This window comes from Diabrotica undecimpunctata, chromosome 5 (assembly GCF_040954645.1).
Source record: "Diabrotica undecimpunctata isolate CICGRU chromosome 5, icDiaUnde3, whole genome shotgun sequence".
Taxonomy (NCBI): domain Eukaryota; kingdom Metazoa; phylum Arthropoda; class Insecta; order Coleoptera; family Chrysomelidae; genus Diabrotica; species Diabrotica undecimpunctata.
This window is the reverse complement of record NC_092807.1, coordinates 26,909,416-27,053,594: the sequence shown is the minus strand read 5'-3', so window position 1 is coordinate 27,053,594 and position 144,179 is coordinate 26,909,416. Positions and strand designations below refer to the sequence as shown.

Below are 144,179 nucleotides of genomic sequence, written 5' to 3'. Positions count from 1 at the left end.
AAAATGGTACCAACCACCAAAAAAAAACAAAAAAAAAATAAATAAAACAAAAACTGCATGCAGGAGAGAGCTGGAGGCAGGCCGCACGACGCTCTTGAATGCAAGCACCAAAAAAATTAGATTAGCAAGTAAGGTAGATTAAGGACATGACTGGACGAATGACTGGGTATTAGACGACGGATGAAAGGATTCGATGCTTGCTCGCTCTCGACTGCACTTGGTGCAGAAAAGGGAAAGCAAGTATCGGCACACACAACCATCATTAGATCGCCGAACAATTGCTTTGACTGGTAGTGATAAAGCCAAATGGGCTAACCTACCACTTAAATGTAAATACACGGAAATCTCCCATTGCCTGACGGGGAATACCGCGAAATAGTCGAGACCTGGCTCCAAAGACCAGGGGGCGGAGGAAAGCCGGGGCTGGTTGTACCGCAGGAGGACAACCTACCTCGGTGGGTTTGGGAAGGTGTGTGTGGGAAGTAGGAATAAGTCTTTGTTTTATATAGATATATATTTTTATAGATATATTTATAAAATATATAAAAAAAAATATAATACAAAATTTGGAACACCCAGTATAAACATTGGCAATTTTTTTTATGCTTAAATAAAAATAGAGGTTAGTACACACTGAAAAAGAATTTTTGTTTTTTCAGCGTAAATATTCACCACAATATTAATTTTTGAAGTTGCATGTGTACGATGGAAAATTTTTCAAAAACTTTAAATATTTCAAAAACGGCTATTTTTTCGAGAATGGTATCCCAATAAAAAACGATCCAGAATTTTACGTAGATTCTAAAAAAAAATAACAAAAAGCACAGTTTCTATTTAAAATAAGAAACTTAATGGCGACTTCCGGTACAACCGGAAGTGCTAGAAGAATGCAAATATTTAAAAAATGAAGAATACTTCGCATAACCCATTATTCCAAGTTTGCAGAAACCCTAATGTCGTATTATCAAATTAAGAAAACCGTACATTTTTAATTTGAGAACCGCTGACTACCTGAGGTAAATCTGAACAGACACTTTTATTACTTATGCGCCAGGCTAAAACGATCCTACTATATTAATAAAAAAGGCAGTGTGTTTCTACACCTATTTCGATTAGAAAAAGGTGCCTTAATTTAATTAAAATACGGTCCTGTCAAGTTTTTTAACTAACTTATTTTCGTGACGAGCGTTCTTTAATCCGAGCCCGTCGTCAAGCCGTATGAAAAAAGTTTGGATTTTAATTTGAAACTAGCCCTCGGGGCCCAAATATCCCACGACCATTCACATTTCTCCCAGGAGAGACAAGAAGAGAACTTTTCACATATTGAGTGATAGCTGAAAACTTTGGAAATTCGTTTGTAGTCGCAGTTTTCTCTGGGTTTCACGGCACACCGCCCTAATTCACTGCCAAACAGAGTTGATTAGGTGTCTCCCTAAATTAATTGTTTGCTTTTAGTTCTATTGAAAAAGACTTCGAAACACGAAAGTAAAAAAGCTATCATGACAGTCGGCTAACGGAACGATAAAAGTGCCATGTGGTGAATTTTAACACACTAATCAGGTTGGATAAAAAACAAGATAGTATTAAGTACGATCCTATCATTCAAAATTTAGCTTTTTCAAATAAAATATTTCTTTGTTTAATTAACACAAATTAAATTATATATATATATATATATATATATATATATATATATATATATATATATATATAATATAACATAGTGGTGTTTTTTGTTACTATGTGCAAAAAAAGTTTTTTTTAAGGTTTGAAATGTATGGTAGCTTTGAACTTAACACGCAAAGGTATACCAAGGTTAATCGAAAAACCCAATGTAATTACATTTAAAAGGAGGTAATTCTTTGAATTGTCGGCAATAACTAAATTTTTGATTTTTAGAAAGTTTAAAAGTGAGGTTCTGTTTTAGCCAGAACGCAAGCGCTGACAAATTCAGTAGTTCTTATGAATCTTTATGTCGATAAGGTTCATTGGTAAAAAACGAATGAAATTAAATCCCAGTATAGGGAAATATTATTTTGATTTTCTTTATTTAATTATATTCTATTGTTCATGCATTATTATATCTTATTGAGATGTATCTAAGAAAAGCAAGGGAAAGTTATCTTTTTTAGTTAATGAAAATTAATTATAAAGGTAGGTTAGTTGTTAATGGATATATCAGTCAAGTTAGTTATCTGTGATGTTGTATTGTTCTTGGTATCTGATTTAAGTAAGAAGTGGTATATATCGCTTAGATTCTTAATGTCACTCTTAACATTAATGGAGAAATCGTTAAGAAAAATATAAGACATTTCGATGAACTCTCTTTTAGATTTATTGTTCTCGCGGTGGAGAATTGTAGTGTTCGTCCATGAGATGACCAGTGGAATGGACATGTTTGGCTAATGCACAACGGTCAGGGTGAAGTCGAGAATCACTTTTGTGTAGTGTAATACGTGATTTCAATAATTGAGATGTTTGACCGATGTAGGAATTGTTGCAATAGAGACATGGAATGTTGTAGACAATGTTACTAAGCCTATCTATGGGAGTCTTATCTTTTATCTTAGAATAAAGATTATTAGTTGATCTACAAGCCACATTAAGTTTAATGTTGTTATTATTATTACCAAAGCTATTTTCAACACTTTTCAGAATCCTTGTTAACGTTGGAGTGATATCTCTGAAATATGGTAATGAAAAATATTTGTTGATAGGAGTATCCGAGACTGGGTTCCCACTTAAGACATCAGGATCAGCATTGTTAGTCGCGAAGGAAGGTGAAATATCTTTGTTATGGATAGTATTGTTACACTTCTTGAAAATTAACTTTATTCAACACCAACAATATGACAATACCATATAACTAAGTGACAACTATATAATTATAATTTTTTGACGTTTCAAACTTCACTATCTTTTTCGTCAATGGACTTTTCCTATTTGGGATAAATCTTTCGTAACACTGCTTCCTCTTTTATAGTTATTCGCCTCGAATAACTGGACTATCGGGAATCGATTGAAGCCAACGAGGTGGATCAGTTCCATGGTATGGAGCTAGTCTCTCGATATGAACTACCTTGGGTTTACTTCTAGCTGAAAACTGGATGCGATAGATTAGATCATTTATTTTCTGCAGGACGGTGTACGGGCCTTCCCAGTTTCGTTGAAGTTTCGGACAAAGTCCTTTCTTACGTGTGGGATTGTATAACCATACTGGGTCACCTCTTGCGAAAGTTGTACCAGTAGCATGTATGTCAAGCCTGGCCTTGGCTTTATCACTTTGAAGCTTCAAACTTTTACGAGCAAATTCGTAGACTTTTTCTAATTTTTCTTTCAAATTTTCAATGTAGGTCGGGAATGAACGTTCTTCTTCGCAGGGGGGCAATCTTCCGAAAATAAGATCTTGAGGAAGCATCATTTCTCTTCCGGTGATCATCATTGATGGAGAATAACCAGTTGCTTCATGTTCGGAACTTCTATAGGCTAACAGGAATAGAGGAATTAAACTATCCCAATCTTTTTGATTATCAGAGACAAACATTGAAAGGTATTGACAAACAGTTCTATTATGTCTTTCGACCATTCCGTCTGATTGAGGATGGAGTGGCGTAGTGCGAGTTTTCTTAATACCCAAGATTTTCATTAATTCTTGCCATAATTCTGATTCAAAATTTCGTCCTTGATCAGAATGTAACTCTAAAGGAACTCCATGTCTTGATACGACGTGTGTTATAAATGCTTCTGCTACTGTAGTCGCTTCTTGATTAGGAAGGGGTACAATTTCAGGCCATTTTGAAAAATAATTCATTGCTACCATTAAGTACTTGTTCCCTCTCTCTGTCATCGGAAGTGGACCAAGAATATCCACTGCAAGTCGTTTAAAAGGCTCTCCGGAAAGATATTGTGCCATTTTACCACGACTTCTTGTTCTAGGACCTTTTTTACCATTACATACAAGAACTGTTTCCGGAAGATAACTTAAGGCAGATGCAGTTTTGTGAATTTATTTTAGATAAACAGAATGAAAATGTACACTTTTTAAAAAATATTTTATTTTCTGTATAATTTCTCTATAAAAACACAATCCATCAGTTGCAAGGTATTATTCTCGGAAAAATAAGCACCTCAGTGTTGCAGTGCGAACGCAGCATCTGCAAAAGTTAAATGTTTGGACTGGGATGTTAGGCGACCATATCGTCATTGTTCATTTTTTATCAATGGAAACCTAATCGGGCCCAAATATTTACAACTTTTACAGGATGAGATCATTCCAGCAGTTCGACGCCTCCCCGTTAATTTTCAGGTTTATTTCCAACAGTATGGGTGGTCGGTTCACAACTCTAGAGCAACTATTGACATCCTCAATCAAACGTTTCCTGATCGACTGATAAGTACACGTGATACAATTAAATGGCCCGCTAGATCCTGTGACTTAGCACCTCACGATTTCTTTTTTTGGGGTTTTCTCAAAGAAAACATTTAAAGGCATCAGTTTTGAAAGAGCCACAAACCTAGTCAAATTAAGGGCAAAAATACTATATTTCTCTACAAGCATTACACCAGCCCTACTCCAAAATATGAAGAGAAATCTGTATGACAGATTTGGTTACTGTTTTGCACAAGGAGGTGGAGTATTTGACCCCTTAATTCATTAATCTGCTTTCCTAATTTTTATTTTTTGTTAGGTACATTTTACGAAGTTTGTAGGTTCTTAATTAGGTAGTATCTTTTATGTTTAAGTTTGGAAGAATTTTATTGTTTTGTGTTATTTAAAAGTACAAACGATTTTTATTCTGATTTTTTTTCTTCTTTCTTGTCTTGTTGTTATAAGCTCTGTCCATAAAATTTGTACAATTTTCAGTGACAATAAAGCATATTACTTATTTACTTACTTATTTATTTGTATTGCTATTAAGGCTAAAAAATAACCAAATAATTAGTTTTAGAGCATTATAATAAATATACCCTAGAGATGGGATTGCAATAAATCTTAATTCCTATGGTCAACAAAACAATGTCGTTATCTGTATAAGCAAATCGAATAAAATGGTTTTCTCTGTCCCTTCTTTTTTAAAAAACATTAGATGGCGAATGAATGAAAGGAATAAAGCCAACGCAGATATCATCGCTTTACAGGAAATGAGATGGACTGGCTCAGGCATCCTGAAAAAAAATGCAATATCTACTACAGTGGACATCCTACCCGACACGAATTTGGTACCGGATTTATTTTAAGCAGCAAGGTGAAACATCGTGTAATTTATTTTAAAGCTATTGATCATAGGATATGTCGAATAAGACGTAAAGGGAAGTTCGCTAATATTAGCATTATTAGCATCCATGCTCCAACGGAAGAAAAAGAGGATGATGAAAAAGACATGTTCTCTGAGGCACTAGACCAAGAGTACGATGAGTTCCTAAAAAATGAAATCAAAGTAATAGCAGGAGATTTTAATGTCAAAGTTGGAAGAGAGAATCTATTTTCGCCCACCATCGGAAAAGAGAGTCTACACGTAGACTCTAATGATAACTGTCTCAGAATCATAAACTTTGCGATGTCTAAGAAATTGGTAATAGCTGGTACACGATTTCATCATCTTCTTCTTAGAGTGCCATATCCCTACGGAACGTCGGCGACTACCATGCTTATAATATTTTTATACTGATCTCGGTCTTGCGCTACGTGTAGTAATTGGTCCGCTGTCAAACCTGTCCACTGCCGCAATTATTTTTATTTTTCCCTCCGGAGATTCTTAGCACCCCTGTCCCATTAAAGGGACGCCGGAGACTCGGGGCCGTAGTATGATTTGTATTTGTCATGGAGCTTTTCTTGGGAGATTTAGTGCAGTAGTTTTCCATTGCTTTCTGCACCGCAGTATCACAGCCAGTTAAATCATTACGGAATTGCCGCCTGTGGGTGTCTGTCGTCAAACCTGCTAGATGTCGTTCTAACAGCCTTGATTCAGTAATGGCATCACTGCTGCCTAATGCCATGCCCTCAGTTATCCGCTGGTACTGATTTGGCTAAGCCTTATTCGTACCTGCCCTGCATATTTGCAGGAACATTCCCTATCAGCCATTGGGACGCGCCGTGCCGGGGTTGAGGACATCCCCCGCCCAGTCTGTCTTATGCAAAGTATTGAGAGGCTCCTACTCAATTCAAAGTCCCTCCTCTACGCAAGCTGAGACCGGCACGGAGCCGGTGATATTTCATCATAAAGATATACATAAGGGAACTTGGAAATCTATTGATAATGAAACGATTAACCAAGTAGATCATCGATGCAAGACACTGCTCTAACTTATTAGATGTTAGGTCTTTTAAAGGAGCAAACATAGATAGTGTCACCCATCACTATTTAGTTAAAGCACGATTTAAAAAGAGAATATCCAATTTAAAAAAGGATATTGGGAAAATGAGAGAAAAAATTGACATTAATAAACTATTATTGATCCCGACATTGTAAATGTTTACAGATAGCAAATAGAAGATCAAATAAGGACAAACTGCTACGCTTTTTTTTTCGCTAATTTTTGTATCATTAAAACAACCGACTTTAACATTATTTATATTTGTTGCCTCTATAAACACAAAAAAAGGACCAACATATTTTTCAGACTATTAACAATTTAATTTAATTTGTTATTCACATTGGGAACAGGGTGGGTAACTACTCCTCCTCTTTATTCATAATAAAAATCAGTCAAAAATGTGTTTGGTCACCAAAAAATAGCAATTATTAGTTTTATCAAACTACAATTAAAAATAAGACCACAACAAAGTACACCCCTCAAAATACCGGTACAAATTACAAGGATATGTTTGCTTTTGTTATATTTATCAAAAACAGGCACCTCTTTTCTTCGTAGAAAGTAATTCTTTACTACTCGAATGACGACACAAGAATTAATTATACTTCATTTAATTTAATTACCGTTGCACGTCATCCGCGTCATAGCCCGTGAGGTCACATGATACCAACACGAAATATTTAGGCGGTAGGTGTGTTCTTTTTTAGAATCACTTTGCCGAGTACACTGGCATTACAACCACTTCTTCTTCCTTTGCCCTATCCGTTTCGGACGTTGGCTATTAACAAGGCTATTTTGACTTTGTTTACGGCACCTCTGAACAGTTCGGTCGATGTTAGTCCGAACCATTGTCGCAGGTTATGCATCCATGAGTGTCGTCTTCTTCCCGGTCCCCTCCTACTGTCGATTCTTCCTTGGACTATTAACTGTAGCAGCCGGTACTTAGTATGCCTCATGACATGTCCGAAGTACTCAAGCTTCCGTTTCTTTACGGTGAAGATTATTTCTTTGCTTTTGCCTATTCTCTGCATTACTTCCACGTTAGTGATGTGGGCTGTCCTGGATATCCGAAGAATACGGCGATATATCTACAGCTCAAAGGATTCTAGTTTCTTCAGAGTGGCTTCCGTTGTGGTCCATGCCTCTGCTCCATAGAACAAGACCGGGAAGACATAACACTTGACCAGTCTTAATTTTAGTTCCATTGAGATTTTGCTTGTGAACCACTTTTTCATATTGTTAAACGCGTTTCGTGCTTTTTCAATTCGTGATCTTATTTCTGTTGACTGGTCCCATTTTGTGTTGACTGTGGTTCCAAGGTATGTGTATATCTCCATTTGTTCTAATTTTCGGTTGTTTAATGTCAATTGCATCGGAGGTTGTTGTGTTCTGCTGATGAGCATGTATTTAGTTTTGGTTGTATTGAGTTCTAAACCATATTTTTGACTTGCTGTGTGTATGCTTTGCATGAGTCTTTGAAGCTCGTTGCAGTCATTTGCGATAATAACTGTGTCGTCAGCATATCTACTATTATTGATTACCTCTCCGTTTACTTTGATACCCTCCGAAACTTCTCCCAGTGCTTCTCTGAAGATTTGGTCAGAGTATATATTGAACAGGAGCGCCGAGAGGACGCATCCCTGTCGTACACCCTTTTTAATATCTATCTTCCCACTGTGTAAGTTGCCCATCTTTATCTCAGCACTTTGGTTCCAATAGAGACTGGTTATTATGCGCAGATCCTTGCCATCAATATGCATCTTCCTGAGCATTTCCATGAGACTTCCTGAGTTTATCATGTTTGACCTTGTCAAACGCCTTGGAGAAGTCGATGAAGCACAAGTGGACGTCCTTGTACATGTCTCAGCATCTTTAAATTAAAACTTGCAGACTGAAGATCGCCTCTCTTGTGCCCAATGCGCTTCGGAATCCGAACTGTGACTCCGATATATTTGCTTCGCATTTGTTATATATTCTATTGTGTATGATTTTGGTGAAAACTTTGGTAATGTGATTTATCAAGCTTATTAAGCGGTGTTGATCACAGTGTTTTGCACTTGGTGTTTTAGGTATGGCTACAAAGGTCAATCGAAGCCATTCCTCCGGAATCTCGCCTTTGTCGTAAAAGGTACAGCCAGGTACATTACAGCTACTAGACATATTTTATTATATACGCGTAGAAATAATATTTAAAGATTTCTATTAATGTTAACTCAAAAAAATACAACATAATATGTTTTATTTAATTTGTATAAATGCCTTATAAAGCGTTTTTATGAAGAACATTTGTTCGGAACACACTGTAATTGTAATCGAACGAAGGTGATATTTTGGCATAAATTGGTAACACTTATTTGACAGTTGCAGTGTTGACTAATGTTAATAAGTAATGAAAAAAGTGTTGTTTTTGTTTAAGTATTCCATTTTACATCTTTATACGACGCATACAAGCGACTCAAATTGTTTTTAACAAGATTATATTTAACTCTTGTTTTGTTTCTATTTATTTACATTAAATATTAATTTTTTGTTGTGTAATCCACTTTTGCAATAATTATGTGACCTATTAGATTTAAAATGGACTCAGAATTTTTTTATACTTTGGCAACTATGTCAACTTTGATCTCTGTCAATGATAATGACGTGCAACGGTAAGTAAATTAGATGGACTGTATGTAATTTATCAAGCCAGGTCACATTAAGTCTGTTGAATTATCTAATAGTAATGAAATTTTGAACATCCTGTAAATATATATTTAATATTGAATCAATCATGAAATATAGTCCGTCAATGCCCAACTGTTTAAACTTAAGACTATAGTTTGTTATAATTTATAATTACAACTTAATTAGTTGATAATAAAAGACTTTTTAATTTAAAGTGAGAAAAACGAACTAAAAAGCTTTTTTACTAGTATACCAGTAAAAACATTAAAATTCCCTTGCGAAAATTGTCTAATCTATTTTCGTATTTTCATTACATTAAACTATGCTTTAGCAGGTAAAGTACAATGCATAATTTTACATTTAATTAGAATTCTTTCGTCCTTCGTTTGCTTTACTATTTTCCGACATCGAAAAGTGTTATGTCTTGGCCCTTTGTTTCACAAATACCTTGAGCATATCCAAATATTCCAAAAAGGTTCAATTAGTCACCATTTTCAACCAGAAAGCTTTTATTCTCTTTTTAAATTAAATTACCGAGACAAAAGTGTAAGTACAAGTTTATTAACTTCTCTTTTCGCCAAAGAAAATTTCGCTTTTAGCCCTCAAGCACTCCTTTATACTCTGAACAATTACGAAAGCGAAAAATTGTAAATCTTACCCAACTAATTGGAGCAATTAAGTCTAAATCTTCTGCTACTCGAATTTTATGAATTTCGCCTTTTGTGCACACCATTAAGGAACCAGAAAATGGATATAGGATAATCTGTTTACTTAAAATATATACCTCTTTTGCAACTAAAAGGTTAAGGTTTAGCAAATCGTTTTATTCCTTAAATATTAAGGGAATGATTCAAGATTTTTTTATAATGCTTATATTGCATCCCGTGTACTATCTGGTCTTTGTACCAATGTCTGTATAGCTATTAAGTTCAGGGCACCATAAAAATTATTGCCAAATAGCCCGTTAAACAAAAAAAATATATTAATCAACATTGATAACCATATTTACATACCGAAATTCTTGTTCTGGTACAAAAATTTACTAAAAACATACACATTCTTTGATCTGAGAGACCATTAATATAAAATCTCTATCTATCTAATTAGCCTTCTTCGGTCCATCTTTGGACATAGGCCTCCCCAATCGTTTTCCATTCTTCTCTGTCTGTCGCTATAGTCATCCACCTAGAGCCCACATGCTTCTTGTTATACCACATTCCTCTATATATAGCTTTCATAGATTTCGAAAAGGCTTTCGACAGTGTCGAACATTGGGCAGTGAAAAGTTCTTTGATTAACAGCAGAACTGACCACAGATATACGGAACTAATAGCCAATATATATAAGGAAGCCAAAACAACAATTAAAATATATGAAGGAACAAAATCAATACAAATAAATAGAAGCGTGAGACAGGGTGACACAATATCACCGAAACTTTTCAATCAGGTTCTGGAAGATATTTTTAAAAGATTAGAATGCGAAGAAAAAGGTATAAAAAATTTGTGGACAACGCTTGAACCATCTAAGGTACGCTGATGACATCGCATTGATAACCGACAAAAAAGAAGAATTATTTAAAATGATGAAAGAACTGGACGCAGAAGCTAGAAAGATAGGCCTTAATATGAATTACAGCAAGACCAAAATCATAAAAAATACAGATAAAGACATCACAATGAGGATCGGACAAGATGAAATAGAACAAGTTCAGAATTATATATATATATATATATATCTGGGTCAAACTATAAAACTTAACAAAGAAAACCAAACAGCAGAGATAAAAAGACGAGTTAGATTGGCATGGGTGATATTTGGCAAACTAAGCTACATTCTTAAAAACAAAAGATATCCACAGCATCTTAAGACCAAAGTATACAATCAGTGCGTACTCCCTGTTCTCACTTATGGTTCCCAAAGTGAACATTTACAAAAACCAACATGGACAAAATCATAAAAACCCAAAGAGGAAAGACAAATGTTGCACATAAGACTAATGGATAAAAAGAGAAACGAGTGGATAAGAGAGAAAACAAAAGTGAGGGATGTTAGACAACAAGTTACAAAATTGAAATGGAGATTTGCCGGATACAATATAAGACAAAAAGAAGACCGATAGAACAAAATTCTTATAAGTTGGAGACCGTGGGAATATAAACGAAGCAGAGGAAGGCCCCAAATGGGCAGATGCTGTGGATATCTTTTGTTTTTAAGAATGTAGCTTAGTTTGCCAAATGCCGTCCATGCCAATCTAACTCGTCTTTTTATCTCTGCTGTTTGGTTTTCTTTGTTAAGTTTTATAGTTTGACCCAGATATATATAATTCCGAACTTGTTCTATTTCATCTTGTCCGATCCTCATTGTGATGTCTTCATCTGTATTTGTTATGATTTTGGTCTTGCTGTAATTCATATTAAAGCCTATCTTTCCAGCTTCTGTGTCCAGTTCTTTCATCATTTCAAATAATTCTTCTTTTTTATCGGTTATCAATGCGATGTCATCAGCGTACCTTAGATGGTTCAAGCGTTGTCCACAAATTTTTATACCTTTTTCTTCCCATAAAAAATATTTAAAAATATCTTCCAGAGCCTGATTGAAAAGTTTCGGTGATATTGTGTCACCCTGTCTCACGCCTCTATTTATTTGTATTGATTTTGTTCCTTCATATACTTTAATTGTTGTTTTGGCTTCCTTATATATATTGGCTATTAGTTCCGTATATCCTGGGTCAGTTCTGCTGTTAATCAAAGAACTTTTCACTGCCCAATGTTCGACACTGTCGAAAGCCTTTTCGAAATCTATGAAAGCTATATATAGAGGATTGTGGTATTCATTTGCTCGTTCTATAAGTATTTTCATACTTAGTAAATGGTCACTTGTGCTGAATCCATTCTAAAACCAGCTTGTTCTTTCGACTGGTATCCGTCAAATTTTGTCGTCAATCTATTGGTTAAATTTTTTGTTGGGAGTTTATACATTACATTGAAGAGTATTATAGGATGGTAGTTTTTTATATCTGCTTCATCCCCTTTCTTGTGTAGGATAATGGTTACGGATTCCTTCCAGTTGTTTGGGATTCTTTTTTCTCATAATATCTTGTTAAAATGGGAATGTAGAGTATTAATTACCACTTTTCCACCATATTTCAGCATATCTGCAGTTATTCCATCTTTGCCAGGCAATTTTTTGTTTTTCATTGCTTTAAATCTCTAATATTTAAAAAATGACTTATTTGACAAACATGTTTGGATTAAGAGAACTTGAAATTTGGACTTGTCTTTTAGAACTTGGCTCTTTAGGTCTATTGTATATTACAATGGACATAAACTTATACATCTTTTATTTCTCAGGTAAGTAATGGTGGTTGCCTAGAGATTATGTTGCTTGATCTTCACGCATTTATTTGTTGAATATTTGGCATAAATTGACGAAGCCGATGCTTGAGTTTGGTCGAACACATCTGCTCATCAACACACAATCTAGCCATCTTTGGAATCGAATCGAAACGATTGTTTACCTTATCAGCCAATTTCCGGATGCGAAACAGTCGATCATAGCCTGCCTGACCTTTTCGAATGCGCTGCCTTTCATCTTAAAACAATATGTGTTTCTTTATTTCCATAAATTTTTTAGAGGCATTGTCTTCTGGATGGGAGCGAAAATTTTTGCTTCAGTAGCTCTCGAAATTAGGGTATCGATAAATCGACATGTACATCAACACTCCGATTAATTTACAAATCTCCTCACCACTCGTAGCGAATTTTGTATTAATGGTTTCTTGACGAGCTGCAGCGTTCATTTCATTGGCCTCCAAATCAATTACCTTGGTAAATTGTTCTGAATCTTTTTTGATATCCTGAATAGCCGAAATGCGAATAAAAATAGTACACTATTCCTAAAGTATAAATATATAATTATTACCTCTCCCAGTAAAACCACCAATAGAAGGCGCGATCAAAGGACTAGAATCTTCCATTATAGGTAATGGCGAATGGGGTCGTTTCGTTGGCTTAAAACTTGCAGCATGTGTGGCATCGGTGGCTGAAGTAAATGGGATTGCTTTCATAGATGTAGACGGACCAGCCTCCTCCTTTTTTAATGATTCGACACATTCGACAGCTTCGATTTGCACAGCCGTTGTCATTGTTGATGATGCAGCAGATGCTTCTATGTCACTGATATTTAACGACATGTTCACTTTTTGAAGAAAGTAGTCGCTTGTTTCACCTGCTACACTCTGTAATCATGTCATCTAGAGCGATCTCATCCGGCTCGTAATCTGGGTCGATGTCTGGATCATCACTGCTTTAATCACCTTCTGACGAATCAGTTTCAACAGAATCCATAAGTTCTTGGATTTCATCTCAGTCATAACCGACAAATTAAACTTTTTCTGTCTCCAGTTGTTATTGCCTGCCATTTCCAAAAGCAAAGTATACAAATAAGTAATGAAACGTTGGAAAACAATAGCGCAACAACACAACAAAGTGAGACGAAACTTCACGTAAACCGGCAAGGGGTCCCTCAGAAACTCTTTTTATTTTCGCTTCTAAAGCACACTTAGAATATTTGTTTTGTAATAACTCCAATATATAGTGAAACTTGAAGCTCTAAACCACTCATAAAAAAATGTTTTCACTAAATTCAGATTATTTTCAGTATCATAATTTTACTTCGAAAAAAAAATGGCAGAATGGCTCATTCTGTCTCCGGCTTCTGTACGCAATGTAGCTTTCCTTCAATAATTTTAAAGTGTTTGTTTGTCCTTTTGTAGTGTAGTGTGATGTACAATTTTATGTTTACGACATTTTGTTCTTGTCGGATAGGCCGCAATTGACGAAATGCCTCTGAAGATGATCTAGGGATCGAAAGTACTTGGGCAAGATTAAATTAAACTGTGCTCGGTATATGCCTTTTATTTGATCAAAGATTCATAACAGTTGGCGGCTATCTGACTTTTACCTGCGGCTTAAATCAATAATAAACGAAGAGGCCCTCAGGGACCTCTTACCAATTAAAGGGTTAAAAAATGATTTGAATCACTTACCCGCTTTAATTTACAATTATACGTTTTTTTTTTCTAATATTGGTAGTTTTTACACCAACGCCACACGTCCAAATAGAAGTGGAGTGTAAGTAGAACCTTAATCCAAATTTTCATACAATTCGGTGATGACACGGAATATTACAGAGTATCGCCGTATTTCACCTTCCTTTACTGGCCTAAGACCAAAATATAAGAGAATTTCAACAAGATTGATGCTTCTATTTTCCGGTGTTCTGTTATTTTATTTTTAAAGATTTAATTGTGGTTGAATTGACTTCTTCCGGTTGCAGTTTTATAATCCACTATTATCCTACAAACAAAGCATAAAACTGAAATGTTTTTAAAAGCTTTTTTAAAACTGATGTAGTAAATATTGATTTCCGAGTAGTTCGTCACGTGTTTATACGGTTGATATATAAATGGATGTTGTAAAATCTGTATGTATTAATCATAGAGTTTTTGATTCTAAAACATGGAGTGTAATTCTTCCAAAGCGTAATAAATTTGATATTAGAACAACAATAATGGTAGGTTATTCTAATTCAGGATATAGATTGTGGGATTGTAAAAATAATTACATCTATACTATAAATCCTAAATTTAGAAGAGTGATTTCATAGTTTAAACGCCGAATATCCTCAAATTTAAATGTACACAGCGGCCCTCGAAAACTACCCGTTTTCTCAATTGCAATTTGCGCTTTCTCATAAGAAATTACAGTATATAAAGGAGTATATTTATTTGTGCTTCTCTATAGAAGACTAGACTACGAGTTGTCGTACAGTGTAGCCAATTCTTGTAATCAGTAATTATGGTCATACAAAACCTGTATTCTTCCACGCAGCGATTATTACCGTCATAAAAATATTTTAAAAATATCATTTTTTCAGTGGTAGAAATTAAGCACAAAATTGTAATGAAATAAATTTTATTCAATATTTTAAAACATTTTTTTTTTAATCGTTTGGCAACTTTGGAATTAGCGAGGAAACTCCGATTTACAATTCCGACCCAGAGATAGCCGTAAAACAGGTTTTTATTATTTTATCATTGGCGTTTCTGAGGTACTGCATGTGTTACATTTTGTGAGTATATTTAATGTGATAAGTTTGTAAACTTATTGTTGTCAATACTGTTTTATCAATACTGTATTGTAGTATTGATAAAACGTGTTATTGATAAGAGTGTTATACTTTGTCGTTTTATAGTAAATTTTTAGTTATATTCTGTGATTATTTGGTTTGAGTTTTATTGGGGTTGTGGTTTATAGTGAATTTTTAGTTATATGTTATATGTTTTTAGTTAGCTCGGATTTATAGGCAATAAAAATTGAAGAAAAAGGCGCCTATATAGGCAAAGATTTTTATTAAAAAAGGCAGGAATATTAACATTTAGGCAAAATATAGCCAATAAAGGAATATAACTTATTATTTATTGTACAAAGTGAATTAACGTAATATTAACTTATGGCAGGTATATTTACACATCATAATCATAACATTAGTATAAATAAACTAGTAACTAAACAACTGTAAATTAATAATTAAACATTGTAACCACTTAAAATTTTATCGTTAATAGAAACAACTAAATGTTTTTCAATATTTTCGGTCTTAAAACTATGTCTTCGATTACTTAAAATTAATTAATTTGTACATTGAAAACGAACGTTCCACATCGACAGATGTAATTGGAGTATATTTCAGAGCGGATAATAAATCTGGCATAATTTGAAATTCCTCGGAAAATATCCCATTCAAAACTTTAGCAACATTAGATAAAAACGAAAAACCTTCATTCTTGTCGAAAACATATTTAATTTTTTTTTTAATTAATTGACCGTTACTTCCAGGTGCCGATTTAATTATCGTCTTTAAATTATCTATTAATTTTACTGACTCACATAAATTTATCTCTTGTTTTTCATAATAAGGTAATTGTGTTAACTATTAATTTATAATTGTCATTGATATAAGCGAGTTCTTGTTTTAATATTTATTTTTGCTTTTTGAATGGCTTCGGAAATATCATTATCAAATTCTGACATAACTAATTCTATTTCATTGCAGTGTTCAAAGTAAAAAAAAACTGCTTCGAGTCAGGTTCCCCACCTTGTAATTACTGGTTTAAGTGGCAAAGGGACACCGGGAAGTCTTTCTTTATATATTTGCACCCTCAACGGAGCCTTTACAAAAACTTTTTTCATAAAATTTATAAAATTATTTACCAACGGAAACAGATTTCTTATTTCTTCAGCAATTCTATTTACCCCGTGGGCTACACAAGTACAATGAATTAAATTAGGATAAAAAATCTTTAAATTAACAGCAGCTTTTAACATATATGCCGCAGCATCTGAAAGCATTAAAACTATTTTATTTACTGGTATAGCGTTGGGTAAAAAGAGGTTTGTTAAACTATCGTGTATAAATCGACTTATTGTTAAATTATTTGTTTTTTCCAATTCTTTAACGGCAACTAAATAAGGTTTTCTCGCAAAGTTTTCGTTCAAAATTCCAATCAATAAATTAGCTATATACCTGCCTCATACATCTGTCGTTTCATCCACGATAATGTACAAAAAATTGCCCTCTAACTCCCGCTTAATTTTTGAAATACATTCCACATAACATTTTTCCACAGTATGTTTTCTCAATGTACTCTCGTCCGCTAAGGATTTATTAAGATATTTTTCAAAAAAGCATTTAAAACTAGGGTTATTAACTTTATATAGAGGAATGTTAGATGCAATCATCATCTAACATAAATCAAATTTAAATGCGTCTTCCTCCTTTTTTTTGAACTGCTTAAACTATCCCGCAGAGATATTTGGGCTAACTTAGACTAATTTAATTTTTCCAAATTAGGTTTATGAAGTGGGGTTCCACAATGCTGGTCAATAAAGTACTTTTTTCTACTTGAAATCTGAGAATTAAAAAAAATAATTAGAATTCTAAAACCGCTTTAGAATTTAGTTATGTTGTGGGACGAGAAAAAATAAAACTTACCGATTTGCCGCATGGTTTACAAAATGCTCCATCTCCTTCTAGAGAAAGTTCCGAATAAGGTGCGATCCATAGCCTTAATTTAGATGTCATCTTTTCACACAAATGTCTAAAACGTTTTAAAACGTGTTCTTTGCTTTTCGGTATACGCAACAAAACTAAACTAGGATATAGCAATTTGTGACTAAACTCTGATACAGTAACCGACTGTACAACTGATAATAAACTAATAAAGCTTAGGGATTTCCAAATAGTTAACCCTCAAGTCTCGATCAGGTACATTTTCCTAGAAATCTGTTATATAAACAAACCATTGATATTTTATTATTGACCCAAAATTTTATTATAGAATGGTTTAGTAATAGAATAATATCATGGGTAGTACCATTAAATTTTAAAAAAAGCACAAATAGGCGGAATTTACGAAAAAAGGCAAAAAGTGCAAAAAACAATTATAATAGGCAAAAAAGGCATTTTGCCTATAATCCGAGCTTTAATAATAACACTGAATGCCTTTTTTGTATGATAAAACCATTATTTGACATTTTCGACTCTTGTAATATTTAGAATATGCACAACCAATCAAGAACTTTAAATTGAATTAACTTTGTTGGACGTAGTAACAGAAATCAGTTGACGTTATGGTATTTCATTGGCAACAAATCCCGCGCACTCCCATTCCAACTTGTGTTACACTATAAAAAATTTACACAAATATAAATAATTGTGAAATACAGTATCTACAAAAAATAGTTGATTCTAAAAAATGGAAATCTACAGACTTTCAAAAAATGTTCTACAATCCAATGAGTTAATTATTCGAGATGTGAGACTAGAAACTTTATAATAATGTCAAACCTGGTAAAGAACTTGTAAAACTATCTAGGATTCCTGTATGACATAAACAAATTTGAATTATATTTACTTAGATATATGATAGCAAACGAAGGACAGCTATTATATGACAACGCCGACAACGGACACGAATTGAGAATATGTACATAAATAATATACATAATATTAAATATGAAATTAAGAAGCCAAGCAGAGCAGAAGATACTCGAAAACATGGAATATACCACGGCAGTAACAGATTTTCCGATGAAATATAAGTCGAGATTCGATAATGATGGAAAGAATAGTATATTACTTTATGAGGCGGAGAAGCATGACTTTTCTTGACGCGCCCGATATTACGCGCCGAACGAAGTGAGGCGCGTAATAGAGGGCAAGTCAAGAAAAGTCGCTTCTTTGCCGAATAAAGTATACTATTTTTTCTTCAAACGTAGCAATTTTCAACCATAAATAGTACAATTCATACGCTATTTTTTATCGAAATTAACTGTGACAACTATCAAAGTCGTCTAGATGTTAGAAATTAAAATAATTAAGTCGTCGGTGGGATTTGCGTCTCCCTGGTTACAGTTGTTTGACAGTTGTTTGCAATTATTAAAGACAGCTTATTGTTGTTGCAACCGCAAGCGCAAATTTAGTGCGAAAATGGAAAACCTAAACGAAATAAGAAATAAGAACGATAATGCTCAAAAAATTTTAAACCCTCATGATTCGTAAACATCGGGAATGATTGCTGAAAGTTGTTCTCGACCATCAGTATCATCAACAATTACCAATGCTTATCAAGAGTCGGGAACATTTTTGCACGGTCTCAATTTTGAAAAATGTCTCATTAACTAATTGTACTTTTAATATTACTATAAATAAAAATGATGTTTAATTGTTGTTAATGACATTTGTATTGTTGCTTTGTGACATGTTTCATATTGTTGCCATGACAACATTTTTCCCTCCGCCGTAAAGAAATGGGAAAAAAACTGCTGCCGGCGGAGACATCAAACTTTGACAGGATCAAGTTAGATAAGTAATGTCATCATTATTTGACGTTTGAAGAAAAAAGATATGTATCATATCCTGGAGACACAAGTACCTCAGACAAATAAAAACATTGAGGAATATAATGTAAACCTTGTTTATACCAATGAGTCTTCTACTAATGTCGATGCGTCAATCAAAGAGGAATGGAGGGACACAACGATCAAGAATCCATGAGATGCCTCCATAAAAGGGCTAACTGGACTAAAAGCTCCAACCCAAAGAGGTCCTCGGTTTGTTCTTCTTCATGCTGGAAGGGAAACTGGTTTTGTGGCATGGATCGAATTAACTTTCTTGGCGAAGAAGGGAACCGCTGATTACCACGATGAAATGGACAGGGATCTATATTTACAATCGTTTGAGAAGACGTTAATTCCAAACTTGCTGAAAGACAAAGAAATCGTTGTCGTTTTGGATAACGCGTCATACCACTGTAGCAAATTTGATTTTCCCGAAAAAATTGTGGAACAAAAGGCAAATCAAGGATTGGCTAATCGAAAAAGACTTTTTGTTCGAGGAAGATTACCTAAAAAGTGAATTACTAGCTACTGCGGTCGCATTTAGAGACGAGTACGACAAGTACAAAATTGCGGAACATTCCACAAACAATTGCGGAAAAATATAGCGTTAAGATTTTGAGACTGCCGTCTTACTATTGCGAGCTGAATCCAATTGAGATGGTGTGGAGTCAAGTGAAGAGGTATGTGGCTTCAAACAACGTCCATTTTAAAGACAAAAAACGGTAGAACGGTTGATAAAAGAAGCCTACCAACGCGTATCTAAAGAGCAATGGCATAATTATGTGAACCATGTCAAGAAAATAGAAGAAAAAATTTTTCAATAAAATCCTTTATAAAAAGGTATATAAAAAACCCATTTGGGCTATGTTAAATTGACAAAACGTTTTCGGAATAAGTATTCCATCATCAGTGTCCTAAAAAGTATTTAACCACTTAATTAAGAAGAACATGAAATAATTTAAGTTTTGACTAAGGTTAATGTAAAATGTGGTTAATACTTACTAGTTAATACATGGATGTAGCCACTAAATATGGGGGTAAAAACCCTTTAAAAATTACTAAATGAAATTTAGTTTACATTATGTCTAATTTACAATTAAGATGGTAAAGTTACCGTTGGATTGGTAACATGGCGACATATGACTCTACATTAAGTTGCAAGTCCTGAGACGGTATGTCTACGAGGACTTTATTAAAGCAACTGATTGAAATGACAGTCTTGACAGGTTTTGACGGAAGTTGTGACAGAGCAGTCAGTGTAACTATATATGTCTATTTAAGACAGAAACCAACGTTGTTTAAAAATTGTGAAAGTTGAAATAAAAATAAAATTATAACAGTATCAACCATCAATGTTATTGTTTTAAATTATGTATGTGAGATGAAATTGTGGTGAGAAAATTATGTGATTAAAGTTAGGCAACCAACTATACAGTGTCAAGTGGTGTGATGAAAAGATTCTAATATAAGGCCCTTTATGTTTTAATAACATTTGGTACCTGGAAAATGGAAACTAGACACGGGTGGAAAGTTGGGTTCTTGAAAAAGTATAGGAATTAATATATTTAATATGTGAGAATGTTATTCAATGAATGAAATAAAACTATTGTAATATAAAGTTCATGTAAAAATTGACTTATAACTCAATTATATTAGGCCCTGTATGTCAAAAAACAACATTTGGTACCTGGTAAATGTAAAACTTCTTGAGTTGTAAGTTCATGAATATAAATATCTGATTGGGTGTTAACAAACTGAGTGATGTAGTTATATTTTGTTTGTTGACAAGTATATGAAATAGATAAAATTTGATGGTTGGAAGTGGTTTTGTAATATATTGATCGTAAAGTACTCAACTTATAACTTGAGAAAAGGCCCTATCTGTTATAAAGCAACACTAGGTACATAGGAAAATAAAAGATTAAGTTATAAGTTGGTAAGTTGAATGAACTATTGGTCTATATTGACTATAATAGTAAAATGAAATTGTTGTAGGTGGCTCTGTTAAATTTGAGTAAAGAGAATGAAAATCAAGGTGTTTTTGAGAAAATTGTGATAAACGGATAGACTACAGAAGGCTGAGGTCCCCAGAGAACCGAAGCCAAACCCTGAGGGAGTTGTGTAGAGAAGTAAAATAAGAATTTAATAATCTGGAAGGGGGGGGATGACGGATGATCTGATCTGAATTTTTATTTCAACTTTCACAATTTTTAAACAACGTTGGCTTCTGTCTTAAATAGACATATACAGTTACACTGACTGCTCTGTCACAACTTCCGTCATAATCTGTCAAGATTGTCATTTCAATCAGTTGCTTTAATAAAGTCCTCGTAGACATTCCGTCTCAGGACTTGCAACTTAATGTAGAGTCATATGTCGCCATGTTACCAATCCAACGGTAACTTTACCATCTTAATTTTAAACTAGACATAATGTAAACTAAATTTCATTTAGTAATTTTTAAAGGGTTTTTACCCCCATATTTAGTGGCTATTTCCATGTATTAACATGTAAGTATTAACCACATTTTACAGTAACCTTAGTCAAAACTTAAATTATTTCATGTTGTCAATTTAACATTGCCCAAATGGGTTTTTTTATATACCTTTTTATAAAGGATTTTATTGAAAAATTTTTTTAATATATGGTATACAGCCAACTACAGGAACTTAGTTTCCTTGTGGAGAAGAAAAAATGTTTGCGGTGGACATTTGCGCACCGCAAACGGTACGCAAATATTGAACCGGTGATAATTAATAGATGAGATAATTCAGAAGATGTGGACGATTTGGATGTATTGCGATTAGTATTAATTAACGAGAAATATCTCAGATTTAATGCTCATCTGTTTTTTTAGTATTCTACGTACAGTACTTTTCATTTATGATCTTGTGTATTTTATGTATATATTTTTATCGTGTCGTATATGTAGGGTAAACTACTTGCATTTTTTTTTTGTTTATATGTATAGAGTAAAGTCCCCTTATATCGGATACTCTTTTTTGAACCCTAATATTAGTTTTAATACGTCAATTAATGTATGAATATTTTAGAGCAAAACAAGTAATAGACTATAGAGAATCATTTATTCAACGAAAATAAATCATTTCTACGAATTAAAAAATAAAATTTAAATTTTTATAAAAAACGGTAAATTTAGACTGACAAAAAAATGTTCCTAATACCAAATATTAGGATAACGGGATAAAATTGGCCATCGAGGCAGAAATCACAAATATATGTGTCTTTTTTGTCTACATTGGTGCAGTCGGTGTGAGCCCACTTAAAACACTTTGAGCACTGAATCCATTGTTCGCCCGATGTATCTTCACAGAAGAGTCCAGTACAAAACATAAATTCTGCTTCCTCTTCCCCAATGTCACACTCCATGTCAGAATCATCATCTAAAATGAATTCTTCATCTTCTTCAGATGAACTAAAAGCTTCCTCTTTCTTAGCACTTATCTTTTTAACCTTGGTTGTCATTGTCATTATATATCAATAGATTTTCCTTATTTTTTATATGCTTTCTTAAAAGGCTCACATTTGTCTATTTTTAATTTCGGAATTCTCTTTGAAATACTTTTATTTCTCTTCTCATCTGACAAACTACTTTCTAAGGCATCTTTGTATGGTGTACCCGTAATCAAGGCAGCAGATCCTTTTCTGAACTTTCTTTCTTTAATACTAGACTTGTAAAATGAAGTGGTGGGTCTTCTTCTTCTCATGGCGCCGGCTTCTTTCGAAGGTTGGCGATCCAAATGGCAATTTTAGTTTTGGAAACTGCTGTGCGAAATATTTCTGCGGATGAGCGGTCGAACCATCTCCTCGGGTCTTTACCAAGTATTGCATTTTCCTCTCTTTGATTATTCTTAGTAATTCTTTATGTTTATACATGCGACGAAGTACCTCAACATTAATAATTCTTTGTACCCATGGAATTCTCAACATTCTGTCTGTATGTAACGAGTCCGTTACTTAAATAATCGTTTACCTTTTTTTGTGACTGGAATCTTTTAATTTAATTCTAAATTAAATTCATATTGAAATATTCTTAAACTAAATATTTAAATAACTCCCAGTAAATCTTATTTTCTAAGGTTGGCATTAAACTGCGCCCCCAGTGGCAAGATGCTGAAAGTACATTCATTCCACGAGATGTAGAACCTCAACGTGGTTACTTGTTAATTGGATGTGATCGAAAGAGGATCGATTCGATCAGAGTAGTGCGGCTGGGGAAGTGCCACTTTTTCCCGAATTTAGTTTAAGTTTATTTTTATTGTGAAGAGCTGTTTATTTTGGAGGAAATCATTTGAGTTATTTTGTTGTTTTGTACGTGGATATTTTCAGTTGGATCACCCTAGCCGGTAAGATAAATTTACAAATAAATTATAAGGAAAAATCCTTCATATCATCCGCCATTGTTAGTAAAATTCAGACCTATTTTAATTTCGTCTTTCATAGGTATTTCATATATTTTAGACATGTCATATTTCACCTTATTTCATTAAGGAAAATGTTTTATACCTAAATAAATTATAAGTATTAAATTCTATATCTATCTCAAATTTTTATTTTCTTTCAAGAGTTAAAGCAAACAATTATTTATTTCAATTTCATACCGTTAAAACCGGCTAATATTTCTTTTTTTTCCCTATTCTATAATATATAAAGATCATGTTTTCCGTTAAAATTATCTATTTAATATATCCCTACATTATAAAAACATTGTCACACCATTCAAAGGTCACTATTTACCGAAAACCATTAAGGTTTTTATTTCAATTTAAGGTCACTTGCTGACATTTTTTTTGTATCGCCTTTCAAGGTTGATAACCCTTGTGTTTTTCCTTACCTTTTGTATGTACAAAGAACATGAAGTAACAAAATTGTTCCTTTTAGCCTACTCCAAGAATCCAGTTACAAGTCAGGGGAAGAAATTTTTTTTTAGTTTTGGGGTTGTACTTAATAAGGATAAGGGGAAGAAGTTCCAAGTTAATTTATGGGAAATTTAAGAAGGATTTTAAGTGACTTATTTGTCCAAGAGTACCTGATACAGGGAATCCAGGTTTGGTGTACCTTTTACCACCTGAGTCTAGCTCTCCACCGGATCATCTTCGAGGGAAACCTACGGAAACCGGCAGGAAGAACTTACTTTTATTTTTGTTTATCATTCAATTACTTTAAATAACTTTTGCTATGTCCTCGTCAAGGTTTTAACTTTTGGTTCTACTTTTAATAAAAAAAAAACTATCCTTAATAATAAATATCTTCAATTTTTTTTAAAACATTAATCATTGTAACTTAATTTAATTATTTATTGTCTACCAAGGGATGAGGTTATAACTCTCCCTTGAATTTCTCTTTGTTAGGTTATCGTGTGCACACATATCTAAACTATTAGTGAGTAGGATATAATTATATTTATTATTTATACATTATTATTGGATCTAACTTTTGTCACAATTTGAAATTTTTAAGGGGTATATCAGGGGTAAATTGTTTTATAATTATATTCAGGGATTTTACTGTAAATATAGCTATAGTTAACTGTACATAAGAGGTGGTGGTTTAGTATATAAGCATTTAAAATAGTTTGTACCTAAGTTTGGTAATTATTAAAGGTGTGGTTAAAATTTAATATTTCAATTAGTACCTATCTTTCATATTTCAGCAATACAAGATATCTCGGAAGAAAACATTTAACTTCCTGGCGCCCAAGCATTCATTAGAGCAACTTTTATTTTTCATCTGTTTATTTCTTGGTGGTTTTCTTGTCATTAGTTCTTATATCTTACGGTCTCTGTAGGGCATGCAAATTGGCCGAATCCTTCTTTGAGTGTCAAGTGGTCATTCTCCTGCATAGTCGCTAGCCAACACTTAAGTCTGCTATATTTTAAAATTCATATTTACTCTATTTACTCTTTATTTATTTCTTTTACATAATTTATTTCTATCTAACCCCTTCCATCTTCCGTTATTCCACATATGAGTTCGTTGGTGTATCAAGGTACATTTTAGAGTTTACCCTTTTGCTACACTGGATAGAGTCACCCAGACTTCCTTAACATAATTTTTGTTACATTAACATATTTTTGTTACATGTATATATACATCTCAAAGGCATCTATTCTTTTTTCTATTTCAGAGTCCATTGTCCAACTTTCACAGCCATACAGTAAGACAGAAAAATCGTAACATCTGATCATTCGGATTCTAAGCCAAGTGGTGGGTAAAGGGGTAATATCTTGTGGCCGCACTGTTGAATCTCTCGTATTAGAAATGTTCTTACATGATAAATCTTCCACACATTTGGTCGCATCAATACTTCTTGGAATAGTTAAATCCTTCGGAGGAGTTACTTGGTTTTCTTGTTCAGCCTCTGGTAGATTTGAAACTGGAACTCGGTCAGCCTTCCGCTTGATGGTGAATAGCAAAGTCGTGTCCTCGAAAAATGTGTTTATTAAATGGGCGGATACCGCTCTTTCGAAAACCATTAATAGCGATTTCAGCTGTAGCACATTTTACATAAGCTCTTCCAAGCAATTCGCAAACTTGATAGCAGGTGACTACTCTTCGAGGGTTGTTCCTTAGCCAATTTTTAATTTCCTGCGAGTAGTAGGTTTTAAGAGGCCCCATGAAAGCAAGGTCCAGCGGCTGCATTTTGTGAGTAGAATGAGGCGGTAGACTAAGAATAACCACATGATTTTGGCACGCCAAATTTATCGAGTCAATGTTTCGCATGTGGGAGAAGTGACCATCCAATATTAATACAACTGGATCAGCTTCACTTGGTTTAACGTAGCTAATAAAATATTGTAACCAATTGGTGAAAATGTGACTCTGAATCCAGCCGCTTCAATTTCTTTGAAAAACACTGGTGGACGTCCCATATTGGTTTGAATAAGTTCTTCAGGCTACTTTATTTTAATTTTTACGTAGTCTTCCAACGTGCTCTTGGGTACTTTAAAAGTTTTTGAAGCTCGCAATTACCCCATTTCTTTGTTTTTAACTGCAGTAACAGCTGCATGCATGGATTTACTATCCCATTTCTTTCGTTTTTGTTTGGATTTCGTTGACATTTTATTTCTGAAATTAAAAAAAAAGCGTAAGAAATGAGATAAAATAAGCAGACTGCAAAAATTATAGCATAATTCTTTCTTTTTGTCAACAATAAAATGTAATTGTTAACACGACCTTAACTACATAGAAATGATAGTAGATATTCTATATAAAAACAATTAAGAAATATTTTGTCCTAATATCGGATATCTGATATTAAGACATATTATAGACTAACTTAAACTACATAGTCAAATTTAAAAACTTAATGTGTAAAAATTGCTTTTACGACTATCGCGTGTAAAAACTCGTAATGCAAAAATTCGGATAACTTACTCTAGTGCCCTCTATGTTTTACTAGAGGCATTAAAATATTATTTGGCGACCTGGGTTTAGCTCCATGCTAAACTGGATATAGGTTTCTTGTTAATCATATTACAGGTTTCTTTAAAACAGAACTATCGGATAATAGGCAACTATCCGATATTATGGCACTTTACTCTATAAGTATTTACGAGATATTAGATATTTTATGTATACAGGCATTGTTTATAGAATTAATTTGTTTTTTTTTTGTTTATTCTCTTATTTAACTCAGTTAAATTAATAAGTAAAGATTTTTGAAACAAATCGCGTACGGTCCTGATTTCTCAGTCTATCACCAAAGTACCACACACCTACCACACATCCTATGCGGTAACGACATTGACTTGGCAGCCATACAAGAGAACTATGCTAAGAACAAAGTTCAGCTTAATTTAAGAGGAAAGATACCTGGCTACAATTTACTGGGAGCTACTTAGTACGATAAGTACGAGCTACGATAAGTATTACCAGGTCGCAACCTATATTCGAAGCAATATAGAAAATTGGTTCCTGCTTGCTGTTTCCAATGAAAATAACGAACATAAAGTAGTCACCAAAATTGGAGAGATAACCGTAGTTAACATATATAAACCCCCAGCCACTACATGAAAAGCAGAAGGGATAGAGACTCTTCCACACCCTACTTATATACATAGGCAAGTTTAACAGCCACCACGAAATGTGAAAGTATACCACGAATGATGATAATGGGGAGGCACTGATCGAGCACTTTGGCATAAAAACACATATCCTATCTTTTGATGCCAAAGACAGAGGGAACATTTAAATGAGCTGCATGGAGAAAATGATATAACCCAGATTTATGCTTTGTCTTAAAAGATACCAATTATAGACCACTAATAACTGCCAGAAGTGTTCTTGCTCTTACACAACATCGATACAGTTAGATACCAAAAATGGATAGAGACTGAAGAAAACCTTGACTCCAAGAATTAAACCCTGCAGGTATGGCCCCTGTTGTGAAAATTTGGGGAGCTAACCAAGTGAAATCCAGAGAGAATAAAATATCTCCTAAAAAGTTTGCCTCACATATTGTATCTTTATCCAGAGCTACACAAAACCAAACACATACTACTAAGGCAAAAAGAGACTTGAGGACATTAAAACAAAATGGATCTATATTCAGCAAAAATTATTATTTGTAAAATCACTCATGCCCTAAAAGAAATCAATTTAGGTAAAGCACCTGGGTTTATTCAAATGATAAGCTAAAAAACTACCAACTCATAGCCCTACTCATCATAGTATATAAACTATTAGAAAAGCTTCTCTTCAACAGAAATAGTCACAGAATACTTGAAAATTTTTCCGCTGAACAAGCAGGCTTTCACCCTCTTCGAAACTGTACAGACCAAGTTTTGTTACTGACAACTTTTATGGAAGCTAGTTTTCAAAAAAAAACAAAAAAACAGCCGCAGCATTCATATATCTAAGAGCAGCACATAACACTGTTTGGAGACAGAGATTAATATATAAACTGGTCCGAATTATCCCCTGCAGACAGATAATCAACTTCATTGACGACATGCTGACAAAGGAATCTTGCAGGTAATAGTTATTCCAGTAAAAGTTATTGTAAACATTTATAAGCTTAAAAACGGCTATTTATTTATTATTAAATCGTTTGTGTACATTTATGTACACATAACAATAAATCGTCGGTATACTGCGAAAACCAGGTAAATGTCGGAATACCGAAATCGAGAAAAAACGTTTTTAAAGTTTAGTTTTATATTGTGAATTAAGCATTCAGCTTGTTTTTGATATTAGGTTTTCTAGTGAAAGATGCATATATGTGAAATGACATTCTATCTTTAGTTTGAAAAAGTTGAGACACCTATCTGAGTAATCCTAAATTTAAGTTGGAAATGCTATCACTTACCTGGTTTTACCTGTAAATCTAAATAAATCAATTACTCTTCAAATAACATATTCAACACAAATATAATAAACCAAGTATAATATTGTCCAGTTTTGTGATCGAGATATGAGGCTTTTACTAGGTAATAGCAATGTTTTAAGGTATTAGTCGATATTTATGACATTTAACTGGTTTTCCCTGAAAATTTTATTAACAGCTGTGTGTAGTTATAGTTATTGTTTATATGAATGACAGGCAGTTTTATAGAAAAAATCAAATTTATTTTGAATATAATAATAACAATATTATTATTATGAGGCTTCCTCGTCCGATTCGTCACTGAAAGCAGGCTCTGGCAAGATGTCTGTTACATCATTTTCCATTTTCAAATTACGATACCACCCGTGATATTCCTCCGGTATCACTCCCTTATCACATAGCTGTACCAAATCTCTCTTTTTTGCTATGCTAATTGGCAAATGTGCATCATAAAGTCGCTTAAGTTCTTCAAGATTGCTTGAATTAGTTGATAACTTGGCGTGCTTTTTTCTTGTTGACTGTCGTGCAGTATCAGTAAGGAAATAATTGAAGCTTGTTGACATGTCATAATTAAAATAGATTCTGTTTGTCTCTCCTTTCACGAATCTCATTCTTTTTATCTTCAACCACATTATTTTTTCGCCGTTTTGGTCTTTTGTCCGGTTTTTAATTAAAGTGAGTGACAAATTTTTTAAATCATAAAAGTCGTAGTATTTAAATTCTTTACATTTGTATGGTTCTATACATACTTTTTTATCATCAACCTTAATATTTTTATTTCCTCTTGCATTTTGAAAAACAGACAAGTAATCTGGCATCCCATAGATAGATCTGTGTTTATTAGCGGTTTCGTTACTACTCTGCATAGAGTCAACTTCCGTATAGGAATGTCCAGACTCTAAAAATTTGTGTTCAATAATATTTAAACGGATTCTGTCCTCTGCAGGTATCAGAAAATAAACTTATTTCACTTACATATTCTGGAACACATTTTGATAAGTAGTGGAGTATAATGCTTTCTATTTCAGAACTTCCTTGTCTACCGTTAATTTCTGACCAGTCAAAACAGTAAGCTGCATTTGGTAATGCGGCTTCATATACACACAAATTGTAGACACATAATTTTCGAGAATAATATAGTTTCCAGTCAATCCACTTGGAATCTGTAGTACGGCCTGTAGATTGAAAGTAACTGAAACAAAATCCCGTTGTTCATTAGATATTTTCTTATCATTTTGTTTTTTAAGATTACATACTTCTTTTCTTTTCTGATGTTCTCTGTAACTGTCTTCTAAATCCGATTTGTCAGTTGGATTAGCCCTATCATATTTATTACAAACTAAACATTGATCTTTTTTAGCAACAAAAAATCTTAAATTACAGTCGTTAGAAAATATTCTTCGATATGTAATTTTGCTAACACCTTCCAGTTTCTTCTGCTCATAGTCATTTATAAAAAGTTGGTACATTTTTCTTATACTTAAATTTTTGTCCAAATATCTACACTTTGAACTTTGGCGAATATAATGTGGGCCCATGGTTGGAAAAGACTCAATATGAGCCTTCACGATTTTTTGGGTTTTACTGCTTGTTTTATTTGGCGGTGTATGCTTGCCTCTTTTATCCGTATCTGCATAACAGCCTAGAATATCAGTTTTTCTTACAACATCTTGTATTAACGACGCTGATATACAAAGTGTCTTACAAAGAAATTTCTCACATACCTGTATGTCTTGACCATTCAAAGAAAAGTAACACTTTTTGGAAAATGCACGTGGTTTTTTAAACTTCAACGAACTGCAACGACTCTCTTTGGTGGCTCCGTTTTAATACGTGCAATAAGAAAATGTTTCTGGCCTATATATTCTAACTTTCAATAATCACGACATAGTCTTTGTCTGTAATCTTCGCTGAAATAACTGGCACATTTGTAAAAGCACTCTGAACAATTAACTGGTTTTGGCATTGCTGGTCTATGGTCTTTTTTTTTTATCTTATAAGGCAAACCCTCAGCACGCCTCCTTTTTGCAACATTTATTACCCAATCTTTGGGGTTAGATTGTCCCCAACGTTTTAGTGGACGTACGTCTTTCCATACTTTGTCAAAAAGTAGATTTAATATCCAACTAGCTATTTCAGTTGACACTAAATTGTTCGTGGGTGCACCTATTTCAGTATCTTTTTTCTCATCATTTAGGCTATCAAAGTGTGTAAATCATACAGACTTCCTAGAGAGCGTGATCTCTCTTCACTTGGCTGATATGTGGGGTCTACATCTGAAAAGTCACTATCAAAAATGGATTCCATCATTGAGACTATATTGTTCTCAGAATCATCAAGAATTGAACTGCTGTCTTCAGTTATTCTATCTGTGTATGTGTTATAAAGATCATTTATGGGTTTAGCTTAGTAACCATTTCTAAATTTTAACTCAATCCGTTTTCAGGTAAAATGAAGTAAGTGTACTTAAAGGTTTTCACTAGTCGATATGAAAGAGAAATTTTAATAAATCATACACGTAAAATGTATTAAAGACACTTATCACTAGACTTCGGCAAATATGCATATTGCATATTTTGCATATTGTGCATATTTTATGCAAATATTTCATATTTTGGCATATTTGTATAAAAGTTTGCATAAAGTGCATAAAAGTTCATTTTTATACTGTATTTGAAAATTTTTAAAAATACCAATTTATTTCAATTCTTGTATAAAATTTTGTAGTCATTTTAATCAAGAAATGATCTAAGTACGTAATCTCTACAGGTACAAAACATTTACAATTTCAAAGAAGATCAATTTAAGTAGCCCTCAACATTCTTAGAAAGTCTCGGTCACTGAGGCATTCAGTTATTGGATAATCGCTAAGGGTTCGCTCATTTGCATTTTATGATCTAATCCCCAAATCTATCTACAATTTATTGTATCTTAACAGCAGGTAAACGGCTAATAGTTTTGTTCCTAATTTAAGGATTTTCCAAAATCTCCCAGTTTATTGAATTAGGTACCTAAACAGTTCTAATTTGATGCTCAGATTTGTAAATCATTTTTGTTTTGATATTCAAAGCGTAAACACTCGTTGTGCGTAACAAAAAGGAAGATTGTGATTTTATAATGCCTAAAACAACCAGTGCTTCAACTTGGATTAAACCTTATAAAGAGCTGTCTATGGATATGGGAAAAATCTACTGTTCAGTCTGTGGAAAAATTGTAAGTATCTAATATTTTCTATTAAATATCTAATATTTCATACATACAGGGTGTTTCCAAATGACACTTACAACGTTTGACTGTAGATACTTCTCGAAAAATTGAACAAAACGATATAGTTAATGAAGGGTCAAACTTATTTACTTTTCGAGATACAGGGTGTTAAAATTAAAAAAAATTAAATTCTTTTAGTTAATAACAACAATAACTTTAAAACCAATAAACGTATTTACTTGAAATTTAGTACTCGTAGGTTGTTTTTAAATGAAAAATAGCTTCCTTTAGTGAGAAAAAATTGTCCATGGTACAATACAATGGTGTGTATTTAGAAACATTTTTCACCTTTACTTTTTTTTATGAAGTCAGCTATTCTAAAACACAATTATTTTTATTGTAATTGAATTAACAAAAAAAAAACTTTTGTTGAATTTTAAAATAAGTTATATGATATACTAATGGTTAGTAACAAAAACTAATTTGTGGATTAATACTGCATTTAAAACACTTAGCGAGTGTCATTTTTTCCAAACCAGTTATTTGATTAACCAAAAACACCTTGTATATTTTTATATTTTAAAGGTTGGGTTAAAATAAAGGTTTTTATTTTTATTTATAGATAGCATGTGAGAAGAAATTTCAGATAGACCAACATGTGAGAACTGCTTCACACATTGCAAAAAAAGGAAAAATAGGAGGAAAACATCAAACTTCAATGGCTAAATGTTTCCAATCTACTTCAAAAAAATTAGATGAGCAAGAAACTTTTAATGAAGACTTGTGTCGCGCATTAGTGTCTGCAAACATACCGTTTTCAAAATTAGCAAATGTAAATTTTAGTTCGTTTCTAAAAAAATATTGCAAACTTAATGTTCCAAGTGATCGGTCTCTAAGAAGAAATAATGTGAACGGGCTATACTCGTCGGTGTTAATTAATATTAAGGAAGAAATTGCAGATAATTATTTTTACATATCTGTAGACGAAACCACTGATTCCTCAGGAAAGTATATTGCTCATTTATTGATTGGTGTTCTTAAAGAAGATACCTTACCAAAATCTCTTTTATTTAATGCCAGCAACTTGAGAAAACAAATGCTTTAACAATTTCGCGTTTTATACAAGAAACATTAGCAACTTTTTTTCTTCCGACAACTATTCCTTCTAATAAATTACTGCTTATTTTATCGGATGCTGCTCCTTATATGGTGAAAGCAGGACAAAATTTAAAAATATTTTTCCCAGATTTAATACATGTTACTTGTGTAGCGCATGGATTAAACAGAGTTGCAGAGGAAATACGAAAAAAGTTTCCTCTTGTAAATACCATGATATCCAGTGTCAAAAAAGTATTTCTTAAATCTCCTATAAGAATTCAACTTTATATATAAAGAAATGCTACCTAACATTCCTCTTCCACCACAACCTATTTTAACGCGATGGGGAACATGGTTAGAAGCAGCTAATTTTTATGCAGATCATTTTGTTAAAATAAAGAACATAATTGATACGTTAACAGATGAAAGTTCCCAATCTCTTTTGGATTCTAAACAAACTTTTCAGAGTAACTTGCTTCAACAAGAACTTTCATTTATAAAATCAAATTTTAGTTTTGTTCAAAAAACAATTACTCAGTTAGAATCACCAAAACTGTCATTGTTCGAAAGTACAGTATTAATAAAAGAATTTGCGTCATGTTGTCGGAACGTTAGAGGTAATATTGGAAATGATATTTTAAAAAAATTTGAAGCTACTATGGAAAAAAATAAAGGTTACCATATTCTTTCTGAAGTAGTCAGTGTTCTAGCTGGAAATATTTCGGAAACAATTAATTTAGAACCAAATGTTTTGGTTAGTTTGAAAAATGCTCCCGTTACATCAGTTGATGTTGAACGAAGTTTTTCCATATATAAATATATGTACTCAGACAGAAGCCACAAGTTTTTGTTAGAAAATTTTGAACACCACTTGGTCATTTATTGTTACCATAATTCTAAATAAGTTTATTTATACTTAAAAATGATGTAGTTACTTAAAATAAATGTAAATCTTAATGAATAGTAGGAAATATTTAGTTATGTACACTTTTTTTTTAAATAAAATTGTTACTATTTTACGATTTTTTTATTTATTTGTATGCATATTTTGTAAAATATTTGCATATTTTCGGGTAAACACGTGCATATTTATGCGCATATTTTCTACATTTTTATTTGCATATTTGCCGAAGTCTACTTATCACCTTTTTACTGAATATGGTTTGCAGTAGTAGACATATATTGTTGTCCGGCATAATAATATATGTGGGCTTACTTTGTTTTACATGCAACAGAACTTTAATTTTATGGAAGTAAGTAGCGATATATTGTTTTATTTGAAAATGAAAAGTTGATTAGTTGTAACTTATTTGTTTATTACACAAATTATCTGCTGAATGGTAAGTCGTATCATTTATTGGGTTTTACCTGTATGTAGAGCGGAAAAAGCTGAGAATTTTGGTATACTTAACTCAATATTTTAAAATTTGTCATTTACCTGGTTTTCGCAGTATACCGACGAAATAGTAAATAATAAATAATAAAAAACACATAGTAATAAATAATAAAAAAGTTATTAACAGTTAAACACAGCGATTTTGTTGTTCATTTTGCAGTAACTTTTTTGTTTGTTAACCGATTTTAATTTAGCATATCTTATTTTGTGACCTTTTTTTTCCAAAAAAGTTTTCTGTTTACGTCAAATCTCTAAATGAAGAAGTTTTTAAGATATGATTAAAATAATGAATTGACGTTTTGATTGTTTATTTAAGAATGGTTTCACTAAAAAATTGATAAATCTATAAATGATAGCCTTTTTGTAAAATCTCATACTACACATTTCAATTGTTCAACCCGTCTATATAGTTGTGTCGAGTAAAATCTAACTTAATTTACCTACTTATCGATAAAATTAAAAAGGATAGGAAAAAAGTATGACATCACAACATTAACGGATTAATAGAATGGAGACACATGGTCTACAATTATACATAATACATATACAACACACAATACACAAACACATAATCCAAGTAATACACAAATACACAAAATAATCAGAATTTAATATCATCCTGAGGGTGAAAATTCCACCCTTAAAATTTCAACGAAATGCATGGCTATTTGCCTATAAGATCGAGGTCAAAGTAAGTCAACCGTCAACCATCAATCATTATAATAACACACCGTCATTGAACACACCCTAATACAACTTCATTACAATCAATTGCGGCTTAATCCATATAAACATAATATTTAACTGCCAATAGCATATTGCAATTTCACAGAGTCCGATTTAAATTTCTGCAGTTGGTTAAATAATGTGTCAACATGTGGCATTATTTTGTAAAATAAATCCAACCAGTAGGTACTAAAATGTAGGATCATTAAATCATTTGACGAGATCGGCCGCGTGAACTGTAGCTTCCGTGTAATATATTTTAACATTTCCGGACTCAATATTTTTAAAACATTTCAAAATGCTATCTCGATTTTCAAATTCTGTTTGTATCGCACTGGACTGAAACAAAACATTGCAATTGTTTTTCAATTCGTTAGTTTATCACTTGTTTGACAAATGTATTATATTTTACAGTTTAGTTTATTAATAAATATAATTAACAACAGAGTGGTGGCTGTCTTTTAATATTCAGGATTCAGGCAATGCATATGTAACAATATCTACATAAAAAAAGAAGAGAAGAAGACCAATTTTGGATCGATTCCTGTTTTACATTTCTGGAGTTAGTTTCAGAGTCGATTTCAGAGTTGATAAATCATTAGTTTTCCGTTTTTGTTTATACGGTATTGTACTTTTATTTATTGTCTTTACCACCGTCACAGAATAATAAACAATCAGAATGCCCACTCTGCTTGAAAAAATAAGTACGCGCACCTCGTTCGAGCAGACGGAATCAGCCATGTTTTAAAAGGAATCAGTGCTGTTCAGTGACATTTTATCTGGTGTGCATAGAAAAATTACGGTTTAATTTATTTACGGCAACTATAGACATAATATGTATTATTTTATTCGTACTTTTAGTTGAAGAATAGATTAAATTATGTCAAATGTACTAAATTATTAATTTTTAAAAATAGAAATTACATTTCTGTCGTAGCTTGTCACAAATTTCTCAATTCGAGTCTATGTTTCCGTTTAAAATATGGCCATCGCGTGCTGACAAACTTCAAAGGCGGCATCTGAGAGTGGGCATTCTGATTGTTATTTATTCTGTGCCACCGTTATGTTGCATTGCCGCGAGATTTATTTCTATTTCTCTAACTGTTTTTCCGAAATGACGTAAATTTGAAGTATTTTTACTAATACATTGTATCTTCTTGGTTCTATTTAATTGACTGAAATACTCTTATATTTCAATTAAAATTAGAAGTCTCTGTGGTAATAAGATCCATTCGCTTAGCTTAGGCATATTTTGACAGATTCATAGTCGGAAACCTACAACACAAAAATTCCTACCTCTCAGTATTAATAGCTCAAATATACTTACTATTGCAGACTTCTTCCATTGAAAAATTTATTCTAAATAGTGGAACGGTATACTAAACCCATAAAATTTTCCCTGTATATTTAACGGCGGGCGAACTTTCGACACCAAATTGTCTTTGTACCTGGGGTAATCGAAGGGTCAAATTTTATTATAGGAAATTTCGACACCGCGGCGTAAAGCAGGTAGGTAGGTAATTAGCGGCGATGGACATTTGCACCCAAGCAGGACAAGCGGGGTTTCCCAATATTTATTGTCACGGCGGGGGGCGTGGCACTTGTGTACTTGTGACTAAATTATTTCAGTTGTAATTTATCTCTTGTTTGACGTTGACTTGTGCACGTATACGGATATTTAAAAAATGAGTTTGATAAAAAGTTCCCGTGGTCGAGATTTATTAGTGGTGGAGCATCATTCGTTCTCGAAACAGAAAGTGTTAAAAAGCGTCGAGATATTTTGGCGCAAAAAAGCTTGAAGTAAAGATGGTAACCAATGCATGTAAAAGAAAAGCCCAAGAGGACATATCGGAAAAGCCTGCCAAAATTACAAGAACTGCTGTTGCTGAGTGTGATGCCAATTTGCTGACGGTTCCTGACATAGCTAGCATAAGAAAGAACATTTACAACTGTCGTCGTAAACTGTTACCAGGTCCGTTACCAAGAAGCATATCAGAAGTCCATAACGCGGTTAGTAATTATTCTCCTAAAACCTGTCGCAATGAAAGTTTTTTGTTTTTAAATCATCCTGAATTAAATGTAATTGTATTTTCATGCGAGACAAATATTCGTTTGTTGTGTAAATTAAAAACTTTGTATATGGATGGTACATTTTCATACAGTACCAAATATTTTCTACAATTATTTACTATACATGGCTTGGAAAATTACATTTTCGATAGCGCTCTATTTCCACCACACATATGGTCTAATCAGAATCCGTCTATTGCGAGGACCACAAATGCCTGTGAATCCTTTCATTCGAGATTTAATTCTTCTTTTTATTCAACACATCCTTCTATTTTTATTTTTATTGAAAAGTTAAAAGAATTTCAAGTAGACACTTATGTCAAAATAAATAGTTTACATATACCAGCAAAAATCAAAGATACTACTGTTAAGGCTAAATTGGCATTTTTGGAGAAAATGATGGATAAACTACGATCCCAACAAATACGTAGGTTAGATTTTATAAAAGCTGTATTTTATCATTCCTATAATAGCAAATAAATCATTGTATACAAGTATATTAACGGTAAAATGTACAAAAATTAGGTACTAGTTGTATTATATTTAGATATTATTATAGTTATAAAGAAATAAAATGCACATTACTTTTATTAAAATAAATAAATTAATTAATTATGGTATTTTATTTATGTCGCAGCTATATTTATTTGGTGTCGAATATACCTGTAAGACAAAAACGGGAATTGGGGCTGGTGTCGAAAATTGCCATTAAATTATAGTCGCTACCTACCTGCTTAGTGTCGAAATTTCCTACGCCCATATTTAAAATATAATATTTGAGTTGTTACAATTTAACATATTTCATATTGTAATACATATTTGTATTATTCGCGTTGTATATTTTAGTTAATATAGTTTTATTGTTCTATTATTTTTGTTTAATTCTTTGTTAGTTCTATTTCGTTAATTAGTTAGTTCTATTTTGAATTCTATTATTATGGATAATCAAAGTTTTCCACTTGTTCCATCAGCTAATGCGTTGGTAAGTTTTTCTTAAATAAATATGATAAATGTTTTTTAAAAGGTAATATTTTTAGATGAGTAAGGATGCTGTTGCTGTTAAGTTGCAAGGTAATACAACTGTACAAAGGTTTATTCAAAATACCTACCATTTTTTTTAAATATTGGCGGAATGAAACCCTGTTAAGGTAAGTTGATCATTAAAATATATTTATCGAATTATGTAAATGTTACAAATGTTCTTAATAACAAAAACATTTTAGTTAACATCCAGTTCAGTTTGACATAGCGTCAAAAATCAAAATTTATATATATATATATATATATATATATATATATATATATATATATATATATATATATATATATATATATATATATATATATATATGAAACGTGTACTCTTGTAAATTTTTAATCCAAGCTTTCGGACATTGGTTATGTCCTTCATCAGGGAGAAACTTAATGAGGTTGTATCATTAATGATGTTATATAATGTTGATAAAATTTATCACAGTCTGTCATCTTTGTTCAATATAAAACTTATTTCTATATTTAAAATTAATGTGAATGTAAAGTAATTTGTTAATTTTTATTTATTAATATTATTGTATAAAAAAAAAGTCATAATTTGACTTTTTAATAAATTTATAATAAACAAAACTGATTGAAATTTGATGATTTTATAATAGTGAAATATGTAGTTCCATATGCCCTGTGGTATTTAACACGAAAAACAATACATTCATATCATAACATAAAACGACTGACCTTTGCTGATGATTATGCACTGTCTTCACCCATAACACGTTTTCTTACTTGCTGGTGTTTCGATCAAAGGAAAACTCGTCCACGTCCCCCAAAAATGTCTCTGCTCCTCTGCTAAATTTTCTTCTCCTTTCCTTTTACTGCTTCGTACCGTACTCGTTCCGGCTTTCTCCTGATACAATCTTTCAATTTTTTTAATCACTTAACACAATTCTGGATACTTTAGAGTCAAGAATTTATATCATCTCTCGACTTGGACTATTACTCGTTCCACGATTTTTTTGATGATGCTTGTAACTTTTCAAACACAAACCGGCATTTTCCTTTTTTAGTACACTGCACTCAAAACTGGACTTCTCCTTTCGATCGAACAAAACACACTGCCTCACTCTCCTCATTCATTCTCTGACTTCCAAATCGTTCCTCCCACAATTAATTTTCCATCCAATCAAAACCCACTTTCAATCATATCGCATTATTTACCCAAACTACCTCTCTCCTTAATCTAAACAAATTTTCAAATTTACGTATCTTTTTGTCTGTATGGAGTTCCAAGAAAGAAATAAAATTCCGTATCCTTATTCTACTTTCTACAACTAATCACGTTCTTATCTATGTTTGAGAATCTTAATACAAAGGTAGATTTTAACTATCTACTATGTACCGTATGGGCTAATGAGTTCCCTACCCGCATATCTCAAAACTTAATAGTCTCTCCTTTGTTTAATTAAAACATATTGTCCGTGGTTTTAATAAACAGTTCGACTAACACTTTCTTAAACCATCATCCCTAATCGTCTCTAATTGTTTGCTTGAAATACATTGTTCATGGGACTAGTAAACAATTCTGCGAAACACTCTCTTAAAACTAGCTATAATTATTTTTACAAAATTTGTCATACACAGGGCGTTAAAAATTTATATGCTCGTGGTTGAGAAACATGAAATTTTTTATTTTAATTTAAATTTTAAATAGAAATATAGTTTTTTATTTCTCATGTCAAATAGGAATATATAAATAAATATAAGGTTAACTTTGATCAAATAAAAGGCATATACAGTAAAACCTCCGTTAACCGAAATATTTGGGGGGGAGGCCGTTTCGGATAACAAGAATTTCGGTTAAAAATAAAATTGTTTTTTATACACTCATGGACAAAAATATCGAATATTTTGGAATTTTCCAATTTTTTTTTGTGGTCACTAGTATTATTTCAAAATAATTTTAGATTACTGATAATACTCATATAGTAAGCTGATGTACTCAACTGGTTTAAAATATTTTAATGTTTATTTTGACGTTTATTCAGTGGTTAGTGTCATTCGTACATTTTATCATAAACATCCTTCTTCACGTAAAGGAAAAATCATACTAATTCGGTTATTTTTAGTTTAATTTATTAAGTTTAATAAATATTGTTTTGATTAAACTAAGTTTAAACTAAGTTTAAAACAAGTATCCCACCAATTCGTCACTGCGATTAAGTCCACGTAGCACGTATTGTAATTTTGTACGAGGAAGGATATGCACGACGTCTCAGCAGAACTGAATCTATAGTTTCAAGAACTCTAAAAAGGTACCGCGAAACAGGATATTTTGTACGAAGGCCTGGTCAAGGACGCCCAAGGTGCACAACCGCAATTGATGACCGTTTTCTGGTTCTTAATTCTACACGAAATCGTTCATGCACATCGATGCACCTCAGAAATTAGCTATTAAATGTTGGACATGGAAGTTAATGTGAGTTCACAAACAGTTAGACGAAGATCAAAAGAAGCAAACTTAAAGCCCAGACGATCCGCAAAAGTTCCACGTCTTCTCCAAAATTATAAAGCTCGTCGTTTGGAATTTGCAAGAACACATATTTAGTGGGATATCGACAACTGGAAAAACGTTCTTTTCACTGATGAGATTAGAATCCTATTATGGAAGCCAGCTGGTCAAAACTACGTCTACAGAAGAGTTGGAGAACGATTCTCCAGCTGCAGTCTCGCCCAGACCGTTAGTTTTGGAGTTGATGGCATAATTCTTTGGGAAGGTATCAGTTGGGAGGTACGTACCGCACTTGTGAAAGTGATTGGACAGATGACTGGTGATTCTTACGTTTAAAACATCCTGCAAGATCATGTTTTGTCATATGTTGGTTAGATGGGATATGAAAAATTCACGTTAATGCACGATACTGCTCGACCACATGCCGCTACCATAGTGAGTAATTATCTTGATGAGGTCCAAATTCGAAAATTGGATTGGCCACCGTCTAGCCCGGATTTAAATCCAATAGAGCACATGTGGGATCATCTAAAACGCAGCATGCAACAAAGAAATCCCGTTCAAAATACAATATACAACCGATAGAGCAATTTCGGCTTGCTGCATAGGATGAATGGAATGCAATTTCCCAAGGATGTGTCCAAAATTTACTTGCAAGCATGCTGACAAAGATGCAAGCAGTAATAAGAACTAGAGGGGGAATACTCGTTACTGATTATGCACTTCTTTCAGTTTAAACCAGTTATTAAAGCAATTTAAATTATCATTTAAGTTTAGAGTAAAATAACCTTATTTACTTACCTAATATTAAACATTTATTTTTTTCACAATTTTCTCCGCACAAAAACTTAAAATTGTTCATTAAACATTGTTAAAGTAAACTCTATTGTACAATAAACGACTTGCTTGACCAGAATTTATTTTGAAAAAATAAAAATTTGAAAATTCCAAAATATTCGATATTTTTGTCCATGAGTCTAGTATTTCTTGGTCAAAGTATTGGTATTAAAAATACTTTGAGATGATTTTGTAATGTTTTCTAATAAGTAAATACAGAATAAAGTAATAAAATTAAGGAAAATGAACAAGTTTAACATGCTTTTTTAAAGAAATCATTTTTTGTTTTGCGTTTTTGTTTGACAACGATGTTTTGCAGCTATATCTCTTCATCGTTCATTTGCAGAACGTCACGAGTTTGCCTCATTCGATTGTGCGACGAAACGTAAAGCAATCTGAAAAGTACAAAACTTTATGCAAAGACGACAAAAATTAAGAACCTAGTCGTGTCCCTAACTAATTAGGCCTACTGTATAAAGTTCTTACCTCTACGGCATTGAAAATCATTGAAGGCAGCGCGAGTCGGCAGTCTCGTGCTGCCTGTTGTCTGTTGGGTCGTCATGTTCGTCGTCTGATACGCTTAGGTTGTCTGAATGAAGAACTATATCAATGATGTCCTGGTCGATGAATTCACTTTCTGAGTTATCGGCTGCTAATCACTCACGTTTCTCTTCTTGGTTAATTACTTCACATTCTGGCAAAAAATTTTATTAAAGTTTTAATTTTTTTTGTCGTTTCTTTACCATTTTCTTCTTCAGGATCGTCAATCAAAATTCCATCAAAAAGGTTGTTCCAGCATTTGAAGATTTGATCTTGGCCGACGACTCAGCGCACCAATAAACAACATGTTTCATTGTTAAAGATTGAGAATCAACACTTTTGGATTCATTTGTCTTCTGTAATAACAGATGTCTTAAGAATGTTCCTCTATAATATCTGTTGAATGTCTTTATTACTCCCTGGTCTAACGGCTGAATTAAGCTCGTGACATTCGTTGGCAAAAATCTGACCATTTTGTAGATTTTGAGGGTGAGTTGGCGCATTGTCAATAAGCAACAATTATATTTATAAAATATATTTTTTAAAAAAGTTGAGATAATTTAGTTTATATCGTTGATATCCGCCAAATGTAGGCAACCAACTTTTGGTAGCATTTAGCTTGAGTTTCTTGAGAATATTTTCAATAAACGTTTAATATTTTCCAGTTAATTTATTATTTTTTTAAAAGTGATAATAATGATGCTGAATAAGCAATATTTCAAATGATATAAACGTACTCAATATTGTGTTGTATAATCCACATATTAAAGTACGTTAGATAAAAAGGGTAAAATCAAATCCGTTTCTGATAGGAATAATAGAATGGTTTGTTTTTTAACCAGGAGGAGTAATTCAAATTTACCGCGCCGTTATGCTTGTTTGTAATTGGTCCAACTGCAGGCAAGTTTGCTCCACTAAATTATGACATTTTGACACTAATGACATTTATGAAATTTTAAAAATTCAAAATTTATATCAACGATTTTTTGTATTTTCTGCGTTATTCCTTTAATTTTTAGATATTTTGTTTGCATTTATATAAAAAAACAGTTCTTTTCCTAACTATTTAGTGGCGTATTAGTGTTATGAAGATAACAATTAGGATTCAATGCCAAGTACTAGTGATAATTATCCTTCTCCATCTAAAAAACGCCGAGTAGATTTGGGTCATTTATCATCAAATGAAAAACATGTACAAACAAATAAAAATTGATATAGGTGTTGATAGATGTTGCGAATTCAACTATTTACAGAACAATTAAGGAATATAAGCAGACCGGAACAGTAAGATGTCATAAAAATATTGGCGGTCGACCTTCTATCCTTGCAACATACGATGAAAGAGTTAAAACAAAAAATATATATTGAAAGTGAATTGGAAAAAATTATTATTCAAACATAAACAAACAAAGTTAGGTTAGAATCGACGTGTGAAGTTGTCCGATACTGATTACTGGATTACCGTAAGGCCTAGATAATCAACCAAAAAAGAAGATGTTTTTGGAGACTTTTCTAGTAACTTTCTTGGGTGTGAATATGTCTTTTTAGTTTACTCCTATACTCCTCCTGGTTAAAAAACAAACCATAGTATAAGTTTGCAGAAAAAGTTCGATGAAATACGCTATGAGCACGTGTGCTTGGTTGTATAGTAATTTCCAGCCACTTATAGTCTGCCAAAAAGTAACTAACGTCGCAAAAATAATTAATAAATTCACTAGACAGTTCGGACTGGGATTAGCTAACCGTCTATAGCAACAGAAATAAACTTTAAAAAAATTTAAAAATAAGAAATGAGATTAGTCTAAAAATCAGTTGGTGTTATGATGATAGCTGTATAAGCAGTAAGTCAGAAGGCCAGTATTTTTTGTAGCTAATGCGAATGGAGAATATGTGATGTCACATTGTCACAAACAATAATGTTTTGACGTTTATCATCTGTGCCGAGAAAAACTTTAAACCTATGTTTTTCTTAAAACTAAAAAAGTGAACCTAAAATTATGACGTGAATAATGTTCAATAGTTTTGATTGAATCTGTATTTTTATAAAGTGTATAGTTATAGAAATAATATGAAACGTTAATCTAATTCTAAAAATAAATTGTTTACTATATTGAAAACCCTTTGTCAGCTTATCATAAAAAATGACCACTCCTGAACAAGAAAATGCTATTATGAACTTCAATCCGTCAGAGGTTCAGAATGTACAATCGCCTTTTGATATTTGTAAGTAAACATTAATTCAGTTTTGCAGATAACTAAAAATTTATTGTCCCACAGATCATATTTACACTATACTATCAGTAGAAATTTGCTTTATAGTTTAAAAAAATGCAACAGTAGTTTTAAATGGAGACTCAAAATATTTCTGTTGTTTTAGCTCAAACTCATAGTGTTAATACAACACCTTCAGTAAGAGATGTGATTCTTTCTGAAGACTTGTTAGCTGGACAGAGGTTAAATGGCAGAATGTCCAATGTTAGAAGATTTTTTTGTTTGTTTGTTACCTTTGATTTTCTGTTTACCTCCCTTATGTGGATAATTTGTGTCATGGTAAGTACTGATAGCTACTTTTGTGTTTTATATATACCAACATTTTGTGCATATTTGGAAGCCAGTTTTATATATTATATAGTCATAGTCAATAGTATATAGCCTTAGTCAATAAACAAGGATACTATTTTTAATGGCATTGATGATTATACTTCTATAATATAACAACTATAATTCTGTTCTCTAACAGCATTGTACCTTCACCCTATATATTTTTAAATCTCTTCTCTCTAAATTTTGATTATTAATTTTTATTTTGTATAAAAAAAGTGTTTTGTGCCTTTTTTTTCTATAAAAATAAAAACTTCTTCCATGTGTGCATCTACGGAGAAATATCTATAAAGACATACTTGTATACTATCAAATGTATTGTTAATATGGCTATAGATGAACATCATTGAAATGTGAAAAGTATAAAAGAATGAAGGGATGTTAATGAACATGGAGTTTCTGGTAAGAGTAGATTTATCTATCCAATCATTCAAAAACATCCATCTTGTGATACAGGCCTCCAGCTCTTTTCTCCAGTATTTCCTATCTTGGAATATTTGCATCCATCTGGGTCCATTTTGTTGTTTTATTTACCTAAGTAGTGGTTTTCCTCTCTGTTATTTCCATAGTATTTAATGTATAATAATTTTGTTCCATCTATAATCTTTCTTTTTAAGATGATGACTATATCCAACAGAAATATTTCTAATTTCATCAATCAGGCAATTAGCCTGGCAATTTAACCATATGAAATCACTATCATTCAAATTTAATTTTTATATAATTTAAATATTTATAACAATATTTTTGCTTTATGTTATCAACCATTCAAGTAATCAATCAATAGATATAGTTGTAAACATTTATATGATAGCATAAAAAATGAAAGCAAATACTCAAGTCATAATACATATGCATCATTTAATTGGAATAATAAATGTATGAACTAGACAATTCACTTAAATCTTACAAAATTCTTCATTGAAAATTTTTAGATTTAAAAATACAGGTGTTGTCTATATGAATTTATAGTGCTTATTATAGCTAAGGACAAAAAAATATTTTCTTTACAGCATTAACTTTTTGTGCGGCATTTTTTCAGACTTCTGATCTCTCATTCTTCTTAGAGGCCACCCTCTAAGAGACTTAACAGTTTGACACTCTGTTCACCCTGCAGCAATCAATCTCTGAGTGAGTCTTGTTTTCATTTTCATCCCAAACCGTGAGTAAATTACACCAAATTGAAGGCCAAGTGTTACTCTTAAGTTACACTGTTCAAATTGTGTGGAGATCATATAGCAGGGTACTCAAAAGTTTCTAAGAAAATTGAGTACACCGTAAATAAAAAAAAAATTAATATATTTATTTATTTTCAATGGGCTGCTGTCCAATAAGATTAACAATGTTTACAATGTATACAATAAAATAAAAAAATATAAGTATAAATATCACAATAATAAAAGTATAAATATCACAAACTTAATCACGTAATTTAGTTTTACACATCAAAATGATGATTACCTATTCCACAGCCACTCAAATAAACACATGCCGGAGACCAGAAATGAAATCAGCCTTTGGTGCAAAAAAATCTAGATCTGAGTAAATATTTATCCATCTTAGTGCTCGAGATAAAAAATTATTATATGCGTAGTTGGTTCTGTGAAGAAGAACATAAAAAGTTTGGTTTAATCATGTTCTACAGAGAGGTACATGCAGACCAACCTGCTCAAGTAACTGAGGACACAAAACTGTAGAATTAATTATGCCATAAAGCATCTTTGCATCTTTAGTTAATTGTCAGTCATACAATAAGAGAATACCAAGTTGGGTTTCAATTTGATTATAATTTACTTGATTTAATTCAAAAGGTATACCCTGTTTATATGCTACATATTTCAAGAACTTGTGTTGAACCGTCTCAATTTTTGATGTGTAAATATTATAAGATGGGGATCATACACAAGAACAATACTCTAGATGGGGTCTGAATATAAAGAACAATATAGTAATTTAATTGCTTCAATATTCTGAAAGTCTCTAGTGAATCTTTTTATAAAGCCAAGCATTTGTAAAGACTTGAAAATTATTGATATATAATGCGATTCAAATAAAAGTTTATAGTCTAAATTAATTCCCAGATCTCGAATTTCGGTAACCCAGTCAACAAGAATATTCTGTATATTATAATTATATTCCATTGGGTCTCTCGATCGTCCAAAAGAAACAGCATGACACTAGGATGCGTTCAGGGCCATCGTATTCAACACACACCATTCACTCAACTGATCCAGATCGTGTTGAAGATTAACACATTCTTCTGTATTATTGATAATTGTGTAGAACTTTAGATCGTCTGCAAAAAGAAGAGGTGAACTGTGCTGGAAGCAGTAGTGTATATCATTGATGAATATGTTAAATAACAGGGTTCCCAAATGAGAACCCTGGGATACTCCTGAATGAACCTTAATCTCGCTGGAAACAAAATCCCTGATACGCACCATCTGAACTTGGTCAATCAAGTATGTTCTCAGCCATATAAGAAGTGGTCCATCAACACCCATTTTTGTAACTATTAAAATGCTATGGTTGACCCAATCAAAGGCCTTGGAGAAGTCAGTGTATAGTACATTATGTACCCTACAGCTCCTCTCCATGGCCTTCCTCAGGAAGGCCATGGAGAGGAGCTGTAGGGAATCGAAATTATTGGTCTACTAGCTGTTTTTCAAGTGAAGCTTTAAGATAATCACATGCAAAACATTCAAATATCTTTGGTATTACACTAATTATACTAATGGGCCTGTAATTATTCACCAATGAATTATTTCCCGCTTTAAAAATAGGTGTTAAAAAACTATTTTTCCAGCATTCTGGAAATTTACCCTTATTTAAGGATAGGTTAAAAATGTGAAAAAGAGGTCTGGATAATATAAAACAACAATTCTTAAGAAAGCTGAGAGACAATCCATCTGGACCAGGACCCTTATTCACTTTCAGTTCTGATAATTTTAAATAAATATCAGATAGAGTTATGTTGAAACCAGTCAAGTTAGTAAGACCAAGTGAAGGTGAATCACTGAGTATGTCATATATTTGAGTGGAATAGACTAGAAAAATATTCTGCAAAAAGATTTACAATATCTGGTCCGTGACTGGATTTAACACCACCATAACTCAACACAGTGGGCAAGGAAAGCTTTCCCCTCTGTGAATTCACAAACAACCAAAATCCCTTCAAATTATTTCCTACTGATAATTCTCTTAAATAAATATGATTTCTGTAGCCTCCAGCTTTTAACAATTTACAGTTGGTCCTCAGCTGAGAAAAAGTGCGATAATCCAGAAGTGATTTAGATAAAAGATATTTTTTGTGAGCTTTCTTTTTCTCAACTATCAGGTCCTTCAACTTTGAAGAGAACCAAGAAGGGAATCTACGTTTTGAATACCTTTTTAGGGGGATAAATAATTCTATAACTAAGTAAACTCTATTATAAAAAATATTTACAATTTGATTCAGTGGTTTCCTAAAAATAAAGTGTGATTAAAAATCAGTTATTTTCACATAGTCAGCCGACTTAAAGTCCCTATAGAAACCATCACTAACCAAACCACTATTATTGGGGCACCTTTTGGTCATCTTTATCCCAAATTCCAGGGGTGGGTGATGCATACCCTCCCTCAAAAGAGCTTCATCTGCCCTGGACACAGTTACATCAGCATCATCAACCAGCACCAAATCGAGAATATTACCAGTGGAATTCACATTAGTTTTGTACTGAAATAAATTGTGGTGTGCACAAATACCAGACACAACCTGCAGGGCTTTAACTTCAGATGCTGTGACAGCTGGTAGAGAAAATGTTGTAGAACACATGTCATTTGAAAACCATTTAGAGTTTGGTAAATTGAAGTCAGCAGCGAGATAATAGTGTGCAGATGGATAAACTTCAGCTATTTGTTCTCTACTTTTGGTTCAAGACGTAGTTTTCAGGCTTTAAATTTTCTTCTGCAGCCTTTAGTCAGGCCTTCTGAATATTGCTCCACTTTTCATTGACATCTTCTGATGTTAAGATTTCTTCTCCTACTTCTGTTATAATAGATTTGAGTTGACTTGTTGGATCACTTTTTGATGTATTTCTCTTTTTCTTAATTTTGTATAATCAAATGTTGGCATAATTCTTGTTCAGTTGCACTTAAATCCTGGGTCGACAACTCAACAAGAAAGGGATTGCGTATCCATTCAGATTCAGAATAATTTATATGTGAAGTACTCTGAAGTACATGTGCAGAGGTTGAGAACCGCTGCCATAGATCAAATAAACTTTTGACAAAGAACAGATGCCAACCTATGGTGTAAGATAGAAGAAAAAGCAATAATAATAGTTTAATAACATTTCTCAACATTGTTTGATGAAACTAATATGTATGCTATATTTTGTTTGTATTCTTGCTACCGCGTTTTTGTATATTTATTTATATATTTATTTTGTTTTAGTTAAACGGGGAATACATCATCAAAGCCTTAACTGAACAAGTGATACATTATAATATACACACATCTTTATTTGATATTGTACTAGTAGCTTTTTGCAGATTTTGTGTACTATTAATATTTTATGCTATGTTATACAAAAGTCATTGGATTGTGATCTCAGTAAGTAACATTTGTACCAATATAGTTGGTTATTATATAATTTTATATTTTAGTTATCAACAGCTGGAACGTGTGGGTTCCTCATTGCAAAAGTGCTATACTTTGATGTAAGTATTTTTAAGAATATACCTAGATATTCATTACATATTGCCTCTAAAGTTCATTGCACGGCATCAATGACATTTCTACACCGTCACTATATCGTCCCTACCATTTCCAACTATCGAAAGGGAAAAATCAGGTTTTTCAGATTCCATATCTTGTCCTTGCATTAGGCCGGCCACAGACGTATATGCATACATGCATGAACAGGCCTGTACATGTATGTACTTCTGTGGTGGAAAAAACCACAAGCATAAGCTCTTTCATGCTGCCTGTTGCCTGATGAAATACAATCATTCAGCCAGCATGGATGACACGCATGCATGATACTTGAGCGTGTGTGGTGAGTGCCTTTCATAGGCGTCAGTCCAGTCATTCTGGAATCATACCAATGAAAGGTGTTGTTTTTATTGTTTATTTAACTAGTTGAACTGTTGAAAAATATGGCAACTGTAGAGCGGAAAAGGCTAGAACAGACTGTGCTTTTTGAGTTTATTGACATTTATAAAAATAGTCCGTGTTTGTGGAAAGTAAAGTGTCCTGAATACCACAAAAGAGACCTGAAAAATGCAGCTTACCTACAGTTAGTGAATAAGTTGTCAGGGATCGAACCTGGTATAAAGAGGGAATCGGTATTGAGAAAGATCAACATTTTGCGCTTCAATATCAGAAGAGAGAAGAAAAAAGTCGAAGCTTCAAGAAAATCTAGCGCCTCAACCGATGATTTGTACACACCCAGCCTTTGGTACTACGACCTTTTTGATTTTTTGGGGGCCAAGGACACTCCATAATCTTTTAATAATAAGAAAAAGCATTCCTGAATTAATTTTAAAATATTTAATAGTAGCTTTTCATGAATAGTTGCAGTTCATTTTTCCGGCAATCTCACATTACCTTTCCAATTCCCTTGATGGTTGTTCGGAATCATCATATGGGAGGTATGCTGATCCGAGAACTATCTACTTCATACCTCCTCCCTCTATGATCTTTATCTTTACTGTCGGTAAGTCCGTGGAACAGAGATAACAACTTTAGAAAGTATTCTGTCTTGATTTTTGCTTCTTTAGACGGGTCCTGATAGTTTTTTTATCAACCTTTTTCTCGGGAACGCGGGTGAGGACCATGGGGCGATTGGGCATATTATTTGGATCAACTACAGTTCACCCACAGGGTCCCTTCGCTAAACGATGTTTTATGAAACTGCAGATTCGATAGGAGCCTCATCAAGTGCTTGTTCCAGTTTGTTAATGATCAAATCTGCTTGAGCCTGAACTAGTTGAATATCAGGATGGTGTCTGTGTGAAACCATTCTGAATACTTTTGTCATGGTGCTTTATGACTTAGTCTGCTCGTTAGAGCCCTTTGGTTTCTTAGCAACTCTGTTACGAGGGGGTGATGCTATTCTCCGGAAATCTCTTTTTAACCTCGGGTGTTGCTGATTTGGTTTCCTTGGGATTTGCTGTGGTTTATGTCTTAGCAGCCATTTTTACCCTTTTCCTTATCTTTCTTTGTTGAGGTCTACTGAGGCGTTATTTGAGACTTACTTATTTATTTTTTCAATTCAAAAATCCGAAATTATACTTCACAATTTCAAATTTTCAAATTGTATAAAATACTTCTTTGGTGTACGTGCTAAAAAGCAATTCTATCGTACTAACGAGATCAAGTCTTTAAATTTTTTATGGACAAGTATACCTACACCTGCTCGTGCTCATTCTTCTTTCTTCACTCCACATGCTAGAAAATATTGCTTATAGTCTCTTTGGCCGTTACCTTTCTTCTTGGATTGCACAAATATCTATGTTTTTATTTATCAGTTATTTTATTATCTCTTGGTCTTTGTTGTTGAAAGAAGTTCCTTCTCGTTTTCCTTTTCTTTGCGTGGTTCGTCATCTTAGCTTCCGTCTGGTTCCGAGGCTTTATATCGGTTCTTTGAGCCTAGTTTTCTTTTACAATGGGTAGGATGCTAACCTAGCCCATTAATCCTCCTCTTTTATCCGCGCTTGGGACTGGCTATGGGCATGAACGCGGCTTCTGAGCCACTCAATCCACTCAGTCCTCGCACTCATAACCCACAGGTAGAGTTAGGTAGTAATCGTGCAGAATTTATTTGATCTAACAGTACTTGAAGTCGATATAGACCTAATATTAAATTCTAACATAATCTGCGGAAGAATTGCTCTGAAGTTAAAAAGGTACTGTTATGTAGTAGGCATCTAAGAGTAGCTCAAATGAATACGGGAACCCCAGTCGAAGCATAAGAAGTATTTTCTGTGCTAAATAGGTGGTTCGTGAAAGGGCAGCTGACTGCAAAAATTTAGGATGGAAAGACAGAGACAAACAGTGATTGGAGAGTGACTTAGGCGTATCGCAACGGTTGGATAATTAAGAAGTAGAGATATGCTAATTATCTAACTTGCTAGCAGGTTTAAAAGGAACAGTGTAATAAATGTACACTGCCGCACCGTTTAACGAGGCTGTTAAAATAAATTAGAATTATTCAATGCAACTGTTAAAAAAATAAATAAGACTAGAATAAATACGATGAAAATAAAAAGAAGAATTAATAAATTGTAAAAATGCCATAATAGTATATAAGGTTAGCTTCCAATAAAGGAAGAAGAAGTATATAAGGTTAGCTTCCCTGACTTTTTGGAGAACGCAAACGCAGTTAAACTTCAGTTTTGACAAAAGTGACTTAAAAAGTGATTGTCAGTGACGATTTATTATAAGCGGTAATTTATTTTCTGTATAAGTTGAGAAAGTTAAAAAAGTTTTGTGTTTTGAAGACTTTTACTGGAAGCAGTTTCAGGGAAAACCAATATTACTACACCTGTGTTTGGCGTCTGGCTCGACGATCGGGTATGTTGTTAGAACTGAAAATTAATTTGAAAGATTGACAAAGTGATTGAGCAGATTAAGATGTGGATGAATAAAAAGAAGTCGGATCTGGATCCGTAAAACCAGGGACAATATTGTTAGTAGGGCAACGAGAAAATTAGAAAGAGTGCACGATATCTTGGCCTAAACCTACAGTGGAACCTTAGGATAGCTGTTTATGTTGAGCACAGCCATCCCAATGCATGTTGTTAATGAATGTTGTCAATGAATGTTCTCAATGAATGTCGAATCTAGAACAAGTGCGAGAAGACTGCTAAGTATACTTGGTATTGCACTCCATATTCTTGTATGGAATGAATGGAGGTTTTTAAGATCCTAAATTATGCTTTCAAAATAAAGAAGTCCACAGGACTTGGTTGTATTGATTCTCCACGGATAGAACGATTGGAATTCAAAGAGAGAATATAAAAGAGTTGAAATATTATAAATAGCAGTAAACCTCAAAAATGTACAAGTTTTAACGTATGAATGAGTTGTTTCGTATTCTGGTATTTTACTAAGTATTTTGAAATAATACTAAACGTATTAGAAATTAACAAACTACGTTTTTGAAATCACAAATCTAGCGACTATTGATCAGTTGAGTACTCTTCACTTACGGCATTTGGATTATTGTTTAGCTGGCATCCTACTTCATTTTTTATTCCCGATATTTCATTTTGCGCTCTAGTCACGAGGAATATTCGAGATACAGCGTAAATTTTCATCATGTGATAGGAAAGGGAAAAATAGGAAATGCAATGATGCATTTTTACTTATTTGCAGTAAAAACGCTATATTTAAAACATTTATTTTATTTGTTTAGGTGTAAAAATGTATCAATCAATGAATAGTAATAAAAGCACAGTAAATATTTCATATTGTTTTTTCAGTGGCCTCATTCTTCCCAGCCAGTTTTTGAAGTACTTTTAGTCTTAACGTCATTTATTCTTGCATGGGGTGAAGTATGGTTCCTTGATTTTCGAGTAATCCCACAAGAAAATTTTGCTAGTAGGTTTATTGTAGGTAAGTCAAGTTTAATTAATAACAAAACTGAAACCATAAACATTTATTTTTAACAACATATAAAAGTATCAAAATATATACACTTCTCCAAGAAATTAACGCACCACTTCAATAAATCAATTTTATTTGTAAACAGGCAAAGAATAAAAAATAAAACTTCACCAGATTTATTCTACATTTTATTAGTAATTATAACAATTTGTCTAATCATCAGAAACTGTTGAAGTACAGGAGAAAAAAAAATAAAACGGAAAATTCTAAAAAAATAATGATGAGAAAAGTAAACTAAAATATGAAAAAAGTCTTAATAACGAGTGTTTCCACCTCTACTACGTATAACAGCCTCACATCGTTGACCCATACTTAAAATTAATTGCCGTATTTCATTTTGGTCTAGTTCTCTCCAAATCTGGATCAGCCTCTCTCCCACTTCCTGTAAGCTGTTTGGTTGGATCGGTGTCGCTCTTAATCGTCTACCAAGGATATTCCAGAGATTTTCAATCGGATTTAAATCCGGACTATGTGCTGGTCATTCCATAGTGTTAATTTCTAGCTCTTCTAGATAATTTCTGACGATCTGTGCAGCGTGAGGTCTGGCATTATCTTGCATTAGTAAGAAATTTTCACCGATATAAGGAGCGAATGGTACTACATGTTGCTCCAGGATCTCCAATATGTACCTTTCAGCTGTAACAGTTCCATTTTGTATGACCACTACAGACTGTTTCAAGTTAAGAATTCACAACTGAACAGATAGGCCAGTGCATTTCTTACGGGCGTATGTTGCCAATAGTTCACGGGACTATGCAGGGCCGGCCGAAATAACCCATTCTTTATTTATATTCAAATTTTTATTTATATTTTCCAATGTTAATCAAATTTATTTTAAAAAGATAGGTACGTATCTATTTAATAAGCTTAACGACTACAATTACTTATAAATATGGTTACATTTTCAGGGAAGTGATTTTAAAGATTATTAGAAAAATGTCTTTATTAGTGGTTAAAATATTAGGTTTTACGCAATTGGTTAATTATTATGGCACAGGTAATTCTGACAGCTTAGGTGTCAACTCTCAAAATTATTTATAAAATATTACTTTCACAATAGTTAATAAATAGAAAGCAATAATAATTAAGATATTGTGCTTAAACTTCCATTATCGGGCAAGCCGGGCTAACAGGCCCTAACAGTAAACAATATTGATTACTTTATAATTGACTATTAATAGTTTTCTAATTCTCTTTATGTACTTAGTCATTCCAAACAATAGTGTCATTTGGAAAGCACATTTGGAAAGCAGACAGATTTATGAGTTATAGATAAATGAGCGGTATGTTTTTCAAAATAGTGTAATTAGGTGAAGTGGAGATTATATGTTTGTCTGTATACATAAGCCCAAACTGCCCGATTACGTTTTTAAATTCTTCTGCCCGGACAAGGGTTAAGGCATAACCATCGCGCACTCAAATCTCAAGTGTAAAAAATTATATTGTTAAAATGGATCCAGTTTTGCCGTTTAAAAGTGGTCAAATTTTACATCTGAGTGCTAAAAAAGTGATCTTAAACGTAGTGAGATACCACATTAATTTGCTTCGAGATGAAAGTCAACGTATTGTATTCGACAAAGTATCCGCGATGACAGGAGTGTCAGTTCGTACGATTCAAAAAATCGTACAGGAAGACAAAGAAGGTGAGCTTTCTGAGGTAAAAACAAACAGAAAAAGAACCCGTTGCCGAAACAACTCCAGAGACTATACTTACGATGAAGGTGTTCGTATCGGCGTTCGTCGAACAGTGCATAGTTTTTTTTTTGAAAACATTCCTCCTACTTTGAATCGTCTTCTGCCAAAAGTGAACCAAGACGAAAACTTGCCAAATTTTACCCGCAGTACAATGTACAGGTTGTTAAAAGACATGAACTTTGTTTATGCAAAACGTGATAAAAGTGCCGTGCTAATAGAACGTCCTGATATAATTGCATGGAGGCATGGATATTTAAGGGCCATTAAACAATATCGGGCTGAGGGCTATGACATTGTGTATTTGGATGAGTCATGGGTCAATGTGGGGCACTCGGTTTCCAGAGAATGGAAAGACAAAACCGTCACCTCGGCAAGAGATGCGTTCATAAAAGGGCTAAGTACTGGACTAAAGCATCCCACTCAGCGTGGACCACGTTTCATCCTTGTCCATGCCGGAAGTGAAAATGGTTTTGTAAACGGTGCTGAAATGTTTTTCCTTGCAAAAAAAAACAGCGCTGATTATCACGACGAAATGGACGGTCCGTGTTTTGAGAACTGGTTTGAAAACAAACTGTTGCCCAACTTAGTTCGAAAAACGGTTATTGTTATGGACAATGCTCCATATCATAGTGTAAAAACCGAGTTGTTGCCTAACCAATCGTGGAATAAGAATAACATTATGGACTGGTTAAGACAAAAAGACATATTTTTTGAAGAAAATTATCTGAAGTGCGAGCTTTTGGAGGTAGTCGCGCAATTTAAACAAAATTTTGATAATTACAAAATTGAAGAACTTTGTAAACAACAAAATAATGTCAAAGTGCTTCGTTTGCCTCCATACCATTGCGAATTAAATCCAATTGAAATGGTATGGAGCCAAGTAAAAAGGCATGTGGCCGTAAATAACAGCACCTTCAAAGCGAAGGATATGGAGGACCTCATAAAAAAAGCGTTTTCAAATGTTACGTCTGATAACTGGAAAAACTATATTCAACATGTAATGACTCTGGAGAAAAAATTTTGGGAAGTGGACGGTCTAATGGAAGACGTAACTCCCATAGTTATAGATTTATATGATAGTAGTGACAATTCCGATTTGGATATGGACGAAGAATGTACATAGTTTTTGATAATTGTAATATTGTAAATATATAAATGTCAAACTAAAAAACCAAATAATTTGTTACATTTCTATGGTTCTGTTGTATTTTTTTTAAAATATACAGAAGTTTTTATTGTTTTTTTATGTTTTTTACTGACACTAATAATATCTACCACAATACTCACTCAATTTGTTCATTAAACAATTAAGAATATTTTTAAGAGTCTGATGATGACCTAAGCCGAAATTTAATAAATAACTGTTGTGAGAAAAAGACATGTCTTTAATTTTTATTTTTCAAAAAAACAAAAAAAATTTAAAGTTACCTAAGTGAAAAAACGTCTAATGTGCAATATAACATGCAGTTCGGCCCTGCTTTTTCGCTGCAACTCCACTACTCTCGCCTATCTCAGTCTATCGGTAGTTCTGGCATCACCGCTTCCCATAAGGCTCCTTTATGAATTCTTAACTTGACACAGACAGTAGGTCCGTACGTGCGGTCAAAGAAATACCACCCCACACCATAATGGATCCTCCACCAAAAAATGTGGTGTGTGAGAAGTTACACTGAGCATATCGTTCGTTGGGTCGTCGCAACACACGAACACGTCTGACGTTATTGTACAAACAAAATCGGGATTCATCAGTAAATAGCACTCGTTCCCAGTCAGTCACAATATTGCTCCACCAATCAAATGCGTATTATATGCCGAAGTTCTAATAATGTACTGTGATGGTAAATCCAACCCTCCAACTCAATTACTAGTAAAATTCTGCAGTTAGCCTTAAATGATCTGCAAAACAAAGTTGCTTCTCTAGGACACTCTAAATACAACATTATTAAATTTAGCAGAAAAATTAATTTTTTTAACCCTGAAATCACCGTGAACAACTTTAAATTACCGGTTGCTGATAACCAAAAAATTATTGCTGATATTTGATTCAAAATTAATCTGGAAACTAAAGGAGTATGCCTAAAAAAATGTTAAATATAATTAAAATACTCACATTTATCGTTGTGACGATAAAGAGACGATAAAGAAACTATGTTACTGAAAGTTTACGGATCACTAAATCGTTCCAAGCTCGATTATGGATGTTTCATATACCTAAATGTCTGCAACTAAATCAACCCAACATTCACTAAATACAGTACACTATACGGCTAGGAATTTGAGCATTCTGTCCTAGTAGAGCAGAAAGTATTTACTATAAAGCTAATGAACCTCGCCTATGGCTTAGACGCGAATACGCTCTTCTCCCCTATACTGCTGCAATTTCTTCCAATCCCCTCAACCTACTTTCATTACATTATCACAGCAACTCCACAACAACGCTTCATGTAACGTAATTATACATCATGTTCCTAGTCTTCTACAGCCGTTATTAGAAGATTTAAAGTTGTCTGAAACCAGAACTCTACCACTCTTTAATGATCCCTATTGGACCAACATACTCCCACATCATGATAATTCCCTCATCAAATTTAATAAGGAAGATATCGGTGTTATACATTAAGAATTCTCTTTCTAGAGCTGATACAAAAATGTTCTGTAACCACTGTACAACAGCATATCGAACTCTAAAAATTCGTCCTTGTTGTAGTATTGTCGCTGGCCTGAACCCTCGGGAATGAGGGAAGGACTATCCATAACTGGATTGGACCGGAGCAGGTAGGGGTCACGGTCCGTGAACATATAGGTCGTATATGTCCAAAAGCTAGATGGAAATACCTTTTTAAAATAAATGCAATAAAATTATTAACTAATACTAAGAATCTACAAGAAATGTGTTAATTAGTCATAGAACTAATAATCTGCAAGAGAAATGATTAGTTACTGCACCTAAGACTAATTACGCAAAATAAGTAAAAATAAAAAAAAGGAAAGTCCCTGAAATTTAAAAAAAAAAGAAATTTAAAAAGAAAAGTGAAGTCGATTTCTCTAAAAATATGATAGATGTGGTTGTCGTGGGGACTTCAGGAATAAACAACAATCACATGATGCAAAATATCGACACAAAGTTATTAATATTTGGAAATTTTCGGCTATCGAAAATTTCCTAAGTCAATGAGACCTATGAAAAATGTAAAAAAATATTCTGAAGTTATTTTATACCTAAAAATATTTCAAAGTCCCTAAAGAAATAAACTATTCGAAAAATTGTTCTAAGTCCGCTTGGGAACTTAGACACCTCGAAAGAAATAATTTGTCAAAATTCTCTGTCGCTGGAAAGAGAATATTATAAAATCTTATAAAAATTCCTCTAAGTTCTGTTCAGGAACTTAGAGAACCTGAAAGAGAAATAAAAATAGAAATAATTTAACAAAATTATTCTAAGTTAAAATTCCTAGAAAAATACCAAATAAATAAATATGAAAATTTAAATCCATTTATGAACTTGCGGAATCTGAAAAAGAAAATAAAGTAGAAATAATTTACGAAATTATTTACGAAAAAGTTAAAATTCCCTAAAAATATCAAATAAATAAAATATGTCCGTTTATGGACTCAGAAAAATCCTGAAAGAAATAACAAAACTAATTCAAATTATTCTAAGTTAAAAAGATGAATTAAATCGGAAATAAATATTTTACCTAGAAAAATAGAAATAAAATACGAAATTGTACTAAGTTAAAAATCCAAATTAAATCGAAATAAAATATTTCACGAAAAATATTGTAAGTCGAAAATGCCTTAAATAAATACAATTAAATATAAATTATTTCAAGTCCAGCTAGAGAACTTAGGAAAATCCTGCAATAAAAAGGACAGCGGTTAGGTAATAAAGTAAAAGTCGAGTTTCTGGGAACTAAATCAACCAGAAGGTCCGTAATGCCAAGAAGGCTGGTTCTGCGAATCCCTGTCCAGACCAGAACGAATTTTTGGCCGTTATGCACCTATATTTGGCGCTCTGCTATTGGAGCCTGCACAACAACCAATACTCAATTTCGGGCAATACCATTGGCTGCAATTATGGTTGCAATTTGGCCAATCGTAAAGCCGGAATTGAGCTATTGGCGACAGTATTCACACTGGTGAACTACTAGCTATCTCTCGTGCTTTTAAATATGCTCAACAATATCCGAAGACACACATAGCTTCACTATCCTCTATACACTCTAATAATACTATATCCACCAACCATCCTCTCGTCCAAGATATTCATGACATATACCAGCATCTTATACCACAAAATACAAGTCAGTCTTATATGGGTGAATATAAGTATATACACTATTATTAATACACAAATCTGCAACGATCTAAAAGCTAAACTAAAGAAGCCTAATTTATCCACCTGGCAAATTCACTGGAATAAAGTTAGTTCAGCGCTACATGAAATTAAACCCTCAGTGAATATATTTACCTGTCCTAGTCCATTTTCTGAAAAATATGGTAATCATACGAGCATTACGTATACGACATACCCGTCTAACACGTGGCTATCTGATGGCATCATCTGCACAACCAAAATGTCAGCAGTGCAGTACGACTCTGTGAATCAGACATAATACTTATCGAATGTCCTTTTTATGTCAACATACGACAACAGCTTCGTATTATTCCGATTTTCAAAGAGGTCCTAACAGCACAGGCGAAATCAATTATTACCATGTAAACTGTAGCGAGCCTATAGCTAGCAGAGACTGGATATTGAATGGTGCATACATATGAAATTCAATTAAATTTTTGTAGAACGAGTTTGAATGCTGTTGAAACTTAGGACAAGATGTGATCAAGATCACCCAGTTTACCACTCGTTCTAATGACCATAGATGTCACGTGCACGTTCATCATCATATAACGGGGGTCCTACGGCGATTGCCGCTTCTCGCATTTCAGCCTCCATCTTTTCCTATCTCTCCAATCTCCCTCTTCTAAGCCTCTAGATTGCATTGTTTTTGTAATTTCTCTTCTCCAGGAATTTGGTGGTCTTCCCCTTTTCCTTCTTTCTGGCGGAACATACATTAAGGCTTTCTTTGGCCACCGCTCCTCCTCCATTCTCATCACATGACCATACCATTATAATTGCCTTCCTTGTATTCTATCTGAAAGAGTATCTCTAATTCCTGTACGGTTTCGTATTTCCTCATTCCTGATTCTTTCCATTCTCGATACTCGACATGACCTCCTAAGATAATCCATTTCCACAACGTCTACTTTATCTCGTTCATTCTTTGTCATCGTCCAACATTCGGCACCATATGTGGTAATTGGTTCTACAATTGCTCTGTATACGCGAAGTTTGGTATGCATCTTTATTTTATTAGACCACAGTAATGAATTCAGTATTCGGATGCATTTTTTCCCTTGGGTTATTCGGTTTTGTACATCTATCTTAACTCTGTCATCTGCTGATATGATGCTTCCTAGATATTTATACTGGTTGCAGCCTTTTATGACTGCGTTTTCAAGCCTCAGATCTGTGGTATTTCCTCCAATTTTTAAATATTCTGTTTTGCTTATGTTTACAGTAAGCCCCCATTTGGCATATTCCTCAAATAATTTTCGATTCATATAATTTATATCTTCCTCATCGGTTGCAACCACCACCTGATCATCTGCAAACAACAATGTATACAGAGTTTCTTGTCCCACTTCGATGCCCATAAATCTACATTTATTTCTCCAATTCCTCAATGCTTCTTGGACGTATATTTTAAAGAGTGTCGGTGACAAACAGCATCCTTGCTTTAGGCCTTTAGTGACTTTAAATTCATTTGAATTTTTACACAACTAACTGCATTTTCGTACAATTTATATATCGCTCGGATATACGTCGAATCCAATCCGGACCTTTCGAGGACCTCAAACATTTTCTTTAACGGGACACTATCATATGCTTTCTCAATGTCTATAAATACCAAATGGGTCTCTCTACTTCTTTCGACACGCTTTTCAATTATTTGTCGTAGGATAAATATATTATCAAGGCAGGATCTCTCGGTACGAAAGCCGCTTTGTTCTTCAATATCTTGTATCTGTCTTTCAACCCTCTTCTTTAATATTCTGCCGTACAACCGGCCCACAGAGCTCGTCACACTAATACCTCTATAATTGGAACAGTCTCTTTTATTCCCTCTCTTATATATGGAGCTTATATAAGATTTATTCCAATCTTTAGGAATTTCCTGGTCTCCACACATACATTTATTGAAAAGGTCTACTATTAATTTTAAAAGTGCAGTCGGCCCATATTTAACCAGCTCTATGGGAATGTCTCCAGGCCCTGCGGCTTTTCCGTTTTTAACCTCTTTTAAGGTTTCCGTCAATTCAGATAATGTTATTATAGGGATTTCCTGTCTTTCGTCTCTGTTGTCCATTAATTCCCCTATCTTTTCCCATCTGTACTCTACTCTATCCTCTTTCAGCAGTTTCGTATAATATTCTTCCCATTCATTTAACTTTATGAGAGAAATGTTGTCTTCATTTTTCCTAAACTGCTTTAATGTTTTCCAAGCTTGTGCCACTTTTGTTCCACCCATAAATCTGTCCAGTTTATCACACTTAGCCTCCCAGTTTATCTTTTTCGCCTTATCCACGTCATTTTTAACTTCTCTATTCCATTTAGCGTATATTTCTCTGTCTTGAGGATCTTTGGATTGAAGCCATATGTGATATGCTTGTTTTTTCTTGAGAACTTTCTCTTCTAGTTCCGTTGACAACCATTCAGGTTTTCCTTTTTTCCGATTTTCAACTTTTCCCAGTGCTTCATTTGCCGCTTCATGAATATATTTTTTAATTACCTCATACAGACTTTCAGGGTCTAAGTCCTAAAATAAAAAAATCAGGAAAATTAGTTTTGAGAAATAAATATACGAGCAAAATCAATAGTATTTAATAATAATCTTACTAGACTAATTATTATTTTAAATCAATTTGAAAACAAAATTAATGTATAAAAGCGATAGCGAACTATTATACCAAGGACACGCAATTTGATTAAAATTTATCTAATATTACAATGTTCAGGTCCACTTCCACGATGTTTTTAAAAACACGATTATAATAATTTCTGTGGGTTTAAAAATAACCAAAGTATTTTTTAAATGATAAAATATTTACAAATGGATGTCATCAACTTTACTATTTCTGCTGCTGGCACCATTGTCTTCGCTGGTATCTTAATATGTCACATGCTTTGTTCTGAATATCAACTATATTCCCGCCATCAGTTGCTGTTTTTTAGTCCACTGCTGAACATAGGCCTCGCGGAAATAATTCCATTGCTTCCTGTCTTCCTGCACCTGGGCCAAAGAAGGTGTAGCCTTACTAATACACCAAAGGCACCAATATCACATCAGAGTGTCAATACATATCAGATAGAATAGTAACAGCAAAGATAAGAATGGAGAAGGAAGACTTGAACATCATCAGAGTATACGGCCCAGAAAATAACAAGCTTCAAATGACAAGGGAAGAGTTTTACGACCAATTACAACAAGTAGTAGTAGTAGTAGAAGTCAGAGGAAAGATGATAATATTGGGGGATTTTAACGCTCGAATAGGCAATCAAGTAATACCCGGAATTAAGCAAAAACATAACGAGTATGTCAAAAACGAAAATGGAGAGCTGATGATAAACTTCTGCACGAATCAAAGTCGAAGGACTAAATACGGAATCCACGAAATACTTATACAGGAAAAGAATATCAAAGAAGATCGCTGGGAATGAAATATTAGAAAAGATAACATCGAAGAAAGCTGGAAAAAACTCAAAAATAACATAATTAACGCAGCAACAGAATCACTTGGAGAGAGGAAAGTAACGAACACTAACATATCAAAAAAGAAAACACCATGGTTTAAAGAGGAAGTGAAGACAAAATGTGAAGAGAAGAAGAAAGCCTTTTTACAATACAGAACACAACAAATACAGCAGGCATACAACCACTGATTCTCTTCTTCTTCTTCGTCTAGCCATTCACGTCCACATCTAAACATAAGCCTCTTCAAGTCTTCCTTTCCATTGTTTTTTATTGTACGCTACTTGTAGCCAATTTTTCCCGGCAGTCCTTTTCAGATCATCTGTCCATCTCATAGAAGGTCTGCCTCTGGGTCTTTTGTGTTGGTATGGTCTCCAGGTTAAAATTGATCTGTGCCATTTGTTTAGATCGCTCCTAGCTACATGTCCAGCGTATTACCATTTCAACTTTAATGATTTTTGCACCACATCGGTGACTTTGGTTTTCTGTCTTATCCATGTGTTTGTTTTCTTGTCCTTAAGTGATATACCTAGCATTGCTCTTTTCATCGCGTGTTGAGTGACTCTAAGTATATTCATATTCTTTTTTGTGATTGTCCATGTTTGTGCCGCATAAGTTAATATCGGAATAATGCATGCATCAAAAACATTAGATCTAAGATGTAATTGAATTTGTTGATTTCTGAGTATATAGTTCAGTTTACCGAATGCTGCCCAAGCTAACTTTCTTCTTCTTTTTATTTCTTCAGTTTGAATTTCCCTATTTAGTATTATTTTTTGTCCTAAGTATATATATTCTTCAACTTTTTCTATAACTTTATCGTTTATTATTGTCACGGTGTCTTCGGACTGCATGACTTTTGTTTTGTTTAAATTCATTTTCAGTCCTATTTTAGAAGATTCGGTGTGTAGTTCTAAAAGCATAGTTTGCATTTCTTGTAGGTCAGTAGCTATCAGGATTATGTCATCTGCAAATCGTAGATTACTAAGGTAGCGGCCATTGATGTTTATTCCCTTATATTTCCAATTTAGGTTTTTAAAAACGTCCTCCAAAACTAAGGTGAACAGTTTGGGTGATAAAGTATCTCCCTGTTTGACTCCCCTGTTTAATGGTACAGGGTTCGTGTGTTCATTTTCATTTATGTAGTATGTAGCTGTAGCTTGGTTCATAGTTTCTTTTATTAAGTTAATATATCTGCTGTCTATTCTACAATTTTGCATTGCGTTTATTACGGCCGTGTGTTCTATGGTATCGAAAGCTTTTTCGTAGTCTACAAATGCTAGGAAAACTGGAAACTTGTATTCGTTACATTTTTCTATTAATATTTTTGTGGTTAACAGGTGATCGGAAGTTGAATAGCCTTTTCTAAAACCTGCCTGTTCATATGGTTGGTATTCGTCTAATTTCCTTGTTAGTCGAGTAGTTATGACTTTGGTGAGTATTTTAAACAGGTGTGACAGTAGGCTGATGGGTCTGTAGTTTTCCAATTTTCGACTATCACCTTTCTTGTGTAATAAGATTACTTTAGAGTTGTTCCAGCTCTTAGGGACTTTGCCCTGATGTAAACAACTGTCCACAAGCTTAGTTACAATTGCAATTAGTTCCTTACCTTCTTCTAATATCATATCTGTGGTAATACTATCTTCTCCTGCAGCTTTATTTCTCTTCATGTTTTCCAATGCTGTAGTTACCTCTAAAATTGTTACTTTTGGCATTATTTCTGATCCAACATTTTTTATTAATTTCCGTGCTGGTCTCATCTCATCATCTTGTTGATGTGTTCTGTAAAGTTCTGTGTAAAATTCTTCTATTCGTGTCAGTATGTTTTCTCTAGTTGTGATTTCATTTTCGTCTTTTCCCATTAATGATATCTTCTGACGTCGTCCTAGTGTCGGTCTGAGGCATTTCATACTCTTATTTTTTTCAATAGTTGTTGTTATTAATTTTTCGTTTTCTTTTCTTTTTTTGTTGTCTGATTCCTTTTCTAATCTGCCTATTAAGTTCTCTATATTCGTCGGATCCCCTTTTGTTGGATTTATTTAAGATCTTCCTTCTTTTTATTTCAGTTGTTTATGTTTTTTCAGTTGCAGAAGACTTTTATTCACTGTTTCGGTAATAAGGTTATTCAAATCATCAATATCATTGTAGTTTATCTGCTGCATGCTAACTTGATTTAATGCATGCGCTCTATTTTTTAAAATTCACTATTTTTGATTTCTTCAGATGTCCATTTGTATCTTTTTTCATGTATTCTTTTTCTTTCTAGTTTTTTGTTAATTATTAGTTTTGTTCTTATTAGTCTATGATCGCTTCCTAGGTCAAACTGATTTAATACTGATACGTCTTCTACTAGGTTTCTATTCTTCGTTAAGATATAATATATTTCATTCTTTGTCTTTTTATCTTTGTCTTTTTGTTTAAACAACCACTGATTATGGATCAAATAATAAAAAAGTAAGCTTACTGGAGGCACATCGAAAAACAGACAGAGTCATGTCCATATAAAAAAAAAGAAAAAAAAGAAGAGCTTCCTGTCTTGAGTACTATACCCTTATCAATATATAAATGTCACGGGGAAACACTTTCAGAACTATATTCTCTTTTCCTACATACCAATCTTATCCTATAAACTTAGTGTATGTTTTACGTTTTTTTTTAATGTTAACATTTTTTTCGTTTACATTTGCAATTATATGGTGGGAAAATGACGTCTAAATGAAAGCTTATCAACTCAAACCCTGTGAACCTACTGCTATATTTGAATATGTATAGTGTCCCAGGCATGTTTGCATATCTGGGATCTGTCGAAGTCTCTATTTTTTTTATGTATGATTCATGCTTGTTTATTCTGACACTTAGTTGTCTTGAAGTTTGTCTTACGTAAAAATTGTTTCATCACAAGGTGTTTTATATAGTCAAGATTATATAAGCCGAATGATAACAAATAGAATAGTAAAGACGGCAAGAGATCGGTAGGAAAACCACGAAAACGATAGAACGACAACTTAGTGGAGGCACATTGAAAAACAGAGTCATGTCTACATAAAAAGAAGTAGAAGAAGAAGACAAATTGTTTTATAGACGCAGGTCTTTGACCTCTCCTGTGTGTTGTTTGGTTTGGTTTTGGGCAGAATAGATCTCAGTGTATTGGTTGTTTTGGATGTTGTTGTGACAATGGGAGAGAATCTCTGCGAAAAAAGATTCGAAAAATAAGATTTGGTTGGAAAAAAAACCAAAATTAAGACGCATCTTAATGAAAAGACATTATATATGCAAGTTAAGACTAGATTATTTATTAGAACTGAACAATTTCGTAGGGAAAATCGAACTATTTTTTTCACAGATGAGACCTATTTTCATTCAGATTGCATAAGGGTGTGAAAGCAGTTGTAGCGGTCTGAAGAACATAGTTTTCAAAGGACAAAGATTATTTATTGTTGCTGCTGGTAATGAGAATGGAGTCGTTTAGGATTGTTATTTGAGATGGAAATCCCAATCTAAACCCGGTGATTATCACTGATGAACTTCGAAAATTACCAGAAGTGGCTTATGGATAAACTTCTAACTACTTATAAAAAAGCAGATATGCAACTATAGCTTGTGGAAAGAAATACAGCATACAATGATGAAATGCTTCGTCCAGAATTATACGAGTTAATTAAAGTACATAAGCCTTGATTTGCTGAGATTGCTATAAATGACATTTTAGCTCTGATAATTTTGTCTTTTATTTCTATAAATCCTTAAAAATCAGTTTACTTTTTAAATATGTAACTGCATAAGTGACCAACATTCTAACTTCTGCACGATTCTCCATCTTTCGTTATATTATAATGACGTCATAAGTACATAAGCCTCGATTTGCTGAGATTGCTAAAAATGACATTTTAGCTCTGATAATTTTGTCTTTTATTTCTATAAATCCTTAAAAATCAGTTTACTTTTTAAATATGTAACTGCATAAGTGACCAACATTCTAACTTCTGCACGATTCTCCATCTTTCGTTATATTATAATGACGTCATAAGTACATAAGCCTCGATTTGCTAAGATTGCTATAAATGACATTTTAGCTCTGATAATTTTGTCTTTTATTTCTATAAATCCTTAAAAATCAGTTTACTTTTCAAATATGTAACTGCATAAGTGGCCAACATTCCAACTTCTGCACGGTTCTCCATCTTTCGTTATATTATAATGACGTCATACGATGCATTTGGCAATTTGTAACGATGATATTTTGCCTACCATAGGGTAAGATATTGGGGAATAGAAACTATGGGGGTGGAGATTGGGGCAACTACAAAAATATGAAACAAACGGTCGTGAATCTCTTGGGACAAAATAAAAAGAAACAGGAAACACCTCTAGTAATTTATAAAGAGCGCCACTTCAAGGTGCCTAATTATAACTATTACAACAACTAGTTGTAACTTTAGATATAATTATTAAACATAAAAAACATATCTTTTCCAAATGGAAACTCAAAAAAAGGGTTAGTTAAAAAAAGAATAAACAAAATGTTAAGAAACAAAATGTAACATTTATTTTTGTGTCACCACAAACAGTTACAAAATAGACAGTGAAAAAATAATACAACAATAGTCGCAAAATACAAAAATACAAAAAAGACTTACATGTTTCATCTGTTTACAAATTCCAGGAGTTGGAGATACTATTATAAACTTATAAAATTTACCGCACAGAGATTAACCTTTTTTTTTTAATAAAACAAACTAAAATCAAAAATAATAAAACGAGCGGCCGTGAGTTAACATTAAATAAAAAAAAACTGAACAAATAAATTGACAGTTAAAGTCAAACCCTAAAATTTTACAATTTATTAATTATTACAAATCTTTTTTGGTATGAAAGCAAATTCTTATTATTAAAAAAATGTCTGTCTTTACTTTAAAATTTGAAACTTACGTGGATTTCACAAAAATTACACTTGCGCTGTAAACTGGACTTCTTAAAAACTCAACAATGGCAAGGAATCTCTGACACACGAACAAAAAGAAAAATGGGTCACTGGAACACAAACCTTGGAAACTAAACTGGACTTGGCTTCTTAAAAACAGAAAAAGGTACAACTGGATACAATGGCAACATTTCAAAACTCACTTAAGACTGTAACTGAACCATTAAACTGCTACTATATTTTACGTATTTTTCATAAAAAAAGACGAACACCGAGGAACATTTCAAATTTGACGTAAAATTTTTACATAACGCTGAAGACCACCGCTCTTTACCACGGCTCCAACGAAAGTGACGAAATTATCTTAAAAAAATGATCGCATAAGTTGGAATAAACAAAACACTTTGGGTTTAAGACACATAAACAAGACACAACGGAAATTAAGACGTAAATTCTTAATTTGAAAACGCAATATCGGGCGGTTTGAACAAAGAAATATCGAAGAAATTTGCGTCTGTGACATAAACAAACAATAAAATGATTTATTATCGATGGCGGCGACCTAAAAAGAACGAAAGATTATTTGGGTTTTAAATTGAAGGATACGAACTAAGAAACATTAAAAAAATTCTTCGTTATTATAATGCATATATAAGGGGATTTCAATTAACACATATACGAGGGGATTCCAATAAATTTCAAATGCTACAAATTTCGAATCAATTTTCTCCATTATGCCTAACTTATAGCGTCAGAATATAATTTTTAATCAAGAAAATAAAATTCTCATTTTGAGTTCGACTACATTTTCTAAAAACTGCTATTATTGCAGTTTAGTATTTTCTAAGATAAAAATGTCCTGTTCCTTTTAAATTTGATTTATACATTAAAACATAGAACTATTTTTGATTATCAATTTCAATTTTGAAACAGTTCATGTAAATCATTATACTAAGAAAATTCAGTCCGACCCTGACCACCTGTTACGCAGACATTTGTCCTTCCCGAGGCTGTGTTATAAAAATCGGATTAGTTTTGGTGACACATTCAAATATTTATTTTTTAGGTGGATATTAGGTAAATGATTCACTCTTTTACTATTTATAAATACATCAATAACAATTTAGAACTTCTTCAGAAGTTTTAAAAAATATTGTACTTTTCATTCATAAGTGATTGTTGTATCTTAAACGTTTTTAAAAACAAATACTTTTAGGCCTACGTTGTTAGCGTACATTGGTAATAATCCAATTTTTTTTTTATTTACATAAAGTATCTCGACAACTATGGTCATTGGTACAGGAATAATAATATTAAATATGTAATAAATAAAGAAAACAATAATTATATCAATTTAACTAATGTTAATTAGGTTAAATCTTCTGGTAGAGTTAAGCGGTTTTTGGAAACTGTATAGTTTTCGGAAAACAAATAATAATTTATTTAATTTTCCCTAATGTTCATTATTATTATAAATCTCTCTCTCTCTCTCTCTCTCTCTCTCTCTCTCTCTCTATATATATATATATATATATATATATATATATATATATATATATATATATATATATATATATACATATATATATATATATATATATATATATATATATATATATATATATATAATATATAAAAATATATTATAAATCTTTTTTCCTTGAGAGTAGGTTTCAAGTCCAGTGCTTTATACGGGTTGGTGAATTGTTTGTAGTCGGTGAGGATGTGTTCTACAGTCAGGTAAACATTGCAATGGTGGTAAGTTGGACGAGTTCCAGAGACATAAGAAACCATGGGTAAATTTGGCGTGGTTGATTCGGAGTCTTCTAATAATCGATGCTTCTCTTCTAGTTAGGAAGTTCAGAGAGAGATGGCCAATGAACGGTTGGATTTCATGAAGAGTCGTTTTGCTTTTTTGCCAAGTATCCTCGACTGACTTTTTGAAAACGAGTTTGAGATCATTGGCTAGTTGAATTGGGGTGACTCCAGTAGATAGCTTATTTGGCAAAATGATCTACTGTTTCATTACCAGTCATTCCAGTATGAGAAGGCAGCCATACGAAAGAAACTGTTACATCGTGAGCAGAGAGATTTTGGTATATGTCATGAATGTTTTGAACTAATGGGTGGTTAGTGAAAATTGTATTGACTGAATGGATAGATGAAAGGGAATCTGAACATATTGGTAGCGACTCAGGATTTGTTGAAGGAGGTTTAAATGCATTTGTTTCTAAAAAGACTGGAGATTACCATGAGGAAATGGATGCAGCTCATTATGAAAAATGGGTTTCAGATATTCTGTTAAAAATCGAACCAGGATCTGTTATTGTTATGGATAACGCTCTACATCACTGCCGGCGTGTAGAACAGTTATCAACCACTAAATGGAATAAAGCCGAGATTGCGAATTTTCTTACTAAAAACATATTAAATTCGATAAACCAACTTTGAAAATCGAGTTACTAAACTTAGCACGGTATCATAAATATAAATATATTAAATATGTAGTAGATAAAATGACGCGAGAACGGGGCATAATTATATTGTACCTAGTTCGATTGCCGCCATACCATTGTGAGTTAAACCCGATAGAACGTATATGAGTTCAAATAATCATGAAATATCAAGAAATAATGTTACTTTCAAATTCAATTATGTAAAAAATCTGCTTAATAGTGCCTTCAGCAATGTGATCTTACATTCGTGGATAAAAAGAAAGAAGAGCAGAATATGTGGAACCTTGATAAAGTGATTTAAATTACCATGGAACCAGTAGTTGTGGATCTAGGCGAAGATACTACTGATGAATCTAAAGATGACATAGATGGCTCAGATTAGATTATGTATAATGTTAGTTTTTATTTGAACATATTTTTTATATTTTATGGAAATAAATATTCAGTTCAGGTGACCCATTTATTACTAGTACTGTTTCGTACCAAGAATTACTTAAGTATCAGTTTTTCCTGTGCTAAAAGTTACTAGACGACTCTTTTTCTAATCCCATGTCATTAAATCCCATTTGACAATAGGAATTAAATTTAATCCTTGAATCAGTCATAAGTTTATAAATTTAAACGAATTAAGGGTTTTTCTTAAAATATGTATTTAACAGGTACTAGTTTTCTTCATCTAAGGCATCTATAAACTAAGAAAATAATTTTTATGACAATCAATTCGTTCTAAAATCCTGATTATTATTTTAATAAAAACCGCACGCCTTTGACTCGTCGATTTCCTTTGCCGTCAAACCCGCAAAGGTCTATATTGAAAATACAAGTCACTTTCTACAATTTGGGTACTGTGCTATACATCCAGCTGGTTGACTGCGTGCACAAAAATTTTTAATGTGTGTAATATGAAGTCTCTTAATGTGCTCTCTTTTAAATATTTTTTAAACCCAAGTTTTTTTAACTTTTGAAAAAATTTTGTATTTTTTTACCAGTGGGATCCCCTTATAGTAGTGGTACTTTTTAAATTTTTGACCATATCCCTGAGGATGGCATTGTAAGTCGAAAGCCCTCAGCTAGGAATTAAATATTTTACACACTTCTAAAATACTTTTTCATTCATTCAAATTATTTGGTGTTTACATGAACATAGTGCACAAAGTATTCGTGTACAATAAAAACTTACTTTTTTACCTTTTTGCATAAATAACTAGCTTTAATAAGTACTGTAATTTCGAGTGACTTTGGCCCACCAGGGTGACTTTGGCTCATTTTGGGAGAAAGATATTTCAGTAACTAGGGCGTTTGTACAATATATTATCAAGTAAATTTCATTATACCGCACCATCAGTACCATATGAACTGTAGGAAAATTTTAATAAATTAAGGTAATACTTGTTATATTAAGAAAAAAAAAACGAATTTCTAAAATGTAGCCATTTCACAAAAACACAAATTGGTCAACCTATGGCATTAACATTAATGGCAACAAGTTAAACCATCTCAGATTCGCTGACGATATAGTGATTATAGCGAGCACATTCGAGGAACTGCAAATTATGATGGGGGAACTAGCAGCCAACTCCCAATACGTCGGCCTAAAAATGAATATGAAAAAAAAACAAAAATAATGACAAACACAGATGACCCCAGACGTATAACTATAAATGGCAGTGAGATAGAACAAATCCAGGAATATATCTACCTAGGCCAAATCCTGAGACTTGACAAAGAGAATCAAAATGCGGAAATTACTAGAAGAGTAAGACTAGCATGGGCAGGATTTGGAAAACTTAGTTGGATACTTAAGAACCGCAAAATACCCCAATACTTGAGGAGCAAAGTGTTCAACTAATCCATCCTTCCTATCATGACATATGGATGTCAAACTTGGACCCTAACCAAGGCAAACATGAATAAACTAGCCACAACAGAAAGAACAATGGAAAGAGCAATGTTAGGTTAGGGCATTAGGACTGTCATATAAAAAGAGGAACGACTGGGTAAGATCAAGACCAAAACAAAAGTCGAGGACATAGCAACAAAAATTGCCAAACTTAAATGGAGCTTTGCGGGCCACACTGTTAGACAAAAAGACCAACGTTTGAATACTACAATACAACATTGGAGACCTTACGAAAGTAAACAACCAAGAGGAAGACCACAGATGAGATGGGTTGATGACATTACAAAAATAGCCGGAACAAATTGGAAATATGTTGCTCAGGATAGAGACCGATGGAAGGAGTTTTTGAGAGGCCTATGTCCAAACATCGACAACAGAGGGCTAAGAAGAAGAAGAAGAAGCCATTTCACATAAGATTTTTTGACCCGGAAAAATTGGTTGGCAACCAATAATACTTCCAAGAGTAAGATTAATTACATAGTTGCGTATTGAAAATCTGCGAATTTTTAACCGCCGTGCAGCATTATTTCAGTCTAAACATAGACACTAAGAAAGTCGGGTATTATTTGCAAGGTGTTACAGAATTTAACGGTTTTCGGATGCCTTTGGCCCAGTTTGTTGATTGCCGGATTTTGGTCCTTTGTTGGTTCTATATTAAATTAAGGTAAGTAAATGCTGATTTTAAATTTGAATTTAGCCTTGTAACAGCAGGGTTTATTAACTTTATAGCACTAACGACATAGGTTACCGATCTTTTTTCTCTTTTAGATGCCCACCAATTACAAACGTGTTGGTAGTAGAAATTATGGAAATTACACGGCAGACACAGCTCTAGAAGCTATCAGAAATGGAGTTCTCTCTCAGAGAAAAGCTGCAATAGAATTTGTAGTGCAAGTAAGTACTTTAAAAAATAAATTAAAAAATAGGCATACAAAACAATATGGTGTGGTCAGGCAATTTTTACGAAAGCTGAAGAGGACGCCTCCACGTCTCATATTTGTAGCTTATCTTTATACGGATTTCCAATGGATCGGACAGATTTACAAAGTTTAGTGAAAAATTATTTACATCTTGATGGTCAAATTACTAGGCAATTTAAAAATAACTTTCCAGAAAAAGACTGGTTAAATGCTTTCCTTAAACGAAATCCGTTTTGGATCATTTCATCAAACGATCAAGAGCAGAAATCAGCGAAACCACTATAAGTGACTACTTTAACAAATTGCAGAATGAACTCGTCGAGGTCCCAGCTAACAACATTTTGAACTACGATGAAACAAATAAGTGAGGACCCCGGCAAAAAGAAAATTTTAACAAAACGTCGGACTAAATATCCTGAAAGAATGATGAATTTTAGTAAATCGGCAACATCAATAATGTTTTGTGGAAATGCGGCTGGAGAAATGCTACCATACGTCGTATATAAATCCAATAAGCTGTGGTCGACTTGGGTAGAAAATGGTCGAAATGGGGTACGGTACAACAGATCGAAAATCGGATGGTTCGACACAGTTTCTTTCGAAGACTGGTTCAACTCTCTTTTATTGTCAACATTGAAACACATTCCTGGCATTAAAGTGTTATTTGGTGACAATTTATCGTCCCATTTGTGAAGCAGAAAACATTATATTCGTGTGTCTTCCTCCCAATTCTACGCACCTAAAACAGCCATTACATGTCGCTTACTTTCGACCGATGAAAATAACTTGGCGAAATATTTTGGTAGAATAAAAAACACTAACACCAACTTAATCCCTAAAGGCACCTTTCCCATCCTTTTGAAAAAACTGGTTGAAATAATTAATGTAAACGAAAAAAATTTGGAAAGTGGCTTTAGAAAATGTGGCATTTTTCTCCTAAACGCAGAGGAAGTACTAACCAGAATTCCAAACTATAAAACTGATGCTGCGCAAGTGCCTTTGAGAGTAAGTGATGCTGTTTTAAATTTTCTTGCAGAAACAAGAGGATTACAGTTCACAGCTGATGGAGTTGTTAAAAGAAAAATAGAAATTGCAGCAGGAAAAAGTATCTGTGCTGAAGATGTTAAAAGCCAACAAGATGCTGCAGTTGCAAAAAAGCGGCTAAGAAGCCAGTAATGGCACTACAAGAAAATCAAAAACGAAAACTGGAATGGCAGCAAAACGTAACATTGGAAGGAAAACTGAACAGGCGAGCAATCAAGCCATTAATCAGATTTGCGAAACAGAGAAAGAAAATTTACAAAATGAGGTCCCCGGAGACGTTAATAACGAAGTTGTACTTGGCAGTAGCCTAGATCAAGAAATCTCTGAACAAGCAACCATTGCTGCAGGTGGCTGTAGTGAATTGCCTAAACATAAGATGGTAAAAAAACAAAACGTTTCAATAAAATACAAGATGTTGGAAACACTGCAGATACTACGTCTAATTCTGCATTTAATGAGAACTATGAATAATGCAGATCTACAAGAGTTTTCCATTCGAGTTGGCGACTTCATAATTGTATCCGACTACTTGGACAGCTTTCCAGGAAAATTCGAAGGATTTGTAAGAGGTACTATTAGCTGTTACGGTTTGGTGCAAGTAAATGTAACGGTTGAAAGAAGTTTATGGCAATGGCCCGAAGTCGCCGTAAGAAGATCCTACCACTTGTGTAATATTGATTTCACAGAGCCATTGGAACTTGGAGATAACCGATATTTCTTTCCAGATTAAAAAAAAAAAGCTTGTAGATCGTTTTATTGTTTATTTTTTTGTTAAGAAATTATGTTTTGTGTGAACTTAGGGCCCTATGTAGAGTTTCATGTTAGTTTTGGTTTTTTTCTTGTTTGAAATTTAAATAAATATTTTTTATACCTAACAAAATATTTGTTTCTGATTCATCTTGTTGGGTGACTTTAGCCCAAACAACAATAATCACAGAAAATAAATGTTAAATGTAGCTTGAGACAGTCACCCGACACTAGCAAGTAAGCGCTTCTTTGTGTTTTAGTGTAATTTTTGTAAAAAAGTAGTCAAAAACTCAAATATAAATAAATAAAGAAACATACTTTTATATATTCGGAATACTGAAATCTACATTTAAACTTCGAAAGTTACCCGAAATTACTGTACATTAATATTTTATTATTTAGAATATTTGCGAGAAGCCTTCGGCCCTCATATCGTAAATAATTTGCAGTTAATTACAAAAATTCAAATTTTTTCTTGTTGTTTGTTTAGCAGTATATATTATAATAATATTTATGTATACGCTTTTTAGCTGACACGCTTGTTATTGTACTACATGTAAACATTTATAGACGTGTAATTTAATCTATTTTTTCACTTTAAATTGCAGTGTTAAATAAAACGTGTATTATGGATTAAATTTTTTAACATTCAACAATTTTTATGTTAATTTAGTGGTCATACTTAGCGCTATTAATGATATCTCAAACATGCTTAATATGAAATAACGTGTGGTAAGTGATATTTTTTTTATTTTTGAACGATTTTTGTTAATACTGTCCGTCTGTTATGATTATTTTTACTAAAATCTATGCGATTTCGAGAACTTCTCGATGTTTGAAAAATGTTCCAAAGTTTTTTTTAACTCGGAATTCCATCAACACACATCGATTTTATTGATTTTTTTTATTTATTTATTTAATGTCGTTCGAACCACTGAGGTTCTAGACTACAGCAATGGAAAATACATATTAGAACAAAGAAAGGTTATAATATTAGTTACATACTAACATAAAAGAAGATTATTATTAGAAGATTAGATTTAGATTAGATTAGAAGATTATTAAGAAGAAGAGATAATCCCACAAAACATTATGCATGAAGATGACATTGAAACGGTTGGAAAGTTTACATACCTGGGAGTAGAAATATATGCCGATGGAGCAGAGGATGGAGAAATACGAAAAAGGATAACGCAGGCAAACAAAGCTTATTTTGCCCTCTCCCATATATTTCGGTCTAAAAGTGTCCACCTAAATACAAAGATGAGAATCTATAAACTTTAATTCGGCCAATAGCATGTTATGGCAGCGAAGCATGGGTCCTGAAAGAAACATCCAAAAACAAACTCGACACATTCGAAAGAAAAGTACTGAGGAGAATACTAGGACCTGTGAGGGAAAACGGAATCTTCAGAATTCGATATAACAACGAGCTCTATCAACTGTATAAGGAAACACCCCTGTCAGACTTCATTAGAATACAAAGATTGCAATGGGCCGGACATGTGATACGAATGGGAGAGGATAGGCTACCAAAACGAGCACTGAACGCCAGAATGCAGGGAAAGAGACCAGTTGGAAAGCCAAGAAAGCGCTGGGAAGACACAGTAAGCAGCGACGCACAAGCACTTTTAGGAGTCCGTGTATGGAGAAGAGCAGCCACAGACAGACAAGGGTGGAGGCAAAAAATAAAGGAGGCCAAGGCTCATTTTGGGCTGTAGTGCCGTAGAAGAAGAATAAAAGAAGATTGATATAGTATGTAATTTGTGATACAAACTAGATTTTAATTTGAATATCTTTTATGCCTATAACAGTTAACAACTTTATAATGTTGTTTAGATGATTGTCTCGTAAGAAACTTGCCTATGTCGCTGGGAAGGTTGAGTTTACTTCTCGTTTGCTGGAAAATTTGACATTCAGTTAAAACATGTTTTACTGTACTGTTGGTTTGACACTTGGTAATATGGGGGTTGTCTCTTGTGATTCGGTAAATATATGTCGGGTGTGACCAAGTCGGAGTCGTTTTTTCCTAGGTAACAAAAAGGCTTGTTTTTGTAAAGCATTATCTTTGATTTAGTTTTTGTGGAACACTGCTACCATTTGTTTTGCCACGTACAACTAACTATGTTTTTTAAGCACAATTTAAGATCACTTGGCACTATTTTATTTACTTGAACTTGACCATCACTTGTCGCTGCTTCGTGAGCTAGACGGTCCACAACCTCGTTACCGTGTACTCCAATATGAGATGTAACCCAGATTAACACCACGTGTTTGTTTTCCTTTGTAGCATTTTGTAGTTCTTTGTAAATGTCTTTATGAATAGGGTTGCTGGAGTATATGTTTTGGATGTGACAAAGGGCATTCATTGAGTCAGGTATGATTGTGTAATTTCTCCGGTCCGTTTTGTTAATGAATTTTAGAGCTTCAAGGATTGCGTATAGTTCTGCATTGGAGATAATACAGTTATACTTCATTGTAGCGTTGATTTGTGAATGGGTGTTTTTCTTCTGTGTTGGATGCAACTTAAATTTAGCATTATGAGTATTAGAGAAAATAGCTGCCCCCACTCCGTCCGTTGTTTTTGATGCAACTATGTAGATCTGTCGGTAGTCGCTAAATCTATCCATAATATCTTTGAAGTGGTTTATTAATATGACTGGTGGGATTCATGTTTATTAAATTTTGTTAGATCAGTGATCACTGGTGGTTTATTTACAGTCGTTGGAGGAGGAGGGGTTTTCGGAAGGGTGGTATATTGTCGGGAATATTATGCTATATTTATGAAGTAAGCGGTTAATTCGTTCATAAAAAGGCGGATTGCATTGAGAGTGAGATAAGAAGTAGTGACTGAAACGATTGTTACGAATGTTATGATAGACTAGATTATTTGGAGAGGATAGAACTTTACAAGCAAACAACAAACTTAAAATATCTCTTCTAAATTCTAAAGGGGTTTGCCCTGACTCACTTCATATACTTAGTATGGGGCTTGTTCGAAAGGCATCCAAAGCGACTCGCAGTCCCGTAATTTGAATTACATATATTTCTTTAAGAACAGATTTCTTGGCTGAGTTATATACCACTGAGCCGTAGTCAATTTTTGATCGAATTAAAGATGAAAAGATTCGTAGAAGAGTTGCCGTATCACTGTCCCAGGTGATGGTCGACAGTGTCTTCAAAATATTAATGCTTTGCTGGCAATTACCTTTTAGATTTTTAGTGTGACTTTTCTGAACCAATGTTTTGTCCAAATGTAAGACTGAGGAATTTTCTTTCTTTTACAAAGATCAGATTCTTGCCACTCAATGTTAAAATTGGATTATCTTAGTGGTTTTTTCGTTAGAGAAGCTGTGTCCTGTTTTGTCAGACCATTTCTGGAGATTACTTAATGCGCAGATCGTCTGCGTACAGTCTTCCTTTAAATGTTTGTTGACATTGTTCCAAAATATCGTTAATTGCAACAAAAAATAAAGTTACACTTAACACCGATCCTTGGGGGACTCCGTTTTCCTGGATTCGAGTTGACGATAGTGTTCCATTTGCTCGTACCTTAAATGTTCTGAGTTGAAGAAAATTTTGAATAAATTTTAGGCATTGTCTATTAATACTCCAAGATTAAAGCTTTTTTATTATACCATATCTCCATATGTAATCGTAGGATTTTGTTTTATCGCAGAAAATAGCTAGACAGTGTTGTTTGTTAATGTGTGCCTCGTGAACTTCGGATTCAATATCAACTAGGTTATCCGTCGTTAATCTATTGTGACGAAAGCCGTTTTGCTCCATGTAAGGCGACGGTTTATAATCCTTTCGAATAGCTTACAGGTTGACGAGGTTAGGGATATATGTCTATGGGACTGGGGATGTGTTTTCGGTTTTTGAAGTTTAGGGATTGGAATAATATCAAAAAATAATTCAAAACATTAAGGAGGTATGTTCTAGCGTTTGTACTTAGTTTTTGGAGAAAAGTTATTGGTATATCATCTGGACCCGGAGAAGAGGTTTTTATGCCAAACAATGCATCGTCCAGTTCTTCTAGTGAAATTGGAGAGTTCATGTAGTCATCCGTGTTCTCTGTGATCATTATCTCCTTCTTTTCATTTCTAAATTTAAATTGAAGAAAATTTGGACAGTAGTTGTTAGTACTGGAATTTTGTTCGTAAAGGTCTGCAAAAATTTCTGTGATTTCTTTTGTTGGGGTAATTAATTGATCAGTATGTTTTAAGAAACGAATTTGGGCGTTTTGCTGTTTTCCAAATAGTTGACCAATTTTTCCCCATAATGCAGACAGGGAAGTAGAGTTGTTGATAAATGCCACGAAAGATTTCCAGTTTTAGAATGAAAAAGACAGTCAAGATTTGATTTCACGTACAAAGCGTCTATGTATCTGTTTATACGTATTTCGCCTTAATAAGGCTCATCAGAACAGTTATTCATAGCCGTTCTTAACGTGAAAAATAATCTTCTCTGTCTTATTAGGAAGCAACAATAAAATGGCTTCGTTATGGACGCAATAGCGACATCTGATAATAAATCCGTAAAATAGTTTCGAAACACAATTCAGATTTCTGCCTTAATCTGAGCCTTCTAAAAATTGCAAGGCAAAGCAGACGTTGATAAAGATGTTAATAGAGACATGGGGAATCTAAAATTTGCATTCCCCGACATATCTCCTCAACTAAGCAGAAATCATTAGCGAATTATTTTCTTGTACTCATACAGAGTAGATCCGAATAAAATGAAAAAGACAGTCAAGATTTGATTTCACGTACAAAGCGTCTATGTATCTGTTTATACGTATTTCGCCTTAATAAGGCTCATCAGAACAGTTATTCATAGGCGTTCTCAACGTGAAAAACAAATCTTTCCTGTCTTTAAGAAGCAATACTAAAATGGCTTCGAAACGGACGCAATAGCGACATCTGATAATAAATCCGTAAAATAGTTTCTAAACACAATTCAGATTTCTGCCTTAATCTGAGCCTTAAAAATTGCAAGGCAAAGCAGACGTTAATTAAGGCAAAATACGTATAAACAGATACATAGACGCTTTGTACGTGAAATCAAAACTTGACTGTCTTTTTCATTTTATTCGGATCTACTCTGTATGAGTACAAGAAACCAATTCGCTAATGATTTCTGCTTAGTTGAGGAGACATGTCGTGGAATGCAAATTTTAGATTCCCCATGTCTCTATTAACATCTTTATCAACGTCTGCTTTGCCTTGCAATTTTTAGAAGGCTCAGATTAAGGCAGAAATCTGAATTGTGTTTCGAAACTATTTTACGGATTTATTATCAGATGTCGCTATTGCGTCCGTTTCGAAGCCATTTTAGTGTTGCTTCTTAAAGACAGGAAAGATTTATTTTTCATGTTGAGAACGCCTATGAATAACTGTTCTGATGAGCCTTATTAAGGCGAAATACGTATAAACAGATACATAGACGCTTTGTACGTGAAATCAAATCTTGACTGTCTTTTTCATTTTATTCGGATCTACTCTGTATGAGTACAAGAAACCAATCCGCTAATGATTTCTGCTTAGTTGAGGAGACATGTCGTGGAATGCAAATTTTAGATTCCCCATGTCTCTATTAACATCTTTATCAATGTCTACTTTGCCTTGCAATTTTTAGAAGGCTCAGATTAAGGCATAAATCTGAATTGTGTTTCGAAACTATTTTACGGATTTATTTCCAGTGTTGTTTTTCGGTTTGCTTAATTTTATATCGAGATTCAGCTGTTAGCTTTTTATATTCTATTTGATTTTGTGTAACAGGACATCGTCTGAAGTTGTTAAGAGCTCGTTTGTACTTTTTAATGGATTCGTCACATTTGTTATTCCACCATGGTACTGGTGTGTGAATTTTTAGAGTTTTGCTTTTTCCAACTGCTTTGTGCCCTGCTTCTAATAGTACCTCAGAGAATTGTAGATAAGTTGAAGGTATATCTCAGGAATTCAAGATGTTTATTTTGTTACTGTCAAGTACTTGTTCTAGCACTTTTTCTTTTAATTATCGTATCTCCATATTTGGATCTCCAGTAAGGGCTATGACTATGGGATGTGTTAAAGTAGTTCCTCAATTACGGCAGTTGAAAAATTTTCACGCGGTGGCATATAAATGTTGCATATTGAGATTTTTATGTCACTATTAATTGTGATTGCAGCAGCTTCTAAAGATGTATTTAAAGGTATTAGTTCTGCTTCCTACATTTGGTTGATATAGATTGCTACTCCACCCCTTGCTTTATCTCTATTGGTCCTGTTTTTATAAAAGCAGGCAAATTTATAAAGGCAAATAACTGATGGCGTTTGTTTATTGAAATTATTACGTTATTAAGGAGTGCCTTAACAAGCAAAATCTACCTTATGCCGAAGTGTGTTTTACCTTGGGGATGGAGTCCATCCCAACTTGGAGGTTGGAACCTTTATATTAAAAATAACCTCAAGAATATATAGAAAAATATATTTAACAAAAAATTTCTATAGTGTTTTTTGAACTTTTCTTTTTTGAGTCTGGATCCGACTATAATTTTTGACCTGACCCTGACCCATAAAGTCACTGAGGGTGCATTGTGATGGACAAAGTCTGCAGATTGTCAGGTGTTCCACATTCTGTATTTCCCCACATTCACAGAGTGCGTAGATATGTGTCTTTATACCGCGTTTAATTAGGTTTTGTTTTACAGTGAGATTATGCCTCTGTGCCAATTTTGATAGCAATTTATAAATATACAGGGAAACTATTAGCAAAAAACGAAAAACAAAAATTAACTTTAACACCCTGTATCTTTTTTCTCAGCAACATTTTATTAAGGCATATTTGGCCCAATAGCCATATTTTGGTCCAAATAACCTGTCCTTAGTCTATGTCCCAATAGTTATGACTCACCCTGTATAATAATTAAATTTGCAATCAAATGATATTTATTTATATTTTATTATTAATTTAATATTTGGTATGAATTTGACAGGTCTGTCAGAAGTAAACATCATATGTTTTGTTAATACGTTAGAAGGTGGCGTTAGAAGCAAACTTCTATTAAATTCAAATAGTTTATTGAAGTATAAATAAATAAATTATAACATTTTTTTATTTAAATTTAAAAAATACCGAAAACAAAATATGAAGTGTCATGCTAGTCTACTGTACCGCCTACTTTATCATCCTTTTTTTACAAATGTTTTAAAATATTCTTTACCAATTTTGCTCATAATTATTCATTTCTTGCAGCTGGAGAGACTGAAAGAACGCCCCTTATTAGAAGTTACGTCCAAGGTCTTCCATCGATGTATACTGAAAGTATAGGAAATTTTTATTCTCCACAGGCTACGCCTGAAGGATCGTTGAATCGATTCCAACAATGTGATACTTTGAATGTTTTTGCTCCAGTAAAATTCTCAAGCGCCGAGGTACGTACTATTTCAAACTACATTTTCTTAAATAATTATTTATTAATAAGAAATACGCCACAGCTAGATACATAGCAAAGAAATCAACGGAAGATAAGAAATACAAGAATCGTTTTGAATTTATTGCCATTAAAAAACTTGCCATGAGTTTTCCAGATTATTTGTTGGAAACAAAAATTGAGAAATTGTTGGAGGAATCAGTTTGTTGTATGTATCAGGCGATATTTTAATAAAGAGTATACCCGGTTCTGTGCGGCTCGTCTCAAGTTTAAGTTCTGCTTATTGGGTGCATGCGCTGTCACTTGTCTCTCTCATATCTTACGTGGCTTGACTCTTAGTCATCTGCCATGCCAGATGCCAGATGCCATACCATCTAGAGCTCTTCTCAGCAGTCTGTCATCACCCATTCACACTACATGACCAGCCCATCCAAGGCGCTTGATTATAGCAAATTCTGAGATAGGTGGTTCTTTAAAAAGTTAGTAAAGTTCACAATTATATCTAAATCTCTATCTATATAAGGATTTTTACAGTTGTCGCCGCCTTACTTCTTTCAGCCAACGTCTCCAGTCCTTTCGGTTCTGCCAATCTCCATCTCTAAGGTCTCGTCTTTCCATGGCCTCGTCCACTTCATCCCTCCAGGATCTTCGGGGTCTACCTCTCTATCCGAAATCTTTGCATCCACCTTGTATGATCTGTTCTTCTCACATGTCCATACCAAATTAAACGTTTTTCTTCGATGTAGCTATGTCTTCTACTGCCATTCTTCGTTTTATCTCCTCATTTCCGATGCGATCCATTTTTGTCACTCTGCAGCTTCTTCTCATATACTCCATTTCAGTTGCTGTGATTTTGGACCTGTTTCGTTTATTTATTACCCGATTCTCTGCTCCGTAGGTCATTATACTCCGTACCAAGGTGTTATAAATTCTCTTCTTTGTATTTCCGGTAATCTGTCTATCCCACAGGACCCCGTTCATTTGTTTAATACATGTTCTTGTCTGTGCTAATCTGCTGGTTATCTCTTGCTCGGTGGTTCCATTTTTTGAGAGTATGAATCCTAAATATTTGAATTTGTCAGTGCCGTTAATTTCCCTATTATCGTCCATTTCCAAGTTTCTCACTGGTTGTTGCTCTGTTGTTAAATATTCGGTCTTTTCTAGATTTATTTCCAGTCCATTTTTTGTGTATTCCTTTTCTAATTTTCGGAGCATATAGCACAGATCTTCTTCATCTTGAGCCGGTACCATTTGGTCATCTGCAAAGCTTAATGTGTACAAGAAGTTGTCCCGGATTGGTATTCCCATCCCTTCACATTCCATTTTCCATGGTTCTAATATTTGTTCGAGGAATATCTTGAACAGTGTCGGAGATGTAGAGCATTCCTGCAATAAGCCTTTTGTGGTCTTAAATTCGTTGGAGTATTTATTGCCGGTTATAACTCTTACCTTGTTGTTGTAAAGGTTTTTTACGGTTTCTATTAACCTCTGAGTTATTCCGATTTCCTTCATCGTGTTCCATAGTTGTTTTTTGGGGACCGTGTCATATGCCCTTTTTTAAATCTATGAATGCCATGTGTACTGGTCTATTTTTTGCCATTTTTTTTTTTCAATTAATTATTGAAGTGTATATATGTGGTCTATGTAAGATCTTCCTGCCGTGAACCCCGCCTGATCTCCGATTTTATTTGAGATAGATTTTTCCAGTTTTTCTTTTAGTATTTTTCCATATAACCTGCCCATACATGCTATTACTTTGATGCCTCTGTAGTTCCCGCATTTCTTCTTATCTCCCTTTTTATGTATCGAGATTATATATTCTTCTGGTATTTCGTTCAGGTTTATAGCGTTACTGAACATTTCGTGTATAATTTTGTGTAGTTTGTCCGTTCCGTACTTAATTAGTTCATTAACGATTCCATCTCCATATACCATTTTCGTTGATGAGTAGCTTCATATCTTATTAACCCTTTCGATACTGTTGTAAAAGTACGATTTTCATTTGCAGCTTTGATGAGCGAGCGCCATACTATTGGGCAAATGAATCTCCATCGTTCAGGTTCTGTCACCGTACATTTTTAAGTATTTACATCGTTGAGCTATAATCGTAATAGTACGTTCTACATTGTCCATCTTGCTTACTAGTACCGTTCATGTACGTTACGATCCACAAATACACCATACTGATGCCGTACATACACGGCAGCACATCACCCACCCTAGCGCCGTACTTTCTGAGTACCGTTTTTTTGAAGTTTTACGAAAAAAAAAATTCCACTACTTCGATAAAACGAATATAAACAAACTGCCGACAAACGAAAAACGATTCAACCATTTCAATATAAAGAATGTAAACTACTGAGTGACCGTCTCGATCGCGAAGTGCACAATTTTCCCGGCGCCGTATATGACAACGCGCAACCGATACTTGGCCCGTAGCGAAAAGGTTAATAGTTTTCCACGTTTACTAAAGTCTAGGGACTGGTCGGTCCATTGAACCTGGAGAAGAGGAAAATACTCAGGCGGTTCATCCTGCACTGTTCCAAGGAAGCTTTTCCTGGATTTAGTCGCTTTCGTGGTGTTCGAGCTTTGTATAGAGTATGCCGCTCGTCCGCGATCTGTTCAATTTTCTCTATGTGCAACGCCTCTGCGTGGTGAGGATTCTGCAAAACCAGCTGATTTATATAGATTTGAGAGTTACTATCCTGCATGTCTCATTTAGCGCAGTATCAACTTGTTTGGTGTGGGTAGATCTACCCCAAACGGGTCACGCATATTCAGCAGTTGAAAAACACAGTGCCTGTGCCGTTGTTCTTAAAACACCAGGAATGCACCCTATTTACTTCCCGTTAGCTTTCTGAGTATGAGGTTCCTAGTTGTTACTTTCCCTCTCGTTTTTATGCAATGTTGTCTGTAGGTGAGGGACCGGTCCAGAGTTACTCCAAGATATATAGGTTGGTTTGTGTGTTTTAATGTATTACCATTCCACGCAATTTCGAGTTTTCGCTTGGCTTTCTTTGCGCGTAGGTGGAAAGCGCAGACTTGGGTTTTAGAGGGATTTGGTTTCAGGGAATTCTGCAGATGGTACGCTGTCATTGTTTTTAAGGCAGTTTCGAATTTCTCCTCCACTTCTTCAAAACCATTATTTCCTTGAGCACATATTGCAATACCGTCAGCATAGAGGAAGTGCTTGGTTTCGGTCGGCGTAGGTTGGTCGTTTGTGTATATATTGAAGAACATTGGTGCTAAAACACTTCCCTGTGGGAGGCCGTTTTTTTAACTCTCCTTACTTTACCCTCCAGCATAACAAAAAAACGTCTGTTTTGCAGTAAGGAATATACGACCTTACACAGATGGTGGTCATTGAAAGTGTCGTATAATTAGCGGAGCAATGTTTTGTGCCTTACTGTGTCATAGGCTGCTGTCAAATCTACGAAAGCAGCACCCGTTATAAGTTTTTCTTCAAAGCCCTCTTCAATGTGTTCTGTTAGTGCGAGGACTTGACCGGTGCAAGATTTGCCGGGCATGAATCCTCCTTGTTGTGGGAGGAGGTGCTTGTCGACATTTTTTTCTATTCTGGCGAGTATGAGTCTCTCGTATAGTTTGAAAAAGTGACACAACAGCGAAATAGGTCTGTATCTACTGGGATTTTCTGGGTCCTTTTCTGGTTTTAACAAGACTATTACTTTAGATTTCCTCCATGATTTTGGAATTTCGCAGGCTTTGGAGTACATGTTATAAAGTTGCAAGATCCAGTTTTTTGCTCCTTGGCCTAGATGCTTTATTTGTTCACTGCATATATCATCTACACCTGCAGCTTTCCTGTTTTTTAACCTGTTCATACCGTCGTGGAGTTATTTTAGTGTAAAAGGAGTTCCTAGGCGGTTTGTCTCCGAATCCAATCTTCTTTTAGTATTTGGGTCCTTATATCGGTTCGTAGTTCTTCCATTCATAAGGAGTTGAGCAGCGACTTGGTTTGCTGTAACCTTGCAAAGTGGTTTCTGTTCTTTTGGATCACCGCTAAGTTTTTTTACAAGGTTCCATGCTATTTTGCTACTATGTGTCATGTCCATGACTGACCACTGAACCGATAGACGGTACCACTGGAATCAGACCAAGGTTTTCATTGAACTCACTTATATTGAATCTCATATTAGACGAGATTGTAAGACAAGTAAAAACAAAAAAAGGATACCAAATCTTAGTAAATTTGCTGTTATAACCGTGCATTTTGTTCTTTTCTGGCGGTTATATTGAATTGGTGCAGCATGCGTTGTAAATCATCTTCACTTTGAGGGAGTACTATTGCGTCGTTTGCATAGCAGATTATTTTAAGTTATTTTTCTCCCATTTGGTATCCTTTTTTAGTTCTTGTTCTCCAAGTAAGTGCTTGTGCAATTTCGTTACGCCACCAAGGAACTGACTGCCGTTTACTCGCTTTTGTTTTTCCCACTGCGATTGTTGCTGCAGAAATAATTCAAGATTTTGGTTTGCGCTATTGGTTAAATTAAAGTTATTTGTTCTTCTATGAGTGTTCGATATGAATCCCAGGAGATAATAAAGGATCTAACGAAGGATTGCATAAAGGGAGATCTATAGCAGAAAATGTACCATTGTATAAATTGAACCTAGTAGATTTGCCAGTGTTTAGTATAACTAAATTACTGTGTTCATATAGTAGATTATTGTTTAGGCTATGCTGTTAGTTTTACAAATAAATTTCTATAAATATACTTAGAGCTTGTAATATTGACAAAAATCACTCACTCCTGTGTCCTTTGCATCTCTAAAACCAAGCAGTCCACGTTTATCTACTTTGACAAGATATTGAGTCTTTGATAAGATTCTATTGTTTAATATCAAATCAAATAATACTGTGCCAAAAGCACTTAGTAATATACATTATAACAAAGAAACTTTGTTTATACCACCGGTATCTGTTATTAATATTCACATCCGTATCTTGGACGTCTATACTCTAAGTTTCCGTATAATTCCATCTTAAACGGCATTTATATTCGGTGTAGTATTAAAATCAGTAAAATTAGCATATTTCTGATACGACAGGCCATTATAATTGTAAAACATGTAACATTTATTTATAACTTAGGGCCCTGTACACATCAAGACAGTTGATAAAAAGTTTTCAAAGTTAACTATGAGTGATTTGATAATTTATGCGGTAGGTATGTTGAACGATGTAGTACTAAAATGAATGTGTTAATAGTGTAAGTTTTTTGCTTCGGATTCTCAATGTTTTTGCGGTTTTCTTCATTCAAAGCCTGTTCTGAGATCTAACGTATCTACAACGGCCAATGATATTTTGTTAGCTTTAAATGTTAGCTTTAAATGATTTAAATTTTTTAAATAATTTAAATGATGAAACTTAATAATTACAAATCATCCGCAAGAGTTCCCACAAAACGTCATATTTCAGCAAGCCGGAGCTACGCTCCACTATGCCACCAGGGTGCGAAATTATCTAGATAATGTTTTTCCGACAAGGTGGATTGCCCTAAACGGGGACATATAGAGTGGCCACCAAGATCTCCTGACTTAACTCCATTAGATTTTTTTCTATGGGGTTACTTAAAATTCAAAGTGTATCAGACACAACCAGATACAATTGACCAACTACGCCAAAGAATTATCTCCTAATGCCATACTATTGATCAAAGGATGGTGCAAAAGTTAGAGAAGAAACAAGAAATAGATTGTATTACTGCCAAGAAGTAAATGGGAAACATTTTGAACACCTTTTATATTAAAATTAGTTTTAGCTTTTAATTACTCTGCAATTTGTTTATTCAGTATTAATTGTCACTTGCGGTTCGTGTATGTATTTTGAATCATAATATTCTTTCTCGCATAATTTAAATTCTGTAATTTTTCGAACCAACGTATTATACATTTTTGAAATAAGTATTACAAAGCTTTTAAATGAGGTTTCACATGGTGTACTTTCCCATTCAAAAAAGTCAAAGCTATGGCTATCACCTGAAGAGGTATCGCCTAAAGTTCGGAACATTGACGCTGTAATATTTTGCTTACGTTCTAAAAATAAATAAGTTAATAGGGGGGTAACACTCATTCTAGCGTATGATTTATATATATATATATATATATATATATATATATATATATATATATAGAAAAGAAATTTAATCTTTACAGATAAGTTAAATAGTAAACTCTTAAATATTGGGGATATCTGCAAGAAAGTAGATCTGCTTTCTTGCAGATTTCCCCAATATTTAAGAGTTTTATATATATTAGAAGTGATTATTTCGACCAAAAAATAATTTTTAAATACGTTCGAATTATCGGGTAAAGTGGTCTGTAATGAAAATCTTTTTTTTCTGAGATACTCAATATTTCGCCATTTATTTAATAGCTTCCTAAGGAAATTAAATTTAAATTAAGTTTAAATTGTTTTAGTTTACTCCTGAGGAAGCTATTAAATAAATGGCGAAATATTGAGTATCTCAGAAAAAAGAAAGATTTTCATTACAGACCACTCTACCCGATAATTCGAACGTATTTATATAATATATATATATATATATATATATATATATATATATATATATATATACAAATATATATATATATATATATATATATATATATATATACAAATATATATATACAATCACGTGGAGTTCGTTATCATATAATATTTATGGAGTGATGCCAGTTTGGACTGGTACAATGTCTGTGTATGATTGTATGTATGTATATATTATGAGTGTGTGGACTATGATCATATTTTTGTAATAATATAATTCAAACATATGCAAACTCGTAAATACCTTATCTAAAATATAAAAGTAAATGTACCGTTTTACTATTTGGTAGTTTTCGTTAGACTAATTAAGTAGTACATAATTTTATTGAGTTTTAATTTAACAACCAAGAAAAGATGGCGACTCCTAATAAATATAATAAATTTTATCATTACAGTATATATTACAAAGTGTATCTGACAACTACATTTTTCTTTTTTTAATTATTTTTTAGGTAGAAAGCTATAGGACAAAGGCAGACAAAACGTTTAAAGATGCTTGGCAGTTATTCAAAAACAGTAACTGGACCTCCAAATATAAAAAAGATGATGACCTAGTTTATACCACTGTGGATAATAACAAAAAGACAATATTTAGATTAGAAGTAAGAAATATTTATTTTTTTATTATTTGTATATTTATGAGTCAAGTTGTTCGTAAGTTGGTGTGAACACACGTTGTTTTGTTCACTGGTGTAAAACAATTTTTGTAAGGAAATAGACAACGGATTTTGATAAAATTTTCACAAAGTGTGCAATAATTTACAACCTGCAATTGTAAGTTATCTTTTTACTTATTTAATTAATGTAAAAAAGGAGATTTGCAAAATTATTATTAAAATATTCTACGCAAGATATACAGTAAACATATTGAATATAACAAAAACTTGTATAATTACGCTTTCATTTTGTATAATCACTGTTTATTTACTATAAAAAATAGACAAATTAGCAGACACTAGTACACTCAAATACTCTGCGAAGTTGACGGCATGTGCAGAATATCTGGGAACGTAGAAAAAAAGAAAGAAAAAAATAGAAAAGAGGGCAGCCAAAAAAAAGATGAAGAAAAGTTAGAGATTTGAGAGAGGAAAATCCTGAGGAAAAGTTTTTGGTGAGATAAAGGAAGCTAATATGGAATGGCGCAGAAGAACAAGCCAGAAGCTAATGGAGATCTATAAGAGATCTAAAATAACGCAGAAAATCAGAGCACAGATAGTTAAATGGTTGGGACATGTTTTACGAATGCCAAAAGAAAGAAACGTCCTAAGAGTCTACAAGCAGGAGAACAAGAGAAAAAAGAAGAGGGAGACCACAATGGAAATGGTTTGAGGCCGTTCGGACTCACATAGAAAAAATGGGAAGAAGAGACTGGAAAGTGCAAGTGAAGGACCGTAAAAAGTGGAGAAAACCAGTCGAAGCCAACGGCACTGTAATGTATATATATATATATATATATATATATATATATATATATATATATATATATATATACCTAGAACTAAGTATAAAAGTGCGATGAATTCGCTCTTTTTTTTAATTTTAAAAGCTTCATTAAGTTTAATCAGTTACCTGCATGTATAAAGAAATGTACTATTCTCAATAATTTTAAAACGTTGCACAAACGTCAAACGCCTTATATCAAAAAGTTATAGTGTCCTTTTATCAATATTGTATGTATATTAGGTTTCGTATTTAAATAAAGATCTATCTATCTATTTCAGTTTATTATTGAAGCTCAAAGACCAGACACCGCTTCTAAATCAAAGTCATATCATTTAAATCGCAGTGATTGAAACAAAGACTAACGCAGCACCAAAGTGATTGCAAAACAGAGAAAAATGCTTGTGGAGTAGCACACCAATCCAACACAACAAGCCACGCATTTAATTTATCAGATATCAAGATCTTGGATGTAGATAACAACTAAAAAAAAAGATTAATTTCTCGAAATGTACCACATCAACAAAAACAAGAAGACATAATTGCAATATGTACAAGCTACCAAAGAGTGTAATACGTAAAAAAGTTCAGTACAACAAAAGCCACATCAAAATTGAGAAATATATTAGCCCTAACTATGATATTTTACATATTAACCGTTTTTGTTACCAGATTAACAGCTAATTTAATATGTAGTTTGAAGTATTTAGGGGAAAGTGTAAGAACAAGGTCTGGGAAGAAGAAAATGCTGGTGGTTGAAGAGTGTAAGAAACTAAACAAGCATGGACACCTAGTCATTATTAAGAACCGCTTAAGATAGAGAGCAATTTGCTGTAATTATTGCCAACCTTCAGTAATGGAGAAGATACCTTAAGAAGAAGAAAGGGGAATAAATATTCAATGTGCACAAAACCTACGAAATTCTGGGGACGCCAAAATATATTCTTTATTAATGTAATAAGTATCTGTAGAAGCTCTGATTTTTAACAGTTTCCGTTTATATTTTAGGCCGAAATGGACGTATCGTCACGTTACCTGCTTGATGAACTTTTTTACAGGATTCACGAAGCGCCAAAATGGAACATGGCAATTCAAGATTCCTACAAAGTGCAATCGTTAGACGAATACACCGATATAACGTATACTATTTCGAAAGAATCTCTCAATGGTCTAGTTTCCAGTAGAGATTTTGTAAATTTGCGCCATTGGAGTAAAGTTGACAATGCGTATGTTCTGTGTTTCATTAAAACAGAACATCCTTCCATTCCGCTTAACAAAAAAATGATTAGGTAAGTCAAATCTTTCTATACCTATTTCAAATCATGAATGTGTTGCTTGTGTGAGTCCATTTCAAAAGGTAAAAGAAATAATAAATTAGACTTACTCACAATCAATTTAATTTAACTATCCAGACGACCGGTTTCGCTTTATACAATATGCAAGTCATCTTCAGGTCTCGATACAAAGTTAAATAAATGCTGAAATAATAAACCCATATTAGGGTGTTGTCTAATAAAGATAAAAAACATAGGTAGGTGATATAAATTATATAAATTACAGTAATTATGCCAATATTACATGTCTGTGGTTTTTCAAATTGAATAAAATGTTTAAGCAGACAAGGTAATACCCACAAATTGGTAAAATAGTGTATTAAACTGTAATAAATGAACAAATAAATAAAACATTACTTACATGCCGGTACTCTATTAATTGATGGTTGAAAGAACATGGTTCACACTATCCTGTATTGTTGATTGGAGAACTTAAGTCTGCTATTGTAATTGTTTGACAGTAAACGGGGAAGTTCTTGAGGAGACAGATTTTATCCAATGAAGTAGAGATAGGTGTAATGTGATTGTTTGTGTGATGAAAGTAATGTTCTATACCATTGAGTTATTTAAGTTATTTATATTTATTCTATTGATGGCCATGTACTTAGTTTTTGTTTCGTTTATTTTAAGCCCTCTCTTTTGTGCTTCAGGATCAATTTCCTCGAACGTTTCCATTAGTCGTGTCCTACGACAAATATGCCGTAATTTGTACTGTTTGGGTTTTTATATGGCCAGTAAATTGGTTTTTCTGATGACTGCTTTTTAAGAACTAGGTTGAACAGCATGGTTGAAAGTGCGTCTCCCTGCCTCACCCCCATGTTCATGTCAAACAATGGTGACAGCTCTCCATCTACTCTAACTGCGGCTTTTGAACCCTGCAACGTCATTTTTATGAGGCTGGTATATTTTTTTGGTATACCTATAGTAAATTCATTTAACAGAAAAGTAGCGGTCAACAAATGCATGCACATAACACGCGAAACCCTATGTTTATATAATTGTACAGGGTTGTATTAAGATTCTAGCAGCCTATACCATCTGAATTTGAAATGAATTAATTTATAATTTTTAGGATTACTGTTAAAATAATAGTAATCAATGATTAATCTTTCAAAGAAGTATTTCTTCTTCTTCAAGTGCCGTCTCCATCAATGGAGGTTAGCGGTTATGGTGGCGAACGTTTGTCTATCTTCAGCTGTTCTTAAGAGTTCCTCAAATCCAAGTCCTGTCCAGTTTCTGATATTACGTAACCAGGACAATTTTTTTCTTCCAATTCCTCGCTTTCCTTCTATTTTGCCTTTTATTATCAACTGAGGGATGTAGTATTTCTCGTTGCGCAACAAATGCCCTAAATAACTGGTTTTTCTTCTTTTGACTGTTCTCAATAGTTCTTTTTCTAAATTGAGTCTCGCTAGTACTTCTTCATTTGTTTTTCGTGCTGTCCAAGGAATTTTTACGAAGAATTTTATAAGAAGTATACTTAAATAATATTTTTGTAAACTGTCATTCACACATCATTAGTTAATTGTGGTATTAATCAAAAGGCAAAAAATAGAAAGTTGTTTTTATACATTTTACGCTTTAAATCCAATATTTGGAAATAAGTAATAATATTATCATTAATGATATAAAAAGAGACCTCTTCTTGTGTAAAAGTTCGGGAAAATACTTATACATAATTATAGGGTAGATAGACTTACCTATACATTTAACATTAATAAATAAAATTTATTAAGTCGACGTTTCGATATCGATTTAACATTTATTTGTGTCAGCAGAAACGAATGTATATTTAGAAGAATTGTGACATCACTATTTTTGACTTGACGGTTATGTCGAAGATGGTTCGAGATATCAAAATGCCGCTTTCAGATTTTGATTCAGGAGACAAAACTATATATGAATCCATCGATAGATCGTCCCCAAAGTATTGCATAGGCGACAACGCACAAACGAACATACTTTGCGGATGTAAAACGAAAGTTTTTCTTTGAAAATGATGAAAAAAACTTTTTACTATTACATATAAGTAATATCGAATTACGAAAAATAAGTACTGGAAAAGTAGATAGGTACAATGAGTAAAATGGGTTACAGTTTTTCATTTTTAAAATATTCCATTTTGTTTATGTAATTTCGAATTATTTCGTATCTTTTATTTATCATTGCTACTCATTTTCACATCAAAAGCTAGATCCACCTTCAACCGGATGGGGACCTTCTTCAAGAGCCACAACCTCTCTCTTGGTATAAAAGTAAGAATGTTGCGATGCTACCTACGTCTTCTTTGTTCTTTTTATGGTGTTGAATCGTGGACCTTGAACGAAGATATGTGCAGAAAATTGGAAGCATTTGAGATGTGGCTAGATCGGAGAATACTTAAAATCCCGTGGACTGACCGAGTCACCAATGAGGAGGTCCTCAGAAGAATGAAGAAGAACCGAGAGGTACTGACCTACATCAAATCTCGAAAGTTACAGTACTTTGGACACATTATGCGAAATAAATCCACATCCGGACTGTATATAGTTTAAAAACTTGTGGAAGATGGAAAATCACATATTATGCAGTAGGATGTCCTTTTTTTGTTTTTTGTTGTTTTTGTCACAGGTTCTTACAAGGTTAAGACCTAAAGGTCTTTATTTTGTAAGGCCTTTTATTTACATACATATATAATGATCAACATATCACCTCACTACAATGATAGTGTCAAAAGGAAAAGATGAAGACAGACAGTACCCTGGATGTAAGCGGAAAACTTCTTATTGGCGATATCTATATTATTGTTTTTTAACAAAACAAACTCTGCTGGGCCTGAGGATGAGGCAAATATTGTAAGCCTCGAAACCGATCGCTTCTGTAAAACTTTGAAAGTAAATATTAGATTGTGAGTATTGACCTTTTTAATATATTTGTTCAATTATGGACTCACACTTGCAACCCTTTTATCATCATAATAATTATTATAATACAGTCAAAATAATATTAAATTTACTTACTTCAGTTGAGAGAAAACAGCAAACACCTTAAAAATGTTCACAGTTCTAAGTTTATTTAAATAACACTATAATTATAAACCAACACTATAAATATACCAACACACATATATAGAGCTATTAAAAGTAAAAATTGTATTTATATAATTCAACAGACATAAATATGATTCGTAAGGATCACTGAATCCATATTTGTTAAAACTGCAAATTACGCGTCTTTGTTTAGAGGTGTAGATTGTCGTTACTTGTGAGTTTCTACTTGTTACTTTTGATACGCTTTTGTATATAATCAGTTACAGTATAAGTGATTTTGTAACAAGTAGATACCTCTTCAGCATCTCTAGATACTTGGAATGAATATATCACGCGTCCCTAGTTTGTTTATTCTACTTTTCTGTTAGGCGAATATGGTATAGATTTCGGAGGTCTTCCAGCATTTTGTCTCTTTTTACACTATCAAAAGCTTGTTTAAAGTCTTTCTCTTGTATTGTTCTAAGTATGAATATGTTGTCTGTAGTGGCTCTATTTGGTCTGAATCCATTTTGATAATCACCAATTATATTTTCGGAGTATTCTGACAATCTAGTGTAGATGATGCCAGAAAGGATTTTGTACATTACATTTAGCAATGTAATTGGTCTGTAATTCTGACATTCCCTCTTATCTCCATTTTTATATATTTGCTGTATAAGACCAACTGCCCATTCCTCCAGCATTTGCTCCTTGGTCCATACCAGCTTTATCCGGTAACGGATTATTCCCAAGAGTTCGAGCCCTCCATATTTCAACAATTCTGCCTAAACTCCGTCCGTTCCTGGCGCTTTACTGTTTTTTAGTTTCTTTATTATTTGAACTACTTCTTCATGAACTCGATTTTCAATGTGCTGCTCGGTCTAAAATATATTGTCTCGTTGTGATCATTTCCATTGTCTGCATTTAGGTTTTCTTTGAAAGTATTCTTTCCATCTCATTATAATTTTTTGTTTCTCTGTTAGTAGTTCTTCGTCTTTGCATATTGTCAATTTTGGGCTAAATGACTGTGTGCTTTCTTCTTTTTATCTTACCTGACTCATACCTAGTATACTTATTCCATTCTGTACAGTTCCTTCTCAAGGACATTGATAATAATATAATACCCAATGATGTATATTTAATAATTGAATTCTATTGTTCGATAATTATTTTGTTAATTAATTTATGTTTTAGAGGTGAAAACGGTGTTGGCTGTTACGTCATAGAAGTATCTAGTTCACCTAACAAGTGCGTTTTAAATTGGGTCGTCAATACAGATTTAAAATTATGGTTGCCTAGCAGCCTTGTAGATAAAGAAATGGGAGGGATGTTGCTTAAATTCGCCAGCGAACTACGACAGCATATTACGAAGAGAAGAAGTAACTGAAGTATTGTATTATCGTGACTGATTATTTTTTAATCAAGCATTTTTATATTGCCTTTGTATATATTTTTGTATTTGATTATATTAGAATTTAGGATAAATCGTTACCTATATAAGTAATAAATGTATTAATAAATAAAATAATTTTTTATAAATCTTTAACAGGGAGTTTAGAAACATCATTTTAATGCAATCAAAAGGCCAATAAGAGAATTTGCTCTAGCCTTTCTGAATGCTAAATTCCTTGTTGATCTGTCTCCGATTTTGTGATACATTCTTAAAAGACAGAAATCCCGTGTTTAACGATCAAATATTCCGAAAAATGTTTCCCATTGTTAACAAGTCTTTTTTTAAACCTAACCTAACCTAACTTTTGTTTAGCTCACCATATTTCTGTTAAAGCGTTGTCAATTGTCTAATGATACTTACACCTCTAATATTTTTTCTTTATCTTCTCTCCAGCAGTCTCTAGTTCCTTAAATATCTGTACGAGTGGCAATTTAAATGTCTCATCTTAATATGACACTAGTTTGTCTGTCAGGAATTTTGAAAGCAAAATTTTTATACATTATAGAAAATACAATTAGAAATATCAAAACATGTTGGGAGATTGAAGAGGCGAATAATTGATTCTACCTAAATCCTACAGGCGGATCATTCTTAAATCATTTCTGTTGAAGGCAATAGAAAAAATTCTTCTAGAAAATCAACGAACAGTACTGAACGAGGTAGTTCATAAAATCAATCACTATAGACGTTAGATATAAAAGACGCATTTAATAATGCACTACCAAATTCTTATGATGCATTAGCATCAAATGATTACAACAAAAAAATGTAAGTATCTTTTGTGTCACTGAGCACTGGCTTGAATCCATTAACATTTGAAAAAGACAGTCAAGATTTGATTTCACGTACAAAGCGTCTATGTATCTGTTTATACGTATTTCGCTTTAATAAAGCTCATCAGAACAGCTATTCATAGGCGTTCTCAACGTGAAAAATAAATCTTTCCTGTCTTTCTTCTTCTTCTTAAAGTGCCTATCCGTTCCGGATGTTGGCGATCATCACAGCTATCTACTTTATTTATTGCAGCGCGGAACAGTTCAGTGGTAGTCGTGTTATACCACTTTCGTAAATTTTGAAGCCAGGAAATGCGTCTTCTTCCCGGTCCTCTCTTACCATTTACTTTCCCTTGGAGAATCAGCTGGAGAAGGCCGTAACGTTCTTGATTTCTCATTACATGTCCTAGATATTCCAACTTTTTTATTTTGACGGTCATGAGAATTTCACATTCTTTCCCCATTCTACGCAGGACCTCCACATTAGTTACTCTGTCAACCCAGGATATACGTAAGATGCGCCTATAGCACCACATTTCGAAAGCTTCGAGCCGATTCATAGATGCAACAGTCAGTGTCCATGCTTCCATTCCGTAGAGCAGAACTGTGAATATGTAGCAGTTCAATAGACGGCATTTTGTTTTTAATGATATGTCTCGACTGTTGAAAATGTTTCTCATTCTAACGAATGCTGCTTTTGCTTTTATTATTCGCTGTTTAATTTCTGTTGAGTGGTCCCATTGGCTATTTAAATTGGTGCCTAGATATGTATATTGCTCGACTCTTTCGATATTCTGTTGGTTAATTGTAAGATGAGCGTTTAGTATTGGTTTTTTACTAATTGTCATAAATTTGGTTTTCTTTATGTTAAGAGCTAGTCCGTATCTGTTACTGACTTCTGTTATGCGATTTGTTAATATCTGTAAGTCATTCAGATCATCGGCAAAAACTATAGTGTCATCTGCATATCTAACGTTATTCAACCATTCACCGTTTATTAGTATTCCTTTCGCATAACCGTCTAAAGCTTCCTTAAATACCCATTCAGAATTCCTGGCTTTAAGAAGCAACAATAAAATGGCTTCGAAACGGATGCAATAGCGACATCTGATATTAAATCCGTAAAATAGTTTCGAAACACAATTCAGATTTCTGTCTTAATCTGAGCCTTCTAAAAATTTCAAGGCAAAGCAGACGTTGATAAAGATGTTAATAGAGACATGGGGAATCTAAAATTTGCATTCCACGACATGTCGCCTCAACTAAGCAGAAATCATTAGCGAATTGGTTTCTTGTACTCATACAGAGTAGATCCGAATAAAATGAAAAAGACAGTCAAGATTTGATTTCACGTACAAAGCGTCTATGTATCTGTTTATACGTAGACGCTTAGTAGTATATGAGCTTTATTAAAGCGAAATACGTATAAACAGATACATAGACGCTTTGTACGTGAAATCAAATCTTGACTGCCTTTTTCATTTTATTCGGATCTACTCTGTATGAGTACAAGAAACCAATTCGCTAATGATTTCTGCTTAGTTGAGGCGACATGTCGCCTCAACGAACAAAGAAACAGACGGTGTTACGTTATTCGCAAGAAAGGATGTTGTACAGAATTTTGTCATAGAATCAATAAATGTAAATACATGGTGTATAGAGGGTGTGTTTGAAATCTGTCGTGGAGGAATAAAAACCCAAATACAAAGGGATTTGTATATATTCTCTCTATTTACCGACCTCCTGAAACCAGCAACTTTAAACAGTTCATTAAACAACTTGAGATGTTGATATTCAATTTCTATAAGAATGGTAATCAGTTTCTTATATGTGGATATGTTAACGTGAACTTCCTAATTAAAAACAATCACAGAAATTATCTAATAAATTTATTAGCTGAATTTAACATTAAACATTTTATTAATGTACCCACCAGGATACCAAACACATCTTCAACATGTAGTGATAATTTTTTTAGTAGTTTGGACATAAATAACATAGAAGTATGGACATAAATAACGAAGGTTCTTTCTTTTTCCCATTAATGCTTAACTAATTATTCCTTTCAAACCCGTAATTTTATGGAATCTAATATGGATGTTTTCCGAAATCTAATATGTATGTAGAGAAACCTGGCATGAAACTTATTGGGCTATCACTTTCAACGATAAAATATCAGCATTTTATGGAATTTTTTTAGATCATTATAACACAATTTTTCCTAATATACAAAAACCAGCCAAATTTTATAGCAAAAATAAGTTTCCTAAGCACATCAAAGAAATGCATAATATGCTGTGCGAAAATAACGTATTACGCAAAAGGTTAAATAGTTAATTTTATACAGACCGATATAATACTTTTAAAAAGCAATATTAACAAATCAAACAACAGTATTTAAAACAAATAAATAATGGACGTATTGAAAATAGCAACAACATGATAAAAGAAAGTTGGAAAATCATCAATAATAATTAAAATAGAAATAAACCTATATTAGCAAATACAATTAATTCATTAATTCATCATTCTGTCTCCGGCTTCTGCAAGTAATGTAGCCTTTCTTAAGTAATTTTAAAGTGTTTGTTTGTCCTTTTGTAGTGTAGTGTGATGTACATTTATATGTTTATGACATCTTGTTCTTGTCGGATAGGCCACAATTGACGAAATGCCCCTGTAGATGATCTAGGGATCGAAAGTACTTGGGCAAGATTTAATTAAACTGTGCTCGATATATGCCTTTTATCTGATCAAAATACAATTAAAATAAATGACAATGAAAATATATAAACTAAAGATAAAGCCAACCTGATAAATAACTATTTCTTTAATAAAAATAATAATAACTCAACTCCAAATTTTCTCATGAAAATTGATCAATTTTCCAAGACTTTCTTTTTCCAACTACACCTGCATTGCAAAGCGTTTGTGCCCTCCAATTAAAAAACTGGCAGGCAGAGGAATTTCCATCTCGCATGTAGACAGGTCGCCGGCGATGATCTCTCCTCTACCACTCTTGAATCTCCTGACGGGTACGTGCCGGGGCACCCACACCAAGCTTGACACAAGGCCAAGAGAGGTGTGTACGGGCCCAGCTCGTTCAACCTCGCCAGGTTCTCTTGGAATGAGAGTAGGGTGGTCCCACGAGAGTCTCGTCTCGGATACTAGGAATGTAGACCGGTGACCGTGTCGCCTAAGCGACCGTGTGCTTTTCGACAAACCCGACACCTCAAGCGCCGGCTCTCCACCTCTCGATTCCTACCCATTAGTCGCCTCTTACGACAGGCAGGGCCTTCTGACCTCGGCAGTATTCTTATCTCCGCGAGCCGCACGGAGAACTACACCTGCAGAAGTACTATCACTTATAAGTAAGACCACATCTAAACATGCTGAAGGTTTAGATGAAATTAATGTTACGGTTATAAGATATGTGGCCAGTCACATATGTGAACCCTTGTCACATTTAATCAACGAATCTTTTACAAAAGGTCAATTTCCCAATATAAAGGAATCCAAGAGATTTCCAATTTTTAAAAATAAAAGTTCTGCAAGTAATATTGAGAATTGTCGTTTGATTTGTATACCCAGTCAGATTGCAAAGTTGTTTGAACTGGCATTCTGTGAAAGACTAATAAGCTATCTAGAAGCATTTCATTTCCTGCCAGATGTCCAACATGCGTTCAGGAAAGGCAAATCTATTGTAAGTGCTGTTGATGACTGTCTTAATTGTATCTATGAAGCTCTTAATGAAAAACAGAACACGTTGGGTCTTTTTTATGATCTCAGTTGTGCTTTTGACATGGTGGATCACAGGCTGCTTCTGACGAAGATGGAAGGTATGGGAGTTCGAGGTATACCACATGACTGGGTAAGATCATATTTGTCAAATCGTTTGCAAACAGTAATATTAGATGGTAAACTATCAGACCCAATGAAGTCTTCTGTGGGAGTACCACAAGGTTCGGTTCGTGGTCGTCTCTTTATTGTTTTTATCAACGATATCAACCAAGTTCGCACTACTCCTAATCAAATTATCAATATGCAGATGATACAAGCTTCATTATATTACATCATCAGTTTGATCAGCTTATTAGCAAGGACCATACAGCATCTCAGGAATTTAGTAAGTATTGCAAAGACAACGACCTTAAATATAACAAAACCAGTATCACGAGATTTTTACCAAAGAATATAGCCCCTCACTATAATCCTTATCTATATATTGATCACAAGTCCATTCAAAACACTGAAGTAATAAAATTTTTAGGACTGATGCTAGATCCAAAGCTAAGTTGGGGAGATCACATAGATAAAGTAACCTCGACACTAAGTAGTCGTTGTTATGTAATTAGAAATATAAGGGATATTGTATCCTTCCATATGTTAAAACTAATGCCTAGAGCATTACACCTAGAGGTGTACCTCCAGGACCTAATAAAGAGGAACTGCAGGGACAAATCTACAAAAATTATATCGGATAGTTAGGTGGTATTAAAGGCACTGGAATCGAATCGAATTAACTCCAAGTTAGTTTAGAGCTTGGTCTGCAGAATCTGATCGGATCGAAAATTTAGTTCTTTAACGATTTCGTTAATTGACATCAAATGACAAAATAACACCAAAACATTTTCTACAGGAAATCACCGAGGAAAAATTCAGTGTAGAATCACTGTGGAACGACTCTACAAGAAAAATGGATCAAAGGAGGCTAGCACAGAATATACAGCTGAAACAAACAGACGAAATCGAAGATATAAACGCGAGTTGGGAGAAAATTAAAAACAACATTGAGGAAGCAGCAACAGAAGCTCTAGGAAAACGCAAAGTCATACTTAACAAAAGAAACAACAATAATAAACCATGGTTCAAAAAAGAAATAAAAGAGAAACGAAAGGCATACACGAAGTACAAAACATCAAATACTCCAGAATCCCGAGACACCTATAGAAGAACACGAAATAAAACAAAGCAGTTGGTAAGAAGAACACAAAGTGAACACTGGGAACAGTTTACAAAAAGGATGGAAAGCGACTTCTACGGTACACAAAAACAAATATGGGGATTCATAAGAAACCAACGGAAATAAATGACAGAATTGAAGGAATACAATAACATACATACCAGTAAACGAATGGGAAAGATACCTGACGGAACTGTTTAAAGCAAAGAAAAATAATAATCAACACAACAACGTACCTGAATTAAGACACGAAATAGAAATATTAGTTTTCAGGAAGAGGAACTAGCCACAAATTCACTCAAAAATAGAAAGTCACCAGGACCAGACGGAATAACCAACGAGCTTCTAAAACACGGAGGAGAAAGTATAACCCTAGAGATGACAAAACTTCTACAAAAACTAATATTGCACTGCAAGATACCAGACGCATGGATAAACAGCATAATGATACCAATAATCAAGAAAGGAGATAAAGAAGACGACTCCAACCATTATAGAGGTATAAATCTACTGAACACCGCACTTAAGATTACCACAAAAGACCTATCCAACAAAATCTATAAACTAACAACTTTATCAGATGAACAACAAGGATTCAGATCCGGAAGATCCTGCGTAGACGCAGTATTTGTATTAAGACAAATCACAGAAAAGGCCATCGAGTACAATAAACCAGCATATCTATGTTTTATAGACCTGACAAAACGCGGCGGCCGGCCAGGTGAAGTAGGTGAAGGTGAGGTTCACCAAAAAAATATAATTAAATTGAGACAAATAAAAAAAAAATGAAAACAACATTATTATATCTAAATTCTGAAATCAATTATTTATTCTCTTTTAATTAATCTAAAAATTAAAAAAGACAACTAGCTTTATTAGCGGTACGTACTTGACGGTAAAGTTCTGACCTGTGTCACTAGCCGTGTATAATAGGATTCAGGAAGAGGTGAATATAATTTTTGAAATGCAAAATCCATCTGCATCAGCGTTCACGGTTGCCATGGCAACGTGACGTCAGCCTATCCTTAGTGATAGCTGAGGGAACTGGTACGTGCAGTTCCGCTTAAAAATATATTATTCGTCTTCACCCACTGTTGGATGTGTATTTGGTATTCCTATTTTTCGGAAATTTCTCTAAGCGACAATATTTTGAAATTTAGTCCATTATATAGATATTTTTATATAGTATAGTGTATAGTATAGTATTTATTAGTTTAGTTTAGTCACAATATTAATTTTATTTGTTTAGTGCACTTTATTAATACATTTCTCTGTGGTTTGTTTCGGATTTCGGATATAAAGTGTTCTCGTGGATTTCGTTTGAACAAAAATAATTTTAGAGAGACATGAATCCAATTAATGACTTCTTCTTCTTCGTATGCCGTCTCCATTAACGGAGGTTGGCGACCACATTTCTAAAAATTTCTCTGTCTTTTGCAACGTGGAATAAATCGTCTACAGTCATGTTTGTCCAGTCTCAAATATTTCGCAGCCATGATTTCCTCTTTCTACCTATTCCCTTTTTGCCATCGACTCTACCCTGCATGATGACCTGCAGAAGACTATATTAAATGGTGGCTAAATTAATGACTTGGTGTGTAATATATTAGAGACTCCATTTAGGCATTGGAAAAATGAAGATAAAAGGGATGTTCTTTTACATTGTCGACCAACCAGTATTTTAAACATCTGCGTCTGATCCAGAGTGGTCGGCTGCAATCAGCATCTGACTTACAGTGGGCGGCTGAATTGAAACTCACCAACCCCAGGCGTGGTGTTTTAATCGCCAAAAAACCCTCAATGAAATGTCGAGGTTCAGAACTAAAATACCCCAGGCAAGCAGAACTGAACAAGAAAAACTGTTTTCAAGTTATTAGGGCCATAAACATTTTTTTAACGAATTTTTTGGGCGCGAAGTAGGTACCAAAACTCCTTTTGGCTCCGGCAAGCTTTCCTCATCTTCACTACTTTTTTAGGCCACGAGCCGCCGCTGTTGACAAAGGCTTTCGATCGCATCCAATTCGAAGACGTCTTACACCTACTGTATAAAAGAAACATACCAATCAATATTATGCAAACCATCGAAAACATCTACTTCCATAATCTAATACAGGCAAAGATAAATGGAAAACTAACACAGTGTATATCAGTACAAAGCTGAGTCAGACAGGGTGAGTCGTTAAGCCCACTTCTCTTTAATATAATAATGGACGAAATAAATAAATAAATATTATGTTACGTAGACGACGCCGACAAAAGACGAGCTCCAAAGATTAACACACATCTTCAATACAACAGCCAAGAAATACAATATGATAATATTAGCAGAAAAACCAAATGTATGACAACATCAAAATACCCACTACGATGTAAAATCGAAATTGATGGGAAAATAATAAAGCGGGAAGCAAGGTTTAGATAATTTGGAATAGATATAACTAGTTACGGAGATGTTGAAGAAGAAGTACGACAACAAAGCTTAAAAGCAAGTAAAGCGGCGGGATCTCTTAATGACACAATCTGGAAAAACAAACACCTAAGACAAGACACAAAAACAAGAAACTATAAAGCAGCAATTAGACCTATATTAACTTACACGGTGGAGACAAGACCTGACACATCTAAAGCGAGACAACTACTAGAAACAACAGAGATGAACATACTCCGACGAATATCAGGAAAAAGCCTGTTAGATAGGGAGAGAAGCGAAGACATAAGAAGAGCATGCAATATTGAAGAGATAAATGGATGGGTGACAAAACGGAAACAGGAGTGGAACGAACACAGTAGAATGGCAGAGAATAGGATAGTACCAATAGCACGAGATAAGTCACCAAATGGACAAAGAAGTATTGACAGACCAAGACAAAGATGGTGCGAAAATTTAAACAATTTAGAAGGCTAATATTAAGGAAGAAACAGGCTTTAAAGCCTACATACAAGAAGGAAGAAGAAGAAGGAGATTAATTGACAAGTTAGTCAATTATGTGTAAAAAATAATAAACTCTTATACTTAGACATTTTTTATTTTTACTATTATTTTTCAATTTTTACAAAAATGTTTTTAAAACTAACTAGCTGTAAGTGAATTCGTATCCATTTCAGTCCATACGTCATTAGTTATGTCGGCATTTTATTTTTCCTGCGTTGGAAACCAGGAGGAGCATGCCTCACTTGCTATTTCGCACATTGCTGATAGCGCCTTTCCGGCATTTTCAAAATCTAAAAAATTAAATATTTGTACATGATAATATAATATCGATTTTTTTAGAACATGGCATATTATGTATTATCAGATGTAGTCTAATTAACACAGTTATGTAATATATGTACTCGTATATAGAGGGCGCTATATTACACATCTAGAAGGCGTAGCTGCTTTGTCTCTTCTCTCTTATAGTTTGTTTTCCTTCAACATTATGAAATAGTTAGCCCTTGAGATTCATCAATCAGTTATAAGGTTGAAGAAAACCCGAAGACAAAAAGCAGATCCTCTCACCTGTGTAAATCTTAAAATGTCAGTCTGAGATAATCTGTCATAAATGACAGACTGGGTCGGAAAATTATCATTCCCAATACGGCGCATCCCAATGGCTAATGTATAACTTCCTACCAGTATGTAGGATCATAGAGCAGGTGTGAATAAGATCTAACCATAATACAAATAGACTGAGAGGTCTAATGAGCCGGGTTTATCGACCACGTGACCTAAATGACCGATGATAAGATAACGTTATCGATAAAACCGGCCCCGCTGGAAGTGACGATCTACCTATAGCTTTAATAAAGACCCACGCAAACGAATCAGTAGAAATTTTACACAAACTCTTTAAAAGATATAGACCGACGAAGAGCTAGATAGATACCAAAGAAGATACCAAAAAACGGCGATCTAAGTAGATGCGAGAATTGGCGAGCAATAAAACTGCTGAGTGCTACATACAAAATAATGTCCAAGGTCATATTGAACAGATTGAGCTAAACAATATACTAAGAAGTGAGCAAGCAGGATTTCGCGCCAAATGCTCCAGTATCGCCAACATTTGTACTCTAAGAATTATCTTAGAACAATCTAACGAATGGCAAATAAATATTATTATAATGTTTATTGTCTTTGAAAAGGCCTCGATAGTATAAACAGAGAGCAAATGTGGAAGATTCTGAAATTATATGAACTACCGATGAAACACATTAACCGGATCAGATTATTTTACTAATAAAAAATACTACTCTCTCAAAGTGAAGATGATTTACAACGTATGCTGTACCAATTTAATATAACCGCCAGAAAATTTAACATGTTAATTTCCCCAAAAAAGACAAAATGCATGGTTACTACAGCAAATTTACTAAGATGTAAATTGAACCTGGAAGGTCAGATAATAGAACAAGTGATGGAGTTTAAATATCTAGGCATCACATTATCTAGCCACGGAAAGCTCTAAACTGAAGTGGAAGATCGAGTAAATAGAGCAAACAGAGCCACAGGCTGCCTGAATGAAACAATATGAAGGAATAAAAATATCAAGAAAGAAACGAAAGGCAGAATTTACAAAACAGTCATCAGACCAATAATGACATACGCGGCAGAAACAAGAGAGAGTACAAAAAGGATGTTAGTAACAGCAGAGATGAAAACACTTGGAAATATTGATGGTAAGACACTGTGGGACAGAGCTAGAAGTACAGATATACGACGTAGATGCAAGGTGGAGAACATCAAGAACTGGTTAAGAAATAGAAGAGTAGAATGGAACGATCATATAAGCCGAATGATAACAAATAGAGTAGTAAAGACGGCAAGAGACGGTCCCCCAATAGGAAGACCATGAAAACGATGGAACGACAACTTACTGGAGGCACATTGAAAACAGACAGAGTCATGTCTATATACAAAGAAGAAGGAGAAGATGATTATTCTACAGGGGATACAGAGCCAGTCTGGAACATTCGGAAAAAATGGTAGAAGATATAGCTATACAAAGTGGAGTTAAATAAGGATGCGTACTGTCCCCGACCCTATTCCTAATCATAACATATTGAACGAGTGACACTGAACCTACAATGAACGAGTGACACACACAATAACACACACTTGTAAAATTAAAAGTATAAATACGAGGACGGATAATAGAAGTAATCAATAATAATTAGTCATTGTAGATAGTAAGTATTTCGCAAGTTATCGTAAGTCGATGTATTGTTATTATACTGGCTGATATTGTAAACACAGTTGCACAGTTGTTTGTACAGAAATAAATATAGCGTTTAATAGAAGTAGTGAAAAATCGTTAACAAACCCCTCAAACATCCCTTATATACCACATGGCAATTTTTGCAAAACGAAAGACATTCTTTTGAATAAAATAAAAATGGTTGTAACAAACTGGAATTGGAGAAGGCGAAAATGGACATTGGACAATCTCGGATGGAGTGGAAGAAAAGACTGGTGAAAAGACACAGTATAGGTAGTATGTAAGTAAAAATCTAAGTTATTTTTATGAAAACCTCCTTTCGAATTGATTTTATTATTGTAGTATTCTTTGAATATCTATATTATTATCAAAGTTTATTATATATTATTGTCCATTTTTATGTCAAACTTTTTTATATACCTAGACCTAAATATTCGTTTTTTTTTTGAGAAATAATATCTAAATGATTTTTTTTTAATATATAATGATTAGTGATTACAGTAACAGCATTGAGTCGAACGAAATGAATAAAGATATATATAAGTAATATCTGAATATGAAATGTAAATGATATATGAATTATGTTTAAAAGTACTGTGTAGAAGACATAACTGAAGTATTAAAGAAACCGAAGAAATATGTATTTGTTGAGTACTCAAGATAATGACAGACGAGGAAAAGCTTAAAGCAAATTTATGTGAAAGAATATGGAAAAATGTCAGAATATACATTACAATTGTCATAAATGTCAAGTAAAAGATCATAACCAGCATTATGAAAGTCGTCATTAAAATAAACGTAAGAGTGAGTTGAAATCTGTGAAATAACGTAAATTGTAAATGTTATCTAATAAACTAACTTGTAAATTATAAACATCAGTTTAGAGATCTCTAAAGTAAATAATTAATCAAATTGTAAACGTAAAATCACGTCAGATTTTCTCGGAAAATAAAGGAAGGTACATAAAAATAGAATATTGTAAACCTTTATATTGTATAAATTGTTGAGAAATACTGGCCTGAAAATAACAGTCACAAAGGAAGTGGATTGGACGTACACGAAGGAAAAAACAAAATAATATAACCAGAGAAGCACTCGAATACCGACCATATGGAAGAAGAAGAGGAAGACCGGATAATAGCTAATAGATAGAGGTCAAACAGAAAGCGAGAAATAGAGTGGAATGGAAAAGACTTGAAGAAGAAATCTTGAAGGAATAAAACAGAAGAGGATGCGCTGATCCGGCCAATCAGTAATATTTCATTTTTGGCTAAGAAATGCAAGAGCGCCTGATACTCCATAAGGAGGAAAGGCAGTGAAGAGAGAGAGAGAGAGAGAGAGATGTTTGCTAGAACTTTTCCAATATCCCTACTCCTTTGTAGCATTTAGAACATTACCTGTTTGTATTCTTACATTGATTCATATTGATTAAGTTTATTTTTATGCTTATTTTCTATTACATGATATTTTGTATGAATTTTGATGAAATATGCTTATTTTTGATAAACTTAATCTAAATGATTGATTGTTGTTAGAATCGTGCCATCCCAATTATGAATTATGTTTTAATGTATGACAGTTGTGTCTAAAACCGAAATTCTAGAAATACGAAAATGTTTTTACCGTTACTTCCAGCAGTTCGTTTTCCAAAAATAGACCCATTAAAAGGGGGCCTTCTGTATGCTGCTTCTGTTGAAGATATTACTCCGAATACAAGGACAATTACTACGCAGAAGAGAGCTAGTGTTTTCTTGAACTGGTTTTCCATTTTATCTAGAAATAAAATAAAGTTAGTCTTAAATATTGAAATAAAACTTATAATAAGATTCAAATCATTTTGTTATGATCAAGTTCCATAATATTGATCCAAAGTATCTTTTTAGTTGGACATCCGCCCACGGGAGGCGATAGGGCAGAAGAAACGCTTGATCAAAATTGCTTTCTAGATGAAGAGCTAGGAGTTAAAAAGAAGGAAATACCATCCATGAGAGCTGAATATTTTTGTAGACAATTCAATGAAAATATGATTATTGATCTCCTAGTTTAAAACAAATTATGTTTATTATACTGTATATTATAATATGATACCAATGTTCAAGAAAGGAGATAAAGAAGACCCCAATAATTATAGAGGTATAAATCTACTGAAAACCGCACTTAAAGCACTTACCACAAAAGTTCTAGCCAACAAAATCAATAAACTAACAACTTTATCAGATAAACAAGGATTCACATCTGGAAGATCCTGCGTAGACGGCGTATTTATACTAAGACAAATCACAGAAAAGGCCATCGAGTACAATAAACCAGCATACCTATGTTTTATAGACCTGACAAAGGCTTTTGATCGCATCCAATTCGAAGACGTCTTACACCTACTGTATAAAAGAAACATACCAATCAATATTATGCAAACCATCGAAAACATCTACTTCCATAATCTAATACAGGCAAAGATAAATGGAAAACTAACACAGTGTATATCAATACAAAGCTGAGTCAGACAGGGTGACTCGTTAAGTCCACTTCTCTTTAATATAATAATGGACGAAATAATACAAGCAGTACGTAAAGGTCATGGTTACAGAATGGGGAACAAAGAAATCCAAATATTATGTTATGCAGAGAACGTCGCATTAATCGCCGAGACAGAAGACGAGCTCCAAGGATTAACACACATCTTCAATACAACAGCCAAGAAATACAATATGATAGTATCAACAGAAAAAACCAAATGTATGACAACATCTAAATACCCACTACGATGTAAAATAGAAATTGATGGGAAAATAATAAAGCAGGAAGCAAGGTTTACATATCTGGGAATAGATATAACTAGTTACGGAGATGTTGAAAAAAAATACGACAACAAAGCTTAAAAGCAAGTAAAGCGGCGGGATCTCTTAATAACACAATCTGGAAGAACAAACACCTAAGACAAGACACAAAAACAAGAATCTATAAAGCAGCAATTAGACCTATATTAACATACACGGCGGAGACACATCTAAAACGAGACGACTACTAGAAACAACAGAGATGAAAATACTTCGACGAATATCAGGGAAAAGTCTGTTGGATAGAGAGAGAAGCGAAAACAGAAGAAGAGCATGCAATATAGAAGACTTAAATGGATGGGTGACAAAACGGAAACAGGAGTGGAACGAACAAATTAGTAGAATGGCAGAGGATAGGATAGTACGAATAGCACGAGATAAGTCACCAAATGGACGAAGAACTATTGGCAGACCAAGAAAAAGATAAGAAGGCTAATATTGAAGAAGAAACAGGTTTTAAAGCCTACATACAAGAAGAAAGAAGAAGAAGAAGAAGAAGATGAAGATACTGGTATTATATGTGGACTGAAAAATCATCTCAGGACATAATATTGATCAACAAAACGTCAATTTCACTACGAGACGAAACTTATAAAACATCTGAATGTCTGCTCTGTATGGAGAAACTGTCTAGGAGTAATACTGTATATTATTATTGAGTAATAAGTGTCAACAAAGGCCACCGTAGCCTTTGTTAAAAATGGTAGCCTTTGGGCTTAAAGGACAACTTTAATCCAGGGATGATCGAGTCGATCTTAGGTCGAGTGTCTATTGTCGGAAAGCTTTTATAAATTTCAGAGCATTAATCTGAAATTAATTGAACTGAAAAAAAAAAAAAGCTAAATATCCCCTGTTATTTTTTCAAGAAAGAAAAAATATACGATTTTAAAAATTATATTATGACGGCTCCTAAAATGGAAAAATCTAAGTTCAGGAGCTGTAAGTATATTCCATGAATAATGATTTAAGTTACAACCACCTGTTCAGTCTATAGCAGAATTTTTTGCTGATCAGTTAAAGAAAATAAGTTTGATTTTGTTGTTATAGAATTGGGTATACCAACAATGCCAAAATAATCGTTTTTATATGAGATTCATGCATAAGTAAAATTTTAGGTTTATTTTTAAGTACCAAAATTATAACGTTTGGTTGTAGAGCAAAAACATCCACAATTTCGACAAAAAAAAAAACAAGTAACTTTCTAGCAATGATGTGAGAGATGTGAGTCATGATATTGTGACTAAAGTCACAAAAATGACGATTTGTAAACATAAAAGATACTATTACTTCTAAAAATATTCTTATTCAGAGTTTATTGTGAGACGACATACTTAGGTACGTTTGTACGGTAGTAAACAACTTAAACAAAGACAACTTTAAGAAAAAGATTAAATCTACTGTCAGATAAATGTCACGTAACTGTAAATATAAAGTAGCTATATATTATAAAATTAATTAAAAATAGCCGTAGATCAATGTCTGGAAAATGAATAAATGAATTTATTAGATAATATTTACAAATAAACAAATTTATATACGAAGATGCGTAAATGCAAAGGTGTAGACAAGTCTTAACACGAGGGAGAACTTAAAAATAAAATGAAAATATACTCACAGTTTATATATGGACTGATGCACTCGACAGAACTGCAGAGACTGAGTTTTCTTGAAAAATGTAGCTTCTTTTATAGTTTGCAGTATGCGAGTAACGTCGGGAAAATGTATTTTCTGGGCAAAGTAATTACAATTCCATTTACCGTCACATTTCCCGGTTAATTCAATAAAATCCCGCGAATTTCCCTCGCGAACGGCTTGCTGGCAGTGATAATTAATTGAATTGTCTTCCAGTAACCACTTTATGTAGCATTCAATAAAAGTTTGTTTATTTTGCTATAATAGATTTTGCTTTTTTGATTTGGTGTGACGATATTTATAATACAGGTTTAGTTTATTTAGAAGATTGCTTTTTTACATGTTGGGCTCTATCTTTTATGTTAGTATTATCAGATATGTTGTGATCTACTGCAGATACTTTCAGAAATCTTATCCATCCTAAATATTGTCTAAAAAATATTCAAAATAATTTTTAAACTGTGGTGAATTGATCATTTTTTACGACCGAAATATATATTATTATTCTCTATGCGTTTAACTTTATGCGGGATAGCTATATGCCTATAAAAAGGACACCAAATAAGGCCACGTTAGGGTATAGATATCTGCAATATGTTATTCAGCAATAATATGTGGGGAAAAGTCTTGTACGCACATTGCCTAACATGTTACCTACCAAATGTAACGATAAAATACTTAATAAATAAATAAATATTAAATTGGAACATCGATTAAATCTTGAATATTTGGCCTTATTTGGAACTAGTGACTTAGGCCAGTTTCATTTTACAGAAAAATTGACGTGAATAATAAATTTTAAACCGAAGAATTAAAGAACAAATACAAACTTTAGTAAAAGAAACTTATATTGATTTTAAAAACAAAAATTTGTCAATATATATTAAGTACGTATATGACACATTTACACACATCGAGACACACAAATATGTCCTTGTCATCTTTTGTTAATGCTATACATTCCTCGTGGATATACCGATTACAACGAACACAGTTGCGCATGTCAGGCCTTCTATCTTTATCGCACAAGAAACAGTACCATGATTATTTTTAAATTTGGTTTTGGTTTTGCTGAGCTATGAGATTGAGCACTAAATAAATCTCTGGTAACTTCTTATGCTTTCACATTAATGGCCTGTCAACGTTTTTTGTTGATACTTTTAACTGTGGTGTCATCAGAAAACCACTGGAAATAAAACTTGTACTTATTTTGTCACCTCGGGGGAACAAATAAGGGTCTAACCACCTTCTGTTGTCTCCGGGTGCTCTGTAGAGGGCTTCGAATATACTGTCGAGAGCTCCTCTACTTAAGTCCATTTTCGGGTTATGGACTTGGAAAATATTTATATCTTCGGTGTCTTGCCTTGAAAAAGGCAAGATATTTCTTACACAACAAATTCCTCGTCGAAAATGGTACATTAGGTTGTGGTCTTCCGATGGCTTGTCTTGAGAAAGACAAGATATTTTCTTACATGACAAAGGATTGTCGAAATAAAAACACCAAGTTAAAGTTGAAAATAACTCTCAGCCACAGAGTATGGAAAATAGAACAGGAGCAGAGCCCCGAGAGCACTAAGCTCTCGGAGAGCCCGTGAGGGACTGACTTGAAAATCGCCAATATTTATATGTGCTGTTCGAGCGATAAATAGGGATTTCCAGGTCAAGAGCCAATGGGAAAATTTGAGGCGGGGCGATGCGCATCGAAATGCGTACTAGTCCACAGACTATGGCATTCGATGACAATTTAGTCCCTCATATGTCTCTGTCTCACTTTTTTTGCAGCCTTTTTACCAGTTGGTTCAATTTCTGGTTCAGTTACAGTATTTTCATGAAAATCTTTGGCGATTGTTTCAATATTTCGTTGTGTCAGACAACTAGGGGCAAGGGCATCATCCGGAATAGCATTTGGATTGAATGGTTACATTCCAGTTGCTTCAAATCCAGAACAATTTTTTTTTGCGTCATTGCATTTTTCCAAACCGGCTAAATATTTGCCCAAATCTTGCTCGGTTGATGGTACGTTCGTTATTATAATTCACCCAAAAATTTAACACCTCCTCATCCCAGTAAGATTTGAAACTCCTGAAGACTGCTTTATAAAGTGTTTGAAGCTCATGGGTGGTGTTGGACGGTAAACAAAACAGAGTTATATCTTTTTTCATTGCAGCTTCTATAATTCGGAGGTCTAAATGAGATAAGGCTTCATCAAAAATTAAAAACCCTGGTCCAGGATCTAACCTAACCACAGACATAGAATACAAGATAGACTGATCGTTGCAGTACCAGCCAGTTCTCTCAGTGCGATTGCGTCTCTTTCTAATTTGACAGGTTTATCGACCACGTGACCTAAATCACCAATGAGAAGGTCAGGTGGTCGATAATCCTGGCAAATTATAAAGATATGCAGGGACTGCTTTGTGTCAGTTTTCTCTGTCGCATGTCTATGAACTTAACCACGACCTAACTTAACCTAACCCACGACCACCACTACAGCAGAAGACGAACAGCAACCGGGATCTTCTACTTTTTGGAGAGAGGACACACTTAATTTTAATAATGATTCATCGGCGATGTTAACTTAGATGAACTTAAAAAAGAGCAAGAGAAAGAAAGAGAGTTCATAAATTTTGTAGAATACAAATGCTATCGAAGAAATAATTTTCATTTTGATAAGTAAGAGAAGTTGGATGTTATGTGGTCTCTTTTTTTGAAGGACATTCCATCCTGAACAAATTGTTCCCTTTAACACTAATGAAGTTACAATAAGCTCAATGCAGAAATCGTTAAAAATGTGGAAGTGGCCTCCAAAGAAAGATTAACTTTAAGTACTCTTGGTCAAATGTTTTGAATCTATTAAACCTCCCAAACAAGTTACAAAAAGGGGTATCTTTTCTGTGTCCGAACTGAATGTTGTTACGTTGAGCAGGTATACATTTTTGGTACCACACATATATGTATTTGTTTCTAAAATCTTACGAGACAGTGTTTTTCATTGAATATTTGCCTTCCTAGTTTTATTAAGTTTTTGTACGGTAAATCTAGTTACATTTTATGAGATAAGTAAATAATTATATTTTTTTGTATTTTATTAAAGTAATCCAAATTATGTTTTAGTTTTCTGCAATAAATTCTGAAAAAATATCATTTTCCATTTTTTTTATTTATTTTGTAGATGGGGAAAATTAAACAAACTGTGTGCCTAACTTTGCACCAGTGACGTGAAAACTAGCGATTAGACGTTATTTTAATAAGTTGGGCAAGGTAACTTTAAAGTAAAGCATAACCATAATTGTTTAAAGTATTTTTTATATGTAGGGATATAGGTTTCAAGTGAATAAAGATATCTCTCAGTTTTATAAACATTTTATTTAAAATTTTTCAGAGACCGTTAAAAACGGGGCAAAGTAATCCCGGTTTACGGTAGTACAACAGACTTAAAATTTATGTAAACTCGGTGATACAGTTGTTGTCGATGACACAAATAGTACTATTTTGTGAAACATGACTTTATGACAATCTAATCCTTCTAAAAGACATTGGCTTGGACGGCAGGAATGTTCGAATAATTGCAAATTTATATTGGAATCAAAGAACATGAGTTTTAGTAGATGGTGTGGAATCACAGGCTCTTATCATCACAATATTAAAAGAAGAGTACGGCAGGGATGCCTTTTGTCACCCCTGCTTTTCAACGTTTACTCCAAACGAATTTGCAAAGCACTTTCTGAAAAACAAGAAGGAATACTTCGGTGAAGTCATCAATAATTTACGATACGCGGACAATACAGTACTCCTAGCTTCTAGTCAAGAAGATCTGCAAACACTACTTGATAGTGTCGTTGAGAGTTGTAGGTAGGCAGGTCTGGACCTGAACATACGGAAAACCAAAATACTCGTAATAAGTAAACAACAGCATATATAAAACCGTCTATATATGTAAATAATACCAAACTTGAGCAAGATAATAAAATCGTTTACCTTGGACAGCAATTAAATTGTAACGCAGAAAGTCACGGCGAAATTAGATTTTAGAAGGATGTCCAAGGTGTTATGTAACAGAAACCTAAAATTGGCATTGAGGATCCGCCTACTTCGCTGCTACGTGTTCTCGGTCTTACTTTATGGTGTCGAGTCCTGGACTGTGAATAAAATCGATATAAATCGCCTTGAGGCTTTCGAAATGTGATGCTATAGAAGAATCTTAAAAGTTTCCTGGGTGGAGAAGATTCGAAACTTCACAATACTAGAACGTCTCAGCAAGACTAATGAGATCATAAAAAGCATCAAGTAGAGAAAGCTGGAGAATTTCGGACATGTAATGAGAGGTCCCAAATATAGGTTGCTACAAAATATCATGCAAGGAAAAATAGCAGGCAAACGCAGTCCAGGACGAAGAAGAACCTCATGGTTGAAGAAGTGCGAGATTGGTATGGTGTTACAAGCATGTTATTTAGGGTGGCAGTGAATAAAATTAAGATAGCTATGATGGTAACCAACGTTCTGAAAGGACATGGTACATGAAGAAGAAGAATCCTTCAAAATCAAATCTATAGAGCATTAAACTCTAAAACGTTTGTACTCCTAAACAGTTCTAAACAGTTTTACTTGGAATTTATCTATTCCTGATGTAAAAACCAAAAAATATCCAGTGAAAGTTATATTGTGATCGAATCCAAGCTTTTTTCCTATCGCGAACGGTGCTTTTGGGTACTCCTACGGCCGACTCTGGCCCGGAGTATCCTGTATCTGATCCTCTTCTGGCAAGTTCATCAGCTCTTTCATTGCCGTTTATTACCCGATGACCTCCTATACCAATATGACTATGTTATGTCCCGCTAGTCTGTAGAGTTCTTGTCAAAATTCATAAAATGGTCTTCCAGTTTTTGACCTTTTTTTGAGCTCTATTATTTAGAACAACATATTACAACCATCTTGCCTTGCCTACAGTTATGTACAGTCAATGACTTTTACGTAAGTAATAAATACACTGTAGCCAACCTACACTATTGTACCAACTTATACTTAATAACTATAGTAGGGCATGCTTTGTATAAGGTAAGTGAGCCAAATATTGCCACCTTAACGGTTGGCTCTAAATAAATCCTACACTTTTATTAATAAATGAAAACAAATTTGAGTAGTGGTAAAGAAATGTATTTTCTTTAAAAATATATTTTAATTATATCAAAAAACTAAACAAAAACTAAATAAAGAATACTTTTTTATTGACGTTGCGAATGACAATATTAGGATTACAGATCTCCTATTATTGCCACCCATGTCAATAATTACAAAAGCCCAACAGCGCCAAGAAAACATAACAATACATGGAGAACAAATTAAAAAAGTTGAAAAATATAAATATCTGGGTACAATAATTAACGAAAATAATGAGTAACTACACAGAAGAGATTAAGGCAAGAATAGGACAGACAAGAAATTCTTTCAACAAACTGAAAAAAGTACTCTGCAGCAGAGATATTTCAATTTCTTTAAAGATAAGACTTCTGAGATGCTACGTGTTCTCCGTATTATTTTATGGGTTGAAGGCTTGGACATTAAAGAAAGATGTTTCGGACAGATTAGAAGCCTTCGAGTTATGGGCCTACAGAAGAATATTAAGAATAAGTTGGGTGGATAGAGTCACGAATGTCGAGGTGTTGAGAAGAATGGGAAAAGATAAAGAGGTTTTAAATACAATTAAAGTCAGAAAACTGCAATATCTGGGACATGTCATGAGGGGCGAGCGTTATAACTTGCTGCAATTAATAATACAAGGAAGAATACAGGGTAGAAGAAGTCGCGGAAGAAGACGCATCTCCTGGTTAAACAATTTGAGAGTTTGGTTTAACTGCACTTCTGCTGACCTTTTCAGAGCAGAGGTATCGAAAGTGCGAATTGCCATGATGGTTGCCAACCTTCTTAGAGGAGATGGCACATGAAGAAGATGTCAATATTAGGCACTGCAGAACTACAGTTAAAAGTAACACATTTTTCTGAAAAAATAAAGGCAATTAAGTAGTATAAACGTAACAAACATTTCTGAAAATTGTAACAGGAACATTGAGGGCAAGTAAACTTTTCTTTGTCATCTTTAGTCAGTTCTACACAGGCCTCGTGATGGTGACTGGCCCCGTCAGTTCTACACAGACCACATGACGATAGCACACACATGTTACAAAGAAAATAATATGACGATTTTTCATCACTTCATTTCTTTGTCGTACTGCTCGTTGCTTTTTTGACAACTTTGATTGGATTATTCAATTTTGATACTGGTGCGAACAAATCTTTGGTAATTTGCTGGGCTTTACTATTTAAAGGTGACTTTCTCTTCACGGTTGGTAATTTAATTTCCGGTGTAATCAGCAGTCATGTATCTGTAAAAGAACTGTTTAAGCATTGTACTGTCTTTCTGTTTATATTTTAATTCAATTATTTTACTGTCATCTTCAGAGCTGCTGGTCCTCTTAGATCTTTTCATAGGTTCATCTTCACTAGAAACATCGTGATGTAAGTCATCGTGAAGACTAAAATCTGATAATGATTCGATGCTTGATACAGTAATTAAAGGTAAAATTTAATCAAATTAAATTTAAAAAATTATTTTTTTTTGTTATTAGTTTTCTCTGGCACTTGATATCCGCTTGTACTCGGCTCATTTTTATATGCGGATCCAATCGACTTTCTAAAACTTCTAACGACATCTGATAAAGCTTGGGAGCTACTGTGGTTTACTTCGTCTTTTAGCAAAACTAGAGTAAAAATTTCTCCAAACGTCATTTTGGTAATAGCCTTGCCAGGGATTGTTGTTAAAAATTGTATAACTTCTTGGTCCCAAAATGTTTCAAAGCTTTTAAACACTGATTTGTCCATAGGTTGCAACTTGTGTCACGTGTTGCTAGGAAGACAAAACAAAGTTAGGCCCATGCGGGTAGCTGCCTCAACTATGGAAACATCTTTTGCGCAACCTACAATTGACACGACCTATTTTGTCAAATAGGTTTAGTTTTTCCATGGTATCTCTCAATTTATGAAAGAAGTCATCGACGATTGTTTTATTCATTTTTTGGGCTCGATCCGTATTTATTAGTTGAGCTTTTTGCCTAGCTACGTCTGGATGCCTGCACAAGAATAACTTAAGCCATGTTCTATTAGCTTTATTTAACTCTTTAGAAAACGGATTTGGTATATAATTTGTTGTAGCGTAAGAAAATATTAGGAACAAATGACGTGCAGAAAAAAAATCCGTAACTTAAAATTGCATTTGAAATAATTTATGTAATTCCTAAAATAATAACCACTGGAGTGGACTTACCTAAACTTTACATTACCTAATTACAAAAATCCAGAAAATTTTATTATATCTTGCGTAGGATCAACGGGAAAAACAGGTTTATTTATAACGAGGAGACGAAAAACAAAAAGCGAGCTCCTGATGGATACCATAGACTCTGGACTAAAACCGCCGAATAGAAAACAAGTTGCTGATAGAGAAAGAGACTTGACACTTGAATTACATTTTACATTTGTTTTGACGTTTCAATTTCTAATCCGGATTTAGAAAACGATTTCCACTTTAGAAATCAAAACGTCAGAAGAAATGTAAAATTTTATTCTCATTACAATTAATTGTGATTTAATCCCATATGAAATAATATTACATATATAGAGCATTATACTCATCAGTGCATAGCAACAGTGGCGCACCCAGGGGGTGTTCTGGGGGTTAAACCCCCCCACTAGGGTCCATTTCAGCAAATCCTTGAAATATTCCATTGATCTCTAAAGATATTCTCCTTATTAGCTAGCTATTATATTTCCTTCCCTCTCCGGAAGGACAAGAAAGGTGTTCTGTTCCCAGTACAGATTAATCTCGGTTTAAATTATTTTCGTGTACTATTCATCTTTTATAACAGTTTCTTGTCTTGGTCTGATTTCTTAGAGACCTCTTAGAGCTTCCAGTTCTTCAAGCATTTTAGTCTCAAACTTTCTTTTATTACTCTTGTGGACATGTTTCTCATCTCTTCGAACTTAACAACGCAAGAAAACTAATTTCATAATAATATCAAAGGTCCTCTATCTAAGTTTAATAAATTCATATTATGCTTTTTTTCTGATAACTCCTTCAAAATTATCTACTTTTTCGTTTGGATGAAATCACTTTTATCCATATTTTTTATTTACACTATTTATGTGCATCCGCCTCAGAATTATCGAATAAAATCGGTGGGATACCGATTAATATAAACGCAATCACAGAACAAATACTTTATTCCAAATATGACAGACTATATGTGTACTGTGTGTTTGTGCATTTGTGCCAATCTGCCAATGCCAAACCAAATGTCAATGTCAACTTAGATAAATAAATTTCATTAAAGTTGGTTGGTGGAGAAGAGACAATATTAAAATATGGGCATTACAGACGATGTACATCTTCCCACTGAAGAAGAATTAACAGTTCAAGAAATCCCTTTATCTGGTCCAGCACTTAAAGCGGGTGCCTTTCATGTAGGAAAAACTTGCGAATGGGAAAATAATGTGAGGTTAAGTATTACCTAATCAATTCAATACCCTATATTTCTGTTTTCTTAGGAGTTTATTCTTTGCCGCGATGAATTAAAAGATCCAAGGAAATGTATAAATGAAGGTAAAGCAGTTACCAGCTGCGCCATGAACTTTTTTAGGAAGATTAAAGCAACTTGTGCAGATGAATTCATGCAGTATGTAAACTGTCTTGACAAATCTAGCCCAGATCAGGCCTTTGTACCGTAAGTACTTACTCTATGTGCAGAATATAATTTGTCATATATGAAAATATCAGTAAATATAAATATATTTACATACATGGTTTTATATATACTTCTTAGACATATATGGCTTTTATCAGTCTTTTAACCTCTACCTATTCTAAATAATTGTTTATGGCATCTAATGTGTAGTAATATTGATATTGATAAATGACTTTCAATTATCTTAACCTTCTAGTTCTAGTACATGCATACCTTAATTAATATGAGCAGGTATTTTTGGCTGTTATCTCTTATGTCTCTTACGAAACAAAAGAAGCAAAAGTTCTTATTAAACTAGTACAATAATAGAATACAGGTGGTCTTAAGATATAGTATAATTACAGTATAGAACAGTACTCTTGCTCTTGGCAATGTGGAACATGTCATATGCCAGCATCTCCATTTGTCCAACCCCAGCAACCCCCTCCGAAGCACAGTGGAGGTCCAGTTAAATCACAAATTGAAAAATTTCTGGTGTTTGCTGAGATTCTAGGCCATCTGGTTTGGTAAGCCAGTACCTAGTCACTGAGTTCATTTTTTATCATTGCTAAAATACAATTTTTAGATAGACTAAAAACCATTGAATCAAAAACTAAACTGAGCTTAATCTATTGACTTTCACAGATTTTATTTTGGAATCTTTAGAGGAAGGTACTGAAATTCATGCTGTGTATATGGACTTTACAAAGGAGTTTGATAGTATAATCCATATAGTTTTAATTAATAAGTTATATAGTCTTTGTATTCAGTGGCAACTGTTAAAGTGGTTATCTCCTCTTACCATTTACAGAAAGAATACAAATAGTGTGTATTCAAGGCTTCCAATTAAATGAGATAGAGGTACCATCTAGTGTACATCAAGGTTAGCACCTAGGTCCTCTTCTCTTTAATATCTATGTGAATGATATTGCCTCCTGTTTTGTCCATTCAAACTCTCTCATGTTTGCAGATGATTTAAAACTTTATAAGAAGATGATGAATATCTATGATTACCACAATCTACAAGCAGATTTGAACCGAAAAGTGCCAGTTAATGGCTGTTAGGTCAAAAATGGTCAAAACAGAAACCCCATTAACTAAATCTTTATTATAAAAGGTTGTCCTTTAGAGTCTGTAACCCAAATTAAAGATTTAGGTGTTGTCCTTGATTCCACTTTATCATTCATACCTTACATATTGATGACTATTTCAAAGTCACTTCAAATGCTGTGCTTTATCAAACACTGTTCTTTATCAGACACTGTGCTAAGGATATTATTAATATCCCTTCCATTAAATTATTATACTGTTCACTAGTGAGACCACACTTGGATTACTGCTCACGTGTCTGGTCTCCCCACTATAATGTTCATATTCAGGCTATCTTGCATGTGATTCTTTTATGCTACTATAAATGGATGGGAATCTATATGAAGAATGGTTTGAGAAGATGTTAATTCGAAACTTGCCAAAAGACAAAGAAAACATTGTCATTTTGGATAATGAGTCATACCACATCTGCAAATTTGATTTCCCCAAAAAAAATTGTGGAAAAGGCAAATCAAGGATTGGATAATCGAAAAGAACATTTCCTTTGAGGAAGATTACCTAAAAAGTAAATTACTGGATACTGCGGCTGCATTTAGAGACCAGTGTGACAAGTACAAAATTGAAACAATTGCCGAAAAATATGGGGTTAACATTTTGAGAGAATTTAAATGGTACTAATGGACTCTCTTAAATTTAATTGTCCACACTCTAACGATGTGATCATATCTTGTATAAAGCCAAAATTAACTTTAATAAAAAGTAAACCTCTAGCTACACTTACACTTTGTAACAAGTCCTTACTTTGAACTACACCTTGAACGTTGTTCTCCATGTCCAAAATTTAGTCTTTAACAGCATCAAAATGTTCAGCGTAGAATATAGCCGTGTTAATCCACGTTTCCTATATGATAATTACAGGTTCTGATGGTAAACTAACTACAGGCAGTCTCTCCCTATACATCTGCACTCTTAGAGGGACTTTGATGAATACTTTTTTAACATTTGAAATTAGCTTATTTACTAATGGATATTCTATTGTGATGGTTTCTGCTACTCGGTTTATCCCGTGCAGAAGACATGTAACATGCACTAAATTGGGGTAAAATACTTTAAGGTTCTGTCCTACTTTCACCATATAGGGAGAGGCATCAGATATAAGCACCAACAACTTTTCTTCTGGTACTGGGTTTGGAAGAAAGAAGCTTGATAGAGACTGCTGTATAAATCTTGATACCGTCACATTATTGTTTTTGTCCAACTGCTTCGAAGCTATTAAGTACACATTTGTAGAATTATTTTCTTGAAGTGCTCCAATCATCAGATGTGCGATATATCCATGTCGATTTTCTAACAATAGTAGAATTATTCACAAATACGGTGTCTCATTTATTATTATAAAAGATAACAGTAATAAAAATAAATAGTCCCTTGTAAATACTCTATTGTTGTCTAATGACCACAGTGAGATCGGGTTAAAAAAAATTACCTGAATATGACCATTCAACTTGTAAATTCCTTAAATTCTTCGACCCTCGAAATATGCATGTATATGCAATTTGCATATAATCCGCGCTCTAGTTATCACATTAGTAAAAGCAAATCCCCTCTAAAGCCAAAAAATGCATACATCCATTAATTATGGTTGTACTAGCAGCATAAATCTATTAAAATTATGATAGTATCATAAGAATGATCCCATATATAGAATGATTTTCTATCTTCCATATACATACAATAATTTTATTTTTTTTTTAATTAACTCTATTTTTCTAGATGTTTCCTTGTAATCATTGATCTTTTTATTTTCAGATGTAGAAAAACTCAAGCTGTTTTTGATAAATGTGTAAAAGATAATATAGGTTTAGACAGACCCCCTTATGATTACTTTAATCAAGTGCATGTACATAAAACTGAAAGGCCAAGACCACCAGTGGAAGGTAAAACTGTTTACGAAGATGCTACTCCCAGACTTCCTGATGATGTACCCAAACCTGAAGCTAAATATGGTTCGAGATATATCTTCATGTGGTAAAAAACCCGATTATACACCAGAGTTGTGTATTGTGTGTAGTTTCTACTTTATTTAGTTCTATTGTAAATAAATATTACGTTATATCTTCGTTTTTTATTGCCTACATCCTTTTTTACCAATTGTTGTTCCCTAACTATCAAATACCTAGTTCTGTTTAACTCATTTTCAAAATAGTTTCTCATTTTCACTATTTGGAAGAGTGATTTCATCGTTTAAAGGTCGTTTTATCCTCAAATTTAAATGTACACAGTGGCCCTCGAAAACTAACCATTCAATCAGCGGCGGCCGGCCAGGTGAAGTAGGTGAAGGTGAGGTTCACCAAAAAAATATAATTAAATTGAGACAAATAAATAAAAAATGAAAACAATATTATGATATCTAAATTCTGAAATCAATTATTTATTCTCTTTTAATTAATCTAAAAATTAAAAAAGACAACTAGCTTTATTAGCGGTACGTACTTGACGGCCAAGTCCTGACCTGTGTCACTAGCCGTGTATAATAGGATTCAGGAAGAGGTGAATATAATTTTTGAAATGCAAAATCCATCTGCATCAGCGTTCACGGTTGCCATGACAACGTGACGTCAGCCTATCCTTAGTGATAGCTGAGGAAACTGGTACGTGCAGTTCCGCTTAAAAATATATTATGCGTCTTCACCCACTGTTGAATGTGTATTTGGTATTCCTATTTTTCGGAAATTTCTCTAAGCGACAATATTTTAAAATTTAGTCCATGATATAGATATTTTTATATAGTATAGTGTATAGTATAGTATTTATTAGTTTAGTCACAATATTAATTTTATTTGTTTAGTGCACTTTATTAATACATTTCTCTGTGGTTTGTTTCGGATTTCGGATATTAAGTGTTGTCGTGAATTTCTTTTGGACAAAAATAATTTTAGAGAGACATGAATCCAATTAATGACTTCTTCTTCTTCTTCCTATGCCGTCTCCATTAACGGAGGTTGGCGACCACATTTCTAAAAATTTCTCTGTCTTTTGCAACGTGGAATAAATCGTCTACAGTCATGTTTGTCCAGTCTCAAATATTTCGCAGCCATGATTTCCTCTTTCTACCTTTTCCCTTTTTGACATCGACTCTACCCTGCATGATGACCTGCAGAAGACTATATTAAATGGTGGCTAAATTAATGACTTGGTGTGTAATATATTAGAGACTCCATTTACGCATTGGAAAAATGAAGATAAAAGGGATGTTCTTTTACATTGTCGACCAACCAGTATTTTAAACATCTGCGTCTGATCCAGAGTGGTCGGCTGCAATTAGCATCTGACTTAGAGTGGGCGGCTGAATCGAAACTCACCAACCCCAGGCGTGGTGTTTTAATCGCCAAAAAACCCTCAATGAAATGTCGAGGTTCAGAACTAAAATACCCCAGGCAAGCAGAACTGAACAAGAAAAACTGTTTTCAAGTTATTAGGGCCATAAACTCTAAACATTTTTTTTTAACGAATTTTTTATGAGATTTGGGCGCGAAGTAGGTACCAAAACTCCTTTTGGCTCCGGCAAGCTTTCCTCATCTTCACTACTTTTTTAGGCCACGAGCCGCCGCTGCATTCAATTTGCGTTTTCTCATAAGAATCACAGAATATATAATTAGTACATTTACTTGGACTTCCCTCTAATAGACTTGACCACGAGCTGCCGTACAGTGTTGCCGATTCTTGTTCACAGGTAGCCGTGACGGTCATACAAACATGAGTTCTTTGACGCAGCGAATATTAGCGTCATAAAAATATCAAAAACAATAATTTTTTTCAATAGTAAAAATTTTTATGAGATAAATTTTCTTTGCATGTTCCGTTTCGTTATATACTTAACTGTCCAGTTAACTTCAAGCACCAGCAAGAAGCGCTACTGCCTGACTTGACAATGCCAAGTTCGACCTTGCCGAAACGTTTGGTTTTTATCAAAACCAAAATCATTCAACGCGGAGTCAAACCCGGAAAATCACAGGAAGCACATATAACTCCCGCGGAAATTTCACGTGTAATATATATATATATATATATATATATATATATATATATATATATATATATATATATATATATATATATACAGGGTGGTCCTTAAGTAATTGTACAAACGAAAAAACCGTAAATTCTACACTTTAAAATATTACGGTTTAAGTCAACTTTCTTTAATAAAATGTTGATATTAAGAAAGATACAGGGTGTTAAAGTTAAAATTTTAAATTCTATTTTTCGCTATAACTTTCATGTTTATAAAGATTTATGCATAAAAATTTACAACTGGGTACTTTTAAATATGAGAAATTATAATTTGATGCACACTTTGATGTAGCTGATAGAGGGCGCCACATATGTGGCATACATTTGCACTTAACTTTTTTGCTCTTTGAGTTACCTGTATCTATGATAAAAAAATATTAAAGATACATTATTTTAACAAAAAAAAAAGGTATACTTGTTAATAACTTTAAAACTTAACAGTTTTAGGGATAATCGCATTTTAAAAATCAGCTGCATAATTCTGATTTAAGGCAATTACTCCAGTCAACGAAGGAAAAATAGACAAAAACATTAATAAATCTAAATTTTGGTATAAAATACCTTTAACTAAAGTTAATAGTTAACGAAATATTAAATAAAATAAATATATCAGCAGGATAATTAATATGACAAAAACAGAATAATAGGATTTTACATCAAACATTTTACGTTTTATGTTAAATTAAAGTCATAATCAAAACATTTTGTTTACAAACCAAATTAAGAAATAGTTAAACTAAATAACATAACTTTTTGTCAAAGTAAGTGTTCGATTTGTCCACCATTTTCTTTAATTCATTTGTCAATATATTACATAAAAGATCGTCTCATATTAAATAGCATCATTGGTTCTAAAGAAACTGCTACAGTATTTATTTCTTCCCATAGTTGGTTGCGAATGTTTATGGGATTCTTATAGACACGTTGTTTTAATACGCCCCATACACCAAAATGAAGCGGATTAAATTCTGGGCTACGTGGTGGCTATAATGTATAATGGATGAATATATTCTTTTGGATACATATCCAAACCTTGTGGTATATTATGGAACTACATATTATTTGTCGCTCAGGTTAAATAATGTATTAAACTGTGATGTATCTGATTCATTGGTTACGTATATAAACACGGAATAACCTATCGATGACATTACTTATTTATATGATACGTTACAGCTTACGAGTAACTATAATTACATCTCGAACAAATGGTCTATTATGATTAACTAACGAACTAATATTATGCTGAACTAAATTACCTATGTGTTTACTATATTTATAACAATATCGGTTATTAGGCCAACGATGATGTTTTTGTAAAAATGCTGGTTATGTCTTTGTAAAAATGTCTTTAAGGTTAGGTTGATAGCAAAAGTATTATGAAACAAGACACATATGTGTTATTCAATACCTGTGCTTTAGTTTCTAATTGTCCTAATGGTTAACAATTTATGTAATGAATAATAAGTATTCTTTTGGAATTTTTTATAAATTAAATAATTATATCAATATCTCACTACATTGCCAAGGAATATGACTGCCACGATCAATCCAACGTTCAGAACAGTTATATTTAAGTATGTTCTCACTACCTTCTCTATAGAATGTGGTGGTGTACCATCTTATATAAACCACATATTTTGGGTTTTCAGCATTTTACAATAGGGAAAAAGTAATACAACACCAGTAGGTATAGAAACTTAAAAAGCGATAGAAAAGGGAAATTGTAAACATGATGACGGCCAACGTCTGAATACGGAATCGGCACATAAAGAAGAAGATGAAGAATATTTTCTTCAATAAGACATTTAGCAGCCATAACAAAAATTTTGTAATATTACATTATCATCTTTGAGTTGTTGTAATAAGAATAAACTGTGAATTATGCTTATCTACAGGTATTCAGTGCTTTACCGCACAAATATTACAACTAAGAATTATTATGCAGCTGACTTATAAAATGCGAATATCTTGAAAACGGTTAAATTTTGAGGTTACTAACAAGTATACCTTTTCTTTGTAAAAATAATGTATCTTTAATATTTTTTAACACAAATAGAGCTAACTTAAAGATCAAAAAAGTAAAACGCAAATCTATGCCATACATGTGGCATATGTGGCGCCCTCTATCAGTTACATTAAAGTTTGTATAAAATTATATTGTATTCTGCTTTAAAGCATCCAATTATAAATTTTTGTCCAAAAATATTTACAAACGTAAAAGGTATAGCGAAAAATAGAATTTTAAATTTCCCCTTTAACACCCTGTATCTTTCTTAATATCAACATTTTATTAAAGCAAGTTGGCTTAAAGCGTAGAATTTACGGTTTTCATTTGTACAATTACTTAAGGACCACCCTGTATATATACTCAAATGTTAAATACACCGACATGGTATTAAACTTGGAGTGTTTAGCAAAGTCTAGTGTAGCATTTACGCGTTATGCAGAAAAATTTTCTAAAAGAAACTTACCAAGCAAAAAAACATTTAGAGCCGTTGAACGACGTTGTCAAGAAACTGGGAATGTGAAAGCAATTTAAATAAATTCTGGTAGACCAAGAACAATTAATAAAGAAAATATTTTAAATTGACTTGATCAAGTTCCAAAGTTAGCGTAAGGAATATGGCAAGACAAACAAATACGTCTTCAAATATTTGGCGACTACTTAAAAAGCAGCAGCTACTTTCTTATCATTACAGACAAGTCCAAGAGCTCTTGCAATGTCACTATAGGGAGGTTAGGGTCTTCACAAAAAATAACTCCATATCAGCTACCTAGGTGCTCTAGAGGGCTTCGGTTAGTCAATCCGAAGTTGCCTCTGCGTTTCATTTAATAGGTTATCATATTCTACTTGGAAATTTAAATGGTGATATGTGTTAATCGATCATTTGTTCGAGATATTAGAAGATTTAACGCTAAATGAGCGAAGATCTTTATCTTTTATGGAGCTCCATCGCACTTTGATAGGAGGTGTCGCAATTGGTTGAATAACCATTTTCCGAATCGACGAATTGGTGGGCGTATAGAAGCTCCGATTCATCGGCCTCCTCGGTCATGCGATTTTAATCCGTTGGACTACACAATTTTGGTCATTCTACACATTCAACAGTGAACTACACGTTGAAAATTCAACGTCACTTTAATGACATCCTAGCTGATCACCAATTGTTTAGAAAATTAATGGATTCTTTAGACTTTTGAATTCGTGAAAACGGAGGACATTTTGAACACTTACTCTAATTGAATTTTATTTTATGTTCTTAGTTTTATTTTAATTTTCTTGTGATTATTTTTAAATAATAACTTTATCATTACTTTATACCAGCATCGGTTAGTACTTCATAATTTTCAAATCAAAATATTCCGAAACGGTACACAGTATCGAGTTTTACCAAGAGTACCTTTTTGCTGTAAAATTGTATGATGTTAAAGTTCATATGGAATTTTGATTAATAATTCTACCCTTAAAAAAGGTATATTGAATAATACTTGGTATGAACCTTGTAACTAGCGCCCTCTATGAAATTCATATACATATTTATCTTTTATATGGTATATTCTAGTGGTAACAGAAATATATCAGCAAATAGCCCATAATATAGAAGCCCTACTAAAGTTAAGAAACAGACATGTAAAAACAACAATTTTATTATACATTTACATAAAATTTCGTCTTATCACAAAATCTCTTTGGATTATAACTGAATTTTTGTTAAAAACCATCTTTCCATTTCTTCAGAATAGCGGCTGCTTTCTGTAAATTTTCGTCTTTCTGCAACAAAGGAAATACTTTCATATAATAACAATTTATAATTATTATCAGAATAACTTGGTTAAATTAAAATACGATCCAAGATTTGTCATGGTTTTGCACTAGATATAGTATTGAAAAAGCTGAGGTATGAGGATGGAGATTTCTATACACATAGTTCGTATAGTCACTTAAACGTAATTTGTTGGATTTGTAGCGTGTGGGGAAATTTAAACTGCTTAGTTTACAACAACCCACAATTTAGTAAATCTTTAAAATTTCATCGAAGGTTCCCGGCTGCCTATTTCTAACGGATTCAGAAGTCCGTTAGATGACGACGGAAGCTTACATTATAACAAAACGTGCATATTTGGAATATCTGATCTGAAATATACTATTTTTATATTAAAATTATAGCCCCAGCAATCCCTTTTACTTACAATCAGAATACCATGTATCTTACTAACGAAAAAACTTATCACATACCTATAGGAACTTTTAGTCATAAAATATAATGACGAATCGCCCGCAACAATAATTCAGATTATTTGAAACACATTTAAACATTCTGTATAATACTAGTATCGCCCAAATTAGAAAAACAAAAAGAAATGTACTAAGGGAAAGATAAAGACAAAAATAAATAAAAATGATGGATACCTTTAATAGTTATTATTATATCCCATTGAAATTAAAATATGTTAAGTGACAAATCCGTATTTTTAATATTTCCACCTACCTTTAAGAAACAATATCTAATAAATGGTTCCCCAAGTTTTTTATGATCTGGTCCATAAAATGCTGATGGTGGAATTCCCTGTAAACCAATGTTCTTTATCATCCACTTGGTGGCCCTATAGTCTCTTCCCGGATCACTTTCTGAATTCATGTCAATTTTTGATTCTAAAAGGAAAAATATTATTTCAAAGCCTGAAGTTCTCCTATAATAAATATTATGTATATATGAAGTTAAACCACAATTGAATGTAATGAAAATTACATTTTTAAATACCGATTGAAGTTTCGATTTTCACACCGGAAATCATTTTCAAAAGAGATTATTTAAAAAATTGTGCGAACAGTATAACCAAAGAATATAGACGCATATAGAAGGATCTTTCACTGTTATTTTTGAGCGTCGGCAAAGGTTGATCACACGTTATAAAAAAGAATAAGAGGTGGATCAAGATTTTAGTTCCTCATTTTTAATTGAAATATGTAAAAATCTACAAATAATATAATTAAAACTCTATTCTTATAAACTATAAATATATATATATATATATATATATATATATATATATATATATATATATATATATATATATATATAAGCGGGGATCCTACAGCTTCTGCCGCTTCCCGCATTTCGATCGCCATCTTTTTCTATCTCTCCAGGTGTCTTCATCAATGGCTCTATCTTTCATGGTTTCCATAACACCTTGTATCCAAGACTTGGCTGGTCTTCCTCGTTTCCTTCTATTACTTGGATTGTATTCCATAGCTCTTTTTGGCCATCTGTTGTCGTCCATCCTCTGTACGTGTCCATACCATATTAACTGTCTAGTTTCTATTCTTTCAGAAATTGTATGTACTCTATCTGTTTTTCTTCTAATTTCAGAATTAGGTATACGTTCTACTCTTGATATACGGCAAGCTCTTCTTAGGTAGTCCATTTCAACCGTGTCAACTTTTTTCTTTCCTTTTACTGTCATTTGCCAACATTCTGCTCCATATGTAAGAATGGGCTCTACAATTACTTTGTAGATAGTCATTTTAGTTCTCATAGTAGCTTTGTTGGACCAAAGTATCGAATTCAGAATTTGAACACTCTTCCTGCCTTGTTGCACTCTATAGTCTATATCTCGTTCCGTTATTCCTTTACTGCAGATAATACTTCCCAAATATTTGTATTCGTAGCACCTTTTCATTTGTCTAATTTCCAAATCCGGGTCTTCGTCTTCACTGCTATAAATAACTATACTGCTATAAACAACTATAAATAAAATTAATTAAAAAAGTCAATCACCGGGAGAGAAAGCTCAAAAAATTCTAAGGTGTTTCGATCAAAAAACAATTCCTGATCTTGCTCCAATTTCTTTGGCACTATCAGGGATGATTTCCATTAATTGAGAGTTGTTAATTTGATATCAAACGTCAGTCAATTTGGTCATGTAATCTTTCATCAATTTTTCTTTGGTAGTAATTTATTCATTAATTTATACATTAATTTATTAATGTATTAACAAAGTATACGATGTTTAGTTCAGACAGACCTGTCAAATTCAGATGAAATATTAAATTAATAATAAAATATAAAAAAATCATTTGATAGTAAATTGAATTATAATACAGTAGACTTCCTCTATAACGAGAACTGAAATGGCAGACTAATTACCTCGTTATAAGCCGATCTCGTGATATCAGACAACAATAATACTGTGCCTACATATGAATATGTGGTTTTCTAAAACATTAACTTCCTATAGTGAAGCCATTCGGAGCAATATAAGATGCTAATAAATATTGTTTGAATGGCGTTTTTGAAGAAAAGTTGTTTACTTTTTTTGTCATTGAAATACGTTAAAACAAAAAATACATATAATCTAAATAAGATGTTTAGAAATAATTGTATTTATATGAAATTATGCTAAAACGAGAAGTGCCATAAAAATAATTTAAATAGATGATTCAATATGGTTATTAATTGGATGAAATTTATGACTTTTAAATTTTGAGAATCGTTACCGGTAGATAGAATCTTTTATTGGCAGATATTCTTTTAATTTTTTTACTTCTCATTTAATGTTTGTATTTTGTTAGTTATTTTTCATGTAGTTTGTAATTTAAACCTCTTTAGAATAAATATACAACATGAAAGTAAAACAACGCCAATAAAGAAGCTTCGCTTGAAAAAACATATCTTTGATGCGGTAGTGTTATGGAAGACCCTGTATATTTGTATCTAATTTTAAAGCGTGAAGCTTACAGCTATCTCGTATTTTTATAAATACCTTGGTTCGGTATCTCCTATAACAGAGATAACAGACTTTGCCACAAAAGTTGATCACCCTGTATACAGTACCTGGCCAAATTATTAGGCCAAGTATTAAAAATTTGCATTTTTTTAAATTAACAATTTTTATCGAGAGGAATGTTATTATTTTTTCGCATAACAACATTTAATATACTATGGTAACATTATTGTACTATTTTAAAGTTGGCAACACCGCACTATCCGCGATATCTAGACAGGATTGCGTCCTGACAACTAGTGTGCATTTTATAACCTCAAATACTGTCTGTGAACATTTGAATTCTAAACGGCTTTGACCTGAAATTTAATTGCACAGGGGAGTGATTTATCCTTTTTTATTATTATTTTTTAGATTATAAACATATGCTGTGAAGTGTTACGATAAATTATGTTTTCATATTTAATCTGTAAACATGTTATTATTCTAACAAGAATGTTCTCGTAGATTCTCTGAAACCTGTCTGGCGCCCCCTTTTCTTCGAGAAAGGTCAACACCGCCACGATGAGACCGGTCTTCCTCCATGGTGTTCGAGCCAATTCAGGTCAACATCTGTCTGCTTCGAGGAGATTCCAGAACTAACGGCTGTTTGGTATAAATACGGGAATTTTCATTGTGTGAGACAGTCGAAAATAAATTGTTGTATCGAATAAGTTGTATAATAAATTAATATAAATTATTGTGTTTTTTAGTGAATTAGAATAAGTGTAAAAGACTGTAATAAATTAGAATTAAAGGAAATAAAGATTAAATAAACTAAGTGTTAGAACATTTTTATGATAAATAAAGTTAATAAATTAGACTAATAAACCCAGTTCAGAAGTTATTGATATAATTAAGGGTATTATACATTTTTAGATGGGGAAAAACGCTGATCGGTCACCAAAACGAGTAGGCCAGGTATTTGGACTCCTAAAAGCTGGACAAATGTCTCAAAATGAAATAGCAGTAATGGTAGGAGTATCAAGAAGTTGAGCATTTCTAAAAATTTTGTTAATTACAGATCTGCTTCTGGGACGAACCGTTTTTCAAGTTTTGACAGAAAAAACGAAGTTTGTTCGGAGACGTACCAACGAGAAATACAAGCCCAACTGCATTGTGCCCACCATCAAACACCCACCGTCACTCATGGTCTGGTCTGTGGTATTCGGCAAAGGTACAGGCCGTCTCTAGGTGATGGAAAACACGATGAGACAAGACCAGTACCGGAAAGTACTCGAGACGAGACTGTTGCCACAGCTGCAGAATGCTTGCCACAAGGCTAAGGGTATTTCAACTTAAAACAAAAAAAAATTAAAGTTCATGACTGATAAGGCAACTCGCCTGATATGAACGCTATTGAAAATGGGTGGGAACTACTGAAAAGGGAGATTGTGAAAAAAAAAAATCATTACTAATAAAAGGGAGTTACTTGAAACGCTAATATGTGAATACAAGCCAGTATCGAGAGCATGCCTCGACGTGTTCAAGCTCTTTTAGCAGCCAAAGGCGGACATGCAAAATATTAAATTTATCCATACTTTGTAAAAATTATACTTTTTTAATAAATAAAAGTTTTTGTTAACTTTTTTAGTATAGTTTAATTTACCTAAGAGTTAATATTCACAAAAAAGAACAAAATAGTATTTTTTTTGAAGTTATACTTCTATACGCACGGTCGGCGTTGGAAATTTGCATGAGAGTGAATCTGTGAAACCATTACATATGTAAGATAATGAGTAAGAGAGAGACAGAAGATATATTTTCTCTCTCTTCCTCTCTCGAGAATAAAAATGTTCCTATATATTATATTTAATATTATATATATATATATATATATATATATATATATATATATATATATATATAATATTGTACATATATAATATTATATACAATATAATATGTATTAATATTATTATTTATGTGATATGCTTTGTATTATTAAAAATTAAACGTTTATAATTATTTTAGGCTTTTGTATTTCAAAATAATCACTGTTTTACCGAGAACTGTCAATTTTGAAATCCGTTAGTGTCATGTCTAATTGGCAAATCCTTTACGTGTTTGGTTCATAGGCAGGTGGTTGTGAGTTCGAATCCCAATTATGAATTTCCTTTTTTATTTTTGAAATATTTAAAAACCTCACGTTAATCTTATTAAATTTATGTAATATACCCAAAAAAACATAAATTTTAAAATAAAATGAAAATTTACAACATAATCCGAGTTGTTGGTTTTTTATTTTATCTTCGTAAAGTTAGTTATGTATGTATATTGGCAGTTTTAAATACTTATGAATATTACATTTTAATTTATATTGTATTATTATATTGAATTATGTTGCAGTGTATTTATTGTATTGTAATTTTTATATTAATAACAAAATAAACAGTGAATTTTACTGCAGAGTATGTGTAAATTTTTTTTTGCATTCAACTCATTTTATACATATATAAAAATAAACCTATATAACTAATTATTTTTCTCTTTCTGCTCTCTCTTACCTATAGCATTACATATGTAATGATTGTGCAGATTGACTCCTATATAAATTTTTAACGGCGAACGCGTGTATAGATGTATAACTTCTACCGGCAGTCCCACTGGACTGCCACACCCGTTTTTTAAATATATTCAAAATCATGAGAGAAATAACTTCATATAGTGAATTTTTCCTTGCTTCGCCCAATAATTTCGCCAGGTACTGTATACTTTAGTTAAAGTACTTTAATTCACCCTACGCCACGGTAGGTTATCATCTATGGGCTCGTGATCAAAAATCCATCCTTCTCGTGAAGACGATACATAATTAGAATAACTGAAAATCCTAATTCTGGCCGCAGAAGCATCCTATTTCATTTTTAGAAAGAGTTTAAATAAAATTCCAAGTACTAATACCAAGTAGTCTACAAAAAATATGAATTATACCTAACGGCGTCCAATCAGCTAACATAAAATATCCACCTTCTGGAATAACAGGTTTCATTCCTGCATCACACAAGAATTTTGCCATATAGTCTCTCTTAGTTTCAATTTCTTTGGGTAGCTGCATGAAGAAACATTTGTCAGTTCCGAAACGTTCCATTTCTATTTCAAATCCTATGGCGCAAGCTTCCTGTAACGTAATAAAAATATAAATATAATAGTATTAATCTTATCTTCTAAAATATTTTCTATAATTAGGAAATTCAAAAATGTTGTTCGATGCAGTAAAACTTCTAAAATTTACGCTGCACTTTTATTTTTGATCTCTAAAATTTAATTTTCTTATCAACCTAACGTTGGGCCAACTGATGTGGGAAGGGGCTCGTACTCGCAAGATATTATTAATAAACATTCACTAATCAGAAATATCGCATTAAAATTAACGGCAATCCAGTTAAAAATCTGATATATGCAGACAATACAGTTTTTAGTATTTTAGTTGCAAATGTTCTATGTTTAATAAAATGTTATTTTTCTCCACTTTTTAAAATCTCTCTTCCCATTATTTACCTCAAAATTTTGATAATAAAATGATCCTCGGTAAGAAATCTAAAGTAGCTTAAGTGATCGTGGTATAATTAACATACCTGTATTGGAGTTACACCAGTATATACACTGTTTTGATGAATAATTTGTAGATTTTTCATTAAATTTGCGGGACAATAAGCCCAACCCAACTTCCATCCAGTTACGCTAAAGCTCTTGCCGGCAGATCCAATAGTTATTGTCCTCTCCCACATTCCAGGCAAACTTGCTAAATAAAAAATATATGTGATTAAAAAAGGATGTAAACAAGTATATATATATATATATATATATATATATATATATATATATATATATATATATATATATATATATATATATGTATATAGAAAATGAAAGAAAGAAATTCAAAAATTTGACTAATAAATGTAATACGATATTCGAATTGTACGAGATGTAAATCAAATACGCCGTTTACTAATAAGAAAATTAAACTATTATCGGTTTACAACATTTTGATAGCTCTCCGTACATTTTAATGGGTAATATGCGGTCTTTTTCAGGAGCCAGCTGTAACAACAGACGAATTCACGAGACGTTAAATTAAATTAAATTGAGAATTAAATGTGAATCATTCATTCGATATTTCCATACATTAGGAAATATCGAATTTATTCCATACTTTACGGACACACTGTATAGTTCAGCTGGGAGATTATCTATTCCGAGTGATTTGTTTCTGGCTAGTTTTTTAACTGCATCTGAGCAAATTATTGATGGATTTGAACTAGTGAAGATTCAAATTAAACGTCTTTTAATAACACAAGAGTTCCTCAATACAAAACTTTCTCCTAATATAATCAAAAAATGCTACAGGAAAAGCTACACTTTTGGACTTTTTGTTTATTAAAAATAGGGCCGATCTGACAGTACATTGATACGTATTTTTCATTAGTTATGACCTAAAACCTATGACTTAGAACGATCAGATACCTGTAATATATTTTTTTTGCCTATTTCTTTTTCTAGACTGAGGTATTAATACTTTTTTGACCGCCGGTTTCACAGATGTTAACTTTTGCATTAAAGTAAATTTGGTAATTATAAAAACAAACTAATTGAACGACCATTCGGTATTGCGATATTTAGCTTATTAAAAGATAATTCTACAAAACGACAAAGAAAATTGGTCAAAATAAGCGACAATGTTTGTTATTAAAACAGATTTATGTGAAAAAAAAAATTCCCTTACCCATTCTCACATGCTTATTCGGTTTATACACTATCCATTCATAAACTTCGTCAGAGATACACAAGACATTCCATTTTTTACACAGATCGGCTATATGAGTCAACTCTTCTTCAGTGAAGACTTTGCCTAGAGGATTGTTCGGTGTGTTAATTATAATAATTTTCGTTTTTTCGTTAAATAAACCCTCCAATTCCTTTTTATCTAGGGTAAAATCTGCTGAAGTAGGTATTCTACCATCAGCGGGTTGTTTCTAAAAATAAACAGCAATATAAGCATTGGTATTCTAAGTTGTTAAAGGGGGCAAAAAAAATATAATAATTTTACAATATTTTATGTAGATAAAGTCCTTACCAATCTTAACGGAATATATCTAGCGATCCCACCAGCATACTTAACCATAGGTTCATAACAATCATAAAAAGGTTCTATGATAATAACTTCGTCACCAACATCAGTATGTCCCATAATAGCAGCATGTAGTGCTTCGTATGCTCCTATAGTGGTAATAACTTCATTTTTTTCATCAATCTCTCTACATATTAATTTAGAATAGAACTTTGCTAGAGCCTTCACTAATCGAGGATGACCCTAACAATTGAAAATTTTGTGATTTATTTGTGTACTGCTATATTGACAATAAGTTGTACTGTTAAAATTACTTACGAATCCTCTTGTGTATTGGTGCAACATATAATCTGATTTATTTGAAACTTTTGCTAAAGCATCCATTATGTATTGTGGGGCAGGAAAATCTGGAAACCCTTGTCCCAGGTTGAGAGGTTTAAGATCAATTGCCATTTGTATATATTCAGTCCTTAAAGAAAAAAAAAACATTAAGGATTCAAAGTAATTACTATTTAAATGGGAATAAGCCACAATTAAAGGTTAAGGTACTTTTATTGACGTTTCAATTTCCACTTTAGAAATCGTTCTCAAAATACAAACATTTGTAATGCGGCCTTTTAAAGTTGCTGACAAATAGTCACAGATAAGGCTCTTAAAAACTTTGTGAATACAACTTAGAGTTAATTAATATTTAGGTTATATATAATCCCAGTTTTTGTTCCTGTATGTATTATCATAATTTGTTTATCTCTGATAAAACTTTCGTTGTGCTGTGGACAAAAGAATCTATGTAACCTTTTTCGAAACTTTATGGATATCAAACCATGTCTCATCAATTCTAAATACAATTTATTTTCTGTTTTCTATATATTCCTGATTTGTAATTAAAATTACATTCTCCATCTTTAACAAGTGGATACCAAAATCAAATGTCATTAATTAATATTTTTTATTTTGAAACCGTTTTGTAGATTTTTTTAGTATCTCAAGCCAACATATTATATTTGTCATTTACAGTACAATCTCACTAATCAATAAAGCAATGTAAGTTGCTTATAGGTACATTAATGAAGGCATTATGATCAAATATAATTTCAAGGCAGACTACAATCCTTGTGTATAAAACCATGGTGAGACCAACTGTAACTTTTGCCAGCAAAACCTGGAGTTTAGCAAAAGAACTGGATATGTAAAAGCAAATAATGTTAATAAACAGAAAGGATGATGGCAAGAAAGAAGGGCTTATGATGAATTATATTAGTTTTACCACAGAATACACCAACCCAGTTGGGTTGGTGTATTCTGTGGTTTTACAGAGAATCTAAAATGCAAAATGTATTAAGGAGTAAAGAATAAGATTGATGGGTCCTCTTTAGAGATGCACAGAAAGTAAGATTGTAATAAGAGTTTTAGACAATAAATTGGTAATAGAGAAAGGGACGAACCAAAAGTAATTGGCAGTATTGGACAAATAATGACAAAGATATTTGTCGTCATGTGCCAGTAGGCCTTCTTCTTATGTTATACATCTTTGTTGAAGGTTGGCAACAATCTCAGTAAAGCAATGTACTTATATCTTGTATAATTCTGTGTGTCTTCCTAGTCCACACTTGCCTTCTATTTTCCCTTCCTTAATTATTTTCAAAAGCTTTGCTCTACTGTTTCTTACAACATTAAGTAGTGCTCTATTATCTATCTAAAATTAAATTATTTTATTGGTAAATTAGAAATCTAATTTACAACACATCAATAGTTTTATAATCAAAATAAACTAGTCCTAAACATAAATGCTGTAACAAACCATTATATTTATAAAATAAAATAATCAAATACTGGTTTACTATTAGATTAGGTACTTACCAGACACTCTCTTTGCTTCCTGCATATCTTTTGGGCAGCCCAAATTTTTTTTCTATAGAATTTCCTTTATTTCCTTTATTATCACATGATGCAGTTCTAACACTCATTTTTAAAATTGATTTCGGCGATTTGTACAAAGGTTTTATTGAACAGGAGACTACTTTGAACATCTGCAATTTTTTACAAAAAGATCATAATCGTATTACGAGATAAATTAAAACAAAACATAACCTTATTGTGATCTTCTCTACACATAAAAGTAAAACTTTATAATTTAAAATATAATCTGTCTCACAGTATAATTTATAATGTACAGTTTAAATTGTGTAAAACATAATAAATTTATTGACAATTCTATTCCTGAGTTTTACATTATTACTTAAAAGGTCACAAAAGTCAAATGTTATTTTGAATTTTGAAATTTTATCAGTCAACTTACTTTTCTAATTCTATTATTATACAACACAACAAAGATATTTAAATTCCGAAAAAATTAAATCATGCCTATCAGTGAGTTAATCACTTCTACAGCATAATGTTATGTGCTGTATACACTTCGTATTGTACTTATACTATTATTTATAATTTATAATTTTTATCAGAATTTTATTTCTTAATACATACCTAAATTTAAATTTTTGTAAACCTAATTGTTGGTTGCATAACTTAAGTAATCAGTTCAAAAAATAATTTTCATATAAAGCTCTTCTGTGATGTGAAAGAAAAGAAAACCTATTTCCCAATCGTTTGTCCAAACTGGAAGATTCAACAAACCCCTTCTATAGAAAGTATATAACGAAAATTTACTACCAGACATATTCTTATGATAACACATATACCTATATATAATATATATACATTTATTTATTTTATAATATGGGATTACCAGACGAATTAATGTCGTTTAGAACGTTTAGTTGTCGTTTAATTAGAACAAGCTGGATTTTGATCGGGATACAACACTAACGACCACTTACCTACTAGTGATAAATAACCTGATAGAGAAGTCAGCAGAATACAAACCATTGGCACTGATATTCGTGGACTACGAGATCTCATTCGAAACCATAAGCCAGCAGAAAATGTAGCATTGCAAAAAAGCATTGACAGAATGCCGAATAGGCCATCGCTACACTAACATAATCAAATATATCTAGGTGCCAAAATGGCACATGTAGCTTACCTAAGACTATCTGAACAAGAAACAAATAAATTCTGTATACAGCGAGGAGTAAGTACGGCAAGGAGACACCGTCTCTCCAAAGCTATTCACGAAGCTTTTAGAACATACTTGCAAGAAAGCAGAGATCTGAACGAGCATGGTATTAACATAAATGGAGAGAAGCTCAGTCATTTGAGATTCGTGGATGACATCGACCTTATAGCCGATCGTATGGATGATGCAATAATGATGTTGGAAAAATTACATTGCGCTTCCTTGGAGATTAGATAATATGAAAAGACGCAAATATTGACTAATCTAGTGCTAAATCGAAATATTGGTGTTGATGGAAGGGATATTGCGCAGACTGTATCGTATAAGTACTTAGGACATGAAATTCGGTTGGGCAGAGATGACCAAACATGAGAGCTCCCACGTCACATAGCATTAGCCTGGGTAGAGTTTGATAAATTAACTTATGTATTTAAATCGGTCCTATCCATATGCTTTAAAAGGAAAATCTTTGATCGATAAAGAGCAGTGAGTACAAGTGTTACTTGTACTCACTTATGGAGCAGAAACATTAACACTCACAAAGAAGTTAGTGAATAAGATTCGCGTGACTCAGAGGGCTATGGGACGCCAGACGTTGGGTGTCTCTCTGAGAGACCGAGTCCCAAACGAAGAAATATGTCCTAGAACAAAAACAACAGACGCTATCGAAAAAATTGCATCGCTAAAGTGGAATTGGGCACGACCTGAAGCCTGTTAGTAGTAACTGGATGCAAGCCGCACAAGACAGACAGATGGAAAGAGCCGATAGAGAACTATGTCGAGCAGTGGACGCATATAGGTTGATCATGATATCTAAAATGTACGAGTTAAAGAGGAATGTAGCAAGAACTGATCCCTGTGAAAGCTCGTTCTTTAGTGTCCTTTAGAGAGCTGCTATTGGGTTTCATGGCGACTTGGAACATTCTATTACCAAGCATATTGTCTGTCAGTCTACATGGAATTGTACGAAGAAACTTCTTATCATGCTCTCTCTCCAAACTGTATCATAGACTGCTAATATGTTAATAAATGCAGTTGAGGGTGAATTTCCTTTGAAATCCTGCCTCGATATGGGTGGTGAGTGATAGGACTGAGTCTGCGGAGCTTCTTTTGGATTTAAACCTAGCTGGTTCAATAGGAATCATCTCGAAGAGTCGCGTGTTGCTTCTGTTATAGATTAGACGTTCTATTAGTTTGTATGTTGTAGACAGCATAGCTATTGGTCTGTAGCTGTTGGAACTATCGGATGATTTACCTGGTTTTATGATAGCAATGAATTCCTGTGAGAGATTACCGGTTTTTATGTTTGTAAAGAATCGAGACAACCAGACTTTTGTATTGAAGATCTTTGAGATCATTTGAAATATCTTCTGTTTCCGTGGCTCTAGCTTTAAGTGATTTAAGATATCGCTTTTCGTTAATGGTGTGAGCTGTTTCTTTTCGTGCTCTGGATCTTGTTACTACACGTGAAGCGACGGCGTTTGGATTAACAGTTACAGGTAGTCTTCATGTGGGGACAACGCTAACCATTTTTTGTAGTAATGTCCAAGCTTTTCTCGATGTTTGGAAGTTTACACTCAGTTTTCGTACACAATTCTTGGTTCGCTATATCTAGGCTGTGCCTGTGGAGTAGCTCGTCTGCTACTTCTTGATCGCAGTTTCCAGAAAAGCTTGGTACATCTCTTGGCTGCTCTGTGTCCATTCAGAAATATACTTCTTGCGGTAACCTCTTAGTATATGTGTCTTGGTAGTGCTTATTAAAGCAGTACCAAATCTTAAGTAGTTTTCCTTCCTTAGTTTTCATTGATGAAGATCATTTATCTAGTTCGATGGAGAATTTGGTTTAATTGGTTCTTTTTGGAGATTTCATCTTTAAATAAATACGTTTTTCAACATAAAAAAGTTTTAGTTTTAGTAAGGCTATATATTTAAATGTAAAACGATCCTTGGCATCAAAAACAGTTGAGGGGTTTTCGCGCCACCTGCCCATTTTAGTAGTGTCTTCGCATTTGCGTCGCAGTCACTGTACCGCTATTGCTCATGGTGGCTATTGTAATCACCTTCATATATTGCAGGGTGGTGGTGTGTGCCGATGACACGGACTGGCTAGAATGTGGCTGGTGTTTTGTAAATGTTAGAAACCGTAATGTTTCCACTTTTTACGATGACGCTATGTATTTCGTCGTCAGTGAAGGCAGATATGAAGGAAGTGTTTTCTATGCTTTGTTTAACATATGTTGCTACTCCATAAGCTCGTGATAGGTTGCTCCTAAAGATTCACAGCCTGGTACTTTACCCCGTTTTTGAAATTGTTTTACTCAGTTTTACAACGAGTTTCCTGTATAGTGACTAGGTCGATGTCGTTACGTTTCAAAAATTAGACAGGTATTGACTTTTTAAATAGCTCATGTTTTCTGTGTTTATATGACAAATTATGACTACTGGTTCGATATGTCTTCTCAGCGAAAATTGTAATCGAAAAAATCAGCAGATCGTGTCAAAAAACTCGTTGTGTGTATTCTTTTGTCAAAAAATCCGCTGTAAAAGAAACTTCCGAGTTTCTAAGAAGTTATAACTTACATCTTATTCTATCGTATTCTTCTAGTAAAACTGGTTCTTGTATTCTAAAGAAACTACCACATTTTGCGGCTTCTTTGTGCCTGACGCTTACCGTAGTTCGTTTGATAGATAATTTGGTCACTGCTCATAAATAAAACTCAAGAGTTGGTTTTTCATTTATAACATTTTATTGTAAAAACAAAACAATAGTTGTATAATTTAAATGTATATTTAATAGAATAACTTAAAGACTCCGTCTCCAGCAAATTCACTCTCTCGATCATAATAATTTCAAACATACACACAAAAATATTTATAAATTTAATTCCTAATTATCACCTACTAGAATGATGGCTATGGCGTGACAATTCACTTGATTATAACAAGTTAAAATTACAATAAGTTGGTATAGTAGCTCAAACAATACAAGCTTTGATTTCCAATTAAAAGGTTTCCGCGATTGATGTGACTTCCTTATATGCCGGAAGGTCCAAGCAATATTTCTGAACCTATCTATCATGGTATAACTATTATCACTGCGTCGAGCATTCGACATCCGCTTTGATGTCTTCTTCAGGGGTTCGGAGGTCTGTCCCCCGAGCCCCCAGACACTACTATACTGATCACTAATCAAAGCTATCAATATTACTGGGAACAGCGGACGGTTCATTTATACCGTCGATGGTGACATGGTTAGGGTGGAGGTTGGAGCGAACATTTCTGAGGGCGAGATTTTGATTGGAATGTCGAGCGGACGATATTTTCTTTATGAGAGGTCTCCATGTCGAAGATATCTGGCTGCCGTCATCTCTTACATTGAGACAATTTGGCATTTTTTCAATTTCTATGGCTTCTCGGATAATTATTGATTTATACAAGCGGATGGTTGCTATAGTTCTGGAGTTTTCAAAATCAATTTTTTGACGTGTATGAAGACAGTTTTGACCTAGAGCTGAAATTGAATCGGATTTGCGAACAGAAATGAAATGTTCATAAGTCCTATTTTGGATTCTACGATTTGTTTGGCCTATATAAGATCCGGGGCAGTGTGCACAAGGAATTTCTTAAACTCCGTGTTGTTCATTTGGAATGTTGTCTTTGATTGATCTGACAAGAGATGGAAGTTTTTGTTGGGGGATAAACATTACGTTTATTCTTCTTGATTTAAGAATTTTGGCGATTTTGTCAGTGACACCTTACATCAAAGGTATCAGACAACAGAAAACGAGAATGGAAAACGCAAGAGATCATGCACGTAAGACAAAAACATACACCAAACCCAATAGAATACAAACGAATCAATAAAATTATTAGAAAAAGTACAGAGAAGCTAAAGAAAACTGAATGTCAACAAAATGCCTAGAAATTGAACAACTTCAGCAAAGATATGACACCTTTAATGTCCATAAAAAAGTGAAAGAAATGACAGTTAGATAAAGAAAGAGACAAGAAACAATATTAATATATAATAAAAACGAAATAATTATAGGTACAGAAGAAAAACTGGAGAGATGGAAAGGATACATTTAGACACTTGGTGACGACGATAAACCTTTTTCTCCCCCATTCACAGATGATCGAATAAATAGAATAAAAAAAAAGAAATGCCCAAAGAAGAAGTTATTCATGCAGTAAAAGCTCAGAAGAACGGAAAAGCCACCGCACCGGTCCAGACAATGTCAATGTCGAAATACATAAATTAATTGCAGACAACGAAAGTAAAAGCCTAGACTTAATAACAGCACTATTCAATCATATATATGACAAAAG

At 33.3% G+C, this 144,179-nt stretch overlaps 4 protein-coding genes across 5 annotated transcripts; 2 read left to right on the top strand and 2 right to left on the bottom strand.

Annotated features, from left to right (window-relative positions):
* Window positions 1–43,581: 43,581 nt before the first annotated feature.
* On the top strand, window positions 43,582–95,728 carry Start1 (Steroidogenic acute regulatory protein-like). Its single transcript, XM_072531788.1, has 9 exons — window positions 43,582–43,895; window positions 44,050–44,222; window positions 48,709–48,867; window positions 48,921–48,974; window positions 52,743–52,875; window positions 81,660–81,838; window positions 88,858–89,007; window positions 90,854–91,134; window positions 95,382–95,728. The coding sequence occupies exons 1-9, from the start codon at window positions 43,814–43,816 to the stop codon at window positions 95,572–95,574; spliced, it is 1,404 nt and encodes a 467-aa protein (XP_072387889.1). The 5' UTR covers window positions 43,582–43,813; the 3' UTR covers window positions 95,575–95,728.
* Window positions 95,729–104,386: 8,658 nt separating this feature from the next.
* Window positions 104,387–118,460, bottom strand: SIFa (neuropeptide SIFamide). Its single transcript, XM_072530952.1, has 4 exons — window positions 118,356–118,460; window positions 111,021–111,468; window positions 108,192–108,341; window positions 104,387–104,595 (listed from the first exon to the last, which is right to left on the bottom strand). Exons 3-4 carry the CDS (start codon window positions 108,334–108,336, stop codon window positions 104,507–104,509), a joined length of 234 nt encoding a protein of 77 aa, XP_072387053.1. The 5' UTR covers window positions 108,337–108,341; window positions 111,021–111,468; window positions 118,356–118,460; the 3' UTR covers window positions 104,387–104,506.
* A 931-nt stretch (window positions 118,461–119,391) lies between these two features.
* Window positions 119,392–122,976, top strand: ND-19 (NADH dehydrogenase [ubiquinone] 1 alpha subcomplex subunit 8). Its single transcript, XM_072530950.1, has 3 exons — window positions 119,392–119,581; window positions 119,636–119,811; window positions 122,671–122,976. Exons 1-3 carry the CDS (start codon window positions 119,453–119,455, stop codon window positions 122,891–122,893), a joined length of 528 nt encoding a protein of 175 aa, XP_072387051.1. The 5' UTR covers window positions 119,392–119,452; the 3' UTR covers window positions 122,894–122,976.
* A 5,594-nt stretch (window positions 122,977–128,570) lies between these two features.
* LOC140441209 (kynurenine aminotransferase-like) lies at window positions 128,571–139,226 on the bottom strand. Of its 2 annotated transcripts, none has more exons than XM_072531787.1 (9): window positions 139,074–139,226; window positions 138,635–138,804; window positions 137,093–137,243; window positions 136,781–137,017; window positions 136,430–136,679; window positions 135,279–135,445; window positions 134,635–134,821; window positions 129,429–129,592; window positions 128,571–128,710 (listed from the first exon to the last, which is right to left on the bottom strand). In XM_072531787.1, exons 2-9 carry the CDS (start codon window positions 138,802–138,804, stop codon window positions 128,651–128,653), a joined length of 1,386 nt encoding a protein of 461 aa, XP_072387888.1. In that variant the 5' UTR covers window positions 139,074–139,226; the 3' UTR covers window positions 128,571–128,650. The 2 variants fall into 2 exon arrangements, with proteins under 2 accessions (XP_072387888.1, XP_072387887.1); XM_072531786.1 differs by lacking the exon at window positions 139,074–139,226 and adding an exon at window positions 138,866–139,025.
* Window positions 139,227–144,179: the final 4,953 nt, after the last annotated feature.

Bases quoted from the DNA above. Each gene is read 5' to 3' on its own strand.
- Start1 (XM_072531788.1), top strand. From the start codon at position 43,814: ATGACCACTCCTGAACAAGAAAATGCTATTATGAACTTCAATCCGTCA. The intron at 48,868-48,920 runs GTAAGTAACATT...TTTATATTTTAG, and splicing joins GTCATTGGATTGTGATCTCA to TTATCAACAGCTGGAACGTG. The intron at 91,135-95,381 runs GTAAGTCAAATC...TTTATGTTTTAG, and splicing joins CTTAACAAAAAAATGATTAG to AGGTGAAAACGGTGTTGGCT.
- ND-19 (XM_072530950.1), top strand. From the start codon at position 119,453: ATGGGCATTACAGACGATGTACATCTTCCCACTGAAGAAGAATTAACA. The intron at 119,582-119,635 runs GTGAGGTTAAGT...CTGTTTTCTTAG, and splicing joins CTTGCGAATGGGAAAATAAT to GAGTTTATTCTTTGCCGCGA. The intron at 119,812-122,670 runs GTAAGTACTTAC...TTTTATTTTCAG, and splicing joins CCAGATCAGGCCTTTGTACC to ATGTAGAAAAACTCAAGCTG.
- SIFa (XM_072530952.1), bottom strand. From the start codon at position 108,336: ATGGAAAACCAGTTCAAGAAAACACTAGCTCTCTTCTGCGTAGTAATT. The intron at 104,596-108,191 runs GTAAAAACATTT...TTAATTTTTTAG, and splicing joins ACGAACTGCTGGAAGTAACG to ATTTTGAAAATGCCGGAAAG.
- LOC140441209 (XM_072531786.1), bottom strand. From the start codon at position 138,889: ATGTGTAGAGAAGATCACAATAAG. The intron at 137,018-137,092 runs GTAAGTAATTTT...TTCAATTGTTAG, and splicing joins ACCAATACACAAGAGGATTC to GGTCATCCTCGATTAGTGAA. The intron at 134,822-135,278 runs GTATGTTAATTA...ATTACGTTACAG, and splicing joins CTGGTGTAACTCCAATACAG to GAAGCTTGCGCCATAGGATT.